At 44.0% G+C, this 144179-nt stretch overlaps 1 protein-coding gene and 1 long non-coding RNA gene across 2 annotated transcripts; one reads left to right on the forward strand and one right to left on the reverse strand.

Moving 5' to 3' along the window:
* The first annotated feature begins 29118 nt into the window (after positions 1–29118).
* Positions 29119–60961, forward strand: Gm34207. Its single transcript, XR_373689.2, has 5 exons — positions 29119–29372; positions 48654–48698; positions 49154–49199; positions 60230–60309; positions 60687–60961. It is a non-coding gene; the product is annotated as a predicted gene, 34207 (long non-coding RNA).
* On the reverse strand, positions 51438–72543 carry Lrrc52 (leucine rich repeat containing 52). Its single transcript, NM_001013382.3, has 2 exons — positions 71856–72543; positions 51438–51886 (listed from the first exon to the last, which is right to left on the reverse strand). Exons 1-2 carry the CDS (start codon positions 72475–72477, stop codon positions 51564–51566), a joined length of 945 nt encoding a protein of 314 aa, NP_001013400.1. The 5' UTR covers positions 72478–72543; the 3' UTR covers positions 51438–51563.
* Between the last annotated feature and the right edge of the window lie 71636 nt (positions 72544–144179).

Below are 144179 nucleotides of genomic sequence, written 5' to 3' on the forward strand. Positions count from 1 at the left end.
TTCCCTTAGCCTGCGCCGTTGGCGCGTACCTCAGCTCTGCCTACACGGTGCACCGCACCCATTCTCTCTCCCCCAGCCCCACAGGCGGGCTCCTATGGCTTGGCTCGCCCAGGTATTTCTTCCCGGACCCCGGCACAAACTTAACAAAGAGCACAGGCGCACCCTCTTGTGCCACCTCGCGGCGGCCTCCAGGAGAGCCTTGGATAGGACCTACTAAGCAGAAGCAGACCTTGACTGCTAATTTCTATAAGTTCTGCTTTAAACCGGTCGCAGAAAGCACCGAAGCTATCTGCTACTTTTTTTTTTTTTTTTTTTTTTTGCCCCGCGTTTCTGAAATGCCCTAAGAAACTTAACATGCTACGACCTAAGAAACTAGGTCAGACAGTGCATACCTTTTAATGTCTCTCCCCTCCTTCCTCACAAACACCAGAGAATAAGTTTATTCTGTAGCCAAATATGAGTGACCATGGCCTGCAGTGGCCAACTGTAATTTCGTGAACTTCTAGTAACAGAACCAAAGAAATTCCTAAGTCAAGTTCCCTTTCTTGTACGTTGGGAACGGGTGGTGGTGGGGGCATCAGGTGTGCAGATTATAGCAAAGCCTGGAATAAGATCTCAGATATTGTCTGATGACATTCTTTGTCTTGAGTTCGTAGAGGCTAGTGGCAGGTTTGTACTCTCTGAAATGATTTGAGTGATAGGTCCGAGATAGCTGTTCAAATACATAAATGACTAGTAAGGATGTTAAAGCTAGCTTGATTGGCTGAAGGTTTCCACCCCTCCACAATCACCAAAATTTTAATCAGTACAATTTTTAAGATTTTCGGATCTTTAGCACAGCTTGCATACCCTTCCTTTCTTCCACCTGTCTTTCTCCCTCACAGCCCAGGTGTGCCTCAAGTTCATATTGCCATGTAGCTCACACTGGTCTTGAACTGATCCTCCTGCCTCCACCTTCCAACTCTTGGCATTATAGAGGTGCACTAGTGAGCCCATCCTCACGAGAATCTCTTCTTTGGGAGAATTTGCACTTCTAAGAAAGAGTGCCTGGGAGTCGAACAATCCCAAGCAGGAAAGCCTAGAATCAAGGAAGGGGCCAGGCTTGGCTTTCCTTTTTACTGGCTTGTCTTGCCTACACATCTGGAAGTACATCGGAGGCTCATGTAATCTTTATTCTTGCTGCTTCATCAGCTTCCAGTTGTTCTAATGCTTACCCTTAAGTACAAGAAAGGTTTCTACTTCAGGTTTCCTGGTGTGTTGGGTTTACAGGACTTGCTTTGACTGAACATTAAGGAAGCAAATAGGAAAAACCATTTCTACACTATTAAGGGGCCTCATTCCCCTCTTGCTTCTGGTCTGTATAAAAAAAGGCAGCCAAGGTGGTAGAACAGATGATCAGAAAGTCAGGATAATACTGGTGGCTGCTTTCACAGACCTTCCTGTCTGACCCTAAACAAGAATTGATCATGTAGGACCTTATTTCAAAAATCTTACAAGGCCAGAGGAAGTGTGGAATACCTTTTATCCCAGTTCTTGGGAGACAGAGGCAGATGGATCTTCATGAGTTTGAAGCCAGGCTGGTCTGCATAGGGAGTTCAGAACAGCCAGGACTATCTAGTGAGCAACTGTCTCAAACAGGTGTCCCTCAAGCCCCCCAGACCCAGCCAAACAACCAATCAGAAGCCAAAAAAATCCAACCAGACATCAATAAAACCACGAACCAAATCAACCAAAACTTTACAAAAGCAATGTTTGTCTTTTGTAGAAGCCTTGGGAAATACAGGAGAACCTCCCAAAAATTACTCATGTGTGTGTGCACACTCCGGTAGAATGGTGGTGTGGACACTATTTTCTTTTGTCCATTTTATAAATTGCAATCCATTTCCCCTTCATCGTCTGCAGTTCATTCTTCAACAGTATTTGGTGATGATTGCATACCACTTTATACAAATCTTTTGTTGGAGATAGGTTGTTTTGAGTTTTTCTATTACAAGGTACAACATTGTCAGCAAATCTGTATGTGTGCTTACAATGATTTGACTAAACTTCTTTAAAGAGAATTTCTGGGTCAGAGAATACATACTTATTCAAATCTCCTGATATCTATAAGCAGTGGGCATTTCTGGAAAGCAGTGAGCTATTTCTCCAGCACTGGGTATTGGGTGTGCTTTCCTCTATTTCTTAGTTGGAGTAAGACTGTTATCTTGAGGCACCATGAAGACCAAATGGAGCTACACACAAGAACCCTGTGTGCTTCTCCTCAGGTGAATGTATTTGTAGACCCCAGTAAAACAACAGGAATGAGATGTGCAGCATGTGGCCCAGAAGTTACTGTGTCCCTGCTTCACTCACCATCCATTCCTTCTCCACTTAACAATTTGGCTTCTGCTTCCAAACCTTCCTTTAGACGGCTCTAAAAGGTCACCACCCGCCTTGTAAACTCTCTACAGTATCTTAAGCATAGCTTTTCCCTGAGTCCTTGCTGTCTGCTCTTCATCTCTCTAATTCTTAAAATGTGTTCCAGATTCTCCAGAGTCCCGTCCCTTTTGTCTCCCCTTTTTTTGCATTCCTCCAGCCTACGAGTCACTTCATTGACTCTCCCTTGATGACTCGTTTGTTCCGTTGACTGTTTTAGTTGTAAAGTCCATATTTCCTTCAGTGGAAGTAGAACTTAGTATTGAAGTGACAAAGCCAGTCTCCCCTCCCCGAGCTTCCTGGGAGTGTGAACATGTATGTTTGGCTCTGAAAGTCAGGTGCTTGCTCCTAGGATTCTGAGCTTTAAGGAAATCAAGTGACCTGGTTAGTTTTTGTTATCGGCTTGATACCACCTGGAAAGAGGGAACTTCAGCTGAAGAATTGCCCCGTTGAACTTGGTCTGAGCCAAATCTTTGAGAGACAGTCTTGGTTGATGATGGCTGGCCTGGAAACTGCTGTGTAACTCTGGCTAACTTTGAATTCCTGATCTTTCTTCTGCATCCCAAGTGTTGGGTTGGAGTGCCAGCATACCTGGCTCTACTACACAAACACACATGCACAAGAAAGCACACACACACTCTTTTATTTAGCACCATTACATATAGCAATCAACAGTTTGTATAAAAAGAGAAGCTACATCAAAACCAGTGGTTAGATACTTTATACTTTTCATAGAACAGAACTAAAAAACCCATTACAAACTAGTCAGAAATACAATCCTTGGTTTATTTGTTTATTTGTTTGTTTTTTGTTATTTTGTTTTGTTTTTGCCCACAAGCATGAGTATTGTCTAGAGCACGTCTTATTTATTGCAGCCAGGCCCTACCCTCTTGAGCTTGGCTGAGCTCACGGGTCTGCCTTCACCTGCAGCCTCCCCACCACTTCTCAGGCTCTCCTCTCCTGCTACACCTTGTTTCCTGGAAGTAATTAAAAACTTCTGCTATTGCCACAGTGGCTGCTGCTGCTGGAGCTACTGTAGCTACCTTGGTTTTGTGGTTTGGCAAGTATTAGCCCCATCACTGTAGGACCAGACCTTCTACCTCCAAAGTTTTCTTCCTCTGTGGGTCCAAAATATGAAGAGTGATTGTTGTAGTTGTCAAAATCATTGTAGTTTCCATCACCTCATTTACCAAGTCCATAATAATGACCCCTGCTACCAGATGCACTAACAACACAGCTGCCACCAGAGCCTGAAATTGATATTTCCCCCACAACTAGAATTGTCATTGTCATTATCTCTTGCGCGCGCTCGACTGGCCAGGAAGAACGACGCTGCAACAGGATCCTTCTGCACACGTTTATTGGGAGAGCTTGATTGTAGAGGCGAAAAGACCTCGAGCCCAGAACTGGTGCTGCTTTTATAGGCCTAGGACAGGCGTTCTCTCTCATCTGATTGGTTAACTTGTCTCTCATCTGATTGGTTAACTTGTCTCTCATCTGATTGGTTAACTTGTCTCTCATCTGATTGGTTAACTTTTGTCAATTCTCAAAACCTCACCTTGGCAAAAGAACCTTTACTGGCTATGTATGTGTGGTGGCCAGCTGTAGCCAACTGCCACTCTGCAACTGCCACTCTGTAACTGCCACTCTGTAACTGCCATTCTGTAACTGCCACTCTAACTGCCACTCTGTAACTGCCACTCTGCCACTCTAACTGCCACTCTGTAACTGCCACTCTGTAACTGCCACTCTGTAACTGCCACTCTGTAACGGCTTCCCACATCTCCTCCTTTTTGTTTTAATAAAATGAGGCTGGTCTAGGCCTGTGCAATTACGTCCATCCGCCGTGGCTCCTGTTTTAGGTCATCCCTCTAATGTCACAGCCTTTCCTGTCATAGGGTAACCCTATCGCCACTGGGCCCCATGTCTTAGGTTGGTCTGTGCATGAGGAAAGTTGCCCGTCTCTGGATACCGCAGTGCTGTGTGACAGTAACTGCTAAATGACCTAGGGCGAACTCTGCAAAAGAGGCCAGCCAAAAAATGAATTAGTGGGGAAATCATGATCACCCTATTGATGTGCAAGGGCTGATCAATGATCATTGAGTCTCTCTTATCCCAGTGTCGTGGGGTGCAAGAGCAGAGAACTCAGATGCCAACTAATTCTTGAGCATAGATAACCAAATTTCAGGGGAGGTGCCGTTTTCAATAGCTAAAAGTGCCTGAGTTATAATCACCTTGTCATGTTTTTGTTGGGTTCTGAATTTGCATACCAACCAGAGCATGAACACCAGTCCACAGCATATGGCAGCACCAAACAAAATCACTCCCACCCATTCCTTAAAGTAAGAAAAAGCAGAGGTAAGCCAAGAGGTAAAGTCTCTCTCCGAGGGTCACTGGTTCCACTCTGGTCCCATTAAGGTTCAGAATCTGCATCTGCAGCCTCGTCTGCAACCTCTCCAGCTCCTGCGACCAGTTCCCCTTCAGGTAATTCGATAAGTCTGTACTTTTAATAAAAGAATCATTAATATACCTAATGGGAGTAGTGCACACATGCGGAGTGGATGCCACACAACTCATTTGTATGACATCCATCATCTGTTCCATGTTATGTTGTAAAATATCCATTCTCTGATTTACTAACATTAACCCTGAGGTGATATGAGAATCCACCCTTTGCAGGGTAAGCAATGCCTCAGACTTTTTTTGTTTGTTTGTTTGTTTTTTGTTTTTGTTTTTGTTTTTTTGTTTTTTGTTATCTGAGTTATAGTGTCAGCAGTATTAATTTGATCTGCCCAATTAGAGATAATCTTTTTCTTAAAAAAAATTACAGGGTATAAAAGGTTTATCCACATTATGCACAAAGCATAATGTACAATTTAAATGAAAACTAGTATTCTTATATACCCATGGTTCTTGAGGAGTTTGTCGTGCATAAGGCACATCCAAAAAAACATTCCTTTGCAAAAAAACAAAGGCTAGGTAGAAGAATTGGAATGTACCGGTAAAGGTACTGGCCATGATCTTACTATGGCCCTCAAAGGTATACTTATCCCGGTCTCAATCATCAGGAACAGGATCATCTTGGGATTCATCTTGATCTTTCACGGTCCTTGTCAGTCGCATTGGGACCCACAGCTGTTGTCAATGATCCTGGGGAAACAAACAGACCCTCTCGCCCACGTCAACACCGTCAACACCTGTGGGCAATGATTTCCACGCCCTTATGGCAATCTGATTCACCTGCTCAAACACCTGCACTGGATATCTTGTCTGTTGCTGTGCAAAGCGACCTTGACCAAGCAGCATATCCCTATCCCATGCTGGATTTCCTGCAGCAGAGTTAGCCACTGCCTGTTCATTTGCAAATTCAATAAGGAAGGCTTTCCAATCTAAATACTGCCCAGGTGAAAGGCATGCCTTCCTCCTCCTCTGCCTCGGCTCTTTTATTTTGTCCTTTCTGTCCACCTGATAACACTGTGTCTCCTTTCTTTTTCCTTTTTCTTTTTAAGCCCTTCTCCTCTTCCGACATACTTTCTTGTTGCTCTGTAAGGATTTTCTGACCTGTCTTGACTGCCTCTACACACAGTTTCAAACAGTAACAGAGTCCATATATCAGAACAAACAAGACCAAAACTATCAGACCTACCCACAAAGGGTCAATAGGAGAAAAAAGCATAACTCATGAACCTTAACTTGTCCCAAAACCGGGAACCTTAACTTGTCCCAAAGCCGGGAACCTTATTGTCTCAATCCTTTCTTTCCTTCCTTTCCTTTCCCTTTTTTTTTTCTCTTTCCCCTTTCCTTTTCTTCACTATTTCCTTTTCTTTATCACTGATTCCTTTTATTTTTCCTCCCTTTTCTTTTCCTTTTTATCCCCCTTTAACCCGGGGATCAATTTGGGAGACTTACCAGTACCACCGTTCCTCAGCTGAAGAGTTCTGAATTCACGCTGTTGAATCCTTCTCAGCAGCCTGTTTTACAGGAACCTTTATTACCACCGTTCCCCAGCTGAAGAGTTCTGAATCCACGCTGGATCCTTCTCAGCAGTCTGTTTTACGGGAACCTTTATTAACCGCTCCTTCCCCGTGATGCAGTTCTGAATCCTCCCTGTAGCAGGGGGTCTTCGCTCGTGCCTGAAGATGTTTCTTTTCCCGGGTTTTCGGCACCACTTCTTGCGCACGCTCGACTGGCCAGGAAGAACGACGCTGCAACAGGATCCTTCTGCACACGTTTATTGGGAGAGCTTGATTGTAGAGGCGAAAAGACCTCGAGCCCAGAACTGGTGCTGCTTTTATAGGCCTAGGACAGGCGTTCTCTCTCATCTGATTGGTTAACTTGTCTCTCATCTGATTGGTTAACTTGTCTCTCATCTGATTGGTTAACTTGTCTCTCATCTGATTGGTTAACTTTTGTCAATTCTCAAAACCTCACCTTGGCAAAAGAACCTTTACTGGCTATGTATGTGTGGTGGCCAGCTGTAGCCAACTGCCACTCTGCAACTGCCACTCTGTAACTGCCACTCTGTAACTGCCATTCTGTAACTGCCACTCTAACTGCCACTCTAACTGCCACTCTGTAACTGCCACTCTAACTGCCACTCTAACTGCCACTCTGTAACTGCCACTCTGTAACTGCCACTCTGTAACGGCTTCCCACAATTATCACCAAACAAACTCTACAAACCCCTACCAACGTTTCTAAAGCCACTTCGATCCCTTTGGCTAGATAGAGTTGCTTCTACAGAATATTTGAATATTTCTATGGCTGGGGAGAACTGTACCTTTGTGATTAGATCAGAATTGGAGTTACCAGAAAATACACCTAGGAAGATCTGGGTCTCTATTTTTCATATACCATTCCCAGTTAAAAGAATCATAGCTCCGTGGGAAACTGCTAATACCCACCAGGGTAACCATGAGAATCTATTAAAGGTAAGATAGGGTGGGGATGTATCTCAGTTGGTAGAATCACACACACCCCACACACTGGCAAGATACCTGTACATATAATTGTATAATAATTTTGTTATACAATAGGGCTTTACACTGTATACATGGGCATCTCTGGGACATCCTTTCTTGTCATGAAGTCCTGATTTGATCCCCAGCACAACATAATACCAGGAGTGGTGGCACATGTGCACACTTGGGATGTGGAAGAAGGAAGATCAGAAGTTCAAGGTAATTTTTGGCTTGGGTTTAGGGTTAGCCTGGATCACGTAAAATCTGTCTTCAAAAAATAGCATGGTGTTATGTGCCTGTAATTTTAGTGCTTGAATGACTGAAATAAAAGAATCACAAATTTAAGGCCATTTTGAGCTTCATTGTATGATTATTTCTTTAAAAATAAGCAAAAATTAAGATGTATGAACTTGATGCTCAATAGAAATAGTAAGGCTGAGGCTATAGCTCACTCTGTACTTAGCATGTGTTAGGCCATTAGCTCAGTCCTTCATGAGCCTGATGGAGTACTGAATGAAAATCAGTGATCCCACATTGATAACTGATGCACACACACATATGTTTATATGTATGTATTATGTAGATATATAATATGTAGTTCTTTATAATAGTTTTACAACTTTCCATATATTTAAAATTATATCAAAATAAAATGTTACAAACTTATATCTTTACCCCGTTTCTTCTGATTCTGTTTATAAATTCAATGATACAATATGTTTTATATATTTTATTATGTTCCTTCTTGTTGCCTTCCCCCAGTTACTTCTTTTCAAACTGAACAAGGTAATACTTTCATTTTTAAAGACCTCTCATCAAGAATTCTTAGTAAAACAGAAGCCAGCCTAAGACAAAAATAAAAAGTTTGCCTTCCTGCTCTGCTTGTCATTTAAAGTATCTTTAAAGTAATATCTCTAAGTTGGAAAAAATATCTGCTTACCGATTCATATTTGGGGAGCTGGAGAGATGCTTCAGTGGGTTAAGAGCATTTGCTACTCTTTCAGAAGACCTGGGTTCTGTTTTCAGTACCCATATCATGGCTTATAACCTGCAACTCCAGGTGCACATACTGCAAACACATGCACATTGGATGGATGAATAAATGAATAAATGATTATAGATATGTGTCTGTATTCAAACTCAAATAAACCTTTGTATATCCAAAAAGTTCTGTGGGTAGGAGAGTTGGCTCAATGGTTAATAGCACTGGCAGCCCATCCAGAGGTTCTGGGTTCAAGTCCTAGTAACCACATGATGACTCATAACTATATATAAAACTCTATTTCTAGGGGACCTGTCTCTTTCTTCTAGTCCCTGTGGGCACTATATGCATGTAGCATATCCCCATACCCCCCACACTGCGAGATACCTGTACACTTAATTGTAGTATAACTATAGGTCTTTGCACTTTATACACCCACATCTCTGGGGCATCCTTCCTTGTCAGCATTCAGGGCCACCTCATTCTTTGAGGGTGTGTTTCAATTCAGTGTGTAGAGGTACTTAAACTTTGTTTAAACATTTTGTAGTGGACAATTTAGCTGGTTCCATTTCCCCCTCTTATTATGAAAAAGGTCAAGAGAGGCTTCTTGATCTCAGAGATATATCCTGGTACATTTGTTAGTTTATACTCAGGGCAGATTCCTAGCAGCTGGGGTGCTGTATTGGAACCAATTGTCATGTTTTTTTTTTCTCTCAAAAAAGAGTCAATAATTAGCACCTTTGCAGTAGTTTGTGGTAGCATATAAGAATAGCTGTTCCCAAATTTGGGGCTGCTGAGCTGGATAGCTTGAGAAGCTGTGTGTCTGCACAGGCTGGGTGGCTCCCTGCTCTGCCCTGCCTGCCACATTCCAGAAGAAAACATAGCCCTTCATCTTGATGCTCATCTCTTAGTGCCATGTGGAATATTATTGTCAATCCACATCTCTATTTTTTTAACTGTTGCGTATCATTGAAGTTTTCCTATTATGACCTTTTTCTTCCTATATAAAACTGTAAGTTGAGGACCTTCGCTATTGGCTTTGCTGTTCTGCAAATGTCTTTCCTCAGTTTGTCAAAGGGTTTGAGGCTTTATTTCCTTTTTTTTAGTTTAGTTTTCTTTTTTTAAGGTTTATTTTTATTTATTATATATAAGTACACTGTAGCTGTCTTCAGATATCCCAGAAGAGGGCATTAGATCTCATTAAAGATGGTTGTGAGCCACCATGTGATTGCTGGAATTTGAACTCAAGACCTTCGGAAGAGCAGTCAGTGCTCTTAACTGCTGAGCCATCTTCCAGCCCCTTTATTTTGTTTTTCAAGACAGGGTTTACAAGTGTCGTCCTGGCTGGCCTGGACCTCTCTCTCTGTAGACCAGGCTGGCTTCAAACTCACTGTCTCTGCCTCCTGAGTGCTGGGATTAAAGCTGGACACCACCTCTGCTTGGCTATTTACTTACTCTTGGCCAAGGAGAAAGCTATATATTTGTCTTAGGGTTTTACTGCTGTGAACAGACACCATGACAAGGTAAGTCTTATAAAGGACAACATTTATTTGGGGTTGGCTTACAGGTTCAGAGGTTCAGTCCATTATCATCAGGGAGGGAGCATGGCAGCGTCCAGACAGGTATGGTGCAGGAGGAGATGAGAGTTCTACTTCTTAATCTGAAGACTGTTAGTAGAATACTGACTTCCAGGCAGCTAGGTTGAGGGTCTTAAAGTCCACACCTACAAGTCCACACCTACTCCAACAAGGCCACACCTTCCAAAAGTGCCATTCCTGGACCAAGCATGTACAAACCATCACAGTATTCAATGTGGTTTCATTTGTCACCCTTCTGCGGTATAATTTACTGGCTTGGTATTTCCCCTGGAAATGCCCTTTCTATTCCAGGGTCATTTGCACCTGACTTTTCCCCTAACAATCTGTCTTTGGGTCTGTTGAAAATAGCATGTTTTTCATAAATTACAATGCCATCTGCATTCTTTCACTGATGTCTGCCTCCTTGAGACTGTTTTAAATTTTGTATCCCTCATGCTTTAGAAAGCAAACTGTTATGCACTTGTGACGTCACTCCTCTAAGGACACAGAATTTATCCAGTGAACATTTAGATTGGAGGACAGTAAGCGGAGAGCACCGGCACCAACACTTAAGCATCATTTGTTTTGTTTTGTGTTGCCGCTGTTTGAGATGGGGACTTGCTATATAACCCAGGGCAGCTTTGAACTTTCTGTTTTGTCTCCTTCACACCTCCTGAATTACAGGGCATGTGCCACCCAGACCGTTTTGGTACTGATTGTCCTTCTGCCTCACCACAGCTTCTTCAAGGAAGAGTCCAGTCTAGCAAATTGATGTAGGCAAGTAGATACCTCTGGTCAGAGGCATTAGGAAGGGCAGAGTTATGGGGTTTTCAGTAACTTTCCCTGTTTTAAAGTTCTGGAACCACCTAGAATAAGTAGCTTAAACAATAGGAAATAATTTGTTCTAGTACTAGAGACAAGAAGTCATCCAGGGTGTGGCAGGGTCAGTTTCTTTTACAGCCTCTCTCCTTGCCTTATTGGTGATCATTTTCTTCTGGAGTCTGTTCATGCTTAGTCTCTCCTTATAAGACACTAGTCCATTAGATGAGGGCCTGCCCATATGACATCCTGTCTCCAAATGTAGTCACACCCTGAGATACGAGAGGTTAGAATATCAGTTCATGAATTGTGGGGAAACACAAGTTAACTCATATTCTCCAGCATGGAGAGCCATGCTCCTCACTTAATTCTGCAAGCATCGACTCAAGCATCAACTCTAAGCTTCCATGTCCTGGTGGCCATCGTTGTGAGTCACAAGCTTTATACTTACAAGTTCACTCAGTTTAGCCGGTAGAGAGGACTAATAGGTCAAAGTCAGAAACTGATGCTGCTCCTTCCTCTTTGGTGCAGGATATTCCTGCTGCTGGGCAGGAATCCTCTAGATTCTATCTAGGAGGTTTCTGAGACCAAGGAAGTTTACTGAGACCAATGAAGCAACAGGCTCAGTCAGATTTTGGAGCCCCTAATGGAACATCTCTCTAAGCTGTGGAGCTTTGGATTCAAAGGATCTGTAGGAAGAGTTAACTCATGCAGGCATCAGTACTGATCCAGGACATTTGCCATATCCTAGGGTTTCTGTGAGGAATAACAGGTACTGACAAGAAAACCTTTGAGGGGAAAAACCAACACTGCGTGCCTCTGAGGGGGACTCTGCTTTGGGAAGTAACTGAGCCTACCCCACTCTAAAGGGTCATGTCCAAGATGTACGAACCCCTCCTACTCATGTGCAGCCTTTGGTAGAAGACTTGGCCTTTACTACCTCTTCAAGAGGTTTAGAGAGAAAGGAAAGGTGAAAGCTTCTAGAAACATAAAACAATCCACTTTTACATTGGGATGGTTCCTGTTATGTATTCAAATGAGGAGGCACCTCATTATTCCCCATTTATGTATAGCAGGTAATAAGATGTAGAACAGAATAATCACGGTAATAAGTCAGTGCTAGAATAAATAACATTGGAAGGGACATAGACATCTAGTCTGTTCTTCATTTTGCAAATGAAAGGGAAAGAACTAATATTTGTTGAGTTAGATACTTTACATGTTATTAATCCTACAAGGTAGATATTATTCTCATCTTATAGCTAATAAGATGCCATATTATAATATCGAGTTTAAGGATATAAGTCGGATCCAGGACTAGAACCCAGGTCTTTAACTAACTCCTAAGCCACTTAAAAATATGTGTTTATAATAGATGTATGAGTGTTTTTACTGAGTGTAAGTGTGTACACTGTGTGCAAGCCTGGTTCCTATAGAAGTCAGAAAAGGGCATTGGATTTCCCTGGAACCGGAGTTTCAGACAACTGTGAGCTGTCATGTAGGTGAAATTGAATCTCAGTCTTCTAGAAGAGCATCCAGTGTGCTTAACCACTGGGCTATTTCTCTAGCTCTAAAGTTACTTGTATCTGGGTTATAATTCTATGCAAAGTCCAGTAAGACAGGACTCTCAATTTTAATATCTCAGCCTATTTCTTCTCTAGAAGATCATATAATCTAGGAAAATTTTCCTGGCATTGCTTATAAGTAATAGAATTATTCAGTGCTGTTGAGATTCAACTTGGTGAAATGTCCAGGTCACTGGAAGCCCACCATGGACCTTTCTTGGCTCCCACAGAGAATATGTGGCTTAGAGATACATTGAAGAATCCACTTTTCAGAAGGGTGGTGAGTATTGGATGACCAATAAGGATTAGGAGGAGAACCAGAGGGTCCATAGTTGTACAAATGAAAAGGGAGACTGGTTGAAAGAAAGAAAATGGGGCTGGGGGCTGGGGAAAAGAATAGACTATAGACTATGGGCTGTGGAGAAGAGAGAGGCACAAATGGTCAAAATACCTTCAGACACTATTCAGATGGAAGAGCGAGGGCAGAAGAAATGAGCCCCAGTTACCAGTGAGTGTGGGATGATGGCTGCAGAATAGCCATCGTCAGTGCCTACTTACCACTTCCCAAAAGCTAGGTCCCATTGTAAGCACTTTATCTTTTCAACTCACTTAATTTCCACATGAGTTTGGTATCATTGTTTTCTCCTGTTTATGGACAGGGGAACCGAAGTGGAGTAGCTTGTCTGGAGTTGTCCAGATTGTAAGTGCCAGAGTTTGGACCTGAACCAAGAGCTTGTGCTTCTGACCATAGAGTGTTCTGCCTCCCTCATACATCTGTCCTGTTGACTGTATAGTTCAGATCTGCTCATGAGCCTCGCTTCCTCCTCTGCAGCACACTATTTCTACAACAGTCTGTTCTGCTGATTCCCTCTGGCTACTGTTTAGGCTCTCACATACAGATTCTCTCACTCTTCTACTCTCCTCCCACTGCCTGTGTGCCACTCCAGTATAAAGCCCGGGAGTCTTAAGGACAGTATCCAGAACTCTGATACTTGAAAGGATGATGGGCAAGTAGGGACTAAGTAGAGTGAGTCCTCTTGGATGGTTTGCTTCCTAAGCCGCAGCATGCAGAGAATCCTTTAGATGGATACAGAATGACGTAAAAATCAACACAGATCAGATGTCCATGTTGTTTGGAGTAATACTGACATCTTACGGCCCTGGGGATCTGAGGTACTCATTAAAAATCTTTCTTGTTCCCTTCAGTGGCTTGAGAACCTGAAATAGATAGCATCCATATACTAGCAGATAGAATACAGGTGCGTACAGATAGTATGTTTTCAACGCCAGCACCACGGATCAGCCAAGAGAGAAGTGGACAGGAAGAACAAGGAAACAGCAAAGCCAAACAGCTGTGCATTTGCTTGTTAGAAAGTCAAAGACTTGTAATAAAGGCAGATCCCAGCTGTTAAAATCCAAGACCCAAACAGGAGAACCCGCCAAGGGACAAACGGGAACTGACTGGACAGAGGTGCTCAGAGAATTGATTATACTCAAACTGTTTACACAAGAGCTCCCAGAAGACTGTCAAAGCGTAAGGTAAGTGCTGTCAGTATATTGTCACAATGACAAAGGAGGACCTTTGCTTTCTCTAGGAATAAGCTGTTGGCCTTTTGGCTGAGATCTAGTGTAATAAAGCTCTCAGAGAGGTACTCTATGTATAGCATGGCCAGAATTCTAGCACCCTTTGAGGACATAAGCTTAGAAATGAAGTGCACTCAATACGACGATGATGAACTGGCTAGTTTTATGTTAACTTGGCACAAGCTGTAGCCATCGGAAAAGAGGAAACCTCAATAGAGAAAATACCTTCAGATGGTCTGGCTGCAGGCAAGCCTGTAGGGTGTTTTCTTAATTAGTGATTAATGGGAGGGTCCAGCCCTTTGTGGGTGCTGTCACTCCTGGGCTTGTGGTCCTGGGTTCTATAAGCTGAGCAAGCCATGTGAGTAAGCCAGTAAGCAGCATCCCTCCATGGTCTCTGCATCAGTGTCTGCCTCCAGGTTCCTGCAATGTTTCCGTTCCTGTGAATATGTGGGAGCATAAGGCAATAAAAACCCCTTTGCTCCCCAACTTGCTTTGGCCATGCTGTTCCATCCCAGCATGACCTAAGACAGATTTGAACTGTGGGAAGTTATTTTGTGTGACTAGAGCATAGCCATTGTGAAAACGGGATATATCCAGGCACAGATCGGAAGAGAAGAAGGTGGGGTACAGTGATTTGGAAGGGGCAAGCATGACCTACGTGTAGGGCTGGCTGTTAGAAAAAGCAAAGAACTCATAAATCCTTCTTTCAGAATAAGAACAAACTTAAAAGTACAGTTTCATGTTTTAGGTCCATGTAATGAAAAACCAACCAACCCTGAAATAAATACAAAGTGATCTTAATAAAAGAACAGATCAGTGTTTCCCTTTTTCTGAAGCCCCCTGAAGAAAGCACCTTGGGTGCCAAGAGGCTCCACGAGCCATATCCATTCATCCTTGGGCTGGAGTGGGGGGCAAGCTTCTGAGCCCACGAGCTGCCGAGGACACAAACTTGACAGCACAGTAACCTTGTCTTTTAGAGCCAGGCCATCATGACGTCTTAACTCTGTCGTGACTTTTCCCACAAGTGTACTCACTGTCTCTTTTCTCAGAAAACACCTCATTCTGCCCACACTGCTCTCTACTCTTAGACAACGTTCATTTTTTCAGTGTCTTTTCCTCAACTCTGTTTTCTTCTTTCAAGCATTGCAAATATGTCTCTCTTCACCATTTCCTTATCTTACCCCCATCTCTGTCTTGCCAAAACTCTGGTTTTCATGTCACTGTCTACCAGAGTGAGGCCAGAGGAATACTAACCATTCCTCTATGTATTCCCCCTGGACAATAATCCCTTCCCCTGAAGTCAGACTTTCTTTTTCCTCTCAGAATCTTACTTCCTTGAGATTGCACAATTACTGGCTCTCATCTGTCTTGGTTTTTAATCTTCTATCCGGATGAGCAAACCCTGCAGTTGTCATTTCCCAGACAGAGCAGGAGCCCAGCTTTGTCACATCCTAGCAGCCACTCACTGGACTCTCCCTTCTCTGGGTTTCTCAGAAAGTGCCCACGGGAAGCCTTGGCTCTCAGTCTTAGCTTCTCTGGAATATCTACCCAGAGTCAGCCACTAATGTATCTATGCACACAGGTGATGGAACCCAACCACCTTTGTTCGGATTTCATGTGGGTAGCACTGAGTGGCGTACCACTGAGAGCAGTTGTGGAGAAGTCTTGGCTCTCTGGGTAGACACTTGCTTCAGTCCCTTGGCTTGGTCTCCAGTTGGAAAACCAACTCCCATGTTCCAAGTTGTCATGGTAACCACAGAAGCTCCGGTGGTTGGCTGGTTGGAAGCTTGCTGAGTCCAGCCAGGGATTCAAACCCCAGCTCCTTAATATCTACAGAGATAGGGTGACTAAGTTACTAAAAGCAAGGGGACCCTCACTTTTACGCCCTAACCCTTAGTAACTTTATTCTTCATTATTAAAGTAACATTACACTTGTTTTGGACATGGGCATGAGCAATATTTACTTAAAATAAGTCAATATTTGTTTAAAGTAACCTAAAAATGTTTTTCCTCATCCTCTCCCCTTAGTCTTTTCCACAGAAATACCAACCTTGCTTTCTAAATACCCATTAGAAATTTACAGTTTTTTATTTGTGTGCCACAGTGCATTTCCCCCCTCAGATAGAGATCCCCTCCTGCATGCCTGCCACGTTCTGGAAAGCAGGTGTAGATCTCCTACGTTGTACATTTGAATAGGTCAAACCGTGTGCAGAATACAAAGGTATAACTGAAGTGGGATTGGGTGGTCATCCACCCTGATGGCCAACTCACTGTTGTCACTTGGTTTTGCGATCCCAAACCAGGTGGAGGGTGCTGAGGGAGGAGATGTGGCTGAGAAGCAGACAGAAAGGGCAAGGGAAGACTTACAGGGCATGTGTAGATACCCTCCGGGTAGCCACGGTTCTCTCCCCTGAGTTTTAAAATGATATATATGTATTTCAACCAATAACAGAAATGCATCTGGAATGGACTTTGGGAATTAAGAATGTCAAGAAGCTGGCCAGTGCCATTTTGGAACATAAAACCGAAAATGATTACTGAGAAATAGTTCAGTAATGAATGATGGTTCCAAGGGTACATTCCACAGGCTTTCTGATCAATGCACCAGTGTCAATTGGAATTAGATATGCAGCTTCCCTCAGGACTCCTTGAACAGCAGTCCTTATTTGGATGTGTAAGTTGGGTGGAGGGTGCTCTTTGAGACAGATCTCTCTCTGTAGCCCAGGCTAGCCTCAAACTTGGCATCTTTCCTTTCCCACTTCTGAGTGCTGGCATGGTTAGGTAAGTCCTGATCGCTAAAATCACCCTGTCTCTCCTCTTTACTCTTTATTCTCATAGTGATTTGGGAATGTGGCTTAGAAGTTTAACTTCATTCAAGGCTGCTTTGAAATACTCAAATAGGTAATTTGTAGCTAGTGTTACTATTATTTTAGGCATTACCAAATTCTTAGTCCTCACTCATTACTTCTTGTGTTACTGAGATTTCTCTTTTTGGAAAAAAAATTTTTTTTTCGACAGATAACACTCAAAATCCTTCTGGCTTTTGATAACGTCACTGTTTCTGTCTACACTGGCACTCAGGTTAAAGCAGCTGAGCTACTGAAACTTTACACACAAATGGGAAACATTGAATAAAGTATTCTGTGTGTGTGTGCTTGTGCGTACGTGCAGACAACCTTAGTTGTCATTCCTTTGGTGCCATTCACCTTATTTTTGTGAGATTGTCTCTCACTGATTAGGCAAGTCTAGATGCCACTGAACCACCTGACCCCTTCCTTAGCGCTGTGACTACAACTGCACCATTCCCAGCCTTTTGTTTCTATGGCCCCGAGGCTGCAGTTCAGGTCCTAATGCCTGTGCAGTAAATGCTTCCTTGACTGAGCCCTCTCTGTAGCCCCATGAAAGTAGGGTTTAAAGGTTATTTATTTCTGGAGGCTGGAGAGATGGACCAGCAGTTCCAAGCATTGGCTGCTTTTCTAGAAGACCAGAGCTCAATCTCCAGAGTGCACAGTAGTTCATAAGTGCCTGCAACTGTAGTCTGGGAGTCAGGCACACTCCTCTGACCTCTATGGGCACCAGGCATTTGGTGCATATACAAATGTGAGGGCAAAACATGCATACACATGAAAAATCTCCAGTACCTATACAATGCAATATATAGGTTAAATCATATGGAATGACCAGAATGTGGGAGCTTTATTTTTGAGGGAGGGTTAAAATAACCAAATACTAGTATTTTCATATAACTTAACCAAATATGTGAATAGGGAAAATTTCACTAAAATATTTTAAAATCAACTTCCTTTTTAATATTAATGATTGCTTTCTAATGTATTGATTTTATGAGTTGAGCTTTTACATAGTAGGTTTACTTATAGCAGGGTCCGTTTAGACTTTACCAGACTTTCTGTTTTGCACATGTGTGGTATGATGTCCTGACTTGAAGCTCAGGAATTCAAGGGCAACTAGAAATCTTTCAGCACACATCTTTCACAGCATTAACCGCAATCCTCCCTGACAACTTGGAGGTTACTGACTCTGAAACGAAGCCAGTTGCCGAGAATCCAGCATGTATTCTTTCTGTGACCCTTAGAAACTGGCCTGTTTCCTATTAATGATTTTTTTTGTTGTTGTTGGAGGCATGTTATAGTCTAGTTTTTTTTTCTGGTTAATTCCCAGATCTTCTGCCATTTTTCTTGTACAACCCCGTTTTCTTTGTGGTGGGTCTTACCGAAAGACACCACGGGCAGAAAGAGAGCTTCTGGAAATTATCATGTTTCAGCAACAGAACTGTTTAAACATCTGACAGCCATTTGCAACCAAACATCTCTGGTCTCATCCATGGAAAATATCACACATAGCAGAGAAAATGGAAAGGAGCTGGCAGAAGATATCTGCTGAGTTTGCTCTGTGCAGTGTTCAAATGAGTTCCTCGGGGGACCTCAGACTACGGGTATTGGCTCTTTCTGGTTTAACGAGTTGGGAGTGCTCCTTCTTACACAGAGCGAGGAACCAGAGTCCAGTTTTGAAGATGAACTTGAGAAATCAGCTTCCCTATTCCAAAAGTCAGTGTCGTGATGGATAGGATTTAGGGACAGGGCTTAGTAGTTTCATTTCATTTGGAGCAATTTGAGATATAAACCATGTAAGTGTGGAACATATACGATTATTTTAGAAGATCATAGGGGTGAAAGGAACACCATTAGAATTCTCTCTCAGGCAGACAGGGCCCATTCCTGTTGGCACTGGAAAGTCAGGTCACCATTGTTCCAAGGCCCCTCAAAAAAAGTGATTCATAACTCCTAAGTTAGGAGCTTTGAATTTGCATTCTGTTTAGGAATCCAACAATTTTCCAAGGTTGTTATGATGAGTGAAGAAACTCCAGTTAGCCTGAGAGAGAGCCTTTGGGGATGAATTGGTTTAACCCTAGGATGTGATCAGTTTTTAACTCACAGCAGCATTTCCTCTCAGCTAAAGGCACCTGACTAGACAAGGGCAAGAGGATTCTGCAGCCTTTCTTTCTCTGGAGCACACTTCTAGTAGAATAATAAGAGCTCCATTAAGAGACTGCCATTTTTTTCTGTGTGTGGTGCATGCATGCCCTATCCACGTTTTGTGCACACATGTGCTTGCACAGCCCATTCCTCCTGTGTGTAGGCATGGTGTTGATGTTGGGAATCATTCTCCTTTAATCTTTCACTTTATTCATTGAGGAAAGGCCTCTCAATCAAACCCAGAGCTTGCAGATATGCCTATCCTTGCTGGGATTATACAGATAGGCCACCAGGTCCCCTTGGCATTGGCGTGTGTTCTGGGATCTGAACTCTGGTCTCTTTATTCTTCCACTGAAATCTCTTAACAACTGAGACATTTCTCCATCCCCTCCCTGCTACTTTCTTTAATGGAAATACTCTGTTGTTTATTGAGCTTGGTCTAGCATATAAATTACAGTATTGTTAATGGAATTTAGTAGGATGGGAACTTTAGGATAATTAGCAAACCAGTCACCCACCCACAAGAGACACAATCAGAGAAAGTCAAGCTTCATTAGTTTCCACAATGACATGAAAATCTCGGCTAATAATTATAGTTGTCTTGAGCCTCAGGTGACAGCTTTTTGCCCATCAGCTAAGTAGGAAATAAATTTCTGTTTCATGCCTGGGATCTTATACTAATTAATGTAAGAAATGCCTTTATTTACATGTGTACATCTTTGAACCACAAATGCCCAGTAGAAATATAGTGGTACCCATCCATGCAATAGAAGACTTACTCATTACAAAGTAAAAAGATGCCAGAGAAATTAATTTTAATGATATTCTTAACCTAACACATCCCAAATTAGTGTGATGTTTAGTAGTATACTGCCAATATAAAATCATTAAGGAGATAAGTTTATATTTTGGCTTCTACACAAAGACTTCTTAGAAGTCAATGTGGTTTTATAGGCAAGGTGTGTATCAATTTGGGCTGGCCACATTCCAGGCACCAATAACCACTGATAAGTCGTGGCTGTCAGATTGGGTTATACAGCCTTCAACTGTTCCCAAATCCACTACCAGGCAGAAGGTTTTAGAAGGGGAGGGGAAATAGGTCAAAGACTTCCTAAAATTAGGGGAATCTGGGGCACCAAAAATTTCAGGATAGCTGTCCTGGAATGTGGAATAGTGTCTAAAATGTAAACCTAGGGCTGGAGAAATGACTCAATAATTAGGAGCACTGACAGTTCTTCCAGAGGTCCTGAGTCCAATTCCCAGCAACCACAGGGTGACGCACAACCATCTGTAATGGGATCTGACGCCCTCTTCTGGTGAGTCTGAAGACAGCCACAGTGTACTCACATCTAGAAAATGTAAACCCAAAGCACCATTTTTAAAGCTTTACCTAAGACTCCAGCAGGAAAGTGTGATCCGAACAAGTTCAGATACTCAGAGTCCTCAAAAGTGGTAACAGCGCCGGTGGTTTGGATCTGAGACTGAGAATAGACGGGGGACAGGGTAGGGAAAGCTGAGGTCAAAGCAGCTGCGCTGCTCTCTGGGAGTAAGCTCGATGTCTCACACTGTACCTGCTGCATCGTTCGTGCTGTGTGAGAGGCGTCTTCTTTTTTCCCTTGTTCCCCCTCAGGGCAGTTTGCCCACGTGGATTCTCTTTTTGGGCTGCAAGTGATTTCTTATTTTGCATTCCCAGAACCTCATTTCTGCAGCAGCCCAAGCTCATAGGCCTGTTTTATAATCGTGTCACAAATATCAAAGGCTTATTGTTGAAGCATTAGCGATAATGGCAGTAACAATTCAGTTACAATTCCAGTAACAACTCCAAGTCCTTGGGAAATGTTCCATTAAGTCACTCTTAATTAGGGGAGAAGACCAGAGGCAATTCCAGTTGTGACCTACGGGTGGCAGCATTGTCTAAGTCACGAGCTGCTGCGTTATTTCCTCTACTTCCTGGGGTCATGTAACAAGCTCAGTCAAGAAGAGACGTTTTCATCAACAACTCTCTAAACTCCAGACTACAAGGCCAGGGACAACAATTCAAGGACGGGGCTCTGAATTGAGAATTGAGAGCTATAGCTGTACAGGGGAAGACTGGCAGGCCCAGAGTCAAAGAACCAGTTACGAAATTGTAGGGACCCTGGAAGGCCATGGCAGGAGATCTTCAGTTCAGGATGCAAGAATGGTTTTCTCTACATTTGTTAGTTTTCATCAGGTGGATCAACTTACTAATCTAGTATAATCAAGTGGTTGATAGACAATATTTGGAAAATTTGTAAAATTACCCATGAGAAAATAAAAAATTCTGCTCATACATCCCCATCTCTCCCTCTATCTATGTACATATCAGCATAGAAAACTATTTTCCTATTGTTCCAGAGACTAAACCTTAAAACCTTTTGATCTATAAGTCAAGCTATTGGCACTCGGGTGTGGGATTAGGAAGTGGTGTGTATGTGTGCTCTGTGTGTGTGTGTGTGTTTGTGTGTGTGAGTGCGCGTGTGTGCATGCATGTTCCAGCTCTGCATCCTGGTAGACATCACACATACATGCCCCACAGGCATCTTTACCTTTAAGGTCCCTTTTTTTTGTTGATAGTATTGTGATAGAAGAATATGGACAAAAATGGAATATGGCAAATGGATGGACCTGGAGGGCATCATCCTGAGTGAGGTAACCCAATCACAAAAGAACTCACATGATATGTACTCACTGATATTAGCCCAGAAACTTAGAATACACAAGATACAAGATACAATTTGCAAAACACATGAAACTCAAGAAGAACGAAGACCAAAGTGTGGACACTTTGCCCCTTCTTAGAATTGGGAACAAAACACCCATGGAAGGAATTACAGAGACAAAGTTTGGAGCTGAGACAAAAGGATGGACCATCTAGAGACTGCCGCACCCGGGGATCCATCCCATAATCAGCCTCCAAACACAGACACCATTTTATACACCAGCAAGATTTTGCTGAAAGGACCCTGATATAGCTGTCTCTTGTGAAGCTATGCCGGGGCCTGGCAAACACAGAAGTGGATGCTCACAGTCAGCTATTGGATGGATCACAGGGCCCCCAATGGAGGAGCTAGAGAAAGTACCCAAAGAGCTAAAAGGGGGTCTGCAACCCTATAGGTGGAACAACATTATGAACTAACCAGTACCCCCCGGAGCTCGTGTCTCTAGCTGCATATGTAGCAGAAGATGGCCTAGTCGGCCATCATTGGGAAGAGAGGCCCCTTGGTCTTGCAAACTTTATATGCCTCAGTACAAGGGAACACCAGGGCCAAGAAGTGGGAGTGGGTGGGTAGGGGAGTGGGGGGGGGAGTGTCTGGGGGACTTTTGGGATGGCATCTGAAATGTAAATGAAGAAAATACCTAATTAAAAAATAAATTAAAAAAAAAGAATATGGACAAAAAGAGCTACAAAGATTGCACATGAAAGAAGCCAACTGCAGAGGGAGACCGGAAGCCTTTGCTTACCCTGACGTCATCCGACAACAGAACAAGCTCTGGATAAAGCCCAGGAAATATAAAGGGGTGAGATGGGGTGGGTGGTCGGATTACTAGACGTAGTTTTTCCTTTCTAAACAAGCTATCTGTTTCTATTCCATGTCTAACTTAAAAGGCGTGGCCTTTTCCCCATCTCCCCTCCTGGTAGCTGCCAGGATTGTCACATAACCTGTATAATCTACTGTTTTCCTAAATGCTAATAAAATTGTTGTCCAGGTTTCTTTTGAATCTGTTTCTAAATTATTTTATTAACAAGTCTACGATAACAGTATTACTAGCCTTATAAACAACCAGAAGATCCACTTCAGGTAAATCTTCGATGTCATTGGTACACTGGCTCACCAGTGACCCAATCCTGTGGACACGCCAGCATCTCTACCCATTGTCTTCATGCCTTCCCTGATACCCTTATTTCTCCGTCCCTCTTTCTTTTGTTCTTTTGTCTATCTGACTGTGTTTTTGTTCTGATTTGTATCTTGTCTCTGGCTGTACTCTGCTCTAACCTGCCTCGCCCACTTAGTCCTGAGGTCTTGCCACACTGTGCGCCAGCTCACAAACCTTCGATAGCCTGGGCTGTTTAGCACATAAATCCTAGTTCTTATCGGAAGCTGAAGCTAGTCTTCCGCTAGACTGAGGCAAATGCTTTGCTCCGTGTGAGTCTTGTCAGACTCATTGCACACACCGTCATCCCACTTCAGTATTCAGTCTTTCAGATCCAAACTCTACCTGTCTCTCAAAGGTCACCTTAAGTGTCTTTTTCACCTCTGAAGCTTTTCTTACCACCAATAATTCCAAAGGTTTCCAAACTATCCTAAGTATGGTACTTTATGTGTTTCACTCATGGAGAAATGAATGCTTTCTATCTTATTATTATAAGACACATACATATTGTCTTAGCTTTAAAAGACAAGGACTGAGGGCATAGCTTAGTTGGTGAAATGCTTGACTAGCATGTATGAGCCCCTGGATGGAATACTCAGCACTACATAAAAGCAGATACGGCCTTCAGGAAGTACAGGAGAAGAGTCAGAAGTTCAAAGCTATCCTTGGGCACATAGTGAGTTTAAGGTTAGCCTGAGATATATGAGACTTTGCTGAGAGAGAGAGAGGGAGGGAGAGGGGGAGGGGGAGGGGGAGGGGGAGGGGGAGAGGGAGAGGGAGAGGGAGGGAGGGAGAGGGAGAGGGAGGGGGGAGGGAGGGAGGGAGGAAGGGAGGGAGGGAGAGAAAGAGAGAGAGAGAGAGAGAGAGAGAGAGAGAGAGAGAGAGAGAGAGAGAGAGATTAGATAAATCCCACCACCTCATGCTTTTTGGTGTTACTTGAGATTAAATTTAGGGCCTTACTCATGCTAGGCATGTATTTAATCACTGAGCTGAGCTGTATCCCTGGGTCCATGATGCATCAACTGTGGTTTTTTTTTTTTTTTTTTTTTTTGTTTTGTTTTTTTTAGAATTTCCTGTGTTTACATCATTTCCAATCCACACTCTTCCCCCATGCAGCTCTTTCTGTGCACCCCACTCCCTCTGAACTTTGTGACCTCTTCTTAATCACTACCGTTACATATATACATCCATCCATACATATGTACATGGAAATACAATCTGTGGAGGCCATTTACTGTTGCTCTTCTATGTATTTTATTAGGGCTGACCATTTGGAATTGGGTAACTTATCAGGGGGGCTATCTATACCCTGAAGAAAACTGGTTATCTCACAGCAACCATTGATTGCCTGTAGCTCTTTATCTAGGGGCAGGGAGTATCAACTGTTTTTGTTTTTCTCATTTCCTCATTACATAATATTCTATGTGAATGTTGTTCTGAATATTTTTTGGGGGGGTGTTTCGAGACAGGCTTTCTCTGTGTAGCCCTGGCTGTCCTGGAACTCACTTTGTAGACCAGGCTGGCCTCGAACTCAGAAATCCGACTGCCTCTGCCTCCTGAGTGCTGGGATTAAAGGTGTGTACCACCATGCCCGGCTGTTCTGAATTTTTTTTTTTTTGTTGTTGTTTTGGTTTGGTTTTGGTTTTTCGAGACAGGGTTTCTTTGTGTAGCCCTGGCTGTCCTGGGCTGTCCTCTGTAGATCAGGCTGGCCTCGAACTCAGAAATCCGCCTGCCTCTGCCTCCCAAGTGCTGGGATCAAAGGTGTGCGTGCGCCACCACAGCCGGCTGAATATTTTTATTTTTAAATTACATGTATATATCTGTGTCTACATGTGGGTATATGAGCATAAGTGTCTGCAGAGGCCAGAAGGAAGCATCAAGTTGCAGGTGGTTGTGAGCCACCTACTGTGGGTGCTGGGAACCAGGCTCAGGTAAGAGCAGTATGCTCTGTCAACTGCTAAGCAATTGTTCCAGCTCTCAGAATATTTATCAAAGGAGCAATGAACAGCTAGTGTTACTATCAGGATCTGTGTCATCCCTTCTTAATTTTCTCTTCAGACTAAGCTTCCCTAGTGTCTCAACCTTTCAGTTTGGGTGCTGAAGACCCATAGCTAAGATTGAGGAAAAGTTAGTTATGAGCTGTGTCCGTGTCTTCCACAGAAGGGTGGAGCTAGGCATTTGGTCCCTCAGATACACTCTGGAGAAGTGTATTCTTGTCTGAGGTCATATCTTCAGTTCTCTAGAACATCTCAACATCCAGCCTAGCTGTTCTTTTTTTTTAAAAAGATTTATTTATTTATTATATGTAAGTACACTGTAGCTGTCTTCAGACACACCAGAAGAGGGCGTCAGATCTTGTTACGGATGGTTGTGAGCCACCGTGTGGTTGCTGGGACTTGAACACTGGACCTTTGGAAGAGCAGTCGGGTACTCTTACCCACTGAGCCATCTCACCAGCCTCTAGCTGTTCTTGAGGCGGTCAGTGAGTCTGTCCTCTTCAGGGATGTTCTCACATGCTTCCAAGGTAGGGGAACACACAGACAAAAGGAAAGGTGCAGTCTGGGGGCTGGAGTCTGGATCCCTTGGGAATAGCTTCATGTTTGGTGACTGTATAGCATTTCTATAGTTTTCCTTTGACCCAAAGATAGAGCCAGATTAGGGAACTAGAAGCCACAGCCAGGTTGCAGAACCCAGTCTGGTGGTGCCTGGCTGTCTGCTTGTGAAATCCAATCTTGAGTGTGGAGTTTCCACAGCCTCTCATTCGCCTTTGAGGGTATTTTCCTCCCTGGGCACATGTGGGTGGGTTGCTTGTTGAACAAGATGCAGTGGAACTCCAGGGAGAGACCAGTGGAAAATGTTTTATGCGATTCCATGTGTGTATTCTTCAGTGTCACATTTAAACCTCATTTGAGCACACAGGCAGTGCGGGCTCTTAGTTTCTTACCAGCTATAGTAGAGTTAAACTCCTTCGGAATAAAAAAGAAAAAGATAATTCGGTTGCTTTCTTTGTCAGATCCTATACCAGACAAAGTCAGCAGCACATGTGATTTCCCTGGGTGTTTTATAATGAAGACAGCACACTCTCCCATCAGTTTCTCCTGATCCTTCTTAGCCAGGCCTCTCCCTCTCCCTAACATCAGGCTAGGTCCTGGGTAGCCATGAACCACTTCATTACATGAAAGGCACTTCCAGTCCCCACACCTGCATAGGAAGTACTTTAACCACAGAGCCCCCAGTTTGTTCCTATCACCCTCTTTTTACACCCCCCATAAATCTATATGTAGTCTTTGATATAGCCCACTGAGATCTTTATACATCAAAATGAAAGGGGTTAATTTGGAAGGGTTTTTGCTGCAAATAAGTAGATCCCTGTGTGCTTACAAAATTCTCAACTGCATTCTTATTTTTTTAATTAAATTAATTTTATGTGTGTGTGTGTGTGTGTGTGTGTGTGTGTGTGTGTGGTGTTTCTGTGCTACATGTGCCCATATGGTCAGGGTAGGATATCAGTTATCCTGGTCTATTACTCTCCATGTCATTCCGTCGAAACAGGGTATTTCATTGAATCTGGAGCTGGGTTGATGAATAGCAAGTCCCAGCAATCCTCCTGTCTTTCTATCTTCAAAACACTAGGGTTACAAATGCTTTTGACAATGTTAAACTTCTTTTTTCCTCTAAATATGGATTCATGTTTGTGAAGCAAACATTCTTACCCATTGAGTCCTATACCCAGCCATTCAACCTGCTAACTAAAAAGTTTTATTTATTTCTATTTTATGTATACGAACGAGTGTTTGCTTGTCTCTGTGTGCATGCAACATGTGTGTGCCTAGTTCCTGGAAGGTTAGAAGAAGGCATTGGGTTCTCTAGAACTGGAGTTCCTGTTGGTTGTGAACTGCCATGTGGGTGCTGGAAACTGAACCTGTATCCTCTGCAAGAGAAGCAAGCATTCGTAACTACCCAGTCTTCTCTTCAGCACCTCACTGGCTATTTTAGAAGGAAAAGATTTGTTTGTTTGTTTGTTTGTTTGTTCACTTGTTTGTTTTTATTTTTGTTTTCTGAGACAGGGTTTCTTTATGAAACATCCCTGGCTGCTCTGGAGCTCACACTGTAGATAAGGCTGGCCTTGAACTCACAGAGCTCTGCCTCTGCCTCCTGAGTGCTAGGATTAAAGATGTGCACAATCATGGCCTGGATAGAAGGAAAGATTTTGGTATTTTTTTGTTGAGTACTCCAGTGACTCACCTTGATTTTTTGTTCTTCTAGTCTTGTAGTCTACATACTTTCCTTTTCTAATATAGACATCTTTATTCCTTGTCCCCTTTCAATTTTTATTGATTTATTGTGTGCATGTGTGTGTGTGTGTTTGTCTGTATGTGCTTGTGTGTATGTGTAGAAGTCTAAAAAGAACAACGTGCAGATGTCAGTTCGCTCCTACCATATTTGTCCAGGAAATCAAACTCATATTGTTTGGCTTCTGCTCTCTTGAGCGGAAGAGTTTTCTCAAAGGTAACTTATGGGCCAGGGGTGTAGCTCATTGGCACAGTACTCACTTAGAATCGTGAGGTTCCAGAAGTGCATTAAAGAAAGAGACACTTAGGTCAGAAATACTGTTGTACTTTGGTCAACTGAGGCTTAGAAATTTTATATGGTGCATAGTCTGAGAATTAGAGTTCAGGGTTAGAATTGAAGGTGTACAGATTCTGAATTCCAATTCGTGAAACACCCCACAACAGGCTGGTAGATCAGATTGCCCAATATACAAGGAAGAAAAACCAACTTTGAAGAATTTAGACAAGATAGAGAAGAGTGACTTCTTTGGAAAACAAGTGATCTCTAAGTAGATAATTAAACCTTTAAAGTTATATTAGATCATATATTCATAATATCCTAGCCAATGTAAAGAATTAAAGTTGACAGGATTGAGGGACTAATAAAATTCCTGGAATGCTTTACAGTTTGCTAATTATTATGATAAAACATGCTTTTCTATTTAGTCATCAGCACATCCCAGTGAAGAAGATATTATTGTTAATGTGTTTTATGGTAAAGGAACCGAGGGATGAGAATTTAGGTTGATTGCTTCAAAGTCACATGCGGTGACAAACAATCCAGACTTCAGAGCTCAGATTCCCAGCTAAGTCTTCATTTCAGCGAGCCTGCGTGGTAAAGGAGAGAACCAGACACATACCCCTGCAAAACGCCTTTCCTATCGGCTTTGTAAAAAGAATCAGGTTCTAATATGCATGGCAACATTTAGGGATAACAACTATGTTGTTGGTAAGGACTGAGCAGTAGTGAAGGCAAAGGAGAGCATTTCAGCAGAAGCAGCAGGGAGGAATGACAACAAGGCAGGCTGAGACCCGAGAGACAGTTTTGGGGGTGCTTGGGGGAGTGTCAGGCATGAAATCGATAGCATGTCTGTGCTCTGTGACAGTAGGAAGAAGATGGGGAGAGAGGCTCTCGAGAAGTTTTATTTTATTACAAGTAGAGTGTTCCCTTAGTGCCTCTAAAAGACATTGCTGCACAGCTCCCGTTGCTTTCCCGGTTGCTTTCACTGAGGGCCGACTTGTTCTTTGGAATTCAGTTCCTCTGCAGTTGGTCCAGCTGTGTTACCAGAACTTATCCCATGAGCTTTTAATCCCCATTTCGCTCTCTCACATGCAGTTATGCCAGGACAGGGAGGTCAGTGTTGGGTGGAGTCCAAGCTCAGCAATGTCAATGGGGACTCAGGAACAGGCAAACAACAGCCTGTCCCTTGTCTACTTGGCTGTGCTGATGGAGGCCAGTCTCAGGGGCATTCTGAGAGCCTTCGCTTTGGAAGTCCTAACTTGGGACGTTGTCGGTGCTAATCATTTTGCCCTTCCATAACTGCCCCAAGGCCGGGAGTATTCTTTCACTCACAGTGTCAGAAGCGGCACAGCTCCAAAGCGAGATTTTTTTTTAAATTTTTACTACAAGCTTGTTCTAAGCAAGGTCTTGTGACCTGATCCCACTGGTGTAATAGTCTGGGCAGCTATGCCAGCCTTGGGTCATGAACTGGGGATGGAAGTGTGCTGCCTTAGCTGAACCACTGACATTGTCCCAGGAGACAACTACAGAGTTTGTACAGAGTCAGGGCTGGGAACAGAAGACTGAGGACAAAGGCAGCGCCTGCCATGAAACTTGTCTGAACACCTGAGGATTTCAGGACTGATTTCCTGAGGACTGAGCAGTCTGTCGGTTCAGGAGTAGGAGCATGATGCTGAAGTTTGAAGAAGAGCAGAAGCAAATGGCTTTTTAATTTTTAAAGAAATTTGAGTATGCACATGTGTTTGTGTATGTATATGTATGTGCATGTGTGTGAGGGCACAGCATGTGTGTGGATGTCCTAGGAGAGCCATGAGCTGGTCTTCACCCTCACACTTGATATGACACAGAGTCTCTGTTGGGTGTCACTGTGTCCACCAGACTCGCTGGTTTGCAGGATTTGGGGAATTCTTCTGTCTCTGCCTTCAATCTTGCTGCAGGAGCGCTGGGGCTACAGACTTCCATCATCTAGCTTTATGTGGGTTTTCAGGATTCAAACTCAGGACCTCACAGTAAGTACTTACTGGTCCCTCTTCCCTGCTCCCAGGAGCAAATATTTCTTTTTCTTTTAAAAATGTTTACCTATTTGACTTTGTTTATGTGTGTGTGTGACTGAGTGTACGTCTGTGTACCATATGCACGCAGGAGCCTTCAGAAGTCAGAAGAAGCATCTGGTCTCTGGGGCTGAGTTAGAGATGGTAGATGGCTGTGAGCTGTCATGTGGGTGCTGGGAACTGAGGCTAGGTTGTCTGTAAGAGCAGTGAGTGCTCTTAAGTATGTCACCACCTCACCAGCCCTGTTCTTACCCTTTGAGTTACTTTCTATCAAAATATAAAGTTACTCTTTTAGATATGTATGCTAACTAACATACAGGCTAGTGCTCAGGTGGTCCTATAATTTTGGGGGCATCTTTTCAGAGATCCCTCCTTTGATTTTTTTTTTGTAGCTCCATTCACCCTAAAACAATGTTACTTAGAATATGACATTTTGAGTATTCATTTTGTATCAGACAAGGCTCTGTGTTACAAGCAACACTTTGAAAAGCCAAGTGGTTTATTTGAACTACAACAGCAAAGTACCATAGACAAAGTGCCTTACAAACAACAAGAATTCATTTCTCGGGGCTGGTGAGATGGCTCAGTGGGTAAGAGCACCCAACTGCTCTTCCGAAGGTCCGGAGTTCAAATCCCAGCAACCACATGGTGGCTCACAACCATTCCTAACGAGATCTGACTCCCTCTTCTGGAGTGTCTGAAGACAGCTACAGTGTACTTACATATAATAAATAAACAAATCTTTAAAAAAGAATTCATCTCTCCCAGATTTGGAGACTTAGAAATCCAAGACGAAGTTAGTAATCTGGCAAGGACCCATTCTGTGGTTCACAGACTGCCCACCTTTGTTCTAGCCTCACATAATAGAGGGAGTAAGGAGAGCCTCTTAGATCTCTTCTCTAAGAGTAACAGTCCTGTTCGTAAAGGCTCCTCCCCATGACCTCATAGACTCCCACATGCTCCACTTTCTAATACCACCACTTTGGGGGTGGTTAGGATTTCAGTAAAGGATTGAGTGATATGAATATTCAGGTAAAATCATAATAAAATTTAATTTAGTGTTCATTTGCCTGAAAAGATGAGTGGTACTTTGTTAGCAAGGTTCAACTGCCTTGAAGCTCCATCCTTTCCTAACTCCCAGCTTTGCTGTCCTTCAAGTTGTCTACAGTTTTGTCCATGTTGGTGCTCTGGCTGTCAGCCCAGAACTAACTCCAAAGCCACGAGTTACTGTAAGGGTTTAAATAGTCTGGAGTCAATTTGTGATATTTTCTGAGTCAATATGCATAATCCATAGAGTTAATTTGTGTATGTGTGCATATATACATATCTGTTTACATATATGCATACACATTGTGCATGTGTGCATGAAGGCCAGAGGTTGATATTGGCTGTCTTCCTCAATCAATTTCTACCTTAGTCATAGGGCAAGGGGTCACTGAATTGGTGGTTAGCCTACCAATTAGGCTAATTTGGTTTGCCAGGGAGCCACAAGAATCATCCAGCTTCCTACTGTGATCACAGGCAAGGGCTGCTGCTGTCCTTAGGGGTCCAAACTCAGGTCCCCACCTTTGCACAGCAAGCATTTTACTGACCGAACCATCTCCTCAATCCACTAATGGAATTATTATATGATTATGTAACAAGCTAATTAAAAGGCATATTTTCCCCAGGTTAAAAACTGGTAAAATCAGACCTAGTTCTATCACTTCTTATGTTATATGTGTATGAGATTGAAGATGTTCTGGTGTTCATAAAACCTCTGATAGCTTGTCTGACATAAAGAACCACTCAATAAATGGTGCACGTTAATTTAATAGGAATTTGAGGCATCTACCAGGCATGGTGGTGCACACCTGTAATTTCAGGTTTGAATGAAAATTTAAATTAAGGCATGGTAAATGCCAAGAAAAGGGAATGGACAAGGACCCATGAAGGGGAAATCTCAGGTAGCACGTTTATAGGTAGCACGTTTATGTAGCATGCACCTCTTGTGTCTGTATCAGAACTGTGACTAAAAATATACCACAGTGAGTGTAGAAGTCCTGGCTGCCTGTTTCTTTCCCCCACCCTCCACCCCCACCCACTTGGCGGGCCCCGCCCCTTGCTGGATGCAGTACTTCAGTGAGCTAGCTGAGACTGTACTGGAGAGCTCACCCTGGTGTTATATGTGTGGGAGAGCTGGTGGGCTGACCAACTCAGACCCAGCTCCAGGGCTTTGAGTTGGCCCACCCCTCAACATCCTCCCCTTCTGTGAACTACTGGAGCGGGTAAAGGAGCCAATCCTGCAGAACCAAAGGTGCAGGATCTCCATGATATAGGGCAACTCCAAGAGGAGTCCCGATGAGGATCCGGTATAGATAGTGTAGCAGAAGCCAGAGGCCTCAAACCAGACCAATGACTCATTGCAGTGAACATTCACAAGTAAGCTGTTTGGGCAGAAGGCTATATTGTGTGATACAGCATGACACACTGCAGCTTCCATGGTAAGATTTTTTCCCCCTTTGGTGGGAGAGGTTTCAAGAGTGGAGGGCAGATAGGGAGGATGAGGAGATGTGTGGGATTGGGGTTCATGGTGGGAAACTGACAAAGAAGCAATAAAAAAGTAAAAAAAAAAATCGAGATACTATTTTAAACATAAAACACATTCTACATGCCATCCAATTGATAATTTCTAACTCAGAAATTCACTATATATATGTATATATGTGTATATATACATATATATGAATATACGTGTATATATACATATATATGTATGTATGTGTATATAGACATATATATATATATATATGGTCTGAAGACTGTCAAACCAAGAAGAGTTACATATTTGGTGGAGAGAGCTAGCTGGCTCAGAGACACCGTGTGCTGAGAGTATCCTTGTAGAAATACATTATTTATATTAGTATTTGCCACACTGACTCACATGACCTCTAATGTCAGAGACAGTCTTATTGGTGCCCTTAGCACATATTTCTTCTATGATATGAATTCTATAATTCAGAGCTAAGTTAATGGGTAAGGTTGGGGGATTAAGATGAGTAATTCTGATTCATATTAAAAAGGAAAACTAAACTGGTGTGATTGTTTTTTCCCTCTGATTTAAACTGGCTTTTGAGAAGAACAGTAATAAGACTTTAAAAATCAACTTTGTACTTTTCATATTTTACGTATGGAATGCATTAACTCAACCAATTACATAATGCTTGCCAGGCCCTGGGCCTGCTGTTAAGTGCTGGGGTTATAAAGATGAATAATCATCGCTCTGTGGGAACCCGAGTTTAGTCATCATAGTGCAGCGAGATCTGAGTATGAAATTTGTTGAGGTTCTGTGGGCCATCATGGTGTGGGCTCTAGCTTTGGAGTCTGGGGAAATTTTAAAGTGGTGACGAGATTTGTGTGGGAAATCGAAGGGAGAGTATGAATTTGCGAGAAAAATGAAAAGTACAGGTGTGTGTGTGCTGAGAAAGTGATGCCCATGCCAAGTCCTGAAGCCTGGATGTCAGCACGGTATCTCCTGGTGAGCGACAAAGAACACTGCAGAGCGACTGCCAGGAGCGCACTGGGGCTGCATCAATAGGTGTTCAGTTCCTTGTGCTCACTAGAGTTAACCGCATCTAGGATGCTCAGTTCTAAAGTCAGCAGGGAGAAGAGTTGTGGTCCCTGCAAGGTTCCCTATCCAACAGTCCTGGAGGACTTGACAGGTGAGGAACTTGACTCCCCAGAAGCTTAATCTCCCCAAACTCTACAGGGAAGAGGCGAAATTAGAACTTGCATTAGCATCTGCCTCACCCTCCAACCCTTGATACCTGTAATTACCATTTCTCCTTTCTCTGGTGGTTTAAGACTCAGCTCACTGGATGATCACCATTCTAGATATGAGGTTATCCCGTAGGCATAACTCTGGGAACACAGGCCACAGGCAATGCCTGGGCTGGTGATTCTCCTTAGGGGCTCCTGACAGTTCTGAGCCTAGGTCCCACAGTAGAGAGTCTGCCTGGTTAGGCAGCACCCAGGGTACCTCTGATGTAAGCATGTTGCCCTGCATGGAACTCTCTTGTGGATACGGCTTTTCTCTCCTTCCAGGCTGCTCTCCTAGCTTTGCTCCTTTGCCTCCACCTCTGACCTTTCCCTAATTTCTTCTTCATCTGTATGGTGATTTACTGTAGTGTTACAGGGAGAAGCTTAAAAAAAACTGACGTTTTGTTCAATTGGACTGCAAAGTTTAGAGAATCACAGGCAATAGACATTCTTCCTGTGTATTCCCTACTTCTCCAGCAGGAATGTGTGCCCCTGGCAGGGATCATGTCTCTCTGTGCCTTTCACAGACCTCTCTATGCTCAAGTTTCTGAGTTTACAACCCACCCTGGACCTTCTGGTTGCAAGCAGCCTTTTTGAAACCCATGATTCAGCCAAGGCAGGCAAGTACAACTTGTTTACTGTATATGTGTGTGTGTGTGTGTGTGTGTGTGTGTGCATGTGTTGCACATGGTGACAGAGCCTGATGTTGGGTGCTTCACTAACAGGTAGCTTGCTGATCTGGCTAGACTAACTGATCAGCGAGCCCTAGTGATGCTTTTATCCCTGACTCCCTACCCAGTGCTGGGGTTATAGGCATGAGCTGCATGCCCATATCTATCTATCTATCTATCTATCTATCTATCTATCTATCTATCTATCTATCTATCTATCTATCTATATTTTTCTTTTATTTTTAAGACTACAAAATAATTACACCATTTCTCCCTTTCTCTTTCCTTCATCTAAGCCTTCTGATATACCCCTCTTTGCTTTCTTCCAAATTCATGCACTCTTTGTTCATTAACTGTTGTTATATGCACATATGAATGTTTGTATATACACATTTATTCCCAAATTTAACCTGCCCAGAGTGTTTAATATTACTGGTACACATGTTTTCAGGGCTGGCCGTTTACTATTGGATAACCAATCTGTGTGCTTACCCGGGGAAGATTATTTCTCGCACTTCCAGAATTCATACATCATCCATAGTTCTTGTGCAGGGCTGAGGCCTTGCAGTCTCTCCCCTGCCCACGTTGGCTTGTCTGTTGTTGTCGTCTCTGTTCAGCTCATGGTTAGGCAGCCATGTTGGTGAGACTTTATGGCTATAGCCTCTGACTTTGCTAGGAGACACAGTAACCCCCAATCCTCTGGCTCTGATTATCTTCCCACCCTCTCTTCCTCAATATTCCCTGAGCCTTGTGTTAGGGAGTTGGGTCTGAGTTCCACAACTCTGCATTTTGATGGTTGCTGTTTTCTGTAATGGTCTCTGTCTGTTGTAAAGAGAAGTTTTTTTTTTCCTTAGTTAAAAAACAAAAAAACCCAAAAAAACCTCTTTTATTATGTTTCAATCATGTGTCTCTGTGTGTGGATTTCTCTGTGTGAGTGTAGTGCCTACAGAGCCCAGAGGAGGACATGGTTTTTCTGGAACTGGAGTTACAGGTGGTTGTGGGCCATCCAATGTGGGTGCTGGGAACTGAACTCAGGTCCTCTGCAAGAGTAACACGTGCTCTTACCTGCTGATTGATCACTCCGTCCCACAGAGGAAAGTTTCTCAATGAGGGACGAGGATTACACTTGCCTGTGTGTATAAGAACAAATATTTAGAGTTTAGTTAGGGTTTATGTTGGTTTACTAAAGTGGTGGTTGTAGGCTTTCTTCCAAGACCCATGACTTCACTAGCGTTGGGTAGTTGGCTAGGTTTCCAGTACCAGACAAGATTTCTCTCTTGTGTACTGGGCCTTAAGAGCAGTCAGAGAGCTGTTGGTGACCACCGTACAGGCAGTTTATACACCTGCAGGGTTGTCATGCCGTGCTGGTGGTTGTCATGGTTCATGGGCATCATAGTTAAAGAAGACAACTGATTGTGTCCCTCCTTTGGACGCTTGCATGATGCCTTCTGGTACCACAGAAGCTATTCCTCAGGGAGGAGGTATTCATGTCGGTTTCAGATGAGGGGCCCCTGGACCCTATGTCTGAAGTTCATGGTATTGTTAAGCAATAGGGACTCTCCTTCAACCTCTGGGGAGAAACCAAGAGGAATACCAACAGCTTAGCTGTTTTGGAAGTTTCGTGGACAACCCTGACCAACAAAAGACGGCTTCTCATGCCTACTGTTTTGTTTTGTTTGTTTTCTTAGGTGGTCTTTGGTTCTTAGAGAGAGCATTGTCAGCTCAGATGAGAAATTTTCCAGTTTTTTTTTTTTGTTCTTTTGTTTTTTGTTAAATGTGGATTCTGGGGTTCTGAACTCAGGTTCTCATGCCTATACAGCAGTCTTCTTACTGACTGAGCCATCTCCCAGCTGGTGCCTTGCTTTCTGTGTTGTCACAGTGAACTCTGTGAATGTCCTCCAGAGTCTCTGCTTTCTAGCTCACCTGCCCTTCACAGCACTATGGAGGGTCCTGACAGGTAGAGCAAAGGTACACACTGGGGACTCATTTGCAGGCTGGTCCCAGCCTTCCTTGAAGCCTCTGGGGAAGTTCCCCCTGGGCATTCCCTGGTCTGTGCTTCCCACCTCACACTAACCTATTGGATTCTCTTTCTATCTTCCTTTCCTAAAAAAAAAAAGAACTCTCCCTTTAGCCTGCCTTTGGTTCAGCTCGCCTTGTTTCTGTTGTAACTGAGGCGACTAACTGCCTTTCTCTTCACGATATTTCAGAACTCTGTGGATAGTTCAGGCATCCCAGGTGGGCAGTTTCTTCTTGCTCCCAGTGAGAGGACGAAACCCCAGTGTGCTGGAGATTTTGCACAAAGCCACACCAGCTCCAAAGGCAGCCTACCTGAGTTCTATTCCCAGGACCACAAAGTAGAGAGCTGACTCCTCTAACGCCCACATGTATACCATGGCGTACACATGCTCCCCCATAGAAGGACACACCAATAATGGATTCCCCCCTGACTTTCTGCCTTGGCCTGGCTACCTGGATTTTGGAGTCAGAACTCTGGGTTCAGATCCTACTTCTTTACTGTGAAACTGAACAATATTTTTAACCTTTCCTAGCTCCCATTTCCTCATCTGTAAAATGAAGAACATACGGTATTTCTGAAATATGAACAAAAGATTGCCTGAAGTAGGAGCTAATACAGTGACTGCTCCTGGGTGATTGCTTTTCACCCCTTTATTTTCCAGGCTCAATATCCAGCCACCCCGAGAGGCTCAGCTAGTCTACTGCAGCCAGAAGGGGACTCTACCTTAAACTGTCACAAGCTCCCCATGCCCGGATTCATGCTTTATTATTCCCTTTAATGTTTAGCATCCTTCTGCTGTTCTAGGTGCCATTTGGTTTTATTTGTGGTCCCCAGTCTACAGAAAGGTCCTAGATACAGATGGTGTGGACGTTAGGTCTTCTCTCAGGTGTCCTGTTTCAAGGTGCACAGACATAAACGGGCAGCACCTTCACTGTAAATGACAATGATTGGCACAGTGACTACGTGAGGTTTTGAGGAAACTGCCAGAGTGAGGAGGACTTCGCTTTAACTCTGTCTTCCTGATGATCATAAACCCTGTGTATTCAGCGGTGTCACCCAGAGAAGTCAAAAGCAAACATTGCTAATCAAGCCACATTCTAAAGAAGTTACAGCCAGATCTTTGTGGGTGAAACCAAGAGCAGGTAGTGTTCTTGTTCATTGAGGTTGAGAACTTTCCACCACTCAGAGTCAGCCCTGGCCACTTAGGAAAGTGGCTTTAATTTGGATTTCCTGCTCAGACTGCTTTTCTGGGAAGACTGGCTACAATATTTGAAGAGCACAGGAATGTGTTAAGGTTCAAAGCATGCCACGAAAGAGATCATTATTTGCCAGAATGCCTGCTTCTGCCACTTGAGCCAGGCTGCTACCTGGGAGTTGCATGCTCTAGGTCACTGGTACCATTGCAGAGCTCCCCAGGGCCCTAAAGTATTTATAACACTTACAGTGTTTCTGCAAGGCGAGCTTTGCTGCTAGACGCCAGAGCTGGTTGCTGTAAGAGTCCACCGGAGTTAGCTGCTGCAGGCTGCTGGGATCCCTATTTTCAGGCCGAGAGAAAGAGAATAGTGATTCTCTTCCCGGGGAGGAGACTTCCGAGGGAGGCCTCCTTCTTATTGTCTGTGATATTCGTCAGACTCATTAATGCTACTTTAAAACAGATTACAGAGATACAGTTCAGAGACCACGAACATCATCTGCCATAACACCACGAGTTCCAGCAAATCTGCGGAGCTGTGCAATGCTAAGCCATCACCACAGAGATGTTTAGAAGATTTCTGTCACCACCTAACGTCCCTGTGCAGTCGATGCTTGCTTGAGCCCCAAGTCCAGAGAAACTGGAATTGGCATGGTTCCTTTTTTTTTTTTTTTATAAAAAAAGATACTTCATAAAAATGGAAGCATACAATATATAATCCTTTGTGTCTGGCATCTCTCACTTACAGTATTTCTGGCATCCTTGAAGCATATATCAGTAATTCATTCATTTATCTTCCATCTTCCCACCTCTCTGTTTTCCTCCTTTTTCTTTCTTTTAGCTGAGTAGCAGTGACTAGGCTTCTTGTAACAACCCACTCATCAGTCAATGGGTGTTTACTCTGTTTTCACTCTGTACCCATTATGAGTTATGCTGGGGTGAACATTGCATATAGCTTTTAAAAAGTTTTAATTAATGTATATCCACTATGTGTATAATGGGTCTCATGACATATTTTTACAGGTATATTCTATATTGAAATCTTGTCTCCTCCTCCATACCATCCCTTCCCCTTCCTACTGAACTCCCTCTCCTTCGAAACCCATCTTCTTCTTTCCAAACCAGTCCTCTTCCTCCCCCTCCCCTCCCTCCCTCCTTCCCTCCGTCCCTCCCTCCCTCCCTCCCTCCCTCCCTCCCTCCCTCCCTCCCTCCCTCCCTCCCTCCCTCTTCCTCCTCCTCCCATACCAGTCCTCCTCCTCCTCTTCCTCCTCCTCCTTCTCCTCTTCCTCCTCCTCCTTCTCCTCTTCCTCCTCCTCCTTCTCCTCTTCCTCCTCCTTCTCCTCTTCTTCCTCCCCCTCCCCTCCCTCCGTCCCTCCCTCCCTCCGTCCCTCCCTCCCTTCCTCCCTCCGTCCCTCCCTCCCTCCCTCCCTCTTCCTCCTCCTCCTCCTCCTCCTCCCACACCAGCCCTCCTCCTTTCATGTCTGGTAAATTCACGTTTAACTTTTGAAGAAGTGGCTGCCTCTCCCTCTTTGTTTCTCCACAGCCTCACCTACTCCGGCTCTTGCCTGGCATTCTTATGCTGGTGTATGGGATGGCATCTCACCATGCTTATATCTGGAGTTCTTAATGATCAATCATGTTGAGCACCGTCGCATGCATCCATTTGTCATTCACATATGTTCTTTGGCTAAATGTCATTTTAAATCTTTTTCATACTTATAAATGTTACTTTACGAGTTTGTATGTGGTGCTGAATGTATCCATGCATGCCACATGGGCTCAGGTGCAGCAGAGGCCAGAAGAGGTTGTTGGATTCCATAGAACTGGATTTACAGGTAATTGTGAGCCACCGGGTGGGTGCTGCAAACTGAACTCCAGTCCTCTGCGAGAGCAGAAAGTGCTCGTAACCACTGAGCCATCTCTCCAGCCCCTCTGTAAGTCTTTTAAAGTAAGGTTACAAGTTGGCTTGTCTGATGAGTTGTATTTTTCTCAGCTGCTAGGGATGTTGGCCTGACTTGGCACAGTGAGGGAATGAAGAAAAGGCAAGTACACACACACACACACACACACACACACACACACACACACACGGAAACAGATATACAGATGGACTAGGTTCTTAGATGGAGAAACTGGAGCATCCCAAAGGCTCAGAATGTTTATCATAGAGTTGAAAAGAGAAATGGGGTTATTACACTTAGATAATCATGGAGGCGGGGTTTATGGTGTACAGTTGCATCAGGGAGGCCAATTTGGCTCATCTCAGTTGAAGCAGTGTCTATAGGGGAGCAGACTTCAGGATGTAAATATCCTGAGGAGGATAGCTACGCTGGGCATTTTCTGCACACAATGTCAACATTCACACTCGGACAAGAAGGAGGCTTTGATATTTTCCCTGAGTCTGGCCTGGAGACTCTGCCATTCTCCCATGGGCCTGAGGTTACAGTCCTTGACATGGCTGTGCCCATGTCAGCAGCACACAGTCAGACTTTGCTCCCTTAGGGCTCCCCCCGCCCTAGTAGTGCTTTATATATCCTAGGTTTTAGGTTCCTTAATAGACATGTGGTTTGCAGACAACATTTTCTCTGTGCCTGGCTGTCTCACTTTGTGAGTGATGCCTTTTAGCACCGAGTGTTTACTTTTGCTGAAGTGTCCTCTACCATTTTTTCTTCCATTCTGAATCATGCTTCAGATCTCACTGGAAACCACTTGCCCTTCTGCAGGAGCACAAAGGCATTTCTCCTAGATTTTCTTTGAAAACTTTCATAGTCTTAGCTCTTGTATTTTGGGGTATCATTAATTTCAAGTTGATTTTTGTCTATTTGATGTAGATGTGGTTATCCATTAATTTTTATGCATATATACATCTGATTGCTTCAGTACCATTCTCTTCCAAGCACTTTCTTCCTTTCTCAAACTGCTTGATGCTTTTGTTAAAAACACACTGACCTTAAATATAAGGGGTTGTTTTCTGGAATTTTGCTCTTGTTCTGTAAGTGTATGTGTTTTCTTTATGGTCAGGTGAGAATGGCACTCTCTTCATTATGTGGCTTTGTGATAAATTTTGCAATTACAAGGTATAAGTTTGGTTAGGGAGCTAGCTCAGTTGATAGAAAGCTTGCCTTGAAAATAAGGCAGGCTGAGTTCAATTTTGAGAATCCATTTTTTTAAAGCCAGTTGTGGCTGCACGTGTGTCATCCTGGCATTGGGGACCCAGACAGGTAGTTTTCTGGACCACTAGGCAGCCAGCCATGCTTACTTGGTGAGCTCCAAGCCAGTGAGAGATCCTGTCTTAAGAACAAATGAAGACCCCAAGATGGCAAGCACCCGAGTTAGGGTGCCCAAGGCTGTGCTGTGGCTCTCACATGGCCACACACGGGGGCAGTGATTGGGTTTTTATTGGTCTTTTACATTTCTGTGCAAACACTAATATCAGCTTTCTAAGTTCTGCAAAAATAGTTAACTTTATTTGAAGTATGTGTTATTTCAGCTTATAGATGAATTTAGGGAAAACAATTTCCATGGAAACAACATTGTGCTTCCAGTCAAGATGGTCACTTTGTCAAGTCGGGTCTTCCTTAATCCTCCTCATTAATGTCTTGAAGTTTTCGATGTATAAGCCCTTCAATTAATGCCTTTTTGAGAGCTTGTGCAGTTCTTCCAGGAGAGAGGGTTTGTTGTTGTTTTTTGTTTGGTTTGTATTCTGTATTTTTCTAAGAGTCACACTGGAGACAACTGACATCTATGAGACTCACAGATAGGAGCTGGAGGACTGTGGGGAGTGAAAGGTGGTGGCCTGGGATCTGAGGATGAGCTCCAACCTCCAGCTGGCCACTTGCCCATCTCTAAGATGAGTGCACTATAAATCCCGTAGCGCTCAGGTTATGCCATTGTAAGCAGTATGTAGAAAGAACAGAGATTGGGTGTTCACAGCGTGGTAATAGTATGCTTGGTGCCTGTGGTGACTGTCCATCATTAGGAGAGACAGTGCAAGGAGAGGTGGCAGTAAGGGGAGATGCTGGCCTCAGGGTCTTCATCCTAGCCCTGATTCCCTCTGCAGCTCAAGGCAAGTGGCTTAACACACAATGGAAAAGTGAATAGTCTCATTGGTTTGATTTCCAGACAACTCACTGGTGTAGCTACTATCCACATTTCATACCCAGAAAGCTGGTGTTTGGAGAAATGAAGGTCCCAGTGTCACAGATCTGGGGAGAGGCAGAGCAGAATGTAAACCCAGACTTGCCCATATTCTAAAGCATGTGCCTTTCTGTGGTAGATTCAGGGCTTAGGTAGGAATCCAAGGAAGGGTCATGGTGAGCTATGACATCTGAGCAGACAGCAGAAAGTCACCTGGGCACACGGCTAGAAAGAGACAAAGTGCAGCCTCTGTTTCTGGGTTTTGCTGGAACTTGACAGAGCATGGGATTTGAGGTTCTGAGGCCTCTAGCTTTCATGTGATGGAGTCTGTAGGAGGAAGGCGGAGCTCACACGGGGTAAGCTCTGATGTGGCTGGGATCATCCTGCCAGTCGCTTTGACCTTGCTGCATGGTATCCATAGTTCTCCACATTTTTCAGTTTTTTTTTTCTCCATGTGTGGGAGACCTAGGTTTGAGTTTAGAACAGCAGTTTGGAGGGTGAGGGGCATTGGAATTAGATGAGACGTTGCTCTATTTCCATTATTTGCCAGTCTTGTGATTGGAGACCCATATTAAGTCTATTTGAGCCTTAGTTTGTCATGTAAATTGATAGAAATAATTGTTATTGATTAAAGTGAGATGGTATCTAGAAATTGCATATTCGTGTTAGATATACAATAGATGTAGTTAAATATCTTTTCTCTCTTCTACTAGAGTTTTTAAATAGCTTGAATTAGTTTTCAGGAAATCTTACTGTGGGGAATGTCCTGGTTAGTCAGCCTTAATTGCTAAGTTGACATAATCTAGAGTCTAGAGTCATTTCAAGTGCCTAGATCAGAGCGGCCCAGGCCACTGTGCCCAGCACCACCCCTAAGCAGGTAGTCCTGGCTGTATATGGAGACTAGCTAAGTATGAGCCTAGGTGTGAGCCAGCAAGCAGTCGGCATCCTCTGGGGCTCCTGCTGCACCTTCTTGGTTGTGTGTGAGTTCCTTGCTTGGAAGTAATGCTTTTCTGGAATAGTAAATAGTTCTGCCTTCATGTTCCTGCTTCCAAGATTCCTTCCTGCCTTGCCTTTTCTCAGTGATGGGCTGTGACCTTGAAATGTATGAAGAGACAAACCTCTCCTCCCTGAGGCTGCTTTCGGTCTGAGTATTTTTCACACCAACAGAAAGGAAACTAGACTAGAACAAGCGGTTGTAACAAACCACCGAGTCCAGAGGCTCCAGGTCATGTGCATTTATTTCTTCTTAGGTCTCTCAGGAGCTGCATGGCAGTGGCTTGGCTGGGATTTGGTGGGGCAGGCTCTGCTCTTTGTGTCTTTCTGTTCTAGAAGCTGCTCAGGACCTTCGATGAAGGCACTGCTGTTCTTATGGTAAAGGCAGATATTTAGAGAGCTGGAGCCACACACATGAGTGTATGTGAATTTGCTTGGTCACGTGGCCAACCTGTAAGCAATTGTCAAGGAAATATCCTTTGCCTCAAGGGGAGTGTGGTATAGTAGGAACTTTGTACATGGATAAGATAATCTTTGTCAAGAAAGAATTTTAATAAAGGAATTTATTTCTTGGTGACCACAGGTTAATCATATACATGAGATATTTTAATCTTTTATCTTTTTTTTCCTTTGTCTACGGAAGCTGTCCTGATTTCAGCTCTTCTTACTTAAAGCAGAGCTGATGAAAGATAATTTGTTAATGTGTGAGAATTTTCCTTCCCACCTCTTCTCAGTCACTTGTAATCATCTTCTCCTTGCTTGAATGTTGGCACTTACCAGACTCTTCTCTCACTCCTCTCTGCGCTTTTCTTCAAGTAATCCCACACAGAACTGTGGTCGGACTCAGCCACTCTCGAGTGATTCTGATTTCAGCATATTTGGCTCAGAGTCCCACGTGTGCTGCCAGTGTCGGCCCTGTGGATCTGCTCAGGGTGGCTCTGCTGTTATGTCTGAGTATAATAAAGCAGCAATTCTGGCCTCCCTAAGTTCCTCCTAGGACCACACCACTCAACTGTATCCTTTTAACGACTTTCCACAGTTTTTAGGATAGAGATCGAATCTTTTTTATGACGTGATCCGTTTTTTTTTTCCGTCTCTCATTTGTATGACTGTTTCACTGCCTGTAATATGGCTACAGTGTTCTCTTCTTTCACCCCCTTAAGTGTGGCATGCTCCTCTTTGCTGCTGTACCTTGGGGCTTTGCACATGATTCCCTGTTCAGAAAGTTCTTACCCTGACCTCCACTCTTAAAGCATCAGCTCTGACGTCTCCTGCCTGGTGAAGTCCTCTCTCCCTTCTCCAGGCTGGGAGAGTTGGTTTGCTTTGCTTTCTTTTCGTAGTCTAAAAAGCTTATGTGCACAACACACACACATATGTAATTATACTAATAATATATGTACATATATACACATATATACATAGTGCATATTTTGCTACCATTTCCTTGTGTGACTCTTCACCTGGGTTGCAAGGTCACAGGGGAGGTTCTGCCTCATTCTCCATTAAAAAAAAAATCATTAAAAAGTTTTAAGTCAGCATGTAATAATTGTATAAATTATTGATTTCAGAGTTCTTCACCAAATCTTTCTTTGAAGGAGTGAACTGACTCTCTTGCCAGATGTTCTGGAATTGAGGTTGAGCAAGCCTGGCGCTTCCATGGTACATATGCAAGAGGGAACTGGATCTGGGCAGCCGAGAAAGCTCATGATCTCCTCAAAGCCACCAAGTTTTTAAGGACCTACTTTTTGGGCCTGGACTAGATTTGTCTTTCATACAAAGAATCTCTTGACTGTAACGTTACAGTCTGAGTTCAGCCCCTATTTCGCTTGAGAGAAAATGAACATGACAGAGATTAGTAATGCGCTCAGGTTCACAGAGCCCCAGAGGAAATGCCCATGTCAATACCGCCGCTGCTCGCTGTGGTGAATTTCTTCCTGCTTGCATTGGGTGGGGATAAGGGGTTAAGACTAGATTAGCCTAAGGAGATTTTCTGTGGGAACAGTAATCCAGAGAAGCTTCTTAGTGGGAGACTCTCGGGGTTCAGTCTGTTGCCACAGACTGTCTTGTGTGCCACAATCTAGGGAGAGTGGTAGGGAGCTGCTGGCATGTGCCCTGCCTGGCCTTTACCAACTTCAGAAGAGGTAAATAAAGAAGAATTACAAGCCATCAGCAATTTCTGAGAGAGGCCAGATCAAAGGGACAACAGGCCAGGTTTAGTGAGTGCTAATTGGGAACGAGCCCAGAGTCACTAAAATGAGTTCAGGGAGTGATGTGCAATTAGCCACCAAGTTGTATACCTGTGTGTATTGTTCTTATACGTTAACCCCTTGGCCTAAATAATTGGTCTGCTTAAGAAGCCAGCCCACCTACATCCTTTCATCATTAGTCTCTTGTCAAACACTTAGTTCTGCCTACAATTTCCCCATAATCTCAGTGGCTCTTCAGTGCTATCTGAACTATTATTGCCAGTGCACAGTTTCCACCATCTGGCTTCTTGCAAAGAACCCATAAGCCTTTTAAAGCCTTAATAACAATTCTTTAGGTGCGCTGTAACAAATCTATTGGCTTTTAACTAGAATGTTAGGGGACAGCAGCTAGAAGGGAGTGAGATAGGATCTTACAAAATCAAATTTGGAAAGCAGATCTGAAAAGGAAATGAGAGAGAGAGAGAGAGAGAGAGAGAGACAGAGACAGAGACAGAGAGAGACAGAGACAGAGAGAGACAGAGAGAGAGAGAGAATATGTATGTATGTGCTGGTAGAGGAAATATCACACATGGAGGTCCTGGATGATAAGCACTAATGTCTTTCCAGCTGTAAGTCACTAAGGGGAGTTAACACTCTGCTCTGCTTCACTCTAAGATGCCATAATTCACAGGTGTTAGATTTCATGTAGCCAACACCCCCACCAATCCATATAGCAAAGTTTTAAGCTAATCAGACTAACATGTCACCTCTTTGTGTTTGTGCATGTGTTCATGTATGTGTGGGCATGTGTGTGTGTGTGTGTTCGTGTCCACAAGTGTACATTCATGCCCATGTGTGTGGGAACCAGATAATAGAGACAGAGATACTGTGTTTCCCTTTGTCACTCTCTGCCTTTTTTTCTAGAGATAGAATCCGTTAATGAACGTGAAGCTCACTGAGTTTTTGCTAGCCTGGTTACTTGCAGTCCCATTTTCCCCCGCTTGCCCACCCCATCCTGGGGTTACATGCATGAGCAACCACACCCATCTTTTTGATGTTTGTGATGGGCATCCGAGCTCAGGTCCTCATGCTTGTGTTGCAGGTGTTCTTATCCACCGAGCCATCTCCTCAACCCCAGGACTGCTTGTTTTAATGTGCATTTATTTGGTTTCTGGTGAGAGTAAATATATCTTTGTGTGCTTGCTGCAAATGATCTGTTTCTGCCCCTGTTTCTGTTAAGGGTTCTCAATTTTCCTTTCAGTCTTCAGCTGTCTCTTGAACATTCTCGATATTATCTATAGGTTAGAATTAGAGATGGCCTGGAAGATAGGTAATCTCCCAGTTACCTCATTTGAGGAGACTGAGCCCAAATGCTGATGCTCTTCTTATATATAGAAGAGAGGCTTGAACTCAGAGCAGTTCTACCTCATCGTGTGAAGAGGAGGCCTTTTGGCAAGACAGGAATTGCAGGAAGCAGCACGGGTCGAGCATTGCTGCTCCCCTCCCCCTCCACCCATCATTCTTTCCAGGTAGAAGGGCCACTTGGCCTGACCGGTTGTTTGAGACCTACTCTGGACCAAAGAAACTCTTGCAGTCTATGAGGCCCGAAGTCCCATTATGCCCCACCCCCACAAGTCTTTCATAAAAACTGAAGAACATCATACAATGTGCACTGATGTCTACCCCCTTCTGAGGACCTAGGGATGGCAGAGACCTGAAGAACCCTGGTGCATGCAATGGGCTGCAGGCTTTACACTGAAGACAGTTTCACAAGCTGCCTGATCAGTCTTTGGAACCCACCGTCTTGATGACTTTCATTCATTTTCCAGCTGCCAATCAGAACAACAGGTGTTGCCCACACCTCTCCTCCCTTCATTGTTTAAACCTCCATGATTTAACCCTTGATATCCACCGAAATTCCTCCTCCTATGCAAAACCCTCTGATAGTCTCAAGATCTATGTCAGACATGGCTTCCTGTACAAAATACCCCATTGATTTTCCTGGGAATCCGCCAGGGGCAAAATGCCAGTGACATACAGTGGGTGATGTGAGCCCAGGCACACCACTGGAACCATGATGGCTACCCCTGCGGACGGTGGGTAAAGATTCCTCTTGGAAGAAGACAGAAAATTTCTAGACCAGGTCATCTGTTCTATTTATTTATTTATTATTTATTTATTTATTTATTTATTTATTTATTTATTTATTTGAGACAGGGTTTCTCTGTGTAGCCCTGGCTGTCCTGGAACTCACTCTGTAGACTAGGCTGGCCTCGAACTCAGAAATCCGCCTGCCTCTGCCTCCCAAGTGCTGGGATTAAAGGCGTGCGCCACCATGCCCGGCTGTTCTTTTTATTTTTAAACATCCATTTGTATCAAATGCACATGCACATCTCTATTTAGGAAGGAGGCTCTGTATACCAGTGGTTATGAAGACAGCAGCCTCCATCCCTGTTGCATGCTTCTCCCTCCTGAGAGACAGATGCTTGAAACCCACTGGAATGACTCCTGACGTCTCCACAAGATCCACTTTGGTTGCTCCTACACTACCCTTCAGTGTCAGATACCTTTGACTCCACTGAGAGGAAGCAGCTAGCTCTGCCTTGCTTCTGTGTCTTCCACACGTCCCTTTCTCCACATTTTATGGATTTCTCAGGTGTTTCTATTTTTGTCTCCAAGGTACTGTGATACTGACTTAGTGACTCGTGCTACCAGCTACCTGGCAGTCCAATCTGAACTTTGGATGGCCATCTTTTTCCTGATCTCCCCTCCGATAATTCTTCCCTAACTTCATGTTTAGCCACTCACCAAATTATGTAACGATTTCTCCTCTTTTAAAATGCATCCAGTCCTCTCTGTCTCCATGGCTACTGCTTTTGGTCAGTCTCCCTCCTCTTTCCTGTGGAAGATGCAATACTGCTAGTCTCACACCTTCCCCTGCCTGGGGCATCTCTTTTCCGACTTTTAGCCACAGTAAGGTTGAGTGAGTTTTCCTCCTCTTCCTCTTCTTTTTCTTTTTGCATTGAGGTGGATTAAAACCAGGGCAAGTATGCCAGGCAAATGCTCCAGTCCCAGAGTGAGCTCTCTAAAGCAAAAATTAGGTATCATTTTGTGGATAAAATTGTGGAGTGTGTTTCAGGAGGAAATTAAAATTCTGCATCTTCAATTCACAAACCACATGAAACTCAAGAAGAAGGAAGACCGTAGTGTGGATACTTCTATCCATCTTATAAGGTGGGGAACAAAACACCCATGGAAGGAGTTACAGAGACAAAGTGTGGAGCAGAGACTGTAGAAATGACCATCTAGAGACTGACTCACCTGGGGATCCATCCCATTTACAATCCCCAAACCCAGACACTATTGCAGATACCAACAAGTGCTAGCTGACAGGAGCCTGATATAGCTGTCTCCTGAGAGGCTCTGCCAGTGCCTCACACATACAGAGGTGGATGCTCACAGCCATCCATTGACTGAGCATAGGATCCCCAATGAAGGAGCTAGAGAAAGGACCCAAGGAGCTGAAGGGGTTTGCAGCCCATAGAAGGAACAACAATATGAACTAGCCAATACCCCCAGAGCTCCCAGGGACTAAACCACCAACCAAAGAGTACACATGATGGGATTCATGGCTCCAGCTGCATATGACCGAGTGGGACATCAATGGGAGGGGAGGTCATTTGTCCTATAAAGGCTGTATGCACCAGTGTGGGGGAAGGCCAGGGCCAGGAAGTGGGAGTGGGAGGGTTGGTGAGCAGGGGGAGGGGGGATGGGATAGGTGGAGGGGGTTTTTAGGAGGGGAAACCAGAAAAGGAGATAACATTTGAAATATAAATAAAGATAATATCCAATTTAAAAAAAGAAAATAAAATGTAATTTAAAATTTAAATTCAATAATATGTGAAAGCACTCGTACTGTTTATATGTTCATCTTTTATCTAAAATATTATTGATATAATGTTTTAATTTATTTTATTTTTAATACATTTATATTCTTTAACAATTTCACATTTACAATTTTACAGTGTTTAAATAAAATATGGTAATATTTAGGAAAAAAATTCGTATCTTGGTGAGGCATATATATATATGTGTGTGTGTGTGTGTGTTATCATAGCATTTTGTCTCCTTGGCACAAACTTTTTTACAGTAGGGTCAGAGTGGCTATGTAAAAGAATGAGTGGAAGTCACATGTGCCGTTAACTGCTTAGACGCAAACATACCATTACATTTTCTTTTCTTTAGGTTCTGTAGCTAGAAGATCCAGAAAAGACTGCCCCACCCACACAAGTAAGTGCTAAGTCAGGCTTACTTTGCAAGTGCCCGTTACTGCAGGATAGTCTGTCCCCATGGATGCGTTCCAGACTAGTCTAAGGCCTCTGTAAGGCCCTCGGGTGGTGTGGGGCTGGGGGTGGGGTGTGGGGTGTGGGGTGGGGTTGTTGCTTCTTTCTCTAGAATTGTCTGTCTCCTTTCCTTTTGTCTTTATATTCTAACCACAGCAATGTGCTAGGCTCTTGCACTCACAGCTGTTGTGTGCACAGCTCTTGTTTAGAAAGCCTTCTTGTCATCTACCTCTCTGCTCTGCCACTTTGGATAATCCTATCTTGACCTGTGAGCCACAGCTTAGATGGCTTTCCTTTCTGGAAAGCTTCTCACACTCTCTACTATATATTCTGTGTGTGTGTTCCTTCTAACGGCGTGCCTCTCTCTCACTCAGTACTTTGTTGACTTTTGTCTCCACCCAGAAGTACTGGAACCCCAATGCACCGTAGCCTTTCCAGGACCCATTAGGTAAGATGCTATGTACACTTCGTGCCATCATCTTCACAGAGAGCCTATTGTGAAAAACTGAGTCCCATTTCTTCTGTCAATACTGTTGTAGTAGTTTAATTTTCAGAGATAGTATTGATTAAAAATTTGGTGATTGGGTGAATATGATCAAAGTACATGTTATGAAATTCTCTAAGGGTCAATAAAAATACTTATAAATATCTTAGAGAAAACTACGTATAATCAGATAGAGTTGGTTTGACTTCTGGCCTTGTTAGCTATGTAACATGTAGCAAGAGATTTTACCTTGTAAACCTCAATTTCATACACAAAATGAGTAATAGTGAACCAGTAAGATTCTAATGATTTAATGATACATATGCACACATGTGTATATGCGCACAATATAATGTCTGGCTTCTAGAACTATCTAATATATTCTAGATGTAATTACTATTATTATAAAAAATGTTCTAAATGCCAGTGTGGTGTTTTGCATTGGATCATAGAACAGCAAACAGCATGAGAGGAAAACCGAGAAACTCCAGATAAGTGTGGAGTTTAATTAAGACTTCTATTTCAGCTGGGTGGTGGCACGCACCTTTAATCTAAGTACTGGGAGGCAGAGGTAGGAAGATCTTGGAGTTTGAGTCCAGCCTGGTCTACAGAGCAAGTTAGAGGACATCCAGGGCTACACAGAGAAGCTCTGTCTTGAAAAAACAAGACAAAAGATATTTCAATACACTTTAACACATATCCCACTGTAATATGAAGTAGCATTAATGGAAGTGGGATAAGTACATATGGAAACTTCCATTGAAAGTTCTTTGCAATCTCAAGTTATTCCAACACAAATATCTATTACAATGGATTCTCATGATTGATATTCATTTTATTCTCACAGTTTCCCAAGATGACATTTACCATGACTTTTGTTATATACAAAGGAAGACACAGAGGCACCACACAGAAGTGAAATAACTCACCCATGGACACTCCTTACTTCAGGATCACAATGTGGGAGTGGATGTTGGCGTGGGCTTGAGGGAAACGCAATCCCTAACTGACGGAGCCCCTGCTGTGTGTGAGGCACAATCATAGGTACTGCGTACGCAGAGAAAAGAGAGCAGCTAGTGAGAAAAGATGGCCTCCGCACTTAAGACCATCATGAGGAGTAGGAAGCCTGGATATACATAGCAATTAAATATAAAACTGGGCATAGATGTCAGCTTCTCACTCAAAACCTATGCTCTAAACCAGTGCCTAAACAAACTGAGGGGACGCGCTGCTTCGAGACCTAGAGGCGAGAATGGGTCTAGCTGGGGCTTTAGTGACACCACCTTCATTGATAGGGATTACCATCTGAACCTTCACCAGGAGTGTGATTTGATCTGGGCAACAAGCAAAGGAAAACCTGGCATGTGTCCTCGGGCCTCCATTGAGCCGCCCTTCTCTTCTCTTCCCCTTCCCATTGTGTGTGCAGCCCTGACAGTGGGACCACAGTTGTGTATACTTTGCTGCTCTGCTGAGCACTTCAGTCAGGATGATGGCTCGCAGCCCACAGAGCATCATTTTGGTGTCAGGCAGTTAACAATTGCTCCTCTTCTTACCACACCTGTGCAAACTGGAGTTTGCTACTGTCTGACTGAGTACCTCAGAAACACAAGGGTTACATCGAATAGGTGACCTGGTGGGCAAAATGTGCACAGGACTGGTTACAACACCAGGCAGTTAAGGACTCTGTTAACAGGGACATGGCTGTGCATCTCACATTTCTGTTGGGCCAAGGCATTGTGACATAGTAGTTATATCTAACTGTATTAGACGGTGAGCTTTGGTTATGTTGTTAAGTATACGCTAGGGAGATGGCTTCATGGAAGAGAGAGAATGTGGCCTCTTGCAGACAGCAGTTAAATATGCCTAGGTCTCGGTTCTCACTGGTAGGTTGTACCATTATCACCTGCTCGTTGAGATAACTGTAATATGGCATGTGAAGATAACATGGCCACACAGGGCTTTTCACTTTGCTGAAAATTGTTTACTCTTTGAGAATTCTCTTAACCCTTGGATTTTTCATCTCTCTCCTCCAGCATTTGCTTCTGGGACATAGTAGTTAAATACATGTTTACTTGCTTTAAGGGTGGGCCTTCTTGCTACTTCGATGAATCCATCAAGTTTTTTGGACTTTTTATCCCATTCTACTGAGCTCAAAACAGCACACATGGGCTGGTGGAGCAGGAAGGGACCAACCTCTGAAATAACCACCAAATATTTTATTTTACTAGAGGGCTTCAGTCTCCAAGACAGTGATGGTAAAATGGGAGGGCAAGAGAGAAATCAGGGAGCCAGACCAGGGAAGGCACAGTCGGTGGTGCTCTCTGACAGCTAGATCAGTTCAGGGAACCGACGAATGGGGCCCAAGTGTGTGTTGCTTCGAAAAATCTGGTTGGCGAATCTACTCCCAGTTTCATCTTCGGTATCATCCCCGCTCGACGTTCGGAGGGCATTCTGGTACAGCACAGCACATACACCCGTGAGCCAGGCAGCCACCGTGCCGGCAGCGAAGATGCAGAAGCCGATGAGCAGTAAGAAGATGTAGTCCTGCTGGTCCAGGTGTGTGATGCACATGTACTGGAGTGGATTCCCCACCTTCGTGATGGGCCACCCTTTCAGCTCAGCAGGCTCCGTACACGTGGCGTTCTGGGCATCTGTGAAGAGAAACACAGCAGGCGGGGTGCTGAAACATCAGGATTCCTAGTGTCCTAGGCCAAAGGGAAGGGCTATCTGGAGCTCACTGCTCAAAGTGTGGCCTATGGGCACCTAGACCTTGTTAGAAATATAGAATCTCAGGCCCACACTAGGCTGTCGGGCTCATCTGCTTTGTAACAAGAGTCCCGGGGCATCTGGCGGCATACTACAGTTTGAAAAGTGCCGTGTCTGAAACTCCATCTTACACCCAGACTTAGCTGCATTCAGACCCTCTCTAAGGGAAGGAGATTCCCCAACAGTGGGCAGAAGGTTGGGAACGGAAGCATGGCATGTTGGGATCTCTGCACCAGGCTTTACCAGCTTTGTGCGTCTGTCCTTTTCAGCCTACCCTTGCCCGTCCCCGTCTGTCTCTGTACTAGTGCCTGAGCCGACTCAGGCACCACTTTGTGGGCTGAATGCTAATTGTCCTCCTAAAAGGTGCACAGTTTGATACCTGGGTTCCTAGCTGGTGGTGGCGCTATTGAGAGTGGCTAGATCACAAGGGGACAACCTTCTGAAAGGACTCTGAGTCACCAGTGACTTAGCAGCCAGGGGTGTTTAGGAGGTGGGGCCTAGGTGGAGGAGGGGCCTAGGTGGAGGAGGGGCCTAGGTGGAGGAGGGCTTCGGGAGGTGTGGCTGAGAAGCTTCTGCCTCTCCCTGGATCCTTGTTCTGCTCCCTGGCTACAATGGGGGAGCAGCTTTGCTCTCTGACAGCTAGATCAGTTCACGCTCTGCTCTCCCCACCCTGGAGTTCTGTTTGTTTACAAACCCACAGCAAAGGGATGGAGCAATTGCAGGCAGAAGCCTGGGAAGTCAAGAGTCAGAGCAAACCTTTGTTCCTTTAAAGTTGTTGCTCTCCTGTATTTTGCTATATTGATGAAAAGCCAATTAACAGAGACAGTTAATATCACCCAAGAGAATCAGAACCATTCGCCTTCAGGAAGGGACAAGATTCCCGGAAAAGTCTTGGTATGGATGTCTGCGAAGCTCAGCATTAAGACTCTGCCAGTAGGTGAAGCAGTCCTGCTTCTTAGCAATTGGCACTCACCAGTTGGTCCTACGAACGAACGACTTGATTGGTCAGTCGCCTGGTCAGTCGCCGTTAGCAGCTGATTCAGCTCCCTGGCTGCTTCTCTGAGTGCTGCCCCAGATCTAGCACACTGTACTTCAGTATACAGCGGAAGGAAGAGGGGGCTCTTGAGTTACCCAGTCCACATCGTCAGTTGCCAGTCATGCAGACATTGGCGGGACATCTCATTTCCTCTCTAAGTTCTACTTTCCCGTCTACAGGCACAAGCCGTGATATGTATTCTCAGGGTAGTTAATAAGGTGAGAAGGCAGGCAGGCTACTGTGCTAAGTGCACACAGCACGTAGAGCACTGCCCGCAGCTGTGTTTTCCTAGCTCGGCTCTGTGTACTGCACCATGTTGATGTGGATGTAGAGGCACCCAGGTGAACACACACAGCACACAAAGAATAAGGGGCAGGCAACTCAGAGCCAAGGCCAGGCTTTTCAGTGATCAATTCATCCATTGTAGCTAGAACTATTGTTTTCTATGCTTTTAGAGTATGCATTTTTCTCATGTAATGATTATAACCATCTTAATCTTTATAATGTTTTCATCTTTATTTTATAAACAAGGAAATGGAGACTTAGGAAGTTTCATGATTTGAAGGCTCTAGATACCTCAAAGGATCTTGCCAGGAGACTGAACACGGACGACCAGGACTGAGCTGTTTCAGGGAGGGAAGACATGGGAGCTACAACCAAAGGATGTAACAGAGAAGCTCCATTTAACTCCAGGGTAGGAACTGTGCAGTGTGTGGTGACATCAATGTCCTTGGTGACAAGGGCATTAGGGACAGAGGTTTGGCTTCCTAACAGAAGCTATCTGTGGGAGAATTATAGAGAGGAATAGTAGGTAGATTTGGGTGCCTGGAAAGAACAGTGGAAGGGGTAATGGTTCCTGCCCCCTTACTTCTGTGTCAGTGTTCCAGGGGGAAGGTACACCTCCGATGTCATCGGTACCTACTGCTGACAGGCTGTGGCTGGAGGCTGTAAATCTAGAAGCCAGTGCAAAGATTGTGCCAATGCATTGTTTGCAGTGATCACTGAGAACAAGAGAGGGAGCCATTTCCCTCTAGATTGAATGTGGCCAGGTATCCCTGGGGGCCACCCTGCTCTAATGGACAGGGTTCCAGTAGAGGAGACGGCTGTGGACAGGAAGAGGCAGAAACCCAGTCATGCCTTGGCCTAACTGAGAGCTTCCTCCGCTCTGCCTGAGAGTTCAAGAATGGAGCCAGGAAGGAGACGCCGAAGCTTCTCCGGGATTCGATCCAGACAGGTTTCCCAGGTCACCTGCTCAAACTGCCAGTGACTTATCCAAAGAAAGACAGATTTGAAGAAGGAAAACGTGGGATTCTGAGGGTCGGAGCTGTGTCTAGGGGTTTATCTCATTCTATTTTTAAAAAGATTTGGCTTTCAAATTGGGGCTTGGGCGGCAGAGATGAGACTAAACATTAAACACACACTTCCCCGTTTGAGAGCATTAACTTTGAAAGGAGCAATTAGGCAGCGATTTTAATGCATTGTTAGGCTGCTGTGCGGGTGAGGGATGTGGGTGGCTGTCAGGAGGGAGGCCTGGGCTTCTCTACAGCTTCCTTCTCTTCCCTTCCCCCATCACATCACTGTCAAGGCTGAGTTCCCCTCCCAGTCTCCCAGCTCCACACTTCTAGGTGCACCAGCTAGGGTCCGACTCATACACAAAGGCCAGGCCGGGCTGCAAGGTTTAACCTTTCCTAGATACATATTATCAAAAACGCTCCAGTGATTGCTACTGTCGACCTTAGAATAACACCCACAGGGCCTGTCCTGGCTCTCAGTGCCTACAGCCTTCAGTTTTGCTACCCTGCTGTGCTCCTGGTGGCTCACTTCTGCACTAGTCCACTCGCCTCTGACTCCGGTCCTCATGTGTAGCTGACCGTGTCACACTCATGGTCTAGGTATCCACAGCCTCTTTCTTCAGTCTTTGCCCGATTCAGTTCTTCCCATTCTGTAAGTATTAACCTTAAAGTGTCTCTCTACTGCTCTGACGTCTTTCCCAGCCGTCGGTCCTCCCAGGTCAAAGGACGTGCCGTTGTCCATTGCTCCCCTTCATTCTCATCACCCACAGCCCTCTAGTGCACCTGCCACAGTCCACCCTGTGTGTGACGTGTATTTACATGGCTACCAGAGGGAGTTTTAGCTCTTGAATGTGTAAAGTATATCTGGTCATTACTGTTAATAATAAAAGCTATTATTCACTGCTATGTGTAAACATTTGGAGATTTTTTAAAAAATAATTTTTAAAGACAACTGGATTCTAGTTCAGTTCTACTGTGGTTAGAAACATGTTCTGTCATTTTGAAAGTCCTTAGAACATTTTTGATAATTTGTATTATGGCCCCGCATCAGACAAATTTTAGTAAATTTTCATTGTTCTGAAAAATATTTCTTTGTTTAGTATATTACTATGTTGAAAGTCCCTTAGATTGTGGTATTATAGAGATCTATGCCCTTGCTGACTTTTAAATTTAGCTTTATCTTTGTGTGTGTGTGTGTGTGTGTGTGTGTGTGAGAGAGAGAGAGAGAGAGAGAGAGAGAGAGAGAGAGAGAGAGAGAGAGTGTTAGTGTGTGTCTGTGTATGTGTGTGTTAGTCTGTGTCTCTGTGTGTGTGTGTTGTATATGAAAGCCAAAGGTTGATGTCCTCTCTTAATTTCCTCCTTGTAAATTTGAGGCAGGGTCTTTCGCTGACCCTCAGCTCACTGTTTTGGCTAGCCTGTGCTGCCCAAGCCCCAGGGATCCACCTGTCCCGTGTATGGCCTATGTCTGGCTTTTAACATGGCTGCTGGAATGCGGTGGTCTCAGGTCCTAATGCCTGAATCGTAGTCACTTTACCTACCAAGTCATCTTCCCAGCCTCCCTGATCTATGAATAGAGATGGACACTCAGTTCTTGTTAGGACATATAATAGTGACATTGGTTGTTTATTAGTTCCTGTGGGAAGGAATTTTATCTTTTCTAGACAGAGGTTGACTCAAAACTGTCATATCAAAATCACCATTCCCTATAGTCCTGTCATATTTTAACGTGCATTAAAAAGATGCATAGAAAGTTACCACCGTTGCCTTTCAGTTACTGACTAATAGGTCTTATTGCTGGTCACACTTGCTGTGAAGACTGGCTTCTCCTAGCGTGGCTCGGCTGAGTTCCTGTTGGCCTGTGTTTGCATCGCTTGTCTTTTTCCATTCCTTCAGTGTTACCGTTTTTCTATACATAATGTATATTTTTGTGAGCAACTTAGAGCTGCAATTTCCCCCCACCCAAGTTGGTAAAACTTTCTGTTGTCAGTCCGTTGACATTTTGTATCTAGTAACTTGTTACTTGGCTTTATATTTACTTCATGTATTTTATGTCCTGTTTCCTCACCTTTTTGCCTTCCTGTTTATTATTTAAATCTGTTTTCTTAGCTTGTTAGTGATATATTATTTCTTTAGTCTGATTTGGTATTTTCAGAGATTATAGTGGAATATTTGATGTGTACTAGGTATAACATGTACTAGGTATTAATAAAATTTGGCTCTAAAACCTATTCTGAATCATCTTGAATGGTAGTTTTAAATATTGCCAGGCTAGGGAATGAATAAACTATATATCTATTCTTCTCTCTTACATAGGGCAACCACGTGCTATGCCCTGACGAACTCCAAGGGGCGTCATTCACATTATATAGACAGTGTATCTAGACCCCCTGATATTCCTCATTTCAATACTATTCCAGTGGGCCCAGAACATCTGCCCCAGTTAAAACTCCTAGGCACAATTACAGATGTTATTAATGTTTAACTACTTGCAAATGGTTCCTAAGGAAACATAAACTATCACCTTGTTTATTTCTGCACATAGCATCTTACTCATGGGCAGTAAACATGTCTTCCAGAACCAGGTGTATGCAGGAGCCAGGGAGCCTGTGCAGTGTGTGCTTCAGAACCACATATTAGTTGTAATAAGCTTTGAGGCCTCCCTTTGAACTCAGGGTTTCTTCTAAGAGAACCCTGTCCTTGGTCTATGGATAAGATCATGGTCCTGGGCAGGGCTCATCCTCTAGATGCCCAGGCATTTGGTACAGAAGGAAGCAAGCTCCACACAGGCTTCTGTGAGCATCCAGTCCCTCTGTGTGCTCAGGGAATAAACTGTCTGGGTTTTGGTGTCTGGGGAGCCTCAAAGAGGGGGCAGGGTACAAGAGAGATGGAATTTGAGGACATTCCTGCAGTGACCTCTTCAGCGATTCTTCTTCCTCTTCCTTTCCTCCTAGTATCTTTCCTCTCTGCAGTATTTAAGATTCAGTTTAGGGCCTAGTGAATACCAAGTAACACTTATCACCAAGCAAGATCCCTAACCTCCTTAAAATTGTTGTTTGCAACACAGTTTCATTAGGTTTCCCAGGCTGTGAGCTCACTCTGTCTGTAGTCCAGGAAGTTTTGGACTTGGGATCCTCCTACCACAGCTTCCCAAGTAACTGGGATTATAGGCAAGTCACACCAGGTCTAGCTCAAACTCCAATTTTTGTTGGCTTACGTGCTTTGTCAAGTACTTCTTAGCCCGCTAGGCACCAGGCCTTTGGCCTGTAGTTTAGAATAGGTTCTCTAGGTAGAATTTGAAGAAAACAAATCACTGTGCTATCCTTCTGTGCAATGGATGAAACTCCAGAGATGACTCCCTAGGAAGGAATCTACACGGGGCAGCATAGCAGCAGTGCAACACCAAAGCTGACTGGAGAGCAAGACCTTCCCTATGCTCTCAGGAACCTTTCGCTTCCTGACACAGGCTCTACCTTTGCCTATGGGGGCTACATTTCTTCATCACCTAGCTATCTAGGTGTGATGTCCTAAGTCGGGGTCCACCAAACTACAACCTGCTTGTCTTTACAATTTTTTTTTTTGGCATAAAATCACTCTGTGCTGGCCAGTTTTTTTTTTTTTTAATCAACTTGACACAAGCTAGTGTCATTTTGGAAGATGGAACATCAGTTGAGAAAACAACCTTACTAGAGTGGTCTATGGGAAAACCTGTGGTACACCCTCATGGATAGCAAGCAATTTATAAAATTTCAGGAGTGAAGGGTACCACTACTCACCTGTGGACCCGGAAGAAACAAGGGAGTCTCCTTGTTCACGTCCTACCTGGAATCAAGGCATAGGCGAACACTGTGGGTCGCCCTTCATTATTATATGTCCTGATTCTTAGTGGTCTCATCCTGTGCGGTGTTACCCCAGTCTGAGCCACCATCCTTCCCCCTTTAGCCCCCAGTTCTGACAATCCCCCCTACATACATCTGTGGGAGCCAACTGTCAATCACCAAGCATGTTCCTTCTCTGCCAAAAACCCCTTGCAGCCCCCCTTGGCACGGTGGAATAAAAGCCAACTCTTGTGTGGCTTATTTGCGGTGTGGTCTGGCTTCCGACCAGGCTGTTCTGTTTCCTTTCATTCTTTCCCTTTCCCCTTGCTGTGGCCATTCTCACCTTCTAGCTTGTCAAGCACAGTGCGTCCTGGTGTCCTGTTGCTCACTCCCCTGTCTAGAAAGCCCTTCCCTCACCTCACTTCACGTTTCTGTGGCTTGTCCTTCACTTTTTTTTTTTTTAAGATTTATTTATTTATTATATGTAAGTAGCTGTCTTCAGACACTCCAGAAAAGGACATTAGATCTCATTACGGGTGGTTGTGAGCCACCATGTGGTTGCTGGGATTTGAACTCAGGACCTTCTGAAGGGCAGTCTCTTACCCGCTGAGCCATCTCACCAGCCCTATGTCCTTCACTTTTTTATTCAGTTCTCTACATAGAAAGACCACCTGATCTGAAGTGTCCACCCGGGCACACACTTCCCCTTGGGAGTAGCTGCTGCTTACAGCCTTCCTCTCACGTAACAATGGAGGCTCCACACAGTATGTCTCTTCCATAGTGGTCTGCCCTGTGCCTGCCAAGGCACTCAAGAATCCAGGCTGGGCTTCTTACACTTCAGTAACTGTCATTTGGAGGTAATCATGCCTTATCTCGTCTTGGCCAAAGACTGGGACCAGAGACTCTTAGCTTGTACAAGAAGATAAGTTGAGACAGGCAAGGGTTTACCTGACATGACTTTCATTTTGGTTGGTTTGTTGGTTTGGGACAGATTTGAATCATTTTGTAACCTAGAATAGCCTGGAATGCACTGTGTAGCCCAGACTCTACTTAGACTTTCTGCAGTCCTCCTGCCTCAGACTTCTGAGGGCTAGGTGATTTGTTTGTACAAATCACCACATCCAGCGAATTTCAGTCGTAGATGTATTTTAATGAGATGTATCAGGTGTATACCAGTTATTCCTTTATGCTGAGAGAAAGACCAGACTTTTCAGGATGGGATGAAAAGAGAGATCCTGGCTTTAGGGCTGGACAGTGCATTCAGTCTGAAAGAGTTTACGTCCCTTCCTCAAGAGTCCTGGCACTTCACACTCCTTGTGCAATGCATACTTAGCCTGCTTCTGTCTGTGAACATCCCCTGCTCTGTATGCTACCAGCACTCAGGGTCGCCCCCAGGAAACCTGGGTCTGCACCCAATTGAAGCGACAGTGGTGACAAGCATTGTTCAGCACTGAGGTCTGTGGTGCCAAACTCCTCACGTTGATTCATCTTATTTAACATCTACAACACCACAAGGGTTCTGCATCATTTTTCAGACAAGAAGACTGGGCTGCATAAAGATTTTTCAAAAAATCCCAGTCAGGTAGTTTTTAAGTATTAAAAATCAGACAGTTCAGGGTTGAGTATGTAGCTTGGTGGTAGGACATTTGCCTCCTGTGCATGAAGCCCCGAGTTCGATCCCTGACACCGTGTGACAACAGCAGCTGCCACAGACCATCTTCGAGAAGGTTTGTTCTCATTGGATGGCTCAGCAGTGTCATAGGAAACATTGTGCGAAACTAGGGGACCCGGATGGGGGCAGCTATTTGAGATGTAATAAGTAAAATAGTTAATAAAACAAAAAGAGAGAGAAAATCTTTGGCCTCATAGAAAGGGAGGTGTAGGTTCTCAGGGCAGGCCAGTGCTTCGGCTGCACCTGCCACACTTAAGCTGGGTCCCTTGCTTTCCTTCCCAGCCCCAGGAGACAGAGACGGGACCATTTGCTCCCTTTTCATGGGGCTCCCCTCTTTAGTTATTCTCTCCTGTCTCCTGACTATTTTCCGAATGAGCAGATTAACTAATGATTGGATCTATTTTTTTCCTTAGAAAGACACTCTTGTTTCAGCCCAGATTATCGCCCCATATCCTTCATCCCACTGCCAACTGGAAGGGAGACATCCTAGAAGGTAGATATACTATGTACTCTTCTCCCTGCACCTTCCATAACCCACCCCTGACTTGGGTACAGTCTCATCTCAGGGACCTGGTAGTTAAATATGATGGACAGTTTGGGGTCTTCTGGGGTGCTGCTGTTTGGAGACTGTCTTCTTCGAATGTCCTTTCTGTCTTGTCCCCTTGCCTCATGTTGATGCTCAGTATGCTTCTTGAGTTATGTCCCCTCTCAATAACATGACATTCCCAAGAGCTTCTGTGCTTGGCCCTTAGAGTACTTCATTCTAAACCTTCCCTTTGCTGGTCTCACCAGAGACAGTGATTCTCCACATGTGTACTTGATGACCTGTTCTCTCTATCCTGAGCTTACTAATGCTCATTTGTCTCGCAGGATCTATTGCTCAGCGACTAAGGATTTAGCCTTCTTGGTACCCCTTCTTCAAGAGCACTGGGAACACCAGGAATGGGAAAAAAATCAGGACTTGCCTCCAGGTGGGAGATACCTAAGATGACCAGAACAGAGAATGGACAGGCTCTGGGAAGACAAAGTCAGAGTCAGCAGGCTCCAGTCAGCTCTGACTCACTCCCACCAAGCCTCTTCCCTGAAACACACACACAAGGCATTGTGTCTCCCATCTATAGCAGCTAATCACCATGCTGTAAACGGTAAGTAGAAATGGCTTCTAAACAGCCTCTACCTATGACAGACTGTGCCATAGGCAAAGACCTGGGTGTGAGGTAACCTAGGAAGACCACAGCCATATCCCAGGAGCTGCAAGAAGGTTGATCAGGCAAAAGTGAGGGGGACTTTGGCAGCTGCACTTACAAGGTATTGGGGATCAAACCCAGAGTCTCATATCTACTCAGCAAAATCCTACCACCAAGTAGTAAACTCCACCCTGAAATACCCGCTGTTTGTTTTGTTCTTGAGACAGGGTCATATTGTGTAGCCCTGACTGACCTGGAACTTGCAGTGTAGACCAGCCTAGCCTTGAACTCACAGAAATGCTCTTGTGCCTTACCTGTCTCCTGAGCACTGGGATGGTAAGTGCCTGGGTAGTATTGCCTGGCTTTGGAGTGTTATTTCTTTCAGTTTAAAAAAAAAAAATCTACCTGACTGGGCTGAGGGAAAAAAAAATCTCATTCAACCCAGGCTGTTATGGTAAAACTACTGACTGGTTATATAAACAAACATGAGAACATCATTTAATTAACAACCACTAGACTCCATCAAAGTCCAAGACTAGCAACACCTTACAAGATCAGAGATTAGCAGCTCTAGCAGGCAATAAATGGCTCACACACAGTCAAGATTAGCAGCTAAGAGATGAAGTCAGAGATGTACAGAGGGAAGCTTCAGTTACCTCTAACTGGGTGGAAAGTACATGTCCATCTCCCTGGTTAGACTATAAGAACACACAGTGTGTCACCCCTAACTTGGCCCCTGATAGACTCCGATAATTAATTGGTCTCAACAGACATCACCCTGGTCTTTGTCCGGTTTCTGTCATTATAATCCTCACCACTGACTTGCAGCTCAGTGGCCGACCACTCAGGAGCACCCACTGGCTGTAGGTGCTTCCTGACTTCTTTCTTCCTGTAATCAATCTTAGCTCTGGGAGTTCCCTTTGCTCCTGCCTAATTCCTCATGTCTTCTTAATACAGTTTGCTTTTGCTTTGCTTATTTCCTTGTGAGTTCATATTTAACCAAGGGACTGTGAGACAATTAACTGAGAGCCATTGTCTCAGGTTGGCTTGTAGTGACCATCGAGTGGCTGGCACCTTCAATTCCTGGGCCACACCTCTCTGGACCAAAAATTCCTATTGTCCTGAAAATAACCGCATCACCACCATGATGTGCTATCTCATCACAGGACTAAAACATTGGGGCCCACTGATTCTGGACTGAATCTTCCCAACTGTGAGCCAGCAGCCACATTCTCCTGATGAGTCAGAAATATTAGGTATTTTGTTCTAGTAATGGGAAGATGACCCGGCAAGTGTTTAGCTCAATGAATTTCTCACAGTTGTCCAAGCTAAACATTAGAAGTTACTCTTCACTTCCCCCTTTCTCTTTATTTCTCCAATTTCATGCACTCATTTAATGGGACTTTCTCTTTGTCAGACTTTGTGCTACTTCCTAAAGATGCAGAATGCTATCATAGAGTTCCCAGGATATTAAGAAAGAAGTTAAATTAATATAAATTTATCACGTACAGTTTTGCCTAACAGGAAGTATAAGGAGCCATGAGCAGACCAGTTCAGTCCTAGGTCCTGTTTCTCTCTTCCAAACTCTCCTATCCTACGTACGTCTCCACACCTCTATCCCCACCACTGCTCTCAGCTTCTGTTCTCTGCCTCCTGGTTGTCTTTAGGAGCGGAATTCCTAACTCTGTCTCCAGGCTTGCCTGCTCTCCAGGGCTTATGATACGCAGTGTCTTAGTTAGGATTTCCATTGCTGCGAAGAGACGCCATGACCAAGTCAACTCTTATGAAGGACAACATTTAATTGGGGCTGGCTTACTTCTGAGGCTCAGTCTATTATCATGGCAAGAATCATGGCACCATCCAGGCAGGTTCTGTAGGGGCTGAGAGTTCTACATCTTGTTCCAAAGGCAAACAGGAGAAGACTAGGCATCCAGGCAGCTAGAAAGAGGTTCTCAAAATCCACCTTCACAGTGACACATGTCCTCCAACAAGGCCACACCGTCTAAGAGTGTGACTCCTTTAGCCAAGCATATTCAAGCCACCACACACAGCATGGTCCTCAGATAGTTATCCATCCCTAAAGGACCCTTGTCTCGATTTCTAGTTGCATCCATCATCCTAGATTCTGCCAGCATGCTCCTTATCTGTCCAGATGGGGGAACTCAGGTTGGCTGTTCTGGGTAGCCTTTTACTGCCACATTCCAAAAGCCTGAGTTTGCTAGGTAGTTTGAGAAGTCACGTGGAGAGCTATGGTGTTTTCCTGCTTGACCTTGAGACAACTTACCCTCAGGGATCCCATTTGGGTTGAGTAAGGGTAGAGTACTGGAGCCTATCAGAATCACCTGGCTGGCCACCCTTTTTTTGGGGAGGGGGGAGGATTAGTCATTTACCTTTATGCCCCTTCACTGATCTCAGAAAGACGATCTTCTAGTGTCAAGGCCAGGGAATGTTTTTATAAGATCTGACAGCCAGACTGGAAGAGCAGTTGACAATGTTTGAAGCATCTCATTTTCTCTCAGCTCCTCTCCCCACCTCTGCCTGCCTCCAGTCTTGATTTCAATTTCTCTGATGGAGGAGCTTGCAGCTGGGTTAACATTTATAGTGAAATGGTGCAAGACCTGAATTCATTCTGCAAATCTAAGTTTTGGCACAGCTGAGGATGACTTTGTACTCGGTGTGTTGAAATGGGGCCACTATCCTATTATAGCTGCCTGGATACAGGATGAAATAGCCACCGAATGAAACTAAGATGTTCTCTGTTCAAAATGCCCTCACAATGACTTGGACCTGAAGCATCACATGGCCCAAACCATCTGTTCCTGCAGATGTCCCTCGGTTGCCTAGTGTACCCACCTCTGTGTCACCCTTGCCCAGATTCCTCCTTGACTTTTGGTCCTCACCACTGGGCTCAATTAGAACTGCCTAAGGACTACAATTTAAGAGTTGACACAAGGGGACCTAAACATGTCCCATTCCTATCTCTGGTAGCCAGTCACTTTCTGAATCCTTGATTTCCGATGGTTTCCTGTCAAACTGCAAATGCCCCATGAGGGAGACATTTCAAAACATTATTATCCATTAGCATCTCAGGGTGAATTAACTTGTTTTTCAGCGAGAACATCCCCAGAAGCTCTGGAACACAGGATGCTGCCTGCCTTAGGTTGTCTGAGAAGTGCCTGTCCATGACTCAGAATCCCAGGAGTGGGGTTTTAGTGCTCATTAGAGTTTAAGGCCTCTGCTTGGGGTGTCAGGCCTGGGAGGAAAGCCTGGGGTGCTGACTACCCTGTAGCAGAAGAGTTGATGGAGCCTAACATGGGGAATAGAAGGGCACCAGAATCAGGGGCTTCCTACTTATTCCTTTCCCTTCCTCCCATGGTTGTAGCCATCTGTACCAGGAATACCTCCATCTCCCTTTTACCCACCATGCACTTGTTTACTCAAGATCCTTTCTGTTGAGCATCGATCTCCTCTTCTATCACGAGTGTCTTATCTTTCTATTTAGATCTGCAGTCTTTGAGAAAAAAAGGGTCTTTGAGAATTTCAAGTTCTGTTCTCCTACTTTAAAAACAAGAAAAATGGGGCTGGAGAGTTGGCTCAGAGGTGAAGAGCACTGTTCTTCCTGAGGTCCTGAGTTCAGTTCCTAGCAACCTCATGGTGGCTCACAACCATCTGTAATGAGATCTGGTGCTCACTTCTGGCCTCCAGGCATATATGCAGACAGAACAATGTATACATAATAAACATATCCTAAAAAAAAACCCCAAAAAACAAAAAAACAAAAAACAAGAAAAGCAAGTTTCAAAGTGAGGAAGTAGCTCTCTAATTCTAAGTCACTCAATGGTGTTACTACACCAGGGCAGGGCTTTCTGACTTTTCAGTCTATATTATGTCTCTCCTATGCCTGGCTGACCGTATTTAACAGGAATTAGAACTTCTCTGTGTTACAACCATCTTCATATATTTTGCACAGAGAACAGTATAGTAAGTGTTTTAGAGTCAGATAAGTGGATGTGCCCAAGAGTAAGAAAAGAGTATAAAAATGGAGAAGAATCCTGGACTTGGGTGGCGGTATATATCCATGCTGGGCCAGGTCCAGTAGTCACCTGTGAGGACATTTGCTATAATTTCGGTATGAAATGTCCCCCACCCCACCCCCAGACTCATTTTGAAGGCTTGATCACTAATATAATGTTCAGATGGGGGTCCTTTGGGAGCTGATTGAATCGTGGATGCTCTGACCTAACCAATGGGTTAATCCACTGATGAATTCATAGTTTGAGACCATTCTTGGGAGGTGGTTGAAACTAAAAAGTGGGGTGTCATCATAGGAAGTAGGTCACTTCCTCCTTTATCTTTCTGCTCTAAGCCTAGAAACCATGGAGACAGCCAACTGTGGACTTAAATCTTGGAAACATGAGCCCAAATAACCATGTTTTTCTTTATGTTATTGTCTCAGGTATCTTATCAAAGCAAAAGCAAAACAAAACAAAACGAAACTCCAAACCAAAACCAAATACCAACCAACCAACTAAACGACCAAACAACCCAATAACCCCGTCTAACACAAACTAACATAAAAACAGATTCAGCTTAAGGCTCTGTGTTAAATGGCTTGCCAGCACAAGAGCCACAATCCCGCGTGGGGCTATTTAAATGGGCTAAAATAAATAACAGTTAGAAATGCAGTTTAGTGGTCCTCCAAATTTCAAGAGCTCAATAGTCACATACAGCCAATGGCTTCTATACTGGACATCACATCTAAGGTGTTCACAGTGCTGCAGAAACTTCTGCTGGCTGCTTTGGGCCAGACTTTGGGGGTTAACTGGGAGCCAGTATAGCTACCAGGAGCTTGGGGCTCAGTGACTTTTTGGAGAACATCCTAGAAATATTAACACTGTCCCACTAAGGAAAATAAATATCCTGGGAAGAACTCAGTAGCCACTCTCACCTTCCGATGATATCACTAATGAGTGGAAAATTACAGCATCCGGCCAGGAATTAGTTCACCTACTTGCTGACCTGGGCTAAAAAGGAACAATGCTTGCGTCTGTTTTAACCCTGTGCTCACCAGAGCTCAGCAGGGCACCCGGCATCTGGCATATCACAACACACTTCCATTTCTGCTATCCTCTGCATTTGGAAAGCGAACTGTATCAGACTGAATACTTTCATGCATCTGCTTAGAGTGCCGTTGTATGATTTTGTTTAATAATTTTGATAATAGTGCCAAGCATCTTGTTCATTTGGGAGAGTTTCAATATTCCTGTTTTGTATAACATTAAGATGAATTGAGGTGAACAAAACATTTCGGTTTCCTGTTAGCCTCCCTTTCAGTGGGGGAGGGGCCCTTGAGCTCAGGATGGGGTAGGAGAAGAACATACCCACATGCCCTTTCTTGAGTCCGTTCCCTTTTCTTTCAGGACCTCATCTTCCTTCAAGGTTTTCCACTGTTGCAGAATTCACTTTAGCTAATTAGAGAGTACAATAATTTACCCCTTCCTCTGGTATGAGAACTGATAATGGCTTAGGGCTACATATTCTCCTCAGGAAGTTAGCAGTCTCACAGGGACCTTTTCAAGGTCACAGCATTGGGGGCATGAATATTGTACTGGCTAGTTTTGTGTCAACTTGACACAGCTGGAGTTATCATAGAGAAAGGAGCTTCAGTTGAGGAAATGTCTCCATGAGGTCCAACTGTAAGGCATTTCCTCAATTAGTGATCAAGGGGGAAAGGCCCCTTGTGGGTGGGACCATCTCTGGGCTGGTAGTCTTGGTTCTGTAAGAAAGCAGGCTGAGCAATTCAGGGGAAGCAAGCCAGTAAAGAACATCCCTCCATGGCCTCTGCATCAGCTCCTGCTTTCTGACCTGCTTGAGTTCCAGTCCTGACTTCCTTGGTGATGAACAGCAGTATGGAAGTGTAAGCTGAATAAACCCTTTCCTCCCCAACTTGCTTCTTGGTCATGATGCTTGTGCAGGAATAGAAACCCTGACTAAGACAAATATCCCATGTCTAATTTCAGCGCAGTAGTAGGCAGTAGCTGGGGAGAAATGGAGAAGAGCTTTGCTCAGCACTTGCAAATCACAAGTCTGTGCCACCACTCCTCTGTTGGGCTAACTTTACCTTTTTGCCTAGAAAACTGTGTACATCCACATCCTGCCTCTGGAAGTGGCATTTTCTTTGGATTGAACTTTAAGACCCAGTCTCAGTGATGCAGGCACAGCTACTACCTTGGTGTTGCTGATCCAGCTCTGAGTCTCATAACTCACTGATAAGTAACCAGGTCTTGATTTTGGCCTTTGAGTTTGGCTTTTCAGGGTCTGGAACTTTGTGCTCTCAATTTACCTAATATCCAACTCCTTGTAGGAATCCCCTTATCTCTTTCCTCATGGATTAAAGTACAAAGTCGTAATGATCACCTTTCCAAATACTATGCATGCCCTGTCTATATCTCTGTGGTCTTCCTGTTTCCTAGACAGTATTCTGTGTGCGAGACTTCCTAAAACCCACCTCTTCTTCAAGGAACCGTTTGGCTGACATCGTCTCTACAGTTCTGTACATTCCTCTTACATCTACCAACCATTTGTTTACAGAATGCTTATGAAGTGTCAAGCTTAATGCTAATAGCACTTCATGAATGTTCTTGGTTCATCATTATGACAGCCCTATGTAGGTTGGATCTATTATTATCTATGTCTTAAAGATGAAGAAATCAAAGTTCAGAGAGGTTAAATGACTTATCTGATATCCTATAGATAGTAAGTGGCAGGCTAGGATCATAACATGTCTATTTCTCTTGAGAAACTGAACTTTCAGCTCTGGGATCTGCTGTCTGCATGGTGGCTGTCCCATCACTTAGAGCCAAGGGTGATGTCTAGGCAGATACTGGCTCCAGTTTTATTTAGCTCTGCTGTGTCCCAGAGACCTTAGGCACATAATGATGGTGCTGTTCTCCTAGTGTCATGTGAATCTCCGTACAAGGTCTCAGAGCCTGGGTTAGTTATACCCATTGGCAATTGTTTGGCAATGGAGGGATGAAGAGATGAGCTAAATGGAAATCTGTTGCTTCACTGATTTTTTTAAAAATATTTTTATTTTTTGTGTATGGGTGGGCGGTTTGCCTGCATGTATTATAAGTACAACACATGCACACAGTGCCTGCTGAGATCAAGAGGGTGTCAGATCCTGTGGCATTGCAGTTATAGACAGTGGTGTGGGGAACTAGAAAACTGAACCCAGGTCCTCCACAAGAACAAATGCTCTTACCTACCAAGCCACTTTTCCAGCCCCTCACTTCTCGTTTCATAAGGAACATAGAGATCAACATTCACCACCATACTGCCTGCCCTTAATACTGCAATACAGGGACCACACTCGTGCTGAAGGGTAGTACCTTCTTACCTCAAAGGAACCTACGTGCAAACTGGATTCCCCTTTACAATAAGGCTACTCTTCTAGTGTCATTGATCTCTTCCTATATCCTGAACTGTGGCTATCTGGGGAGAGAAATGTGAGTCCCGTTCTAGAACATGTCAAGTTCACCATTTTGACAGCAAATGTGATATAAGTAAGAGAGTTTGTAGAGTTCAGCAAGAATGTTCATGTATAAGCCAAGGTATGTCTACCCTGTAGAATAATTACAGGAGAGTCGATTGAAATAGTGCTTATTTTGCATTAAATTTAGCTAAAGGTGAGAGGCATATAATACATTTTTATTGTGTGTTCAGTTTGGTGTATGTTTTCGTGGATACCTGTTATGTAGATGTAATTTATAGGCAGGTATGTATATATGTATATGGCTCTACCCACCTTTGTGCTTGTTTGTTCATGTGATTTTTATGTGTTTGCATGCATGCATGCTTGTGTGTGTGTGTGTGTGAAAGGGAGGAAGAGGAAGAGGAGAAAGGTAAGGAGAAGGGAGAGAATGAATATGAGATTGAATGAGATCCGAAGAGGTCCAGCACTAGAGTAGAATTCTCCTTTTGGAGTTTGGATAGACTATGAGAAATCTGGGTAGGTAATAGAGTATTGCAATTAAATTTTGATAGTGCCTGTGTAATCAAAGTAAACAATCTTTTATGAGTTCTAAGGAGTAGACAGATAAGAAATAAAACTACTTTAGTTACATTTAACTAACCTGATACAAGATGATAGTTTTATGATTTTCAGATTTAAAAGATAATACAGTCTCATAAAGACCTTGCTATAGTGTGGGGCTAAAATGTTTCCCGAAGGTCTGTGGAAAAACGTTAACGTTCTATTAACTCCATGTAGCTATTAGTCGGTTGAGGAACCTTTAAGAGGAGGGACTAGGAACGTGTGCAGCTGGCTACATGTCCTTGAAGGGGATGTTGGGACCACATTCCCTTCAGCAGCATCTTCTGCTATGGGTCCTCATTGCTTTGCTTTAGGTCTAGAAGCAGATCATGGAATCTTCAAAACTCCGAGCCCAAATGACTGGATTTTCTCAGTTTTTTTGCCAACTGGCCCTAAACTGCATAGCTCAGACCTCAATTTGAAACTGATTTTTTAAATGTGTATTAGTGGTGTGATTTTGGCCCAGCCAGCCTATGGAGACCTGTGAGGATAAATCACAGAGATTTATCTGGCCGTGACCTATCCTTGTCCTCTGAGATACCAGCAGTGACTAGGAACAGTGGGATCGCACTTCTGGAAGTGGCCTCTGAGGCTCTTCTAACCCTCTGGACAACAGGGACAAGCAGCAGGGCCCAATCAGTAGTTGTGGGTCCCACTGGCCAGTGGAGGAAAGCTGTGACTCCTTTATCTATGAGGGGTTTCTGAGCTTGACAAGACAGTTATGCCTTCTGCTGTCTTTGAAAACATGCAGTGAAAAAGACCTGCCTTATAATCTTGTTCAATTATGGGTAGAATTGAAAGAGTCAAGCAGTCCAAAGGAGTCAGCCTGAAAATTCTGAGAAGACACAACTGTAAAAGCAGAAATTTGATTAAGGAAAATTGCAGGAAAGCTTGGTGAACTGCATGGTAGGCTTAGAAGCCAGGGTAGAAGGTAAATTGCCATAGTCAGGTAGGGGAGAAGGTTGCCCTGGCAACCTGGTGGCCATTGCTCAAGAATGATGTGTGTGGATCATAGAAGACCAGCACAAGTTGGGTCTGTCTGCATTCTGTGGTGGAGATGGGGGAGGGGCTCATAAGGTCTTCCCCTTCCTGAGGTGGAGATGGGGGAGGGGCTCATAAGGTTTTCCCCTTCCTGAGGAGCTTCTGGCAGTCAGTGGCTGCTGAGGAAGGGGAAGCCATTTTCTTCAGTGATGGAGCCAATGCTAAGTTGCCCATGTTTCTATAAATAACACCTTGCCTATGCTCAATTAAACTCATTGATCTCTCTCTCTCTCTACACACACACACACACACACACACACACACACACACACACACACCATGAAAGAAGAGAAATGAGTAGGAAAGGAGTGGGATAAGAGACATAATGGGGAGTGAATGTAACATATTATAGGAAGCAACAAATGCTAATTAAAACACATCTGAGCAATAAAAATGTGTAATGTGTGTATGTCTGTGGGGATGGGCAGGAAAAGGTGATATCTTTGCACCAGATACGATGTGAGCTGGCAGGAATAATCACATTTAGGAACTACATTCAATGCAGGGCAGTTGACTCTCTGGGAGAGAACTCTGTAGAACCATCTTAGAGAAGATGGGAAGGAAGCTACTTAGGGCCACCGCTCCTGTCTTCAGTCTTAGTGCTACTGAGATCTCTGACAAAGTTATGGTTCCTTTTTTGTTATTCTAACAACTTAGGATGAGATTTTTGGCAGATGCCCAGGGCACAAAAGTTAAGGAGGCACTTACTCTGAGGGCTTATTCTCAGTGCCTCCTTAAATCTGGTCTGGAAATCCTGGCTTGCTTCACTCCAGTGGGCTTCCTGCCTGGAAGGCCTTTTAGGACACGATCACCCCGGAGCTCTGGAGGAATGATGACTCTCCGTTCTGCAGGCCCGTTCTTGGCTAGGAATCGCCATGTCCCAGGGACAGTACCAGTGGCCCCAGGCTTTCTGTAAGGGGTCTCATTTCTCTGAAGCTCTGACTTACCTGGGGTTGAAGGAGACAACAGAGTCCCTGGGATGGGGATGTGACACACTGGGGTACTAAAGGAACCACTGCAGAGAGGGTTGCCTCAGTGGCAGCACCTAGCTTGGAACTCTCCCCAGGTAAGTCTATAACACCGGACTCTCCCAGCTTGGCACTTTCCTGTGAGCTCAGCATTTTGAAACAAGTCTATCAAAGGCTTTCCTTCTGTCCTCTGTCTTTTGCTGTCCCCGAGGCTCCTGTGCACCCCACCCCTGCCACACCCGTGGAACATTCCCTGAGCCCTGTTGGATTCTCCCTCACCTGTGAAGGACTGAATTTATTTTAGACCCTGGAAAAATTCAGTCACGGCATTAATCAGATTAACACAGTTTACCCAGGGGAGCCCAGTGCCCTTGAATTACTTTGTAACTTTACAATTACAGTACACATTTTGTATCATTTACATACACATTTTGTTGGCTACAATTCTGCAAATTATGTAATATGTACCGGTTTTATGGAATGGAAAACAGGTGCAGAGAAATGAGATTTTTCTAAAGGCACAGGAGTGGTAGGTGACATGTTTGAGTTCTGAATTCTCATTCTAGAACTATTGCTATTAAGCATTATTGCCTCTCCAGTCAACCCAAGGAGGGGGCCGGGCCAAACAGTGACGGTACTTTTTAACCATCTCACACAGCTTTCCCTCCATCCCGATCATCTTTTGACTACCCCTCTCAGAAACCAGTCCCTCCCATGGCATGGCACCCACTGCCAATCAACCCCTTACCTGGGTGGTCCATATGGGACACTAATAAGTGGATGGTGAAGTCCAGGAAGGAGCAGTTGCATATCCAGGGGTTCCCACTTAGGTACAGAGTCTGGAGCACCACCAGGTGGTGGAAGCCATTATGGTCGATGATGTGCAATCCGGTGTTTCTGAGGTCCAGGTACCTCAAAGACGTGGTGTTGGCAAAGACGTATTTGTCAAGATACAACAGGTGAGGGTTGTGTGAAATGTTCAGCCGCACCAGGTTGGTGAGCACTGAGAAGCTGAAAGGGGAGATGGAAGTTAGGTTGTTGGAGCTGAGGTCAAGGTAGATGAGTCTGAAGATCCCGATGAAGGTATAATCCATCACCTCTCGAATCCGGTTGTTCTGACAGTCCAAGTAAACGAGGTCACTGAGGAATCCCAGCTGCAAAGCTGGTAAACTAGTGATTTTGTTATTGTTCAGGTATAGTCTCCGGGTGTTCAGAGGAATATCAGCTGGGTATTCCGTTAGGTGCAAATCTATGCAGGCTACTTCTTGGTCTTGACACACACACTTGTTTGGACACTTGGACCCTGATACCAACCCCATTCCAAGAGAAAAGAGTAACAACTTGGAGCTAGGGCCTGAAGCAAGGGACATAGTAAGAAGCCAAGGTTCCCCTCCTTCTACCTTCCTGAGGGCGGGTACAAGCTGTCCTTCTGATCTGAAGGCTGCCGAGGGGTGGGGCAGGGCAGGGGATGGGTGCTGGAAAAAACTGTAACACTCTAGCTTTGTGCAAAGCAATTTTCCATTACAGGAGAACTGAACAGAAGTTGAAACACGAGGCCCAGTGCCCTGCTGCCGGCTTGGTGGCTCTGCTACTTGCTCAGTCCGAGTGCTGTTGGAAGCTCGCCCACTTGGCAGCTCTGAAAGGTCTCACCCTTTCCCTGCCTTTGTAAGTGAAGGGGAGCCAGGGGAGAACCGCATGACAATGAGGTTGCCAGTTGACACTTTTGTGATGTCAGCAGCCTCGGGAGACTCTGAGGCAGAGGGAGAGAGGTTTCTCACCTCTCCTTCTGGGTGGTCAGGGGTGTTTTGTGTATGTAGGTAAGCTTGCTCTCTGGAGGAGTCAGGCATGCAGGTGTGGGGGGAACACACATGAGGGCCCTGTGTGCAGGTGTGTGCCAGGGCATTCTTGGAGTGTTCATATCAGCTCCACACGGAGGTGTCAGAGAGGATTTGGCCAGATATAAGCCCTTAGTCCATTCCTAGTGGGAACCTGGGATGTCTCCAGCCCTATCATCCTTTCTGGTGATCAGCTTTTAGAGCAGACCGTTTCCTGGTTTCTAAATTTTGAGGGATGTCAGTTGTTTTTAGAAGATAGGAAAGGGGTTTGCCTCTTTTGTAATAAATCCTCTGATAAGGTGAGACTCTTAAGATTTTATTTCTAGGTTTTATACATCCTTGTCTACATTTGGATTGTGTGTGTATGTGTGTGTGTGTGCACACATGCATGTACACATTCTTATTTTAAAAAGACTTTTTTGAACAGTAAGTTATTCCCCTTAAAACAAAGCCCAAACGCAGAATAAAAACCTGTGAGTGTGATAATATGAATCATTTCTTATGACTTGTGTTTTTCAAGGAGTTTAAACACAGCGAGTACAGGTCTAGTGTTTCTACTGTGAGTTTCTGCTCATTAAGTGCTTGACAGATGAAAGGAGTCTCTAGAGGAATGGGGTCTGGGGTGTATAACTCTCTCTGTGGGGGAAGGCATGAGGTCAGAAATGAAGATGAAGCACCTCAGGAGTTAAAATGGGTTATTTATGGAAAGCAGTACCTTATTCTTTAAAAACCTTCACATATAATGTAGGTGGGAATATTAATAGCTCAATGAAACTTGTATTTAGCTTAGCATAGCGCCTGGCACTAGGCATTTAATAAATACTTATTGAATGAATGATGCGTGAATGTCTCTGATGGCTTGCTTCCTTTTCTTGCTTCTCTGCCAAGAGAGAAATGAATAAAGTCGAGTGGATTCATGGCTAGTTAGCTAATGCTTGGTTATGTTTCCTGACTCAGCATTTCTCGGGTGACTGGCTGGGAATTAACGTGATGACTTAGGGATGTTTACTAAATTGAAAGTGACCTTCTTCAGGCAGAAATCTCAAACACTTAATGTAATGACTTAAATGATAGTTTTCCCAATTGAAGCAAGATTTAATTGATAGGGAAGCCAACCTTTCTTTATAATTAAAAAAAAAAATCAGTTAAAAAAAACATAAACAAGTCCCTCCCTCGATCTTAGAACATTGCATCTGAGATAAATTTAGAGCATCTAGTAGAGTCTTCACTGTATCATAGATTAGTCTTCACAGTGGCCGTACTCTCTGGGAGTGCAGCAGCGTGTGATGCTCAGGTTGGGCATCCTAGGACACTCTGGGAGATGTTCCCAGGAGTGATGGTCCCTGACTGACCTCCAGAGCTTTCAGAATGCTCCTACTGTGTCTCTCTACTCTTTGTTTGATGAATGTTTTAATTACAGTGTGTGTATGTGTGCATGAGTATGTGCACGTGTGTGTGTGTGTGTGTGTGTGTGTGTGTGTGTGTGTGTGTGTGGGTGTATGCGTGTGTGTATTTGGGCACGTGTGTGTTTGTGGGGAATGTGTGCATGGACATGACTGTACATGGACGTCAGAGGGTAAGTCTCAGGAGCTCTCTTCCACCGTGTGGGCCCCAGGGACTGAACTCGGGCCATCAGGCTTGGTAACAAGTGGCTTTACCTCGTAAGCCACACCACCAGCTCTTCCACCTTTCTTTTACACCATTCTCCCTCTTAGAGTCTTCTTTCCCTCAGAGGACCATGACTCCAGGTTTCTGCATTTCACTTTCCAGCATTCTTGACTCCAGGACAGGAGCATCAGACCTGGCCTTACCTGTTTGACCATACTATGACAAGCACGCTCCCCTTCAAAAGCCTTAGATAAATAAGCCACGCTAAAGGTGACTGAGTGGCACTAACCAGCTACACCTAACTCCCTGGAATGGCCAACCTCAGGCATCCCCTTTGTTTGAGGTAGCTAAACAGTTTCTAATCCTGAAGCCTCAGGACTCATGGATGCATAGCTGCCTTGCTTCTGGTGCTAAGGGAAGTTGACTTGGGTGTATTTTTATTTGCCTAGGAAGAAAGCAATGAGAAATCTAGATGCCAGTGTATTAAATGTGTGAATGGGGCCAACCGAGGACTTACGTGGAGTTAGCAATCAGTGGTACACAGGCCAATACTTGTTTTTTTTTTTTCCTAGCTGTTGAACATGGGTTCATAGTTAAAGAAGGTAACATTTTGATGACTTTGGTATAAGAGCCACTCAGGGTATCCCATTCACCCCAGATGTTGATCCAGTCCAGCTCTTCTTAAACAGAGTCCTCACCGAGAGAGTGGCTGTGGGCCAAGGGCCAACGGAAGCAATGAAAACAGATAAGGTTAGTGTGGAAAAGAGAAAGAAGTTCCAAAGCATGCTGAGAGAACTGGGGCCCACAGGCCAAATCCGAGTGTATGCAGCTGTCTATATACACCTTGGGTCTGACTTTGGTAGAAGCTGGTATCTTTTCACTCAAAGATGCCTAATCCTTAAGAGTAAAGGCTGGAGGAACTCACTCCAATTCCTTATGTTCCCCAGGAATGCCTTTGATTTTAGGATTCCTCCATATTGTGCATTTCTGCAGCATTCATTATCCAGGAGTGCCCAAGAGGAAGCCTCAGAACTGCATACAAGGTTTAGCAGAGGGATTAGATCCCACTTCCAGCTCAGAACAGATAGATCTATGTACCGTGGCTGGTATTATTCCATGTTCTTAGGACTAAAAGTAAGGCTGTGACCTACGGCTGATATCAAGGAGAGATCATGGCTTGGTTTTCCAGATGCCTTGTAGATTTCAGTGCAGATGCCTGTGTAGTGTAACTTGGGGGTAAGATTTTATTGATCTGGATGGTGATGGTGGCACACCTTCAACCCCAGAACTAGGGAGACAGAGGCAGGCACATCTCTAACTGAGGGCTTGGTCCACAGAACAAGTTTCAAGACATCCAGGGAACCTTATGGCCACAGAAGGAAGCAATGGTGCCCGTTCAAGCACTAAATAAAATCTACTGTCTGTCTGTCTGTCTGTCTGTCTGTCTGTTTTCTGAGATGGGGTTTCTTTCTATAGCCCTGGATGTCTTGAAACTTGTTCTGTGGACCAGGATGGACATTGCCTTTCTAGAGTTGTTAAAAGGACAGTAACTGCCAGTGTCAGGTATGTGATCTCCTAGCCACCCAATGAGCCCTGTAGTGAAGGGATAGACTCCAAGGAGTACCAGTGTCCAGTGTTACATAACAGACAAGTTACAAGAGCCAGAGAGGTCCAGGCACAAGCCTTAACTACCAATCACGCCACCCACAAGTGCCTGGAACACTCTCTATGCTTTCCATTAATTCTGTGGAATAAATTGACCTAGCAGTTCAGGCCACCGGTTGCAATTGTGACAAATTTGTACACCGAGGCTCTTTGTCTTTCAGAAGGCTTGTGGTATTGTTTAGTCTTGGCATTCTTTTTTGTCGTCGTTCATTTGATTTTTTTTTAATGGTGTTAGAGTTTGAACCTAGAGCCTTGTGCTTGGCAAGCACTCTCCCAATGAGTTACATTCCTAGCCCTTTGTTGTTGTTGTTTTCTAAAATTTATTTTAGGAGACAAGGTCTCTGTAGTTCAGGCTGGCCTGACCTAGCCGAGTATAGCCTTGAACTTCTGATCCTCCATTTCCTAAGTGTTGGGTTTAATGTGGTGCTGGGACTCGAGCCTAGGGCTTCATGAATGAAGCAGTTGGTAGTGAGCTCCCTACCATGTCCTCAGCCCCACCCAGCTCCAGTTAAATTATTTTTAAAAATATTTATTTATTTATTTATTTATTTATTTATTATATGTAAGTACACTGTAGCTGTCTTTAGACACTCCAGAAGATGGCATCAGATTTCGTTATGGATGGCCGTGAGCCACCATGTGGTTGCTGGGATTTGAACTCAGGACCTTTGGAAGAGCAGTTGGCGCTCTTAACCGCTGAGCCATCTCACCAGCCCCAGTTAAATTCTTATTGTAAGCTTAGAGACTGGTCAGTAAATGATCTTCAATGTACAGGGGAAGAATATAAAAGGAAAAACCAGTTTGTTTGCTCATAGAAGTGGTAAGCTAGACATGGTAACTCATTTGTGCAGCCCATCACTCAAGAGGCTGGGGTAGGAGGATCACAGTTAGTTTCAAGCCAGCCTGGCTGCAGTGTGAGAGACTGTCTTAACCTCTTAGCCCTTCAAAAGTGTATAAAAGGAAGGAAGAAGGAAGGAAGGAAAGGAGGGGGCAAGAGGAGAGAGGGAGAGAGACAGAGAGTGAGCAGAGATGGTGATGCACTTATCAGTGGACGTCTGGGGTGACTCAGTTTCCTCACAGAGCACTCACCCTCCCCATTGGAAAGAACTCCTTCCAGGATCATCTAGAACATGCAGTGTCCGTTAGGAAAATTGGTGTCTACATGGTGCACGACTGCCCTGGAAAGAACATCTCTGTAATTAGGGGTGCTGCCCCCACCAACCCATCTTCAGAGTAATACTTGAAATTGGAACCCCAAGGTGATAGAAGCCTCTGACTGAGATCTAGAACCTCTGTAGGCTTGTGAAGCCGTAGCTCAAGAGAGGACTGAAAAACAATTCAGTCCTGCACATTTCCATTGGCCTTCAAGAAAAATGTTTGAAAAAAAGAGAACTTTGAGAGTAAGTGTGGCTGGCAGATGTTAGGCGAGGCTTCCTCTACCTGGTCCTGTGTGCAGAGTTGTGCTTGCTGGTACTGCAACATCACCCCCTACCCCTTGTTCAATGATGGGATTAAGTGTGTGTACCACCATGCCTGGATCTAAATAGTGTAGGATCTTTCCCCAAAGCCCTACTTTCTATCTCCTAGAACTTAGGATTCAGCTCCAGTCTACTTCCTGGTACCCCTTAAATATTTAAACTATATATTCTACATTTTTACTTTCTAAGCTTGCTATACTTTTTCAAAATGCTCTTCATAGACTTAACCAGAGAACATAGTCTCTGCTGGGTGTTTCTGAGACTTCCTTTGTCAATGCAATTAATCTGAGTCTCTTCACTTTAGCCTTAGGCAGACTCTTCAGACAAGGGCAAAACCCAGCCATATTTTTCATCAAAATACCACAAAAAAAGTCTCTAGGCCAGGTACTGAAATTCTTCTTCACTCTTGAAACCTCTTGAGCCAGGTCTGCACAGTTCAAATCACTCTCAGTAACAAAAGCTTCCATATTCCTACTAGGATGGCCCATTAAGTCCCAGTTAAAGCATTCCACTGCTTTCCAAACCCAAAGTCCCAAAATCCACATTCTCCCTAACAAAAACATGGTCAGGCCTATCACAGCAATACCCCAGTCCCTAGTAACAACTTCTGTTTTAGTTAGGGTTTTACTGCTCTAAACAGACACCATGACCAAGGCAACTCTTATAAGGACAACATTTAACTGGGGCTGGCTTATAGGTTCAGAGGTTCAGTTCATTATCATCAAGGCAGGAACACAGCAGCATCCAGGCAGGCATGGTGCAGGAGGAGCTGAAAGTTCTACATCTTCATCTGAAGGCTGCTAGCAGAATACTGGCTTCCAGGCAGCAAGGATGAGGGTCTTAAAGCCCACACCCACAGTGACACGCCTACTCCAGCAAGGCCACACCTCCTAATAATGCCACTCCCTGGGCCAAGCATATTCAGACCATCACACACCAGGTGTGCATTTAGGGAGGCTAGAAAGGACAGCGTCAATTTTGTCCAAGTTTGGTGAGAGTCATAATGTCTTAAAGTTAAGGGCTATTTTTTTCTCACTGGGCTGGCTATGAAAGAGATAAGTCAAATAACAACTGTCTCGTCCTGATAGCCTTGATGAAGGCAAGAGAACACTCTAGCTAGCCTGGACATAGGGAGAAAGCTTACTCCACCAGGGGCCTTACACAGAGAAGAGCATGATCTTCATCTTAAGTGGCCTCAGACTCCTCTTGCGTGCATGGATTTTCCTATGCTTCCCTCTTCGGGGAGGCTGAAATGACCTTTAAGACATTAAGAACTTTATCACATTATCCAGTGATACCATACAGGAGGCAAACAGTGACGAGTCATCTTTGAAGCATTTTGCTTCTGCTGCCAGACATTCCTTTAGTAAAGGAACTTTTCTATAGAGTTCCCATGGTGGCAGATGGGGAAGGTGACCTCCATTTCTGGGTGTCCTTTGATTGGCCTAGGAATTAGGGATATAATTGGTGATCTGTCGTAAGGTTAACAGTTTCTGCACTGTGGATCTTACTGGCTGCCTTCCAACCAAGCCAGCTCTATGTGTTTGTTTGTTTGTTTGTTTGTTTGTTTTTACTCTCTATGCTGTAGAGGGCAAAGGCTAAGGAGATGCCCTCTGAAGGCTCAGCCCTCCTCCTGTGTTCTGCCTCCTCCCACCCTCAGAAGGCCCAGCCCCTCCTGCATTATTTAGTCTCTTGCTTCCACCTATTTTCCCTGAACTCTGAGCCTCTTTACTTCTTTGCACAAACAGGCTATGCTGGGTTCTCTCTGAGATAGGTTCTTTTACCGTTGCCCTAGTAACAGGATTATTAAGCCGAGTTCCAGCCCTGGAGTATCTGTTCCTGGTGAGGTAATGTCTGTCGCATCCAGCCTTTCTTCCTTTCTCACTCCCACTCCCTCACTTCAGTCCGTCTGTCCTTCACACTTAGCCTGCTTCCTGTCCCATCCCTGGCCTAAGTGCCCACCCTCTTTGAGGGAGTTTTCTCAGGTTTAGGAATTCCTCCTTGGCCAAGTCCCCCTCAAACTGGCTTTCAAAGCTCCTCAAAATTGCCCTAAACACCAATCCGCTGTGCAGCAGTGTTTTAAGCCGAGCAAGTCATTGCTGAAGGGGATGGTTAGGGTATAGGGTCAATCAAAATTAGAAGGGAGAATCCTTAGGCCTAATGAGGGAATATAGTATAAAGTCGAAGCATATAAATTTTATCCATGTCAATTTGTCAATGCTCAGCATCCCAATAGCTGGACAGCCTTAAAGTTTCTTAACTTAAAATTCACATTCCTCAAGGACAAAACTGAGCTAATGTTAGTGACTTCACCTGAGGTTTTCTCCCTCAGTTAGAAAAGCTCATCTCCTAGTGTTGGCTTAGGGTTGTAGAGATGGCTCACAGTAAAATGCCTGATGTTCAGGTATGAGGATCTGAGTTCAGCTCCTGAGGACCCATGGGAAAAGCTGGGTGTGGTGGCACACATCTGTGACCTCAGCCTAAGATAAAGTGGATTCTGGCCAGAGCAGGAGTCTTTCTGACTATTCAGTTTAGGTGAGATGGAGAGTTCCAGACTTAATGAGCCATCCTGCCTCCAAGGAAAGTGGAAACAGGGAGGTTCAGGGGTCCTATCAGGAAGGGACTTAGAACCTCCAATCCCACATATACCCAGAACCCCAGGAACAGAGGCTACAGAGACCAGCGGCTTCTCCTCTCTCCTTCTCACACAGCACTGCGGAGTGAGGGGATCTGAGAATGTCGCCTTTCAACTCAGCACAGCTGTGCCAGCAACCCACTCCACCAGCACCCTTTGTTACTTTTTATTTCCTATTAGTTAATTTTCATGCTTGCACACGTGCCTCACGGTGGGTTTGCTTTTTTTTATTTTTTATTTTTTTTCCATTTTTTATTAGGTTTTTAGCTCATTTACATTTCCAATGCTATACCAAAAGTCCCCCATATCCACCCACCCCCACTCCCCTGCCCACCCACTCCCCCTTTTTGGCCCTGGTGTTCCCCTGTACTGGGGCATATAAAGTTTGCAAGTCCAATGGGCCTCTCTTTCCAGTGATGGCCGACTAGGCCATCTTTTGATATATATGCAGCTAGAGTCAAGAGCTCCGGGGTACTGGTTAGTTCATAATGTTGTTCCACCTATAGGGTTGCAGATCCTTTTAGCTCCTTGGGTACTTTCTCTAGCTCCTCCATTGGGAGCCCTATGATCCATCCATTAGCTGACTGTGAGCATCCACTTCTGTGTTTGCTAGGCCCCGGCATAGTCCCACAAGAGACAGCTACATCTGGGTCCTTTCAATAAAATCTTGCTAGTGTATGCAATGGTGTCAGCGTTTGGATGCTGATTATGGGGTGGATCCCTGGATATGGCAGTCTCTACATGGTCCATCCTTTCATCTCAGCTCCAAACTTTGTCTCTGTAACTCCTTCCATGGGTGTTTTGTTCCCAAATCTAAGGAGGGGCATAGTGTCCACACTTCAGTCTTCATTCTTCTTGAGTTTCATGTGTTTAGCAAATTATATCTTATATCTTGGGTATCCTAGGTTTGGGGCTAATATCCACTTATCAGTGAGTACATATTGTGTGAGTTTCTTTGTGAATGTGTTACCTCACTCAGGATGATGCCCTCCAGGTCCATCCATTTGCCTAGGAATTTCATAAATTCATTCTTTTTAATAGCTGAGTAGTACTCCATTGTGTAGATGTACCACATTTTCTGTATCCATTCCTCTGTTGAGGGGCATCTAGGTTCTTTCCAGCTTCTGGCTATTATAAATAAGGCTGCTATGAACATAGTGGAGCATGTGTCCTTCTTACCAGTTGGGGCATCTTCTGGATATATGCCCAGGAGAGGTATTGCTGGATCCTCCGGTAGTACTATGTCCAGTTTTCTGAGGAACCGCCAGACTGATTTCCAGAGTGGTTGTACAAGCCTGCACTCCCACCAACAATGGAGGAGTGTTCCTCTTTCTCCACATCCACACCAGCATCTGCTGTCACCTGAATTTTTGATCTTAGCCATTCTGACTGGTGTGAGGTGGAATCTCAGGGTTGTTTTGATTTGCATTTCCCTGATGATTAAGGATGTTGAACATTTTTTCAGGTGCTTCTCTGCCATTCGGTATTCCTCAGGTGAGAATTCTTTGTTCAGTTCTGAGCCCCATTTTTTAATGGGGTTATTTGATTTTCTGAAGTCCACCTTCTTGAGTTCTTTATATATGTTGGATATTAGTCCCCTATCTGATTTAGGATAGGTAAAGATCCTTTCCCAATCTGTTGGTGGTCTTTTTGTCTTATTGACGGTGTCTTTTGCCTTGCAGAAACTTTGGAGTTTCATTAGGTCCCATTTGTCAATTCTCGATCTTACAGCACAAGCCATTGCTGTTCTGTTCAGGAATTTTTCCCCTGTGCCCATATCTTCAAGGCTTTTCCCCACTTTCTCCTCTATAAGTTTCAGTGTCTCTGGTTTTATGTGAAGTTCTTTGATCCATTTAGATTTGACTTTAGTACAAGGAGATAAGTATGGATCGATTCGCATTCTTCTACATGATAACAACCAGTTGTGCCAGCACCAATTGTTGAAAATGCTGTCTTTCTTCGACTGGATGGTTTTAGCTCCCTTGTCGAAGATCAAGTGACCATAGGTGTGTGGGTTCATTTCTGGGTCTTCAATTCTATTCCATTGGTCTACTTGTCTGTCTCTATACCAGTACCATGCAGTTTTTATCACAATTGCTCTGTAGTAAAGCTTTAGGTCTGGCATGGTGATTCCGCCAGAAGTTCTTTTATCCTTGAGAAGACTTTTTGCTATCCTAGGTTTTTTGTTATTCCAGACAAATTTGCAAATTGCTCCTTCCAATTCGTTGAAGAATTGAGTTGGAATTTTGATGGGGATTGCATTGAATCTGTAGATTGCTTTTGGCAAGATAGCCATTTTTACAATGTTGATCCTGCCAATCCATGAGCTTGGGAGATCTTTCCATCTTCTGAGATCTTCCTTAATTTCTTTCTTCAGAGATTTGAAGTTTTTATCATACAGATCTTTCACTTCCTTAGTTAGAGTCACGCCAAGATATTTTATATTATTTGTGACTATTGAGAAGGGTGTTGTTTCCCTAATTTCTTTCTCAGCCTGTTTATTCTTTGTATAGAGAAAGGCCATTGACTTGTTTGAGTTTATTTTATATCCAGCTACTTCACCGAAGCTGTTTATCAGGTTTAGGAGTTCTCTGGTAGAATTTTTAGGGTCACTTATATATACTATCATATCATCTGCAAAAAGTGATATTTTGACTTCCTCTTTTCCAATTTGTATCCCCTTGATCTCCTTTTGTTGTTGAATTGCTCTGGCTAATACTTCAAGTACTATGTTGAAAAGGTAGGGAGAAAGTGGGCAGCCTTGTCTAGTCCCTGATTTTAGTGGGATTGCTTCCAGCTTCTCTCCATTTACTTTGATGTTGGCTACTGGTTTGCTGTAGATTGCTTTTATCATGTTTAGGTATGGGCCTTGAATTCCTGATCTTTCCAAAACTTTTATCATGAATGGGTGTTGGATCTTGTCAAATGCTTTTTCTGCATCTAACGAGATGATCATGTGGTTTTTGTCTTTGAGTTTGTTTATATAATGGATTACATTGATGGATTTTCGTATATTAAACCATCCCTGCATTCCTGGAATAAAACCTACTTGGTCAGGATGGATGATTGCTTTAATGTGTTCTTGCATTCGGTTAGCAAGAATTTTATTGAGGATTTTTGCATCGATATTCATAAGAGAAATTGGTCTGAAGTTCTCTATCTTTGTTGGGTCTTTCTGTGGTTTAGGTATCAGAGTAATAGTGGCTTCATAAAATGAGTTGGGTAGAGTACCTTCTACTTCTATTTTGTGAAATAGTTTGTGCAGAACTGGAATTAGATCTTCTTTGAAGGTCTGATAGAACTCTGCACTAAACCCATCTGGTCCTGGGCTTTTTTTGGTTGGGAGACTATTAATAACTGCTTCTATTTCTTTAGGTGATATGGGACTGTTTAGATGATCAACTTGATCCTGATTCAACTTTGGTACCTGGTATCTGTCCAGAAATTTCTCCATTTCGTCCAGGTTTTCCAGTTTTGTTGAGTATAGCCTTTTGTAGAAGGATCTGATGGTGTTTTGGATTTCTTCAGGATCTGTTGTTATGTCTCCCTTTTCTTTTCTGATTTTGTTAATTAGGATTTTGTCCCTGTGCCCTTTAGTGAGTCTAGCTAAGGGTTTATCTATCTTGTTGATTTTCTCAAAGAACCAACTCCTCGTTTGGTTAATTCTTTGAATAGTTCTTCTTGTTTCCACTTGGTTGATTTCACCCCTGAGTTTGATTATTTCCTGCCGTCTACTCCTCTTGGGTGAATTTGCTTCCTTTTTTTCTAGGGCTTTTAGATGTGTTGTCAAGCTGCTAGTATGTGCTCTCTCCCGTTTCTTCTTGGAGGCACTCAGAGCTATGAGTTTCCCTCTTAGAAATGCTTTCATTGTGTCCCAAAGGTTTGGGTACGTTGTGGCTTCATTTTCATTAAACTCTAAAAAGTCTTTAATTTCTTTCTTTATTCCTTCCTTGACCAAGGTATCATTGAGAAGAGTGTTATTCAGTTTCCACGTGAATGTTGGCTTTCCATTATTTATGTTGTTATTGAAGATCAGTCTTAGGCCATGGTGGTCTGATAGGATACATGGGACAATTTCAATATTTTTGTATCTGTTGAGGCCTGTTTTGTGACCAATTATATGGTCAATTTTGGAGAAGGTCCCGTGAGGTGCTGAGAAGAAGGTATATCCTTTTGTTTTAGGATAAAATGTTCTGTAGATATCTGTCAGGTCCATTTGTTTCATAACTTCTGTTAGTTTCACTGTGTCCCTGTTTAGTTTCTGTTTCCACGATCTGTCCTTTGAAGAAAGTGGTGTGTTGAAGTCTCCCACTATTATTGTGTGAGGTGCAATGTATGTTTTGAGCTTTACTAAAGTGTCTCTAATGAATGTGGCTGCCCTTGCATTTGGTGCGTAGATATTCAGAATTGAGAGTTCCTCTTGGAGGATTTTACCTTTGATGAGTATAAAGTGTCCCTCCTTGTCTTTTTTGATAACTTTGGGTTGGAAGTCGATTTTATCCGATATTAAAATGGCTACTCCAGCTTGTTTCTTCAGTCCATTTGCTTGGAAAATTGTTTTCCAGCCTTTCACTCTAAGGTAGTGTCTGTCTTTTTCCCTGAGATGGGTTTCCTGTAAGCAGCAAAATGTTGGGTCCTGTTTGTGTAGCCAGTCTGTAAGTCTATGTCTTTTTATTGGGGAATTGAGTCCATTGATATTAAGAGATATTAAGGAAAAGTAATTGTTGCTTCCTTTTATTTTTGTTGTTAGAGTTGGCATTCTGTTCTTGTGGCTGTCTTCTTTTTGGTTTGTTGAATGATTACTTTCTTGGTTGTTCTAGGGCGTGATTTCCGTCCTTGTATTGCTTCTTTTCTGTTATTATCCTTTGAAGGGCTGGATTCGTGGAAAGATATTGTGTGAGTTTGTTTTTGTCGTGGAATACTTTGGTTTCTCCATCTATGGTAATTGAGAGTTTGGCCGGGTATAGTAGCCTGGGCTGGCATTTGTGTTCTCTTAGTGTCTGTATAACATCTGTCCAGGCTCTTCAAGACTTTCATAGTCTCTGGTGAAAAGTCTGGTGTAATTCTGATAGGCCTTCCTTTATATGTTACTTGACCTTTCTCCCTTACTGCTTTTAATATTCTATCTTTATTTAGTGCATTTGTTGTTCTGATTATTATGTGTCGGGAGGAATTTCTTTTCTGGTCCAGTCTATTTGGAGTTCTGTAGGCTTCTTGTATGATCATGGGCATCTCTTTTTTTATGTTTGGGAAGTTTTCTTCTATTATTTTGTTGAAGATATTAGCTGGCCCTTTAAGTTGAAAATCTTCATTCTCATCAATTCCTATTATCCGTAGGTTTGGTCTTCTCATTGTGTCCTGCATTACCTGGATGTTTTGAGTTAGGATCCTTTTGCATTTTGTATTTTCTTTGACTGTTGTGTCGATGTTCTCTATGGAATCTTCTGCACCTGAGATTCTCTCTTCCATTTCTTGTATTCTGTTGCTGATGCTCGCATCTATGGTTCCAGATCTCTTTCCTAGGGTTTCTATCTCCAGCGTTGCCTCGCTTTGGGTTTTCTTTATTGTGTCTACTTCCCCTTTTAGTTCTCATATGGTTTTGTTCATTTCCATCACCTGTTTGGATGTGTTTTCCTGTTTTTCTTTAATGATTTCTACCTGTTTGGCTGTGTTTCCCTGCTTTTCTGTAAGGGCCTGTAACTCTTTAGCAGTGCTCTCCTGTAATTCTTTAAGTGACTTATGAAAGTCCTTCTTGATGTCCTCTATCATCATCATGAGAAATGTTTTTAAATCTGGGTCTAGATTTTCGGTTGTGTTGGGGTGCCCAGGACTAGGTGGGGTGGGAGTGCTGCGTTCTGATGATGGTGAGTGGTCTTGATTTCTGTTAGTAGGATTCTTACGTTTGCCTTTCGCCATCTGGTAATCTCTGAAGCTAGCTGTTTTAGTTGTCACTGTTAAGAGCTTGTTCTTCAGGTGACTCTGTTAGCCTCTATAAGCAGACCTGGAGGGTAGCACTCTCCTTAGTTTCAGTGGGCAGAGTATTCTCTGCAGGCAAGCTCTCTTCTTGCAGGGCAGGTACCCAGATATCTGGTGTTCGAACCAGAATCCTGGCAGAAGTTATGTTCCACTCACCAAAGGTCTTAGGATCCCGTGGGGAGTCCTGTGTGGGCCCTTGCGGGTGTTGGGCAAGACTCTGCTGGCAAGGTAGCCTGGGGCTCGAGCCGAGCGGAAGGGACTTGTGCCCCAGATCAGGCCCGGGTAGCCTGCTTCCCTATGTACCGCAGTCTCAGGTTCCACGCGATTGGATTGGGGCAGGCACTGTGTTCCACTCACCAGAGGTCTTAGGATCCCGTGGGGAGTCCCGTGTGGGCCCTTGCGGGTGTTGGGCAAGACTCTGCTGGCAAGGTAGCCCGGGGCTCGAGCCGAGCGGAAGGGACTTGTCGGGCTTGCTTTTTTATTTGTTTTGTTTTGTTCATCTATTGCTCAGTTAGGTTTCAGGGTTGTTGTTTCCTGTAGCTCGGTCTTCACTGTCCTCCTCAGCCACACCTTATCCTGTCTTTTCTTCTTTCATGCTCACCATCTCCCCTTTTAATTATAATCTTCCATAAATGTAACACACTCTAAAGCCCATGGGCCCTAACGGTATCCCAACTCTTCTCCTCCCAGCTGTTTACCCATCCTTTTTTTTTCTCTTCAAAATCCATCTAATACTTAACCCTTGTCCTTACTGTACTGGCTAGTTTTGTGTCAACTTGACACAGGCTGGAGTTATCACAGAGAAAGGAGCTTCAGTTGGGGAAGCGCCTCCATGAGATCCAGCTGTAAGGCATTCCCTCAATTAGTGATCAAGGGGGAAAGGACCCTTGTGGGTGGGACCATCTCTGGGCTTGTAGTCTTGGGTTCCATAAGAGAGCAGGCTGAGCAAGCCAGGAGAAGCAAGCCAGGAGAAGCAAGCCAGTAAGTAACATCCCTCCATGGCCTCTGCATCAGCTCCTGCTTCCTGACCTGCTTGAGTTCCAGTCCTGACTTCCTTTGGTGATGAACAGCAGTATGGAAGTGTAAGCTGAACAAACCCTTTCCTCCCCAACTGCTTCTTGGTCATGATGTTTGTATAGGAGTAGAAACCCTGACTAAGACACTTACTCACCCTACTTCCCTCCCACCCTAATCTTATTCACTGAGATCTGAGTACTCCACATTTGGTTGTTTGTCCTCCAGCAGTTACTGAAGTTAAGGGAGGCAGTTATCTATCAGCTATGCTAACATTTGCAGAGAGGGGACAGCAAGCAGCTGTGGTTGCTCTCCTGCCCAGGTAATAGCCCCCTCCGAGAGTAATGTAGCACTTATCCCAGGCACGCTGAGCTCCCAGACTGAGGAATGATGTCCCCAATTCTATGCTCATCCAAGTCCCATGTGAACATTGCAAATACTTCAACTGAAGGAATATAGCTGATTAAAAAAAAAAACCAACCAACAAAATAACACCAGATGCATAAATACCAACACAGTAACATAAGAAACATGAAAAAAACAAGACAGCACAACTCTTCCAAAAAGTATTAACCTTAAAAGAATGGCATCGACTGAGAGTCAGCTAGATGACATCTCAGAAAACTCACAAAAGAGATTTTAAGTATGTGCAAAGACACAGACAGATGAACAAAATAAAGAAGGTGATGGGTTATGTGAAAGAAGGCTTTGACAAAGAGAAACGCTGAGGAAAAAACCCACTCTTTAATGCTGGAAATAAAAAGCACAGCACACCAGATAAAAACCTGTGGCAAGTCTCATCTCCAGAGCTAAGGAGGGGACAGGACATCTGAGCTTGAAGATGAAGAGGAGGAGCTAGACAACTCCTTAAGGACACAGGTCAAGTAATAAGTCACCGGTGGGAACCTTGAGATAAATTCGATGCACTCTGAAAAAGACCAGATCTACAGGCTATCGATGCAGTAGAATCATCTCTTTCTAAAGGTAACATAACAAAAGATTTCTCAAGAGCGAGGAAAAGAGGTGCCAATCCATATATAAGACATTAAGGACACTACACAGAAAAAAAAACAGAAGAATTTTATATCATATTCTAATTAGACACTAAATATACAGAATATGGAAAATGACAATGGGGAAATGTGAAGCCATATGTAAAAGTGGTTTCAGCATAACACTGGGCTATTCAACTGGAGCATTAAATGCTATAAGGACTTGGAACGATGCATTTCAAGTTCTGTAAGATAACTGTCATCTAGAGTACGATGCCCATGATAAAAATAGACTAAAGGAATTTATGAGCACTAAACCGGTTCTACAGAGGATACTCAAAGGAATTCTGTAGACCGAAGAGAAAAACAAACCTGTCCATGAAACCACAGGAAGGAGTGCTAGAATGATAGGTGAAGGGGGTGGGGATGGGTGGGACACACAATAGAATGAGCCAACGGCAGGAGTCAGTACAGAATGTTCCATAACTCTGAATATTAATAGTCTCAGCTCCCCCATTAAAAGGCACAGGCTAGAGATTGTATACAGAAATCAGGAGTCATTCACTTGCTGCCTCCAAGCCATGTGCCTCACCACTAAAGACAGACACCGACTCAGGGTGATAGAACCAACAGGGATAAGCAATGACCTAAGCCACAAGCAGGTCTCACTGTTCTAACAGCTGACACACAATCTTCAAAACCAATGAGAGGAGAAAGTTACTCCATGTTGACAAAGGGGGAAACCCACCAAGAGGACATTATTAAGCATCTATGCCCCAAACTCAAATACTACTAGATCTAAAGTTATAGAATAACACCGGAGAAATATCAGAGGATGGCTTCAATACTCCTACCAGTGGATAGGTCATCCCAACAAAAATTAAATGGAAATCAATTATAGATCAAACGGGCTTAACAGACACCTACAGAATGTTCTATACAAACAAACACTGTAGAACACAGGTCCCCCCCACCCCCCAGCAGCCCATGAACAGTCTCTAAAATAGATCAAATATTAAGACCTGAAGCACTTACCAAATACAGAAAATAGAAATAAGTTCTTGTATTCTATCTGGCCATAATGGAATAAGACTACAAATCAATGGCAAGAGAAACTCAGAGCACACACAGTGGCATACATTAAACAACATAGAGATGCATGGTGAATGAATTCCTGAAGAACTCAAGAAGGGAATAAAAACACTGTACTAGCTTCAAAGGAAAATGAAACCAAAACATACCCGATCCTATGGGATACAATGGCAGCAGTTCAAAGGTGGCTGTTGTACCCTAGGAACTTACTTACATGAAGAAAGCAGAGATACATGGTCTGAGGTAGCACACCTTTAATGCCAGGACTGGAGAGATGGAAGCAGGCGGATCTCTTGAGTTTGAGGCTAGCCTTGGGGGGAGAATCAAGTAACTTATTGATTTAGATTCCTAGAGAAGAGAGAGACAATCTCAAACTGGTAGTCAGAGAAGAGTTTAAAAAACCAGGGCAGATATTAATAAACTGGAAATCAATGACTGGCGAAGAGTGATACTTCACACCTTTAATAACAGCACTTGGAGGCAGAGACAGGCAGACCTCTGAGTTTGAGCCCAGACTACAATACAGGTAAAGATGTGGAGAAATGTTACGTTTTAGTTACTGGCGGGAGTGTAATTGCTGTAGCCTCTGTGGAGATCAGTGTAGAGGTTTCTTTAAAAAGCCTTAAAAGAGTCTTTAAAAGATTTAAACTTCTGTATGATGAAACTCACTGCTGGGCTTGTACTCAAAGGGCTCCTGTAGTCATGTGAATATACTTGGCCCATAGGGAGTGGCATTGTGGGGAGGTGTGGCCTTGCTGTCAAAAGTGTGTCACTGTAGGGATGGGCTTTAAGACCTTCCTCCTAGCCATGTGGGAGACAGTCTTCTCCTGTTTGCCTTTGGAACAAGATGTAGAACTCTCAGCACCTCTGGCACCATGCCTGCCTGGATGCTGCCATGATGATAATGGACTGAAACTCAGAGCAAGTAAGCCAACCACAATTAAATGTTGTCCTTTTCTGAAGGAGCTGAAGGGGTTTGCAGCCCCATAGGAGGATCAGCAATATGCACCAACCAGACGCCCCTCCCTGAGAGCTCCCAGGGACTAAACCACCAACCAAAGAGTACACATGGAGCGACTCATGGCTCCAGCTGCATATGTAGCCAAGGATGGCCTTGAGGGACATCAATGGGAGGAGAGGCCCTTAGTCCTGTGACGGCTCAATGCCTCAGTGTAGGGGAATGCCAGGACAGGGAAGTGGGAGTGGGTGGGTGGGGGGGGGTGGAGGGAGCACCCTCATAGAAGCAGGGGAGAGGGGATGAGATAGGGAGTTTTCAGAGGGGAAACCAGGAAAGGGAATAACATTTGAAATGTAAATAAAACATTTTTTTAATAAAAAATTTTCAAGAAAAAATGTTGTCCTTTATAAATTAAATTGTTTTGGTCATGGTGTCTGTTCATAGGAATAAAGCCCTAACTAAGAGTTCCATATCCTACTACTGAGATATGTGTACACCCGTGTTTGTTACTGTTCTATTTGCAGGAGCTAAAAATAGAACCGGTCTGGATATCTTTCAACCGATGAATGGATAATGAAAATATGGTATATACATACAATGGAATTTTATTCAATTGTAGCGTTTACAGGAATATGGGTGGAGCTGGAAAACTATATTAAGTGAAGTAACTGAGACAAACAAAGACAAAGGCTATGTGTTCTCGCTCATATGTAGCTTCCAGTTGTGAATTTTTAGATTTTTTGTGTTTAACTCAGAGTGTCTATAAAAATCAGGAAGCCAGAAAGAGCCCATAAAAGGGGGACAGGGGAAATGGACTGAATGCAGGGAGGGGAGAATGTAATGCTTGTGATATGAAATAAGGGTGGATATGAAATAGGGGCTAAAAGTTTTAAGGAGAGCGAAGGCGTGGTTGGGGAGAGAAGCTGATCGGGAAGAGTTAACAAAGGACACGTGGGAAAGCCTTATGGAAAACCATTGTGGTGTGAGCTAAATAAAAAAGATAGTTACTTTCAAGAAAGGTTGGTGGGGTTACCCAATGAGTTGACAGCGCTGCCCCCAGAAGACACAGGTATTAAACAAAGCCTCAGTTCTGGGAATGAGATGCCTCCCTCCATGTTATTGATCAGGGAGGCACCAGGGGCCCCAACACAACACAGGCAGTTGCCGCTGCTTTTGGTTGTGCTTCATGACTGGATGGTAAGACCCTATTGCTGAATACACTATGTGCTTTGGTTGAAGGACATAGACAAATACGTCTCAAACTGTCTCAGACTCTCCCGTTTAGCTTTCATAGTGCCAGAGGTGCGACCCAGCCCTCTAACGGAAGAAAAGACATCGATGGCCTCATCCTTGCTGGATGCTGATGCTACGATACTGGTCTGCCAGGCAAGATGTACCCATTGGTGCAATAGTCGTGCTACTGTTAGGTAATTAACTGCTTTGAGGCCTGATGCACATAGGACTTCATGTGTCGTACAGTAAATCTAGTCAAAGCTCAGCTTCGGTCATGTGTCAAACTGCCCTCTAAATATTTATGCTTCCACCTATATATTTGTTCTATGCTCAGCCTTGGCCAGAGGAATTTCTTGTTGCTTTGGGCAGCAGTTAATACAGAGACTCAATAATTGCTGAGAGTAACTGACTTTTGAGTCAGTAAATGAGATACCTACAGAAGATGGATGGAATGAAGCACTCAAGAAATCAGAACAGTTGTAAATATCTGCCCAAATACTGCAGAAAACTCAAGCTGTCAAAATTCCAGCATGGATGCATACAAGCATGTGTGTAGAGGCTCTCACAAGACCCCCTTCTTATCTGAGGAGCTATTTGACAGTTGATGGCTGCTATAGGAGGGAGAATAATTTTTCTTTGGGGGTGTGGCCACTGGTATGTTACCCATGCTACAATAGATGGCCGCAGACCTGCATAGACATGGGCAGTACTAACTGGATTCAGTGGGTTATTAAATACACCATCGAAGGGAGCATTAGGTATGGAGGGGTGTGTTGGACAGGGGTGAGGTGTGACTCAATAATTATACATGTGAAATTCTCTAATATAAGTAACATATTAAAATAAGATGGAGCAGGATTGAGGAAGGTACCTGGTGTGGACCTCTGGCCCCACAAGCACACACATAGTATAAGCACCTGCCTATACATGCACACATCCACATGGACATGGACATGCATACCATAAACCTCCCAAGGAAAGGTAAATCAATGCTTGAATAAATTTTGTCTCAGCATCTTTGAGCAAGGGATGTTAGTTGTGATGATGATGGTAGAGTCAGAGGAGGAAGGAGGAGAGGGAATGGAACCGAGACTGTGGAAACTATGCAGATGGAGAGCACAAGTGCAGAAGGGATGGCTGTAAGAGCAGACAGTGGCTCTGTTTGGAGGCTTACTGTATTCCATATGTCATAGCTCACTGCCACTGACTCACTGAGTGCCACGCATGAAGTACTTTACATAACTCCCCACTAGGTGCTTGCAGGTAAGGTTATTAACCCCTGTTAGGGTTGAGTAACTTGCCTGCAGTCACTGAGTCTCAGAGCTGGGCATCCTGAGTGGTAGCACACTTCCCTGCTGTACACATAGCATGCACCTGAGTCACACCCACTTCCTAGTCCTTCTATGTGTTTGCTCCCCACCTTCATGGTGACTTACTCCTCCCCCCCAAAAAAACCCAAAAATTTAAAAAGCCCAAACCAAACCGAACAACAACAAACAACCCCCAAAGTCCAGTTTGTGTTATCTGTATACCCACTGGGGCATGGTCAAACTCTCAGTGGCTTGCCCCTCAAGTAGAGCTGAGCCTTTCTCCTCTACCCCTGACCTAGAAGCCATCAACTGTGGAGAGCTAACTTCTGCATTCTTATCACACTTTCTAAGGGTTCTCTTCAGTGGCTTCCTGTTCAGGCTGCTACTTTCAGAGGTGTTTGAGAGGGTGGGGGGAGTAGAGGTTGTCACGGAAGCCTTACATGTCCCTTTTTGTCAATTTTGTGTCTGCAATTATTGCTCTCACTGCAAAAGTAGCTTCCTTTTGTTTGTTTGGTTTTTGTTTTTTCTCTTTCTCTTCTTCTCTTCTCTTCTCTTCTCTTCTCTTCTCTTCTCTTCTCTTCTCTTCTCTTCTCTTCTCTTCTCTTCTCTTCTCTTCTCTTCTCTTCTCTTCTCTTCTCTTCTCTCCTCTCCTCTCCCCTCCCCTTGTGTCAATAACCCATCAGACAAAGGGATTTTTGTGACACGTGTCCTCTCCACCTTGGTTCCCTAGGGAGTTAGTGGCACACTCCATACTTTGTTTATTTGCCTTACCTCAGATCTCCCCTGGATGAGACTTTTTAAGTCTTGAAATGAATAAACTTCTGCGAATCTCAATTATTCTTTTCTCTGAACAGTTCACACAGTTGCAGAACTGTAGACATCAAGAAATGGAGTTCGCCGAGGTTAAGGCCATTTACCACTTCTCTTAGCACTCATAAGTGTTGGTCTAGGGTGAAGCTTATGTTGGCTGCACTGTGATGTTGACTGAGTAGATGACTGTACATGCTGCTCTAAGTTTGGCAGCCTACTCTTGATTCTAGAGTTTTCTTAGCAGTGGTGTGTGTGTGTGTGTGTGTGTGTGTGTGTGTGTGTGTGCATGTGCGCATGCGCATTTTAAGGATACTTTTAATGGTTTTTTTTTTTTTTTAGAAAGGGCCTCTCTGTAAGTCTAGACTAATCTCAAACCTGTGATTCCCCCTGCCTCAGGCTTCTACATGGTGGGACTGTCAGTGTGTGCTACTGTGCCCAGCTTAGGGATAACTTTTAAAAATAGTTTGCATGCCTTGGGAGTAAATCTGGGTTAGGGTGTTGGTGGTAGGTGGTCGGAACATGGGGGTGAAAGTTGAGGTCATGAGTGGTCAGGAAGCAGCCTGTATCACCTCTTCTTTGGGAGTGGGGAACATGCTAAGACATCAACTGATAGTCAACAACCCGGGCAGGGAATGGAACATTTTTAGCCACCTTTTCTGTTCTTTTAGTAACAGTGCTCCAACATAACAACTTTCTAAGTGTGTTTTTTTCTCGCCTGTCATTGTACGTACTTACACTTTGAATACCCTGCATACGGATTTCAATGCCATTTTACTAAGCTTTACCTACTAAATGTATGTTTAATACTCAGAAAATCTTTGATCTCTCTGAAGATAAACAGGTGAGCTATCTGCTTGAGCTCAGCACTCTGAAATAATAAAGGTTAGTTGCTATAGAAAGGGAGAGCAACACGTTAAAATGTATCATACTCTCTGTGTTTAGGAAATTCATTTAATTAAATATTCAGAGCCACCAGATCTGCCTAGACCCAGATACCTATTCATCTGTCGGCTGCAAGGAGAGGGGAGGTTTCCTCAGGCAACCTGCTGGATGCACCACCCCTCTGCTCAGGCGACAGCGGATCGCGGATGTCATGCATGTTGAGCTAGCCCATCTAAAGATCTTGCACTACTTCAGGCCCTTCTCAGTCTCGTTAGTTAGCTACAGAGGTGACTGACTGCTGCTCTGACCTTGTTAATTTCCCTCCACAGTTCTCCTTCTGGACAGGCTGTCTGCTCCACATGTTTCTAATTAAAAGACCCACTTCTAACTCCGTATTTAGTTCAAATACCGGGGCTTCTTGGAGTCTTCAACACTGACTTACCTTACGCTCTCTCAAACCTCTTATTTTTCACAAACATTCTCACCACAGTGCACTGTTGTCTCAAATCTCTCCCATTACAGCATGACCTCCTTGAGGTTCAGGCACCTTTCAAAAATGTAATATTCATGCACTATGCTGGGCTAAATTGCTCTCTTTAAATTGTTTTGAGATTTATTTATTTTTAGTGTATCGGTGTTTTGCCCATGTACACGTGTTTATGTACATGTGTGCCTGACAGGGCACTGAGTACCCTGGAACTGGAGTTACAGCTGTCAGTTACCATGTGGGTGCTGGGGATCAAACCTGGGTCCTCTGGAAGAGGAGTCCGTGCTTTTAGCCATAAAATCATCTCTCAGTCCTCACTCATACTGTTGTGTTTTATAAAAAGAGAATATGTTTGGTGGGTATGTTGTGGGGGAAGGGGATGTATCTGCGGACCTATGATGAGGCATCCCTCTCCCCTGAATAGTTTACTCAGGGCGTGGGGAGGGGAGTTGAGAGGGTAGTATTGACAGAGAATGGGGGGGGGAGAGAGAGAGAGAGAGAAAGAAGAAGGAGGAGGAGGAGGAGAAGGAGGAGGAGGAAGAAGTGAAGGAGGAGGAGGAGGAAAGGCTGGTCATGAGCATGTAGAGGGAGAGGGGGAAGGGAATGAGGAGGGGGGAAGGGGACAAGAGGACAGAGGAAGAGCAAAAAGGCAAGAAGAGAGAGGAGGGGGCAAGCAGCCCATTTTATAGTGAGTCAGGCATACCTGGCCATTGCCAGGTTAACTGTGGGGTGGAGCCTAGACAAAATCCTAACACATAGAGTTCTTATATCACTCCCGTTGTAGGAAATGATATTAACATATGACTACACATTATGTCAAAAGGACTTATTTATGTGCATCTATGTATGAGTATGTATGTGGTTTATATGTGTAGTATGTACATGTGTGTGTGTGCCCTCCCATGGTCATATTTAGAGACTAGAGAAGCTCATGGGGTCTATCTGGTCTATCACTTGCTGCCTCTTCACTGGCTTTCTTCTTCCTCCCTCAGAAACCTGAAGCTAAGGGGTGTCTTAGTTTGCTTTTTCTTGCTGTGGTAAACACCATGACCAAAAGCAACTTAGGGAAGGCCAGGGTTTCCTCCAGCTTACACTCCCATGTCCATGGTGAGTCATTGAGAGAAGCCAGGTCAGGAGCTCCAGACAGGAACCAGTTCAGACAGGAACCAGTTCAGAGACGACTGAGGAATGCTGCCTGCTCCCACATGACTTGCTTGCTTGCTTGTTTGCTTTTTCTTATACAACCCAATACCACCCACAGTGGGCTGGGCCCTCTTACATTAGTCATTAATTGGGAAAACACCCTACAGATTTGCCTACAGAGCAGTTTGGAAGCATTTTTTTTTCAATTAAGATTTCCTCTTCCCAGATGAGTCTAGCTTGTGTCTCATTGATAAAAAGCTAACCAGACAGCACAAGGGGAAAGATAATTGGGTTGGACTTAAAGTGTGCATGGGAGATGTAGATAGAAAGAACATGGAGCCAGGAAACTAAGAACTGAGTTTTAGTGGAAACCTCACTGAACAATCTTAGGAAAGTGCTTTGCTTTCTGCTTCTTGTCTGTGGAATAAGACATCTATAGATCTCAGGTTCTGCAGAACCAGGCAGGGCAAGGAGTGGGGCCGGGCACAGAGCCTCTACCTCCTGTTGAAAGGCACATCCCATGTCCTTTACAAAGGGCTTTGCTCAAGCTAATGGCCCATGTGGAAGAGGCTGGCACAATCTGAAATTGGCCTTCAGGAGGTCACAAAGGAATCAGGGAACACTAGCCAGGGACAGTCATGCTTTTAGCTTTACTGGGAAGGGAGCAGAAAGGTGCCCTTTCTTAGAGCCACTGTCATCAGAGCCCATTAGAATAGTGTAGTACCATGGCCTTGGGAGCAAGAGAGAAGAAACAAACATAACAAACCCCAACTCTGTCAACGTGTGGTGGTCCCCATTCAGAGAACCGGGAGAGCCTAAGGGGGCTGGGTAGGCAGCGGGGAAGATGGAAGTTTTATTACCAACACAAATGAGACTTAACCAGCTGGGCAAATTAGAACAAAAGGACCAGACAGAAGGACTCATTTTTCTTTTCTTTTTTTCTGTCTTTCCTTTTCTTTTTATTTTTTACTTTAAAAAGGCAACTCATGCTCATGGAAATAATTCAAACACTATAACAATTACCATCGAAAATTAAATTTCCCATGTGCCCACTGGTCTCCACGCCCAGAAGACACCACCTTTGATAGTTCCCAGGTATGCGTCCAGGAACATTCTAGACATTCTCTGCACCCCGTCTTACCAAGATGTGGCACTACATTTTAGAAATTGTTCTAAAACAACACGTATATCCATTAATCATTTCTGAAAACATCTGAGTGCCTCTTGAGAACCCAGCACTGAGTGTTCCAGGCACCGGGAATAAGATTCAGCCCTCCCGAACCTTCTAGCTACAGCAGCAGAAAACAAGCAAGTAAGTGATCCTTATGCAATGTAGTGACTGGGGATGATAAGGGACGCTGAAGGCAAACAGCAGCTCCAGGGCAGAGGTGGCAGGGAGGATGTGTGTAGACAAAGTGGCAAGGGAAGACTGCCTAGGAGGTGACCCCAAAGAGAAGGCAGGGCGGATAAACTTTGCAGTTGGAGGCCACAGACAAGCGCTCTCTGTTTTGGTTTTCTTTCTGTGGCTATGATGAAACACTGGCCAGAAGGAACCTAGGATATAAAAGGGCCTATTTGGCTTATACTGCCTTGTTACAGTAGACGGAGGGAAGTCAGAGCCGGAACTTGAAACAAAAATCACAGAGTAATGCGATTTCCTTGCCAGCTTGCTCACAGGTTCACGATCAGCTAGCTTTCTTATACAGCTGAGGACCCCCTGCTCATGGAAGACTGCTGCCCACTCCTATTTCAATTAACAATCAAGATGGTCTCCCAGAAACACGTCCACATGCTAATCTAACCTAAGTAGTTCCTTAACTGAGATTTCCGTCTCTGGTGACTCTAGGCTACGGCTATGTTAGGTTGCTACTTAAAGTTCCCTAGGTTGGGCTTCTTGGGGTTGGATGTCAATGGGGCAGGAAAGCAGACAGTGTGGCTGAAGCAGAGTGAGACAGAGAACAGGAGTTCTACAGGCAGATTGGGAGCTTACCAGGCCCAGTAGCCATGGTAAGGAGTTTAGTTGGTATTCTTACTGAGATACAAAGCCACTGAAAGCTTGGGAGAAGAGATAATAGCTAATTCGTGTTTTTAAAAGCTCCTCCTGGCCACTGCGTGGGGAACAGGCTAAGAAGGATCAAGAGTGGAATTGGTGGAACCAAGAAGCAGGCAACAGGTTTACTCCAGGGTGGTGATGTAGGCTTCAGTTTTGGGAGTACAATCCACAAAAAGTAGAAGTTGTAAGACAGTTCAGATGATGCCATGAATTTTAGCCCGAGAGACTGGGCAGATGATCTGTTTTTTCTAAAACAGGTCGCTGATTGTCAGGGAGGAAGCAGTATGACAGTGAGTGCTCTTTCTGATCTGGATCCCCTGTGTCAGACCTCAGCGGTTACTCTCAGAAGCACAGCGGTCTAGGCTACAGCACATGGCTTGAGTCTGGACTGGAGGTAGAAGCTTGGGTGTCAGTGGATGGTGGCTTGACTGTGGTCCTGGAGGACCACCAGGGTGTGAATGAAGAGCAGGAGTGTAGAGAGACTCCAGCCAGGGACTGATGCCTGGTTCCTTTTAACAGTTAGAGGTTGGGCATGGAGGATGAGCCATGGACTCTGGGGACTGAGACAGACTACCCCATGAGGGAGGAGGAGGTGATTCCGGGAGCCCACCAGGGTATGTGGAACAAGGCCCAGCATTCCCTTTGTGATTGCTTGCTGTTCCCTACTGCCACACTGATTTCATTAAGCCTTTGTACATTAGGGTTTGGGTTGTTATCAGTCCTGTGCTGGCAAACAATGCTGTGGGTGAATGCCTCTCTCCTCATCAGTAATTCTGAGAAAGTCAATCAAGTTTGGGCATGTGTGTGTGTAGGGGGATGATTCTTCAAGACCTCTGTTTTCCATGGAGTCAGAACGAGTACATGAATTAGTGAGATGCCATGTCTTGCAGAGAAAATAGAATGATCGAGAAGAGTTTACACCTATGTAAATGGATACTGAAAGGGCAGAGAAGCCCCTTTGAAACCACTAGTCCTGACTATTGCTTTTATGGGTAAATTATATATATATATATATATATATATATATATATACATGTATATATATTATATGTATACATAAATACACACACACACTTTGACATTGACACTGTTGTAACAGCACACTTTTGGCATACTCTACCTTGTATAAAGAGACAGTCTTTTTTTTTTAATATTTTTTATTATTACATATTTTCCTCAATTACATTTAGAATGCTATCCCAAAAGTCCCTCATACCCTCCCCCCACTTTCCTACCCACCCATTCCCATTTTTTGGCCCTGGCATTCCCCTGTACTGGGGCATATAAAGTTTGAGTGTCCAATGGACCTCTCTTTCCATCTTTTGATACATATGCAGCTAGAGTCAAGAGCTCCGGGATACTGGTTAGTTCATAATGTTGTTGCACCTACAGAGTTGCAGATCTCTTTAGCTCCTTGGATAATAAAGAGACATTCTGATACAGAAGAATTTGTCTATCTTTTGACTGAAGGCAGAGAGCAGATGTAGAGTGTGGACTGTGCCTAGTTCTCACTAGATGTGTGGCAGTGATTTTGATTGTCAGTTCTGTGTTTCATAGACTGCTGACTGATAACATCATGATGAGTTGATGCTGCATAGCCCTTCCTCTTGCCCAGCACAAGCAAAGCCTGTGAACTCCCTCTCTATCCAACCCAGCTCCCCCACCTTCCTGTGTCCTCTCAGAATGGAAGAGAAGCTAGGAACTTCCTTGTCCAGGCCAAGGTAGCAAAGCCCTCACAGTGAGTCAAAGGAAGCCATGTAAGTATAGGGACCAGAGTTCATCTCTCCAGAGCCTACATAAACAACTGGGTGGACATGGTGGCCTGTGTGTAATTCTAGCATAAGGGAGGCATAGACAGGGAATTCTTAGAACAAGCTGGCTAGCCAAACAAGCTAAAAGGACAAATACCCAGTTCAGAGAGAATTTTCACCTCAATGTATACGGTGAAGAATAATTGAAGAACATACCTGATCAACTTCAAGGCTTCCATAAATAAATATACACATGTGCAGGCACATCTGCACACATGTACACACACATCTGCACATACCACTCTCTCTCTCTCTCTCTCTCTCTCTCTCTCTCTCTCTCTCACACACACACACACACACACACAAACACCCCAAAACAAATAAAAACCATTTCTAAGCATTTCTATTTGGTATGGTTGTTCTAGAATGTAAAACGATGTGAACTATTACTGTTTAAATCCTACAGAACACTGGCATCTCTGAGACTATCTGATTGTTCCCATGGGACAGATCCACGTTGGGGTTTCTCCACCGATGTGGGTATTTTTAAGCTTTTGGTAGGTAGTTCTCAGCTGATCTAGAAGGTTCTCACAGTTCTCCTATGTGTCACTGTGCTGAGTGTCCGTTGTCCTGCCACCTGTGCTGTGAATTACCATCACAGTTGAGGTGACAACTGACAAGCATATCTATAACTTTTACCCAAACTCGTGAACAGATAAATATATTTACTCTACTGCAGGTTCTCTATTCCTTTCATTTTCTCCACGTCTACTCATTCTGTAGGGAGATTGAGAAATGGCCTTTCGTGAAGTCTGTAACGAGGAAGGCAATCATTTCTCAGGCAGTTTCCTCTACAGCTGCTGACGGCTTCCCTGTGCTCGGTGATATATAGAACTTTTTACATCTTTATGCTGATGGATCTAAGGTTTTTCTTCTGGGAATTTTTTGCAATGTTCTGTCAGTACTTTTATGGCTAAAATGTCTCTCCGCAACCAGAGATAAAACTGAGCTGAGCCTCAGCTATGCTCTCCTCTCTCTCTCTCTCTCTCTCTCTCTCTCTCTCTCTCTCTCTCTCTTGTTCTCTCATTCTCTATTTTCCTTCCTTCCTTCCTTTCTCTCTCTTTCTCTTTTCTTTCTTTCTTTCTTTCTTTCTTTCTTTCTTTCTTTCTTTCTTTCTTTCTTTCTCTCCTTCTTTCTCTCTTTCCTTCTTTCTCTCTTTCTTTCATATTTTATGTTTAACCTTTTAATTCACCTGAGATTTATTTTGTTTTATTGTATTAGGTAAGAATCCTAAATGGATTTTTTTTTTTTTTTTTGCAAATTAATCTCAGACACCATTTATTGCTTGACCAAAGGCAAGTTATTCGATTCTGTTCAACTTGCATTTCCTTTTCAGGAGACATTAATAAATATGATGTCACAAGGTCATGTTAAGGGAAAAAAATAATAAGGCCATGAACACAAAAGTGTTGCATGGATGCTGTGGAAACGCTGGTTCTCACAGCACCATTCACATTGCCTAAGCAATGAAACACAGTAGGCTGCTTATGGTTCTACTCCACAGGTTAAACTGCAGTGCAAACCATGTAAACCAGGTAAATGTGTTTTCTCTGCTTAGAAAAACCCTGCATCTACAACAAACACATGTAGGGTTTTCCTTACCATAATTCTCCAGTCACTACAGCACAGCTATTTACATAGCATTTCTATTATTTGGGTCTTGACTAAGGAGTTCAGCGGTGTGCATAGCCTGTATGCACAAGCCATGCTAGATCATGCAAAGGGCTTACCCGGCTGCCGGGTTGTGGAATGTGCGGGGGAATATTCTATGAACAAATGGTTGGTTCTTGTAGTCTTGTCTCAATTCACTGAAGAAAACAGCCTCAACCGAGGCTGCCTCCTCCATCCTAACAAGCCCAAGGTTGTTTGGGCGGACAGGAAGGACTTGCAACACCACAGAGTAATTAAAGCGTAGCCTATTTATAGTCGGTACAGGTCAAGGCTATAACGCAGTTAGGGGCGAGGAGAGAATGCAGAGCTCGAGTTGGGGTTTGGGTGGCATCAGGGAAGGGGGCCAGAAGCCTTTCAAGAGGAGACAGGATCTGCTGAGAGGAAGGGTTTGTTCTTCTCTGGAGTCATAAGGGATCACAGAGAGGGTGGGATTGGGGATTATTTAAATGATAGGAGACACATGGCTTGGCACGAGGAGTGGGAGGGCTTTCCAGGCAGGCTGGACTCTTTGGAGACTGTTCCGGAGCTGGACCAAGAGAGGCTTGGAGGGCTGAGTTGGATGGCTCCATCTTGGTGAGGCTGTCATTTTCACTCTTCTCTCAGACAATAAGTGGCATGCTGGAGGGAGGTGCAAAAGAACTTTCTGGCAGATAGAGCCAACTCTTAGCCACTGGGGGAGAAGGGAGAACAGCTAACCTTGCAATAAACCATAGCCATTTAGCCTCCAAAGGCAAATTACTTATTAGCTTGGCACTCCCCCTTGTTTATCCCACTGGAACAAGCAAGCGGCAAGGATAGCATTGTGGGTAAAAAGCACTTTCAGCGCAAGAGTGAGGACCCGGGTTCAGATCTTCATTGTCCCGCAGTAACCCCAACACTGGAGGAGGGTAAAGGGGACATGAGGATTGCTGGGCTTGCTAGTCACCAGGTTAGCATAAAAACTACAAGCTCCTTGTTCAGAAGGAAACCTTGCCTCAAGGGAACAATGGATTGACAGAGATGGGGCAGGAGGGAGTGGGGCAGGGAGGAGATACCGGATGTCATTCTCTGGCTTTCACATGTCCATGCACATACATGTGCATACATGTATGTACTGCACACATGTATGCACTACACACACACACACACACACACACCCCACACACACTCACACAGGAAATGTATTTAATAAGGACGACAGAGGTCTAGAGCTTGCTGGAAGCCTGCGGCAGGAAGTCCAGCCTCTGAGAGATGGAAGCAGAGTGGGCAGCAGCTGTGGGTGAGAGATGAAATCAGAGTACTTTCTTTGCAGTTAGGAACTCCTTCTCTGTCACCTTTGAGGGAAGCAGGGAGATGAGCACAAAGATTACGCAGTGGGTGCACACTCCATCTGATGGGGAAATGGGCAACCCACAGACCAGAGGGATAGGCCCTGTTAGGGGTTAACACGGGGCTCTTAAAGAATAATTGGTGGTGGCTGAGTTATTGTTATACTGCACATTATCAACGTAAGTACACATTTCCTGTCCAGGACATGGATTTAATGGGGCCTCTTAAAAACCAGTAACCTAGGCAGGTTCTTTTTATTGAGAAGAAAAATGAAGATTATTTGTCTTGGCATTTGTCACAGGGTGTTGTCCCAGCCAGGCAAGCCTACCTGCCATTCCGTGAGTCTAGATAGACAATGGCTGCCTGTTCAGCTCTTTGTTTAGGAGGGTCTGTGAAAGCACAGCTACCGCCATTCTCACTCCCTGAGCTCTGCATCCTTTGGAGACTCCAGCCTGGCCACCTTCTCACCTTCTGGGGCTAGAGCCACCCTCACAGGCGTGCCAGCTCTCCCCTCTCCACCCCTTGCTCAACCCAAGTCCTTCCTCCACCTACCATTGTCTTTCTAATATCTTTGAGACTTACATTTTATACACATATGCTGTATTTAAGTCTACATCAAAATAACATATTCTCTTATAGCTTGGTTTTGTATTTATATTTGTTTATATCGTCTTATAGACTTGGTTTTGTATTTCCTTATGACCCAACCCTGCGGTTCTTAGGACAAATCTGGACCAAAGTCAGGGGGCTGAGGATTCTCAAAAAGATTTTTTTTTAAAGAAGCCTCCAGGTCTCCTCCAGGTAAATCGTGCGCCTTACGCTCTTTGTGATGCTAACAAGCTAGGAACAAAGGCGATGCTCATTAAGGCTAGGCTCCCTGACAGCACTCTCAGGGGAACAGGATGCTGCTGTGAGGGAGGATGGGGAGTGTCTGCTGTGCTCGCCCCTGGTACCGTGCCTGGTACCCATGGCTCCTGTGATGCAGGCTCAGTCGAAGATGGCTTCGTCACCTGCTCAGAGCCTAAGCGTGGGTGATGGTAGGGACCTTGATGGAGTGGTTTAAAGTAAATGAGAGGGGAGGAAAGGCTAGAGCCAGGAAGGAGGAAGAGGAAGAGGGCATCAAGGGGAGAGTGGGCTAAGTACTCAGAGAAGACTGACTGGAGGAGGTGGGGCTTGTCCTGAATTACAGTTTAGACCAGAAGGAGGGACGGATTCTGATGGCCACCCGGTCGGAGTCAGGAAATACAGAAGGAAACTTTTCTTAGAAAACATCATTTTACGTGGCAGAGACATTGGGAGATCAAGGAGATTTAATTACAACTCCCTTATGAGCGGGATGCAAAAAGGAGTGGGAGGCTCATGGAAACCTTCATTGCTGAGAAAAGTTAAGAGGAGGAATATGACAGAGGTAATGGGCCTGTATGTGTGTCATGTCTGATTTGTCACTTTTCTAGACAGGCATTCTGCCTCCTGCTTCCTTCTAGGTTAGAGGAGGGGGAAGATCCTTCAACTGTTAAGGTGAACACACCGTTCAGGATGCAGCAACGGGACCTGGAAAACACTTCCATTCCTTTTAGGGAAGAAAAGGTCCACCGTGAGTCACTTCGTTGCTAAGAATAATAATAACCATTTGTTCAGCAATAACAATGTGTGAGGTGCCCAAAAGAGCCCCTCGTCTGGCTAAATAATTCCTTCCTTCCTTTAGAAAATAGAAAACAGCTTGCCTAGTTTCTCTTCCAATTTATTCCTCTGGCTTTCCAGTCCTTGGGAAATTTAGGAAGATGCTTACTTCATAAGCCTTTGTAGACCAGCCCTTCTGTATTCAGAGACGATGTCATTGCGTGCATTAAGCCGGGTCCTTAAGATTAATGCAGTGTGCAGGAAAACGTAATAAATGATCCTGCATTAACAGCTTTTAGCTTGTCAAAGTGGCTGCATGCTGAATGCATCTGGGGAAAAAAATTGCAAATCACAACACAGAGCATTGCTAACAGATGCTAACACGGAGACGTGGTGGATGGAGGCCGGAACAGGACCCAGCCTCCTGTGCTGTCTACACGGGGAAGGGGACAGGATTTATGGCCGACAGCTCATGACTGTTTGGGTGAAGAAGTGTCTGAATGAACAAGCTGATAGTACAGACAAAAGATAATGGGAGCAGAAAAGACTCCATGCCCAGCAAGAATGATAGATTGTATCCAAGGTCCTGTCCAAATTAAACTTTGATTCGCTAACCCTCTGAAACATTTCACAGAGTATAATGTATCACAGGCTAAGGGATAATACATAGTCAGAATTATGTAGCTGTATGTCCCTTCCCACGTGTTAATAGTACAGTACTGTTCCGTTTGTGAGAGTGCAGCCTCACAGTCTACTAGTTATCTGCTGTAAAAATCATGCTACACAGCAACCACAGAACCTCAGTGGCACACAGCAGTGCATACTTATTGCTCCTATGCTCAGAGGTCTGCTTAGGTAGCTTTGCTGATCTTAGTGAGGGCTGATTACATATCTGGGGGTGGAATGGCCATCAGTTACTCTAGGGTAGCATTGACTGAGCTGGCCCAGGTGACACAGCTCATCCACATGTCCTTTTATCTTCCACAAAGTGAAGACAGACATGACCTCAAGGTGAAGACGAGTCAGGAGAGATCAACTAGAGACACGCAAGACTCCCATCCTAGCAAAACCAAGCCCCACAGCTACAGCCAGCATCGAGGTGTGGGAAAATGCACCCCGTGCCTTTTGCTAAAGGAATTGCAGCTGGGAATGGAGAAGAGGGGAAGAAATAACTGGCTCAGCCACAGGAATCTACCACACTGGCTGCTCATTTAATCCTCATAGGGGAATCCTAAAGCAAACACCGATGCATGGGAAGCCTTCCTAAAGGGCCATGGTGTCAGTAGCCTTCCAGAGGTCAGAAAGAAGACTGACTGCTGACCTTCTTGTCACAAGTGTAAGGGACTTTCCATTGTGCCACATGGCTCTTAATTAAGAGCATGAGTCTCAAGAAGCTTGCCCGGGGGTTCCAAGAATGGTAGAGAGATGCACTGTAGGAAATACAGAAGCCTCTATGTACTCACGCTGACCCCATGCATAAAACTCCCTGCCATCCTAGGACACAGTCACATCTTACCAGTCTGAGTTCACGAGTGTAAAGGTTTACCTGCGCATTTAGTCTACTTGACAGGTACGAGAGCTGTTCTGACTGAGTGCCCTAACCTTAGTGATACAAAGCAATTAAAGCATCTTGTTCACATTAGCCCAAACTCAGGCATGTGGCAACGCTGAACAGGAGCCAGGAAAAGATAATGGAGCTGTGTGAAGAACGCCACCAGGCATTTAGCAGGACCTACCAGGAAGTTTTGCAGACAGCCGAGGTCCGTATTAGGTGGTAGATGGTGTAGAATTAGGAAGAGGAAGGAGAAGAGCCTAGAGCATGGGATTATCCAAGGAAACCTGTAGCTCTGTCTTCTCAATGCTGTGTACACTGTAGGATGAATTATCCAAAAACATCCCGTCAGCTCGGAACTTTATACTCAGAAAACATCTTCTAAAGATGGGACAAGGGCTGGGGAGATGACTCCATACGAGCACGTCTGTGTAGACATAAAGGACCTGAGTCTGATTCTTTGCACACAGATTGCGTGGCTGTGCATGGCTGTGCATGGCTGTGCATGCCTGCAACCCCAGCACTGGGGGCTGGATCCCAGGAGTCTGCTAGTCAACTGGCCTAACAAAAACTGGATTTATTGCCAGCAGACTTTCAAGGAAATGATTATTTAAAGGATGCTCTTCAGGCAGGCAAAAAATGATATCAGGCAGAATCTCTAATCTGCAAAAGAAATGAAGGGCACTGAAAACAGTAAAAGAAGATAAAGCTAAATACATTATTTCTTCAGCTTCTTTCCTCTCGTCTCTTCTCTTGAGAGGCCATTTGTAACACGCACGTGCACGTTATATTAGTACTGCTCTACAGTTCCCGACTGCACTGCTGGGCTTTGCTTTAGGTTTTGCCTCCTCCTTTTTTGTTTGAACTTCCAGTTGATAGTATCTGTTGGGCTGTCCTCAAAACCACCTCTTCTTTCTTTGTCCGGTCCATCACTGTGCCTGTTGAGAGCACTGTTCCTTCCTGTGCTTGACTTGATCGTTTCTAAAGTTTTCAGCTGACTCATCTGTAGCTTCTATTTATCTTTGGAAAATTCTATGATCTTATCCTATAGGTTACAGGCCTTTTCGATGAAGCACTTTGATGTAGAAATCACAGTGTGCTAAGGACTCCATTTTGATGCCCTCACATCTGTGTAAACAAAAATCCCAGTTCTGCTGATAGCCTTACCTCTGACAGCTCTTCCTTCCTTCCTTCCTTCCTTCCTTCCTTCCTTCCTTCCTTCCTTCCTTCCTTCCTCTGCTCTACCTCTTTTCTACCTCACCTCTCTTTCCTTCCTTTCTCCCCCTCCCTTCCTTGGTCCCTTTCTCCCTCCCTGCCTCCTTCCTTCCTTCCTTCCTTCCTTCCTTCCTTCCTTCCTTCCTCCCTCCCTCCCTCCCTCCCTCCCTCCCTCCCTCCTTCCTTCTCCCTCCCTCCCTCCCTCCCTCCCTCCTTCCTTCCTTCCTTCCTTTCCTTATTCCTTTTTTTTTTTTTTTTTTTGACAAAAGCCAGACATCTTGTGGTGATGGGGCATGGTTGGGATGGATTCCATATTCTTGTTTTCACTGAGTCCTAACCACAGGCAGGCCATGGGACTCAGGGCTCTTTCCATCTGTATTTCTATTCCTTCATCTAAGCTAACAAGTCCGCTCTCTCATCACACCCCTTCTGCAAGCTGCAATGTTGGTTTTTTTCTTTTTGTTTTTCACTAGTACTAAGGCTGACAATGTCTGTTACCTTTCTACTCACGTCTTTAGGGTTTTCCTCCTCAAGAGACCCAGCCCTGCTTCTGGAACTTACTTGCTGTTCTCTTAGCTACTCCATGTGGGTATTATTGAAGACTTATTCCTCTTGGTGTACCAATGAGAGCCATAGGAAAAGCCCTCTATTAGGTCCGTTCTAGCATGGGCCTGGCAATCTCTCCCTAAACTAAACTCAATCCTGACAATTTGCTAAAAAAAATTTAGCTTACTTTTTCTTACCTGGGATAAGTGACATCTGTCCCTGTAATCACGTGCTCATTATTTGTTTCCTTTTGCAGGTGTTTGTGTTTTCTTAAATTCTGAGGTCACTGCTTTCCTGTCAGCCTCAGTTCTCTGATGGATTCGTAAAAAGAAAAATCACAAATTACCTAACATATATCTGTGTGTGTGTGTGTGTGTGTGTGTGTGTGTAAGGACTAAAATAATGGTCTCTATAGTTTTCTGTATTTCAAGTGGGAAAATAATGTAATTCTAAAAACTATTTTTTTCCCTGATTTGCAAGAATGTCTTGGTTTTGTTACTGTGATAAAATACCGTAACCAGGCTAAACTGTTTTTTCTCAGTTCAGAGTTTGTAAATAATTGCTTATTAGGAGATTTGGATTATTGAGGTTTGTATTACATATTGAATATATTTTGTGTTACTTTAGAAGATATTAAAATTACTAGCAGTATTTTGATTTTATAGTTAATTCAAATGAATCATTAAGAGCTTGCCTTTTGTAATTTTTTATCTTGTTATAAACTACTTTATCTAAGGAAACATGTAGATTTTAACTACTTAATCATAATAAAGATATTTTATTTATTGCCAGCAAAAAAAAAAATATCCTAACCAATGCAACTTAAGAGGAAAGGGTTTATTACGGCTGTCAGTTCAAGTCCTGACAACCAAGAATGCCAAGAATGGCACTGCCCGTTGTGAACAAGTTTCCCACCGCTGGCATCTGAAAGGCTCATTCCTCAGGTGAGTCTAGAGAGTTTGACAGTTAAGACCAACCACCACAAAGAGTTTTAAGAAGAATTGGTCCTAGTGCTATGTGTACACCATCTGCAATTAGAATGGCAGACTTATTAAGACTGCTGATTCTGGAGTTATACTTCAGACTTAAGAACCTGAAAAATCCAAAGAGCACTCACTTTTAAAAATTCATCTGACAGTAATTTGTACATTTCAAAGTTTGAAATTTGTTGGGTCTGCAGCAATGTCAGGACACAGAAGGTGACATTCCAGAGAATAGCTCCATGGCATACTGGGTTCTCTAGGAGGCTCCAAAGCATCTTAAGTGAGGTGCCTTAGACTTCTTCCCCCCATCTTGTATCATCCATTCTTGTTGGTCCCCCACTCCGATAAAGGCCAATCATAGAAATCTGAATTTTTCTTCTCCATGGTGGAGGAGACACTAAGACATCTTACCCAAAAGCAAGCTACAAAACTCATACTCTGGTTTCTCTCTTCTCCCAAAGATCTCCATGTGATAGGGGTCCTATTCTGTACCGTCAGAGAGGCCAAGAGACCTGAATGACAGACAGGTCATGCTGGGTTCACCTTCAGAACATTATTATAAAGTCAGACTCATTTCTACATGGTTGTCCACTCTTTACTGCTCTAAGTACAGGCTTGTCCTGTGTGTGTGTGTGTGTGTGTGTGTGTGTGTGTGTGTGTGTGTGTGCGTGGTGTTGGGGATGAACCGTAGGCTTCACACATGCTATAAGAAAAAGACTCTCCCACTGAGCTGTGTGCCCAGCCCAGAGGATTCTCATGTCATGTATAACTATGGTGTTTAATAAATCTGTCCCGCTCTTCCACTGTTAACCTGTTCTTTGTTTTAGAAGGAGCCCCTGTGACCCCTGTGACCCCATGTGATAAGTGACTGACTGGCCAGGTGTTATACACTTTGACCCCAACAGCAATGAACATTTGTCAACACTTAGCTATACTAAGAAAGAAACAAAACAAAACAATAGAATGTTTTCTTTTTTTCTCCTCTTAGCTCTTTGGCTGGTCTCTAAATTAAATAGCCTAAAACATTCCTAAGAGAAAACCCATTTCACCCAATATGCAGATGCATAGGGGCCTCATAGAGGGGTTAGACCCAAGGAAACGGCCAGATAACCAAGGCCCACAGAGAGAGCATCAGAGGTGACAGTAAGGAGCAGGGCTTGAGAGTTAGAGCTTCGTTATAAGAGGGTGGTGGTGTGGGAAATAGTGCACAGGTTTGCCTTGTAGGTAGAGCTAAGTCTCTCAGGGGGTGGAATCACAAAGTAACTCTCCCTGGTACAGACTTCTTCATTAATGGAGATTTCCTTTGTAGATAAAATTTTCCTCTACCGAGGGGCAGCCTTGCAGAGCTGCTCCTGTGTCTGCAGTTTCTCAAAATAACCAGCTCAGAATAGTCAATATCTAAAGAAGTGTATTTGGGGGTGGCACATTCTGGTCTCCTGCTGTCATATTTTAGGGTGATACCATTTTGACCCTAATGCCAGGTATTTTTTTTAAACTAGAAACATTTTCATAAAAACCCTATGGGATACATTATATCTTTCTTATAGACTAGGGAAGGTTAAATAGCTTGTGCAAGGTTAAATGGCAACTATTCGGCAGGATCAGAATTTGAACTTGTTTGAATAGATTCATTTTAAAACTCAACACCTTCCTAAAATTGGGATATAATTTAAATGCTGTAAATTCAGTCTTTCAAAACGTGTAAGCCAGTGTGCAATTTAATTGTTACTTTTAAAAAACTCTGAGCAATTTTAGTGTATTAATGAGGTTGTGCATCTATCGCCTCTATGTAATCCCACATTGTATTTTCTTTGTCCTACAACAATCCTCCTCTACCATTCCTGTTTCATTAACTTTCTGCCTCTACGGTTATGTTTACCCAGGACGTTTTATATGAGATAATATAACGCGCAGCCTTTTGTATGCAGCGTTTTCTAGTTAGCAAACCTAGTGGTTAATCAATTGATTGTTTTTATTGTGGTGCAGGGAATTGGATGCAAACCCCAAAGCATGCTGGGAAGTGCTCCACCATTCAGTTACACTTCTAGCCCCCGGCCAGTGATGTTAACCATCTTTAGAGTGTCAGAAATGCGAATCTCCTCTTTTGAGATGAAGGGAATATAGGAATCCTATTTTTCTTAACAAACATTGAATCTTATGAGCCAGACAGAGAGAGAGAGAGAGAACTGGACACCACTGACTTTACCCATAGGGTGTGATAAAAATAGATAGCTGGGTTTCAGCCCCCTGAGATTATGATCTTAGGTCAGAACTGGCCCCTTCTTGGGTTTTTGCCAAGCTGAGTGTGTTCAGGAGAGAGTGTTGTAGCTGGTCAGGAACCTGCTGTCAAGCACAGCTGGAGAGATGTGCTTACTCAATTTAATGTGCATATGAATCACCCAAGCATCTTGTTAAAACCCAGAATCTAATTCATTCAGCTGGGCTGGGCCAGGGCCAGAGAACCTATGCTTCTGATTAAGTCTCAGGTGGTGCTGAGTTCTTATTCTGGAGGCCATCTTTTGAGTGGAAAGGCTGGAGGACACAAAGTCAAGGTTAGGAAAGCCCCGCTTCCTGTTTAAGTCAGGTGCAAAGAACTGCACTGCATTGCCGAGAAGGATAAGCAAAGCGGGCCACTGTCCTAATAAGACTGGAGTATGTAATAGAGGGGGCCTTCTCCTCCTCCCAGGACTTGAGTGCATGTTTATAATGAGACCTCTAGAAAAAAAGGTGGATTGTATAGTGTTTGTTACGCTATTCAGCAACATGGGAAGATGTACTACATATTTGACACGTATTTCCATCCCAAATGGTTAATATGTTCAGAAAAAAAAAATATTGAAGCTAAAGAGGTAAGCTCTAATTTTCCAGAAAACTCACTGGTGTGGAAAACCTCATTTCCCGGCAATGCTGGGCGAATCTGTGTTTTGTAGGGGCTCCATATGCTGTGGTTGCTCGTGAATCGTTCTGTTTTATTATCCTCATTAACGGGGATAATGGTTGCTTTTTAACAATCATGATCACCATCTGGAGCCTAGGAAGCGTTGTCTGTGGCTCAGGTGGAAGGAGGAGACCCTCCCGCTTGGGTCCCAGCCTATTGTTTCCCCACTGCCCAGGCCTGTCTTCATCATTGTTACAGCCAGGCCTCAAGAGCCACAGGGGCAGACAGGATGGTAGTTCTGAGTCAGGAGAAGACAGAAACAAAGCACATCATAACCACACTCACAGAGCACAGCAAGTAGCAGCTCCAACTTCAGTCTCTTAGCACATTCTGATCTCAAATATCTACCAACTAGCTTTGCATGAGTGTTCCTCTCGCTGCCCTGGCAGCCCTTGACTTGGCTGTTGCTGGGACATGCAGATGATGTGACTAAGTCCTTACTCTACCTGCTCATGTGGTGGATTGCGTATGAATACCTGTGTGTCTTCTTTTTGCTTCACAGGGAAGGGTTGCCTTATGGGGAGGAGATGGCTAGAACATCAAGCTGCCCAGTCACCATAGCAACCCTGCATTCTGCCTGCCCTCCTGGCTTCTTGGAGGCTTCTCTCCAGACCTTTCCCAGACCAATCATTTAAAGCTCTCCCACCCTGAAGAAAGCAGCACATGAAACTCAGAGTCCTCACACGCACAGGAAGTTGAGAGCAGCCAGGTAGGCTTTTCCTGCCTGGACTAAAGGGAGATGGAGTGATGAGGACAAAGGCCACCAAGGAGATATAAGATCATCTTTTGAACAGTTCAAACAGGAGACAGTGCAGTGCAGTGCTCACACTCACGAATGCAGAGAACCCACTGTGAAGAGTCACGTCTAAATGTGATGTTCGGATGGAGCAGTTTGTTAGAAGAGTTGTTTAGAGGAGTCACGTCTAAATGTGATGTTCGGATGGAGCAGTTTGTTAGAAGAGTTGTTTAGAGTTGCTAGCTGCGTTCTGGGGATCGGGAAGGTGTTTACAGTGTTCTACCAGGGGTGAAGACTTGCTTCAGGAGCATGGATGGAAGGAGAGAAGGCTGTGAGGCAGGGCAAAGGGAATAGGGTAGTGGGGCATCAGGCCAAGGCTTGCAGCAGAATCCACCATCAGAAGCCCAGCCAGTTCCAGTGTATGTAGACAGGTTCTTCCTGCTAATTCCCATCAATTAGGAGACTGTTAGAAAGGGGTTGAGACTCAATGTTGGCATTGCTGAAGATACTATTGGGAATTAATCAAACCAGTTACTTTGTTGTGTCTTGACCATTTCTCTTCCAATATGTAAACATTGTAAACCTTTCTATCCACAATGGAGAGAGACAGCCTTGTAGCTGATCTGAACTTTACACCTTCCCTTATCTCCTTACAGACACAAATGTGTCAATGGAGATGGGGCAGGCAGGCAGATCTTAAGTGTGTTACATATAAGGACTATGTTACCAAAAGGGCACCAATAGCTTGTTTTTCTCCTGCCATACCTACCCCCAAGTGTGTTTAACAATAAGAATATGTTCATTACTCCACAGGAAGACCAACAGAGTCAACTAACTTGGACTCTTGAGGCTGTCAGAATCTGAACCACCAACCAAAGAATGTACACGGGCTGGACCTAGGCCTTCCCACACATATGTAGCAGATGTGCAGCTTGGTCTTCATGTGGGTCCCAAACTGAAACGAGGGCTATTCCAAAAGCTGTTGCTTGTACAAGGGATATGTTCTACTAGCTGGGCTGCCTGAACTGGCTTCAGTGAGAGGAAATGCCAGGGCAGGGTTGGGATACCCATGGGCATCCCACCTGGTCAGAGGAGAAGGGGAGGGGGAGGGGGAAGGAGGGGGAAGGAATGTCAGGGAGGGGAGCAGTGAGCAGGATATAAAGTGAATAAGCAAAAACATATATGTGCCTTGAACACTTTCAGACATTTTATGGTTCATTGCTCTGTCTTAACTCCTGTTGCTGACTGTGCCTGGGTTGAGAGCTAGACAGTCTGTGCTATCTAAAAGTAAAGCTCTTCAGCATTTTAAAATTAGCTCTTTTTTTCTTTTCAACTTATTTTTGTTGCTTTAAAAAGTATCTTACATATTATCTTTGTCCATTATTGCTGTTATTAAAAAAAAACACTGGAGACAGGGTAATTTATAAAAAGTAAATACTGATTTCTGGAGAAGTCCAAGGTCAAGATGCAGACAAGGTTAGCATCAGCCGCGAGGGCTGTGTGGTGCTTTCAATATGGCACCATATAGCTGCATGCCCCGGAGGAGGGAGGAGTGTTGTATCTTCATATGGTGTGTGGGCTGAAGAGAGAAAGGCTTACTTACAGCCCTCCACCCTTGTTTTCCAAGGTCAAACCTCATCCTCCACGTCTCAGCCCTTCATCTATGTGTCCCATTAGAATTTAGGACTCAGCATAAACATTTTCGAGGCATCCGAGCATTAAAGCCATAGCAGCTCCTTAAGTTGTTTCATTCTGTTTTGCAATTATATTTTTAATATTTGACTATTGCATCTAGTGTGCTGTTCTTGAAGGTGGCAACACTACCATTAATTTTAACTTTCCCTAAAGCCATTTTCTCTAAAGGAAAATTCAAAAAAGGTTAACCAAATCCGTGGCACACAGGTAGGCAGGTCATACTATGCTATGTGGTATTTTGACACTGAGGTATGTTGACTAGGTGTGTGGTTCATTTTAGTGGCAAAGCCTTACTTTCTGGGCCTGTCATGCACTGTTCTCTAATTGGTCAGCAGAATCAAGGTGAAACAGGACTTGTGATCCTAGCTTGTGCCCCAACATGCCAGGTTTGCTTACCAATCCTCAATAAGCCAGCCAAAACAGCTAAGTAAAAACTGAAAACCAGAAAAGGGAGATTAATTCAGTCTGGTCACATCGGGAAGAGGGGCAGAGACAATGACCCTCCCTCAGTCTATCTTCTGGGTATGGAAGTGAGACTGAGGTTTAAGCAGCACCCAAGTTATACTTATTAAGCAGTCTCTATTCAAGTTTTGATCCCACAAGTCAGTCATTGTATGGGATCCATTCTCTCCAGCAAGGTGGAGTAACAAGTTCTCATCCCTTTCCGGGAGATATTCCTTTTCTGGCTGGTGTCAGGCTTCAGACCAGGGGATTTCAGCCTTCCTAATGCTTTGAACAGTTCTTTATGTCCCAGTGACCCCCAACCATAAAATTATTTTTGTTGCTAAGTAGCAACTGTAATTTTGCTACTGTTATTAATGACAATACAAACATCTGCATTTTCTCATGGTCTGAGGTGACCCCTGTGAAAGGGCTGTTTGACCCCTCAGAAGGGGTCATTACCAACAGGTTGAGAAACACTGCTTTAGACCTTCTTTTTTTCTCAGCAAGAGATTCCTGGATGTGGGGCAGGGGTTTCCGGTTCCTTGCAGTGCACTGTGCCAACAGCAATGGTAGCCAAAAGAGGGGAACAAACGTCTCTTCAAAATACCCTCATCCTTGTTCAGCCACTCAGCCAGTTACAATTAGAGCTTAAATTTTTTGTTTTGTTTTGTTTTGAGTAGATGACCACTAGAATAATGAGAGTGAACTTGTGTAGGGCTCAGACACTCAGACTTTCCACTAACGCATGAACTTTTTAATAGCACACCGTTTGGTGGAATAAAAAACATGTTGGTAAGCCACTATGGCTTTAATTTTTTTATGGACACCAAACTGACTTTTAAAGAATTTTCCACACCTAATAATGATGATGTAGAAGGGGAAGAAACATTCAGTGTGGTGTCACCGTGTGTCCTTTGAGGAACAAGCAAATCTTATTAGACCTAACTCATGTCACATACAGTCTTGGTTGGATCTGGTCAACATGACCCTGTATTCTCTCACAATTTATTGTGTGGTTTTGAACAGGACCTGGAGCATCTGGGGGTTCTTGATATTTTTTTTAAATCGAAAAGAAAAATCTATATTTTATGTGTTTAAGTGGGTTGTTTTATTTTGTTTCTTTGCCTGTATATATGGAAGTGTTCCGCATGTGCAGTACCTTGGGGCCAGAAAATTGTATCAGATCCCCTTGGACTGAAACTACAGATGTTTGTGTACCATCATGTGGGTGCTGGGAACCAGACCCAGGTTCGTTGTAAAAGCAGCAGCCGGTGCTTAACTGTTGCGTCCTCATCTCCCCAGGCCCCTCAGTTTGATGGTGTGTAAAGTAAGGGGGTGGGGTGGGGCTGCGGGGAGTAGATTTGGTGGAAATTAGCATTCGCTATCAACAGGCTCACATTCAGCCTTGGGTTCCTCATGGTTCCCATGAACCCCATTCAATCAGACTTTCAGTTCTATCCTTTGTGGCTCTGGGTGGAAATGGGTGTATTCTAAGGAGGGGGCAGGAGTGTGGTCCTGCATATTAACAAGACAGTGGTGTTATAAGGTCCTCCATCTTCACGTAATTTTACACTCCTCTAGCAGCACACGACTGGGATCTCCAAGGTCCCCTGGATGCAGCTCCAGTGGTAGAAAGTGTCCCCTGAGCAGAGATGGTCTGCAACAGGTGAGATCAAATACAAGCATGGAAGATAGAAACCTTCGAATAGCTGTCTTCCCGCACCAGCGCTTCCCTTAGGAGCTTGTTGGAAAGATGGACTCTTGAGCCCCACACACCTGATGGGATGGGATTAAGAGACCAGCAATGTGAGTTTTTGGAAGTGTGATTCTGGTGAGCGCTGAAACTAAAACACCACTGGTCTAAGAGCAAAGACTGTTGTTCTATTGTGGAAAACAATGACTGAAAGAAGCTGTGCTCAGCTGGTACACTGGTGTCCGGTACCTGCCTGACTGCTCAGGTCTGCTTCCAGGGAGATTTGGTTCGGTATGATTGACTTCCCTCGAAAATGACATTTTTTTTGAGAGAGAGAGAGAGAGAGAGAGAGAGAGAGAGAGAGAGAGAGAGAGAGAGAATCTGTCAATGTAGCTCAGGCTGTCCTCAGACCAGGTAGCCAAGGATGACCTTAAATTCCTGATGCTCCTGCCACCCCATCCCAGGTGCTGGCATTAAGACATGAGCCACCACACCCCACCGTTACTACTCTTTTTTGTTTGTTTGATTGATTTTTGAGACGGGGTCTTTCTCACTATGCAGCCCTGACTGGCTTGGACCCCACTCTGTAGATCAGGTTAGCCTCAAACTCATTGAGATCCACTTGCCTCTCTGCCTCACAAGTGCTGGGTTTAAAGGCATGTGTCACCACTCCTAGCTTTGCTGACGCTACTCTAAAAGCAGAAAACGAAAACAAAACCAAAAAAAAAAACCCAAAAAACAAAAAACAAACAAACAAAAAACAAACCCAAAAGCAAAAAAACAAAAACACACAAAACAAAACAACCCAATAACTAAAAACAACCCCCCACCCCCAAATCCCCAAAACCAAAACCAAACCTGACTAGCTAGCCATGGAGGACATTCAGTATGTTTTCTTTTTCCTGTTAAAAGTAATCCTCAAATATGAACCCTAATAACCTTTGAGCACTGATGCTGTAATTGTGTTAAGTGCTTCATAAGGTGTCATGCCACTCGGCACGAAGCCATTGCCTTTGCTCCAGACTGAGCCTTGTGAATTCACGGTTCTGCCTGTTAACAATCCAGCAGCCTTATTAGGTGGCGTCCGCTGGTTCCTGTGCTTCTCTCACAGGTCACTGTTGATCCCTGAGTCTGCTTTTAGTGGAGGCGCTGGGGATTGAACCCAGGGCTTCCTAAATGCCAGGTAAGCCACAGTTCAGCCTCTCCAGCCTGAAAAAGCTCTAATAAATAGTGATGAAATTAAACGGGTGGCTTCGTAGAGGCCCAGGCAAAGCATCGGTAGAGAAAAAGGAAATAAAGTAGATTCTCATCTGGATAGCTGAGTGAAGATACTGAGTTCTTTCAGTAGTTCAGCCACTTGGTCCTCAGGGGTAGATGGAGAGTGTGTGCTCCATCTTGTCGATTGCCACACTGGATCTCAAGCCTTTAGCTCTACCTCCGTCTCTAGAGTCAGGCAAATTATTCAGCCTAGTTTGCATCTTATTTCCTTTCCTACAAACAAGGAATGTTTATAAATATAAGAATTGGACCTAGTCCATGGGGCTTTCTTTTTTTCTCCTGATCCAGTGTGTACATGGTGTCTCTCCTTGGGAGATAATGGGTTGGTGGCATAATTAGGGCACATCAGGTAGCCATGACCTTCCATGACTCCTTCAGATGCAGCTTCCTCTGTCAGCCTGTGTGAATCTGTGAGCAGGAGCAGTGAATCTGAGGACAGCCTACCACACAGCACATTTTCACCTCTAATCAAATGGAGAAGCCATGGTGGTTTTGAAAATTGAAATAACTTTTTTTTCTCCATTTTCACACATATCTCTAGTTTCCAAGAGGAGATATCAGGGCTTCTCACCAACCTGAAATTCACAGAGACTGCAGAAAACATTTTTTAAATATTTTTATTAGGTATTTTCCTCATTTACATTTCCAATGCTATCCCAAAAGTCCCCCATACCCCCCCCCACTCCCACTTTTTGGCCCTGGCGTTCCCCTGTACTGGGGCATATAAAGTTTGCAAGTCCAATGGGCCTCTCTTTCCAGTGATGGCCGACTAGGCCATCTTTTGATACATATGCAGCTAGAGTCAAGAGCTCCCGGGTACTGGTTAGTTCATAATGTTGTTCCACCTATAGGGTTGCAGTTCCCTTTAGCTCCTTGGGTACTTTCTCTAGCTCCTCCATTGGGGGCCCTGTGATCCACCCAATAGCTGTGAGCATCCACTTCTGTGTTTGCTAGGCCCCGGCATAGTCTCACAAGAGACAGCTATATCAGGGTCCTTTCAGCAAAATCTTGCTAGTGTATGCAATGGTGTCAGCGTTTGGAGGCTGATTATGGAATGGATCCCTGGATATGGCAGTCTCTAGATGGTCCATCCTTTTGTGTCAGCTCCAAACTTTGTCTCTGTAACTCCTTCCATGGGTGTTTTGTTCCCAATTCTAAGAAGGAGCAAAGTGTCCACACTTTGGTCTTCGTTCTTCTTGAGTTTCATGTGTTTTGCAAATTGTATCTTATATCTTGGGTATTCTGGGCTAATATCCACTTATCAGTGAGTACATATTGTGTGAGTTCCTTTGTGAATGTGTTACCTCACTCAGGATGATGTCCTCCAGGTCCAACCATTTGCCTAGGAATTTCATAAATTCATTCTTTTTAATAGCTGAGTAGTACTCCATTGTGTAAATGTACCACATGTTTTATATCCATTCCTTTGTTGAGGGGCATCTGGGTTCTTTCCAGCTTCTGACTATTATAAATAAGGCTGCTATGAACATAGTGGAGCATGTGTCCTTCTTACCAGTTGGAACATCTTCTGGATATATGCCCAGGAGAGGTATTGCGGGATCCTCCGGTAGTACTATGTCCAATTTTCTGAGGAACCGCCAGACTGATTTCCAGAGTGGTTATACAAGCTTGCAATCCCACCAACAATGGAGGAGTGTTCCTCTTTCTCCACATCCTCGCCAGCATCTGCTGTCACCTGAATTTTTGATCTTAGCCATTCTGACTGGTGTGAGGTGGAATCTCAGGGTTGTTTTGATTTGCATTTCTCTGATGATTAAGGATGCTGAACATTTTTTCAGGTGCTTCTCAGCCATTCGGTATTCCTCAGGTGAGAGTTCTTTGTTTAGCTCTGAGCCCCATTTTTTAATGGGGTTATTTGATTTTCTGGAGTCCACCTTCTTGAGTTCTTTATATATGTTGGATATTAGTCCCCTATCTGATTTAGGATAGGTAAAGATCCTTTCCCAACCTGTTGGTAGTATTTTCATCTTATTGAGGGTGTCTTTTGCCTTACAGAAGCTTTGCAGTTTCATGAGATCCCATTTGTCAATCCTCAATCTTACAGCACAAGCCATTGCTGTTCTATTCAGGAATTTTTCCCCTGTGCCCATATCTTCGAGGCTTTTCCCTACTTTCTCCTCTATAAGTTTCAGTGTCTCTGGTTTTATGTGGAGTTCCTTGATCCACTTAGATTTGACCTAAGTACAAGGAGATAGGAATGGATCAATTCGCATTCTTCTACATGATAACCACCAGTTGTGTCAGTACCATTTGTTGAAAATGCTGTCTTTTTTCCACTGGATGGTTTTAGCTCCCTTGTCAAAGACCAAGTGACCATAGGTGTGTGGGTTCATTTCTGGGGCTTTAATTCTATTCCATTGGTCTACTTGTCTGTCGCTATACCAGTACCATGCAGTTTTTATCACAATTGCTCTGTAGTACAGCTTTAGGTCCGGCATGGTGATTCCACCAGAGGTTCTTTTATCCTTGAGAAGAGTTTTTGCTATCCTAGGTTTTTTGTTATTCCAGATGAATTTGCAGATTGCTCTTTCTAATTCGTTGAAGAATTGAGTTGGAATTTTGATGGGGATTGCATTGAATCTGTAGATTGCTTTTGGCAAGATAGCCATTTTTACAATGTTGATCCTGCCAATCCATGAGCATGGGAGATCTTTCCATCTTCTGAGATCTTCTTTAATTTCTTTCTTCAGAGACTTCTGAGATCTTCTTTAATTTCTTTCTTCAGAGACTTGAAGTTCTTATCATACAGATCTTTCACTTCCTTAGTTAGAGTCACGCCAAGGTATTTTATATTATTTGTGACTATTGAGAAGGGTGTTGTTTCCCTAATTTCTTTCTCAGCCTGTTTATTCTTTGTGTAGAGACAGGCCATTGACTTGTTTGAGTTAATTTTATATCCAGCTACTTCACTGAAGCTGTTTATCAGGTTTAGGGGTTCTCTGGTGGAATTTTTAGGGTCACTTATATATACTATCATATCATCTGCAAAAAGTGATATTTTGACTTCTTCCTTTCCAATTTGTATCCCCTTGATCTCCTTTTGTTGTTGAATTGCTCTGGCTAGGACTTCAAGTACAATGTTGAATAGGTAGGGAGAAAGTGGGCATCCTTGTCTAGTCCCTGATTTTAGTGGGATTGCTTCCAGCTTCTTACCATTTACTTTGATGTTGGCTACTGGTTTGCTGTAGAATGCTTTTATCATGTTTAGGTATGGGCCTTGAATTCCTGATCTTTCCAAGACTTTTATCATGAATGTGTGTTGGATTTTTTCAAATGCTTTGGAGAAAACATTTTGATTTACCTGTCCAGGCACCAGCCTATGAGATGCCTGCTTATGTAAGCTGAAAACAAAGCAGGCTCCTTCTGGGTCAGATCACCTGCTGACAGCCATATCAAACCAACAGTGTTGACCAAGCTCCACCACTGGGGTCTAGGGCTTCCCAGAGATACAGGGTGGCACGGTTGGCACTATAGCTCGTCTACCTGGCAGTGTTCTCTGTTAGCCCCAACCTGCAGAACCCTGGCAGGACTGAAGTCAAGAATGTACTCATTTATAAACCATGTTTCCTAGTTCCTTACACCCATCTGTACTCTTGTCTACTCTGACCACTGAAAGCTAAATACAATGTCTCCGTGGGTCTTCTGTGGAGGCTTGCTGAAGAGGTTGATACAGTGAGGAACAATGCTACTTTTAAAGCCTGCTTCTCTTTCCTTTGTGCCCGGAGCTTGGATACAGTATCTTTAGCATCTCTAATCATCCTGCACTGTAAGTATGGAAGCCATGCAGGACGGAAGGGAGATCTGCGCAGTTGAAAGACTGACTCTTTCTCCTCCCTTCAGATAACTTCCTGGGCAGGAATAAATTTCTGTGTTTAAGCCTTGGTTGTTTTGGACTTTCTGTTATATGCTGTAGGTGATCCACTATGTCCCTTTGTGTCTCTCATGGTATGTGACACATAAGAGATCCTTACTGTAGAGTCCCATAGATCATTGGTAGAGTACTTGCCGGACAAAGCTCTGGGTTTGTTTTCCAACATCACAACAAACAAATGACAAGATAGAGTGTAGTCTTCAACAGAGCAACAAAGGATGAAGGTAAAATTGGGGACAAAAAAGACAGATGGAGGCTTCCCTAGCAACTGACTAAGTCTGGAGGCTTCCCTAGCAACCATGAAAGGATCAAGGATATCAGAACTGAAAGGAATTTAATGACAACAATGAGTAGCTCCTCCCACTCTCCCCACCTCTTTATACTTCAAAGTTGAGAAAACTGAAGCCCAGAGATGCTAAATTAAGTGCCTACAATCAACCAATAAACTATAGAATTACCATATAGACACAATGGGAAGGTAGTATACATGCCATGAGTATTCCACTCTTAGTCAGTGGAATAGGATGACCTTGTTCAATAAGGACCAAATATAATCACTAGGACTTCTGTGTTATAAATAGACCATGTATGCGCTTGATTTGCTGATGCAGTTTTTAAGCTAATTCAAAATCAGTTCAGACAAGAGATCTTGAAACATTTCAGCCATGGTTGGCTCCTGCATCTTTCATCCTCGTTTTTTGTCCCCATTGTGGGGAAGATACTGCAGAGAGACATACGAAGTGTTTGATTGACAGACAGAGTCACATGCAAACTTCACAAGATCCTTATTAAAACAAGACTCCTGAGAATCAGATCTTTCCAATTAGACTCTGAAGTGGAATGAGCTTTTGAGACAGATTCAACTGTGTGCATTACTCGTGGAGAAAGGATGGCTTCAAACCGGGGCTCTTTGACAGAAAATTCCTCCATGAGCCATTCTCAGAGGACAGACTAACAAGCAGCAGAGACTTTAGGGCCACAGTAGTGGCAGATTAAGGTGGGCGGAGCCAAGTGACAAGTAATGGACAGTGGGCAGACTTTTGTGGTTTCTAGACCTTAGTAGATACTGTTGATATTAGCATGGAGAGCACGCATGCACACATGTATGTGTGTGTGTGTTTCTTTTCTTTCTAAAAGCAATTTGTATTTAATTTATTATCGTTTGTATATATGCTACAACATCTGTGCAGGAGTCAGGACTACTTTTGGGGGGCAGTTCTCTTCTCCCCTCTGGTGAGTTCCCATTGTTTCTGCCATACTGGACTGTTCACTCCAGGCATGCTGGCCTGAAAGATTCAAGATTTTCCTGTCCCTGCCTCATTTTTTTGTAAGAATTCTGGGGTTACAGATATGGGCCACCATATCTGGCCTTTTCTTCTTGGGTTCTGCTGCTTGAGCTCAGGCCATCAGGGTTCTGCAACAAGGAGACCCTCTGAGCCGTCACACTGGTCTTGACCTTGCATTCAGTCCCACTGAGTGGCCGGAAACATATAACCTGCTAAGTAGCCTCCCCACTGCCCACTGAAACCCCTGCCACTCCCTACCCCTCTGAAGCCCATATTGCAGCAAGCTCTAATTACAGAGAGTCTCTGCAAGAATTTAGTTTGGTTATATGTGGTTAACCAAGAACCTTGGAATTCTAGAGCTCTTGATTGTCTCCCCAGGCCACCCACAGCCAGGATCTCCTGAACCTGAGATTTCTTGTTCCTCCTTCTGCTCCAGGACAACTCCAGGTTTTGAAGTTCTCACTCTTTTGAAAGTAGGTGTCCCTGAAGTGTCCTGCTGCCCCAGGCCTAGGATGCAGGGGGACCCTTCTCCACACCTTTCTTGTTTCCCTATGGTCTCTATTGATATACTCCTCTTCCCTCAGCCAAACACAGCCCTCCTGTCTGGAAATACCCAGCTTCCACAGTGCTTCCTGTCTGCGAGTCTTAGGAAATCTTGAAGGCTTCGCTTTGGGTGGTTGCAGCTTTGTCAGCTTGCTGAGCTTTCTTGAAAAGGCAGGACTCCGTCACTGCCCAGCCTCGTGGGGCATGGACTTTAGGGCAGTCTTGAAGGGGAAGTAGAACTTGGAGTTAAAGTCTGACCACTGAGTCAGCAGTTTGACTTCAAGCATAAAGCAGGGACAATTGCATGGGTGTCTGCCCTTTGGAGTGGCTTTGTAGTCACATTTCAGCCACTGCAGACAGCGAAGTCACTAGGCTTTTTGGTTTGGTTCTTTGGGAATAAATGTTCTTGCTGCAGATATACAGAGATTTGCTCTTGAGTTCTGGGATTAAAGGTGTATGCTACATGTCTGGCCAAAATAATTTTTTCCATACAATATATTTTGGCCATGTTCCTTCTTCTTTGACAAGTTCTCCCAGATCCTACTGCACCTCCCTACCCACCTAACCTTATGCTCTTTCACTTTTTTCAAAACAAACCAACCAACCAAAAAAACAAAGTAAATAAATTCCACAAAAATCAAATCAATCAAACAAAAGACCAGTAACACAAAAACAAATGCCAAAACAGCACCCCCGCCCCCACACACCATGGAGTTCATTTGCCCCCCACAACACATGATGTAGGCATGTGCAGCCACACCTGGCTTTTTACATTGGTGCTAGGATCTGATGTCAGGTCCTCATGCTTGAATAGCAAGCACTTTTACCCACTGATGCGTGTCTCACGGAATCCTGCCACATGGGGTCATTTGTGAGTAGCTGCTTCTGCGTGGCAGAGTTGTCAAAGGTCATCCACACCTTTGCAGCGCATGCCTACCCATCATTTCAGATTTTGAAGGGAAGTAGCAGTTTTGGGAATCCAACCCAGGACCTTATGCCTTCTAAGCATAAGCCACTGAACTATACCCCTCTTTGTAGGTGATAGCATTCCATTATAGAAACATTTTCTTTCTTCATTCATTAACCAACGGGAACTTGATCTCCATTTTGGCTGCTGTACACAATACTACTAAAAGCATTGAGGATGCTTCTTTGTGGAGATACGTTTTGTCCTCCTGGCTGCACCCAGCACTGGTATTTCAGTGTCATCTGGTAACTCCTGATGTCGTCAGAGGAACTTTTGAGGAGCCTGATCGAGTGCCCTCCACAGTGGTACCACTTCATGGCAGTGACCCTCCCTCACCCATGGAGGCAGAGGACGAACCCATTAGTACTCTGTCTCAGCATCCACGTCTTCCTTAGCAAATACGGTCTTGGCTTCTGTAGGTGGTGGGAGTGTGGACTGTGAATGGCCGCCCTTTATGAAGATTCAGTTCCCGCACTGTGCGATTCAACTACGACTCAGGATGCCGCGTACCAACACAGTCCACTTCAGTCTACTTGCGTAACCACAAAGGGCCACTCCTTATTCTTTAAATATCTTCTTCTCATCCTTCCCCAGGCCTGAACCATTTACTCTTTGTATGGATTTACATGACCTGGATGCCTCTTGTAACTGAAATCATGTAGTAAGCAGTCTTTCGTAACTGGTTTCTGTCAGCATACCACCACCCGCAAGGCTGGTGCATGCTGCAGTAGAAATCACGATTCCATAGCTTTCTATAACAAAATAAGATTGCCCTTTGTAGCAGTCATTGGGTAATACACGTTTGGAGAGATCCTACCTCTTGGCTACATTCATGGGAACTTTGCTTATACATCTTTCCCCCTCTCCCTTCCATTCTCTTGGACATGAATCTTGGAGTGGAACTATTGTTCATCTGGCACATTCCTGTTTCACTTGTGAGGCGTTGCAGAGTGTTCCACCATGGCTGCTCCATCGGAGTTTCCCTTCTCCAGCTCTCTACATCGCAACCCACACTTGCAATGCTCTGTTGCCATGTCAGTAGCTATAAAGTTCATGGGCATGTTGTGTGTTGGGGATATCTTAATTTTCTGAGTCTAGGCAACAATGTACATTTTGGTTTTTGCTGCTTATTCAAGATAAGGAAAACCCAAGTCTTGAGCATTAAGTCTATGAAATGGGGTTGACAGAGATCACAAGGAATAGCCGAAGATCCCAGTATGAAAAAGGGCAAGTGTTGGGATATAAACATCATGAATCTGGATTATATTTCAGGGCCACACATATTTTGTTCCCTGCTGTGTGCCAGGCTCTGTGACAGACACTGAAGTGGAAACTTAAGGGTTCTTGGGAGAGTCAGCTGTGTTGGATGGTATTTTGCTGAGGCAAACACATGGAGGAGTGTTTCCCTGAAGTGGTCACAGGAGAAAGACGAAGTCAGACGTGTGAAGGACGGTTTTGCTGGAGCAGACACAGGAGAGAGGATGTTCTGCTAAAGCAAGCATGTGGAGGGACCGTGATGAGGGATTCTTTTTGTGTTGGTCTGCCTTACTTTGTGCAGTTGCGCTCCAGTCATCAGGACTCTTTGGACTTAGGCTGATTAGATGCACATGCTGAGACAAGATACGTGGAGGACACGTGATGCTTGGAGGGTATAAATAGGACTCCATGGAGTGATGGAGACAGAGCTTGGCTTGCTGGTACAGCTAGCTGTGCAGTGCTTGTGGGTCTCTCTGATCTTCGCTGATCTTTGCTTCCCTGAGAGAGGCACAGCTGAGAACGTCTCCTGGTCTCTCCTGATGACTTGAGCTAAGACTGAGGCCTGACTGTCTCTGCTAGGTCACATCACCACTGTTGCTAACCAGACTTTACTGAGCTGGACTGCGGGTATATCCCTGAGGTGTTTTTGAGTGGATTGAGCTGCTGCTCCTGACCTGTGAACTGAACTGCCAATTGCCAGACAACACAGAAGGGGAGTTGCTCCAAGGAACCTTTCTAAACAGGTCCACTTCCCCCGTATCCTTTCTTTTCCTTTACCTCTGGTGGATGCTGGGCTACAAGGGAGGTTAAAGCATTTAAGAACTATCATTAAAAACAGGTTTGAAAAAAAAATTTAAGTTACAAGGCACTGAGGACTTCAAGCTACACATAGAGGAACTGAGCCTTCAAATTGTTAATTGAATGGAGAGGGAGCAGAAGGAGGTGCCCAGCATACAGTCTAAGTGTCAGGAGAGCACTGATGTGGAAGACGCTCATCCATCAATAAGGGGTTCCAGAGTTTTAAAGGAAAATGTGCTCCAGTGTTTGGGAAGCCATCCTTTGAATGGCCTACTTTTCTTTGGCCTTTAAATAACAATTTTGAGTAGAATATTATTATTTCTTTCATCTTCTAGTTGGTGACTGATGAGGCTTATTTATATTTTTAGAAACATAAGTCACAGGTAAGACTTACGTAAATATTGCTAGGTGTTGATCGTGTGCAGTAAGTGAAGAGGGGCCTTCAGCTAGGATGGCAACGACAGAAGAGAACCATGTTTGGAGAATGCTTTTTCTGTCTCTGGTCAGATGCTGTCAGGTCAGACTTTCTCAGAACCCACAGACCCACCTGAATGGCGAAGCCCCGGGAAGAAGAAGAGGAAGTGTACAGTCTCCTGGGATGGATCCTGGGTCTGAGAAGACCCCTTTCCTCCTGATGAAGCCTCTTGTTCACACCTTCCCTGTGGTGAGAGAGAATGACTTGGGTTTTTGGTTTTCTATCTAACTTCTCTAATATTGGAAGAATAATTCTGAAACCTTTTGATGTTTTTCATAGGTGGCCAAAACAAACAAACAAACAAAAAAACCAAACAAACCAGATCACTTCGCTTACACACTTAACCGTGTTTAACACAAAGGTCCTTTAAATACTTCTTGTTCAATTCATGGGAGAAAGAAAAATAATCTTTTGATGAGATACATTCTTTTGATGAGACCAGATGGATTTTAAAACTGTCTGAAATACCTTACTACTTCATAACCCAAACAGCGCAAGCTTAGTCATTATCCTAAAATATACACAAGCACACAGTAGGGTCACTTCCAGAGGGCCACTGATGGGGAATAGACCTAAGTCCCAAATAAATAATGTATCAGTTGGTTTAAGTAAGAAGCAGATTCGTGCAAGGATGATAAAGGTTGATTTTTTTTTTTGGCAAAGCATTAACAAGTTCATATTAAATACTTTAGAAATTTTGGAAAACTTTTATTTCTGAATGAAAAATAAAAGCAGTTTATAATTGGCATGTTCGGGCTGGTGAGATGGCTCAGTGGGTAAGAGCACCTGACTGCTCTTCCGAAGGTCCATAGTTCAAATCCCAGCAACCACATGGTGGCTCACAACCATCCATAATGAGATCTGACTCCCTCTTTTGGAGTGTCTGAAGACAGCTACAGTGTACTTACATATAATAAATAAATAAATCTTAAAAACAAACAAACAAACAATAATTAGCATGTTCTATGTGTGTTTTCTATCACTTCCCAACAAATTACCCCAAAACATAAAGGTTCAAAACAGTAGCAAGATTCATTATCTATTTTGGGTGTATGTACATGTTCACCTATGTTGTTTGGGTATGTATGTATGTATGTATGTATGTATGTATATGTATGTATGTGGTTATACACATGGATGTGTGTAGAGGCCAGAGTATCGTTTTTAGGAACATTGTCTTCCTTGTTTTCTGAGGCAGGGTCTTTAATTGGCCTGGAGCTCGCCACATAACTCAGACTGGGTTGGCCAGTGTGCCTCAGTGATTAGCTTGTCTGTGTCTCCCTGCATCACACACATGCTCCGTGGAACCTGGCTTCGTTCACATAGGTTCTGAGGACCACACTCAAGTTCTCAGGCTTACAAGGCAAGCACTTTAGAGACTGAGCTGTCTCTCCAGCCCAAGATTTATTCTTAAATGGCTTTTGAAAGAGGATTAGCCAAGTGATTCTAGCTCAGGGGCTCTCATGAGACTGGGTCAGGATGATCACTGGAACGGCAGTCAGTAGAAGACTTAGTTGGGGCTGGAAGATCTGCTTCCCAAATGGCCCAGTTGCACGGTCAGAAAAATTCTGCAATTCCTGTTTCAGTGGAACTTACCATAAAGCTACACCATACTTGGCAGAGGCCAGAGCAGTTGATGCTGGGGAATGAGCAGAAATAGCAATGTCTTTCATGACCTGCTATAGGAAGCCATACATCTTCACTTGGGCCATGTTTTATTGGTTCCCCAGACCAAGCCCAGTACAAAGTAGGCAAGGATCACATGGCCCATGGCCACCCAGAGGTGGCGATCACTAGGAGCTATCTTGGAAGGCAGCCAATAAAAATTATTACTGTAAAATTTTCACCCAGTCATTCAAAAAAGGAGAATGTTGGCTTAAATACCTCTCTATTCTGGGAAACCACAGTTGAATCCAACGCAATGAGTAGCTTGAGTCTCTGCTTTGCCATGATAAAGCAGAGATTCCTGGGGACTTGGTGCCTTCCCAAGATGCTCTAGCATCTATTGTGGCATTCGCACGAGGCTTCTCAGCTTGTTTGTCTTGAGCAGAGGCTCTCAAACATTTTCCATTATGACAGGTGATGTTTTCTATGTCATGTCATGCTTACTTACATGCTAATCCTCAGGTCATGTCCACATCCTATGCCATTAGCTGTACTTAGATTTCTGTCTGTCTGTCTGTCTGTCTGTCTGTCTGTCTGTCTGTCTGTCTGCTTGCCTGCCTCTGCCTGTCTAGTTCAGGTCTTATGTAGATCAATCTGGCTTCAAACTCAGCCTATGCATCCCAGGATAGTCTTGAACTCCGGATCTTCATTTCTCCACCTCTTGAATGCTAGGATTATAGGTCCATCTCCATACTGAACTTCTTTCGTGTGTGTGTGTGTGTGTGTGTGTGTGTGTGTGTGTGTGTGTGTACACCAGATGTTGACAATCTGTGTCTCCTGGATTGCTTTCCCTATTATTTTTGTCTTTGAGCAATGAGTTTTCATTGAACCTGGAGCTCACCAATTAGGCTAGATGGATCTGCCAGCAAGCTTCAGGCATATCCTCAGTCTGCCTCCATAGTGCAGGGTTTACGGGCACCTCGCTCTGTGCCCAGCTTTTACATGGGCAGTAGGGATAAAGCTTCCTAGTTGTGCACTAAGTGCTTTGCCTTCTTCTCAGGCCTTCTTTCTTCTCTACTGCAAGGTGTTAGAGGAGGAATCAGTTAACAACATAGGGACAAACTCAAGCCAGTCTTAACTGATGTGAATAGGTAAAGCACGTGTATAAATAAGGCATTGTCAGCCCGTGGCCATCAGCCACTACGACTGAGTTCCTTGGCCCTGAGATGGCCAGCATCAGCAAGCACACCCATTTAGAATATCCAAATTTAAAACTTGGCTCGGCACATTTTGTTCTTGTTGCTTCTTGGCAGGTTTGAAGCACACGCCACTCTAACTGTAAGGTAAACTGGGCAAGAGAATCCCTGTAATTCTGCCATTTATACCGGTCTCACTCCCCACAACAAACAGACTGCAAGGTATACTCCAAGCCCAGCAGTAGCGATTGGCTTGCTGCCTCTGGATTTTTCTTTCAGCCCGTCCTGCTTTTATTCTGAAATTTTGTGCTCTCCACCACAGCTTTCTTCATAGCGTGGCTCCTTATACTCCTCAAGTCGCACACTCAAATGAATCTGGGGATAGTTTTGCTGGACTCACCCTCTGAGCCTGAATGAGCAAGCCTGGCGGGACTGTGAAGAGGTAATGCCCTATCTTTCTACTGTCCTTCTCAGTGGGAATCTGTCCCTATTCCTTGTGTAGCCTTGGTGGCTGCAGGTGGATATCACGCTATTCGTTCCACACAAAGGCATCCTTACTACTAGGAGAGACAAGTCCATTGAGCGAGTTAGGATCATTACTGTACCTTCAGTCAAGAACTGTAAGAGTTAATAGTAGTTCCTTCCCGTTCTTTGCTCTTTCTTGTTTGGGACAGAGTCTCACTGTTTAGCCTTGGCTGGTTTGGAGCTTCCTATATGGAAGAGGCTGGCCCCAAACTCACAGAGACCTGCCTCTACCTCAGGAGTAACAGGACTAAAGATGTGTGCCACCACACCCAAATATTCTTTTTTTTTCTTTCCAGTGTGTTCATTGCAGCTTTATTTATCCCCACCCCCCTTGGGTATTTTCTTTATTTACATCTCAAATGTTTTCCCCTTTCCAGGTCTCCCCTCCCAGGGAAACCTTCTATCCCATCCATCCTCCCCCTGCCTCTATGACGGTGCTCCCCCACTCCCCTACTCCCATCCTCCCACCCTGGCATTCCCCTACACTGGGGCATTTAATACCCTCAGGCCCAAGGGCCTCTCCTCCCACTGATGACCAAGAAGGCTGTCTTCTGCCACATATGTGGCCAGTGCCATGGGTTGCTCCATGTGTATTCTTTGGTTGGTGGTCCAGTCCCCAGGAGCTCCAGGGGGTCTAGCCTGTTGACACTATTGTTCCCTCCATGGTTCCCTTCAGTTCCATCTCCATCTCCTGCACTGGGGACCCCTGAGCTCAGTTCAATGGTTGGCTGCTAGCTTCCTCCTCTGTATTTGTCAGGCTCTGTCAGACCTCTCAGGAGACAGCCATATCAGGTTTCTATCAGCAAGCACTTCCTGGCATCCACAATAACATTCGGGTTTGGTGGCTGTATATGGGATGGCTCCCCAGGTGGGGCAGTCTGTGGGTGGCCTTTCCTTCAGTCTTTGCTCCACACTTTGACTCCATATTTCCTCCTGTGAGTATTTTGTTCACCCTTCTAAAAAGCACTGAAGCATCCACACATTGGTCTTCTTTCTTCTTAGGCTTCACATGGTCTGTGAATTGAATCTTGGGTATTCCAAACTTTTGGACTAATATCCATTTATCAGTGAATACATAACATGTTTGTTTCTTTGTGACTGAGTCACCTCACTCAGGATGATATTCTCATGTTCCATCCATTTGCCTGCGAATTTCATGAAGTCATTTGTGTTTTAATAGCTGAGTAGTACTCCATTGTGTAAATGTACCACATTTTCTGTATTCATTCCTCTGTTGAGGGACATCTGGGTTGCTTCCAGCTTCAGGCTATTATAAATAAGGCTGCTATGAACATAGTGGAACATATGTTCTTATTACATGTTGGAGAATCTTCTGGGTATATGCCCAGGAGTGGTTATAGCTGGGTCCTCAGGTAGTACTATGCCCAATTTTCTGAGGAACCGCCAGACTGATTTCCAGAGTGGTTGTACCAGTTTTCAATCCCACCAGCAATGGAGGAGTGGTCCTCTTCCTCCACACCCTCGCCAGCATCTGCTGTCATCTAAGTTTTTGATCTTAGTCATTCTGACTGGTGTGAGGTGGAATCTCAGGGTCGTTTTGATTTGCATTTCCCTGATGACTAAGGATGTTGAACATTTCTTTGGGTGTTTCTGAGCCCTTTAAGTTTCCTCAGTTGAGAATTCTCTGTTTAGCTCTGTTCCCCATTTTTTAATAGGGTTATTTGATTTTCTGGAGTCTACCTTCTTGAGTTCTTTGTATATATTGGATATTAGCCCTCTATCAGAGGTAGGATTGGTAAAGATCTTTTCCCAATCTGTTGGTTGCCATTTTGTCCTATTGACAGTATCCTTTGCCTTGCAGAAGCTTTGCAGTTTCATGAGGTCCCATTTGTTGATTCTTGATCTTAGAGCATAAGCCATTGGTGTTCTGTTCAGGAACTTTTCCCCTGTGCCCATATGCCTGAGGCTCTTCCCCATTTTTCTCTTCTATAAGTTTCAGTGTATCTGGTTTTATGTGAAGGTCCTTGATCCACTTGGACTTGAGCTTTGTACAGGAGATAAGAATGGGTTGATTTGCCTCCTTCTCCATGCTAACTGCAGTTGAGCCAGCACCATTTGTTGAAAATGCTCTCTTTTTTTCCACTGGATGCTTTTAGCTCCTTTGTCAAAGATCAAGTGACCATAGGTGTGTGGGTTCATTTCTGGGTCTTCAATTCAATTCCATTGATAATTATTCTTTTTCTTAATAAATAAGACTATTTAGGTGGCAAACCTTTTACACACACACACACACACACACACACACACACACACACACACACACACAAACCCAAGTGAGTCACTTTGCTTTTTTCCTATTCAATGAGTGGAAAAGCCAGGCTGGAAGCAAACTGCAGGTATCTTAGCTGCTGTCCTGTTGCTGTGAGGAGACAAACACCACAACCAAGACAACGTTTATAAAGAAAGCATTTGAAAGCTTGCTTACTGTTTCAGGGTCTGGGCCCATTATTGTCATGATGGGAAGCAGACAGGAATGGCACTGGAGTGGTAGCTGAGAACTTTTACAACCTTATCCACAGGCAACATGCAGAGTGAGGGATAGGCTGAGTCTCTAGTAGGCTTTCGAAACCTCAAAGCCCACCTCTAGTGACACACCTCCTCCAACAAAGGCACACCTACTTCAGCAAGGCCACACCTCCTAAACAGTCCTTCCCAAACAGTTTACCAATTGCAAGGCTGAGCGTGTACACGTGTGACCGTATAGGGACCATTTTCATTTAAGGAACCACAGCAGGCCACTAAATTATATAAATAGGATTAGAGTTTCAGTGTATGACACGAGGTCTAAGTGGTTTTCAGTATGCTGTAAATGGAACTGGGAAATAGTTTAGAAATTTTTGACCCCAATCTGGAGTTTCTACCCTGCCTTGATCACTCAATTCCCGGATAAAAGACGCATGACTTTTATTAGTATAAGCCTTAATCAGCACTAGAGCTGGGTAGGTAAGTACCCTCTATGCTGTTGGAATCTACTTTCCCATCAATAACCCCGAGTTATCACTTCCTATGTTTCATCTAGGCTGTTCTTAACTCCCATTGGCCAGCCCTCAGGGCCGTGCTTTCTTGACTCCTAACCCATAGCGACTTTCTCTTCCTTCTTACCTTCCTCTCTCCCTCATGCTCCTCTGACCCCCTAGGTCTGGAAACCCTAAAACCCACCTATGTCTCTTTTGCCCCGGTATTGGCGGTCAGCATCTTTATTCACCAGTCAGAAATAACTTGGGGGCAAGGTCACATATGTCTATATGTAGGCTCTCTTGTCTCATATTAGCATTTGAATACAAGCAACATTAGACCAACCCACTACAGGGAAACATCACAGTACAGAGTGGCACAGTTCAAGGACAACTAATGGACAATTTGATTAGAGGGTTTAATGAGAAATCTGTTAAAAATGATCTTTGGAGAGAAACTGAACTTTTGGAAAAGACAATGAGGGATGAGTGTCTAATCTAATGGCCATCTTTACATATTAGAAAACAAATCCAAATTGACAGGTTAAGCTGGACAATGGAAAACTATCGGAATCAGCAGGAATGGGGAGAGAGGTGTAGTTGTAGTTTATTGTATCTGTACTTCCAAGTATAGACAGTAAAAAACTAAAGTTCATAGGATTTTTTATTTTTCAGAGGCTACAATCATACCGCAGGCAGAACATTGGTCTTGACACATTGGCCTCTAACATATCTATATTTTGTAAACTATTACAGTCTGAAATATGCTGTGAGGGCTACTCTAATAAGTGACCTATAAAAACATAATTTCATTTGAGTTGGAGATATTGTGGAGAACATTGTCAGCCACTTCATGAAGTGTGCCTTTTAATAATAGAAACATTTTCCTCCTCTTCCTCTTCCTCTCCCTCCTCCTCCTCCTTCTCTTCTTCCTCTTCTTCTTCTTCTTCTTCTTCTTCTTCTTCTTCTTCTTCTTCTTCTTCTTCTTCTTCTTCTTCTTCTTCTTCTTCCTTTTCTCCTTCTTCTCTCTCCCCCTCACTCTCTCTCCTTTCTTTCTTTCTTTCTTTCTTTCTTTCTTTCTTTCTTTCTTTCTTTCTTTCTTTCTTTCTTTCTTTCTTCCTTCCTTCCTTCCTTCCTTCCTTCCTTTCTTTCTTTCTTTCTTTCTTTCTTTCTTTCTTTCTTTCTTTTTTTTTTGACATGTTCTAGTTCTGTAACTCAAACCTTTGATCTTCAAGGCTTAGCCCCCTGAGTTCTGGGTATATAAATGTACACCAGCACACATCTCTTTGGAGTGATTTGAGATCTCCAATATCAACAAACTTCTAAAAAACTGTATACTTCAGAGTCTGATGTATGTATGTCTTCAAGTTTGTCTTCTGTTTGCATTGCCATGTACTAACTTTACCCTGCTTTGTCCTACAGAATTGCTGAGGTGAAATTTTAATCTTTGCTCTCATCTCCTTACATATCCATATAAATGCACCCTACTGTTGCGGAAGTTACACTGGAGGGAAAAGGTGAATGAATATATTTAGGAATCATCATGGGAGCAAAGATGGCACATGCCTTTAATCCCAGCACTCAGGAGGCAGAAGCAGGCAGATCTTTGTGAGTTCAAGTCAGCCTGGTCTACAGTGTGAGTTCTAGGACAGTCAGGGCTATGTAAGAAATCCTGTCTTGAAAAACAAAAACAAAAGCAAAGCAAACAAAAAAGTCAACATGGAGAGATACAACTTTATAAACATCTGTAGAGAGACTTTTAACACTCATGAGACTTATTTGTTTAATAATATTCAACTATTTACAAGCAATGTCATAGAACAAAATGGTGAGTGTGGAGATTAAGAAGGAGATGGTAACAGCCTAGCTCCTACCTTCCAGCCATTGGATTCCAGGATGAGGCACTCCTAGAAGTCTGACTGAAATCTTAGTAAGATGCTGTCTGGGAAGATCTTGAAACCTCCTGAGATGTGTGTAACTGACTCTTCTTAGATGACTTAGAATGAAGGATGAGTTTGTGCAGCTCTGTTTTTCTGTTAGAGGACCATACAGGAGGAAGGAAAGGTTTCCTCCCAGGAAGAAGCAGTAGAAACTGGTTCTCCACGTGTGGTCCGGCAGTGTCAGGGACCATGCTAGAAACATCTATCCCCACATCTCACCCAGAGCTGTGAGTTTAGGGTAGGGGGCAGGGTACGCCAGCTCTACCCTGCAACAGGTGAGGACTGAGGGATGCTGGGAGAACCTGGAGACCAGGTCTGCTTTGATATGATAATGGGCACCTCAGTTAGCCATTTGTCCCAGATTTGAGACCTAACAGTTACAGGGATTAGTTAGTATACTTTGAGCAGTGTCTACCGAAAGTTCAATAGATATGACCCACTATGACTAGCAGACACAATGCCAGGAAAAATTTGTGGCATTTCATTTTCTAGGACACCCCCCACCATAAGTGTGTCACAAACCTCTCTGGGAAGCAGCTCTACATTGTCACTGCTGGGGTAGGGCCAGAACTAAGAGAAGAGTATGTTCAAAGTCCTAGTCACATGAATCATCCTGGAGGGAGTCTTGAGTCGTGCTCTGCTTTGGAGGGTCACCAGAGCAGACCCTGACCCATGGGGCAGAGAGCCAATTCCTTGCTTGTTTTGAGGGTTAAATGGAAGTATCTAAGCCATTGTGACATTGTGAAATTTGCACAAACATTCTCTAATATGGTTTACAATTCAAATATTTTTGCACATGTGTACATACATGTTGCATGTGCATTGTCTGCCTGTGCATATGCAGGCCAGATGTTGACATCATCCCTGTTGCAGGATATTGAGAACACTGTGAACCCCAAGACTGTGTTGTTTACTGGAAAAACCTGTTTCTAGTTGTGGTGTGGCTAACCCTTAGCACATGCCTTTAATCCCTCTGGCTGGAATACAGACACAGCCTTAGTACACACCTTTAATCACAAATAATGAAGGTAAAGTTAGTTTGTAGAAGGAAGCACCATGTTTGAAAGTGATGTCTAATTGAGTGTCAGACAAAGTGACAAATCAGAGAAAGATTTGATGGAACAGAATATGCCCAACTCTCACAAGAAGAGAGGAAAGGGAAGCTACTTAGAGCAGTGGAGAGAGATCAAAAGAGTGAGAGAAAGAATAGAAAGAAAGAAGGAAAGGAAGAAAGGAAGAAAGAAAGGAAGGAAGGAAGGAAGAAAGGAAGAAAGGAAGAAAGGAAGAAAGGAAGAAAGGAAGAAAGGGAGAGAGAGAGAGAGAGAGAGAGAGAGAGAGAGAGAGAGAATGAATCAGGCAGTTTTGCTAGGAGAGTTTTACAGAGACGGGTTGCAGAGAAAGAACAGGCTAGACCCAGGTGAAGACAGAATGAGCCAGAGAATGAGAAGGAGCCAGATGATTAGAACAGATTGCAAGAGTTAGTTTGAAGCCAAGCAGAGCAAAAAAGTCAGAGGCCAAGGAAGAAGCCAGATTGAATCAGTCAGCTTGGATAGGAGTTTGAACCAGAATAGCTAAGTTGAACCAGCCAGTCAGACAGAGCTCAGAAGAGCTAGTAAGGCCAGTTTATTCAGTAGTAAGTCTCTGAGGCTAAAAACATTCTAGATAAGATTATATGGAGGCTAGAAGCTCCCAGGACTAGGCCTAGGTTAGCAGATGGAGGCAGTCTCAGATTACTTCAGAGCAAATAAAAAATTCTTTTACATCTCCCTTGATCACTCTTAACCTTATATGTTGAGTCAGGGTGTAGTGGTTTAAATGGCAAATGTTCCCCATAGTCTGGGGCATTTGGCCACTTGATCCTCAGTTGCTGGTGCTGTTTGAGGAGGTTTAGATGATGCAGCTTTGCACGAGAAAGTATACTAGTGTGAGTAGCATTAAAAAAAAAAGCTTTACTTTATTGTGTTTCTGGCTCAGGATGTGAGTGTTTAGCTTCCTGTCCTAGCTGCCATGCCTGCTTCTTGCTGCCGTGCCTCCCCACTGTGGCGTCTGGACTCTCACCCTTCTGAGTCCATAAACCAAAATAAACTCTTCCTTCTGAAAGTTGCCTTGGTCATGGCGTTTTATCGAGGTAACGGGAAAGAAACTGTACACAAGGTCTCTAAATGAACTCGGGGTTCAGCTCCTTTTGCTGGCCGGCTTGCCCCAGAGATTTTTGTATACTGAGATCATGCAGGCCGACATGCCCATGTGACATTTATGCGTGTGCTGGAGATCTGAATGCTGTTCCTCAGGTTTGTGTGGCCAAGTGCTAGACCAACTGAACAGTCTCCCTGTCCCAGAGACTCTAGCCTCCTTGGATTCTCTGACTCTGCACTTAGGGGAAGACTCCAGACAGAACCAAGTAGTTGATATTATACCCCTTTCCTAAAGTTTGGTAATTGCTATTGTAACACTCAAATATATTATGCACCCTATAGTTTCTATAAGCTCCTCTTAACAGCAGAGTTCCAGGCCCCAGTGTCCAGTGGAATGGCTAACACTGTGATTTCCCATCTTTCAGTGTTTGAAACTTTCCCGAGACACATACAGCTTGACTCAATTAAAATGTTGTCAATAAGATGAAAGACACTAGATCAATCGAGCCTTTCCTTTTGGCAGCTCCGACAGCCAGCCTGGCTCATCTGCGTGGTTGATCCATTCCATCATACACAAGGAGTTGCTGACGTAACCAAAAAGGAATAATTTATTTGTGGAGAGTGGTTGGACCTGGAAAGAGCTGGGTTCAGGCTCAGGAGTTCAGAGGTTCCGTGCCGTTCCCCATTAGTCAAGGGATCCAGGCAGCCTTCTTTCCTATCCTCAGATGCAAGTCAGTGTCCTAGACAGATTCTGAATTCTTATATCTCTCTCTTCTGAGGTTTCAAGCCTGTTTTTGTTTGTTTGTTTGTTTGTTTCTGTTTTTGAGATCTTCTTTTACCCCGTGTTGGCTATGAATTTGCTATATAGTCCTGGCCGGCCTTGTGCTCCCAGTCTTTTTTCCTTCAATCCCAAAGTTCTAGAATTATAGACATGTGCCAACACTACTCCTTCTAGAGGCTTTTGAGGCCAGAGAGTGCATTCTGATGCCAAGTCCCCTTCCAACGGCACAGTGGAGATAGAGATGCGTCAGTCCTGTATCCTGGAGAGGTGGCATCCTTTAGTCCTTGGTTCTGTGCTTTTCTTATTTTAATACCATTCTCTCTCCCCGCACTGCTTCATTTCCTTCTCATTGAACTTCCCATTGAATCAGCCTGCTGTTGCTTTGACAACAGGTGGGAAGAACTGGGGAGGGGCAGACGGTGAAGTGGAGGACTGGAAAATACCACATCTCTCTGTGGGGAAACTGCCAGAAAGAGATGTCAGCTTGTGGTTTAGAAATAGCAATGCAGGCTTATTTGGCCCTGACTGGAGGGGGGCTTCTTTACTGCTTTGCCTGCCCCTTGGAATCCTCTAGGACTCTGAAAATAATTCATTTACCTCAGGGGACACGGCTGGTGTATTGCCAAGAGAAAAGCTGATGGCACCAGGTTAAAGCCTCTAGTTGTGATATAATTTATGGCAGGGGGAGACTTATCACACTGAAAGAGGCGGTTTGGGGGAGGCCTGGCTGGGGTCTCCACCCACAGGAATTCTCAGCTTGATCCCTCTGCATGAAAAATGAAGTGCTGTGAACTAGCAGGGAGACCCTTGCAATGCCTGGGTGATCACATAGACTTGGATGCGGAGTCTGTAAGAAATGACCCAGGCAATACCACTTAAAGGGCGTGGCGATAAATAATGGGCAGCTCGCATAAGGAGGTCAAGCGTCTGCCTTCAGATCTCGTGTTTTCTTCCTGAGCCAAGTGGCTGTGCACCGAATGCACGTCGGATCTGCATACACATGTCTCTTTGCTTCAGCTCATAATTTTCTGTTTTCTCCTGAGGGGGCGGGGGGGCGGGGGGGATATTAAAACCAGAGCTGACTCACGTGGAAGTGATGGTTCTCCTTCAGAGCCCTGTCACGAACTTTGTCTTTTCTCTATCATCTTGACGGGGAAAAATATCTTCCATAGTTTCAAGGTCAACTGTGAACTATTTGGGTTTGGAAATGAAACAGTGACCCTTGGGCCGCTTGTCCTTCTTGCCACTCATCTTGTGTGGACATTTAATAAGACACAGTCGTTCTCCAGCCTTGGGTCAGAGGCCAGCCTGCCATCAACCAGCTATCAACCTGCGTGGAAATTTCATTGGGACAGCAAGAAGTTTTTTGCTTTCTCTCTCTTGCTACAGATGGGAATTTTTTTTTTCTTTTTTGTCCTTTCAGTTTTGTTTGCTCTTGAACTTTAGCTTCTTCCTTGCATTTTATTTCTGTAGCTTTGTAGAGCTGCTCTGTAGAGGAGTGGATGAGTACTTGGAGACAAACATGTAGACACCATACCTCTTTTGCCTGCCGCCTGAGAGCTGGGGTCCATAGCTCCCTAAGGGGCAGACCTAGCCTGACCTCCAGTTTGGGGTTGCCTTTATTCCTGACCCAGGGCGAACAGAGCTACTTACTGCTGTCTGGGATGCTGTGATCTGGTGTGGCCAGGCACCAGTTGGACCTTGTCCTGATAATATGTTTGCAAGTCTCCAGCACTGTGTCCTATTTGTCTTCTGTAGCATACACAGGGTCTATTTGATAGCTGCTCATCTAGTGATTTCCAGGTAGACACTTGTTTCCTGGCATCATTACCCACTCCCTGCTCTGCACTGTCCCTTCATGGGCTCTCCTTTCTGCTTACCCCTTGTGGTGGTTTGAATATGCTTGGCCCACGGGAAGTGGTGCTATTAGGTGGTGTGGCCTTGTTGGAGTAGGTGTGGCCTTGGAGGAGGAGGTGTGGCCTTGTTGGAGGAAGTGTGTCACTGTGTAGGCATGCTTTGAGGGCTCCTAATGCTCAAGCTCTACCCAGGGTGGAAGAGACCCCCTTCTGCTCGTGAAAGACAGTCTCCTTCTGGTTGCCTTCCGGTCAAGATGTAGAGCTCTCAGCTCTTCTAGTGCCATGTCTACCTGCATATTGCCATGCTTCCCACATGATGATAATGGACTGAACCTATGAACCTGTAAGCCAGACCCAATTAAATGTCCTTTATAAGAGTTGCCTTGGTCATGGTGTCTCTTCACAACAATGAAACCTTAACTAAGACACCTCTGAAATGTCTCATTGGTAGGCTCTGTCTGTCATTTTCTCTTCTCTGGATAATTATATGCACTTGTGGCCTTCATCACTATATTGAGACTTCTGGCTATCAGTCATCAAACATCAGTTTCTTGGGTTTTCTGGCTGTGTCTATCAACATATATGCTCCTTGTGTGAAATGTACCTCATCTTAGTGGAATTCACTCTCTTCCCATTTGCTAAAGTTCCTCGGGGATGCTGTGACCAGGCTCAGATGCTTGGTATATTTTCTCATTGTTCTCTAGGCTGGGAGGTCTGTTCTAGATTTGGTGTCTGTTCGAGATTGGCTTTCTGGTTCCCAGGCAGATGTCTTCTCTCTGTGCCCTCACACTGTGAGAAGGCCAGGAAACTCTCTTGGCCCTAATGCCACCCTCAAAGGCTGCATCTCAGGACCTAATTACCCACTGAGTCCAGATATCACCACATGTAGAGTTCAGATTTCAACATATAAATTTTAGCTGAGGGGCCATAAACATTCAGGCTATAGCAACTCTTCTCAAACTACACTTTCTTGCAGTCTTGACTTTGATTTTTTTTTTTTTAAGTATATATGGATCCAGTCACCTAGGTTGAAAACAAAAGCCCCAGGACCGGAAAGATGATTCAGGTGTTAAGAGCACTGGGTGATCTTCCAGAGGACCTGAGTTCAATTCCCAGCACTGACATGGCAGCTCACAACCATCTGTACTTTCAAGATCTGACGCCCTCACACAGACATCTATGCAGGCAAAACACTAATGTACATTTTCTAAAAAACTCTGGTGTGACCCTGAGCATTCCTATTCCTTACTCCCCCTGTTCTAGATATTGCCATGTTAGGCATTTCTACTTTGGAAATATTTCTTAAAACCTGTCTCTTACTTCCATTTTTACTGCTACTCCTTTTGTCTAAACTCCTCAGACTGTAAAAACCTGTTTTAAAAAAAAAAACAAATAAAGCAAACAAACAAAACGCAAAACATTATAACATTACAATTCTTGAATAGATATAAGCTTAACAAACAATGAGTGTACCAGCCTGTCTAGACCCAGACAGACAAATTGAGAAGGCTAAATGAGATGCTTTATAGAAAGAATACTTATACAATGATCGGCACATAGCAGTGGCTCAATAAATGGGAGTTATCATTTATTCCTCAATATAATAATCCAATTACTATTATATACATGATATATCAGACTTAGGCAGCCTGGGTTCAAATCCAGGTTTCATGTTTATGCACGCTTACTGCACATATAGTCTCTGTGTCTGCACTTTATCATCTCTACAATTCAGAGAATTATAAAAGGCTGTTGTGAGGATTAAATGGTTTTATGTGAGCACTTAGAACATAGCTGGGAACATAGCAAGTGCCCAATATGATGGTTTATACTATTACTACCATTATTCGTCTCTTCCCTCCTCCCCATATCTTTTCCTTTTGAGACAAAGTCTCACCTTGTAGCTAGCTCTGGCTGTTCTGGATCACACTATGTAGACTAGGCTAGCCTTGAATTCACAGAGATCTGCCTGCTTCTGCCTCCCAAGTGCTGAAATAAGAGGCATGTGCCATCACACCTGAGTATCTTTTATAGATCAGCATCTTGGGCTTTGTTAGAGGAAATGTTCATAGTTCAAACTCTTGTCCACAACACATAGATAGACAATTATGGAGAGCTTGTGTCCATGAGGAGGTTTGATCTCCCTACTGTGGGATGTCATCAGCTCTGGATCCGTAGTATTTGTAGTAGTATTGTTGTATTTTAGAACAGGGATAATGCAATTCCCAAAATAAATGTAATATTCTCACATGCCCAGGAACCAGGTAACTTCCTGAAATGCTGTGAATTTTAGTCTTGGGAAATAGCAAAGCCTCATGGGAGAGTATGATGGCCTACAAGTTTGTCCTTATAAGCCCCTGTAACATGCGGCTCAAAGCCATTCCAGCTGGGAAATTCTGGAGGAATGGTCTTGGCCAAAGCCCATCTCTTGGTTAGTAGTTAATATTTAATAAATGTTTGCTTTAAATTTAGCCCAAAATGGTGGAGTTGTTTTTTACTCTTCTTCTTCTTTCTGATATATTGCAGGATTAATAATGACTTTTAGCTAGAAGGCTTCTGGGTAGTTGTGTCCATACCAAGACAGTTGTCATCTCTCTCTCTCTCTCTCTGTCTCTCTCTGTCTCTCTCTGTCTGTCTCTCTGTCTCTCTCTGTCTGAGTTGTGTGTGTGTGTGCATATGTGTGTGTGCTGGGATCAAAGGTGTGCACCACTATGCCCAGCAGTTGGATATCCTGCTCGTTATTATGACAGAAGCTGTCATCTTGCAAATACCATCCACAAGCATGCTCCGAAGGTGAGAACAGAATTTACTGAGGTGAGTGTGAGGCTGGGGACATTACTCAGGACCCCCAGGTATGACCTTTATTTCTTATCCATCACCATGTCTCTGTGTAGGGGGAGGATGGTCACAGCTTGTTCTTACTGGCAAAAAGATTAAGTCCTACTCTATGGCATTTCCCTCTAAAACCGTTTTTGTTGTTTTGTTTTTCAAGACAGGGCTTCTCTGTATAACAGAGCCCTGGCTGTACTGGACTCACTTTGTAGACCAGGCTGGCCTCAAACTCACAGAGATCTGCCTGCCTCTGCCTCCACAGTGCTGGGATCAAAGGCATGCATCACCACACCTGGCTCAAACACCAGTTTTATTAGGGGCACAATTTAGGCACAGTCTCAAACACACAGCTCAGTGTGCCCTGTCAGTGACTTTGACAGGATTATATCCCTCTTTCTGCCTTTGCCCTCCCATGGCCACATGCCAGCGTGCCAGCTTTCTGTCATTACAGGCCAGCTTGCAATACTTTCACAGAGGTCAGGTTGTACAGTATATAACAGCAATGGCTCAAACAAAGTTAATTTTGGGAATTTTCTTATGTGTGGCATCTACTTTGCTCATATCTGGCCCAGTACAGTACCCTCTCTTATACTCTTCTTCCCCCTGGCCCCCGTTACTCCCCCTCTCTGCTATCAAGTCTCTCTCTCTCTCTCTCTCTCTCTCTCTCTCTCTCTCTCTCTCTCTCTTTCCTACATATGAAATAAAACAAGCTATTTACCCTTCTTTACCCTCACTCCCACCAACAGTTCCCCCCCCATTTTAATGTACTGTATACATATTTTCAAATCTATATAATATTGTTTTCAACCACCGCAGGGTCTCCTACTTACTCTTCTATGTCTTCTATGCCATGAATTCTCTCCAGGTGGACTGGATGGCCCTTGGGGCTCTCTCTGGGGGCAGGTAACCAGTTCCCTGCATGGCCATTGCCCAGAGGGCTCAATTTGCAGTGGGTGAGAGGGGCTGCTACTTTTCATTAAGCAGTGTGTGGCTCATCCCTGTTCCACACTGAGATTTCCCTCCTCTTTCTAAACTCCGGCTTCTTCATCCCCAGAATAAAACAAGTCACATCACATCCACACCTAAGTCTATTAACTCCTGTGTTTCACAGCATCAGCACTGAGTCTGTGACTTAATTGTGGATTTTGGTTTTGTCCAGTTAATTTCTCCGTGGAATGTTCTTTGTTTCTCCCTCAGTTTTAATTTTTTTTTGTTCTTTTTCCACAACAAGTATTGTGTGTGTGTATGTAAAAATCAAGGTTTAATGTAACATACACACCATATAGGAAGAAACAATACATTATGGAGTCCCACGGATGACTATCATTAATTCCCTTTAGGGAAAGCT

Source organism: Mus musculus, chromosome 1 (genome assembly GCF_000001635.26).
Source record: "Mus musculus strain C57BL/6J chromosome 1, GRCm38.p6 C57BL/6J".
In the NCBI taxonomy this organism is placed as follows: Eukaryota; Metazoa; Chordata; class Mammalia; order Rodentia; family Muridae; genus Mus; species Mus musculus.

Bases quoted from the DNA above. Each gene is read 5' to 3' on its own strand.
- Lrrc52 (NM_001013382.3), bottom strand. From the start codon at position 72,477: ATGTCCCTTGCTTCAGGCCCTAGCTCCAAGTTGTTACTCTTTTCTCTT. The intron at 51,887-71,855 runs GTAAGGGGTTGA...TTCTCTTCACAG, and splicing joins GTCCCATATGGACCACCCAG to ATGCCCAGAACGCCACGTGT.